At 41.0% G+C, this 144,179-nt stretch overlaps 3 protein-coding genes across 5 annotated transcripts in view; 1 reads left to right on the forward strand and 2 right to left on the reverse strand.

Moving 5' to 3' along the window:
* The first annotated feature begins 967 nt into the window (after positions 1–967).
* On the forward strand, positions 968–34,346 carry SLC6A4 (solute carrier family 6 member 4). Its single transcript, XM_082707095.1, has 14 exons — positions 968–1,255; positions 12,972–13,425; positions 15,606–15,740; positions 16,870–17,089; positions 17,950–18,088; positions 18,624–18,758; positions 19,085–19,188; positions 20,683–20,810; positions 21,809–21,921; positions 22,564–22,695; positions 23,722–23,821; positions 25,667–25,767; positions 29,638–29,805; positions 32,044–34,346. Exons 2-14 carry the CDS (start codon positions 13,083–13,085, stop codon positions 32,116–32,118), a joined length of 1,893 nt encoding a protein of 630 aa, XP_082563221.1. The 5' UTR covers positions 968–1,255; positions 12,972–13,082; the 3' UTR covers positions 32,119–34,346.
* A 13,965-nt stretch (positions 34,347–48,311) lies between these two features.
* Positions 48,312–107,205, reverse strand: NSRP1 (nuclear speckle splicing regulatory protein 1). 3 transcript variants are annotated; one of them, XM_082707130.1, is made up of 7 exons: positions 107,133–107,205; positions 105,879–105,972; positions 59,075–59,131; positions 54,273–54,401; positions 52,656–52,863; positions 51,580–51,688; positions 48,312–49,786 (listed from the first exon to the last, which is right to left on the reverse strand). In XM_082707130.1, exons 1-7 carry the CDS (start codon positions 107,150–107,152, stop codon positions 48,724–48,726), a joined length of 1,680 nt encoding a protein of 559 aa, XP_082563256.1. In that variant the 5' UTR covers positions 107,153–107,205; the 3' UTR covers positions 48,312–48,723. The 3 variants fall into 3 exon arrangements, with proteins under 3 accessions (XP_082563256.1, XP_082563257.1, XP_082563258.1); XM_082707131.1 differs by lacking the exon at positions 107,133–107,205 and adding an exon at positions 106,673–106,838; XM_082707132.1 differs by lacking the exon at positions 105,879–105,972 and having other exon boundaries at positions 107,133–107,186.
* An 8,637-nt stretch (positions 107,206–115,842) lies between these two features.
* The window catches only part of EFCAB5 (EF-hand calcium binding domain 5), a 162,276-nt gene continuing 133,939 nt past the window's right edge, over positions 115,843–144,179 (reverse strand). The window contains exons 21-27 of the mRNA XM_082707006.1: positions 141,755–141,907; positions 133,413–133,516; positions 130,456–130,709; positions 129,000–129,286; positions 128,512–128,608; positions 118,950–119,049; positions 115,843–115,925 (exon numbers count right to left, since the gene is read on the reverse strand). Coding sequence (XP_082563132.1) covers positions 118,997–119,049; positions 128,512–128,608; positions 129,000–129,286; positions 130,456–130,709; positions 133,413–133,516; positions 141,755–141,907 — 948 coding nt within the window. The 3' untranslated portion in view covers positions 115,843–115,925; positions 118,950–118,996. The remainder of the gene's footprint in view (positions 115,926–118,949; positions 119,050–128,511; positions 128,609–128,999; positions 129,287–130,455; positions 130,710–133,412; positions 133,517–141,754; positions 141,908–144,179) is intronic.

Consider the following 144,179-nt stretch of genomic DNA (forward strand, 5'->3'; position numbering starts at 1 on the left):
GACTCGGTTCCTCCAAGGACATAGGGGCTGCAAGCTTGTGATTCTTTTCTTCCTTCTACTTTGCTCGGTCCCTGGCCGCCTTTGGGAGGAGGGAGATGGGCTAGTCTGTGCCCTCTCATCTCTGCCTCAGGGGCATCCCAAAGCAAGGACTCCATCTGTTCTTTTCAAAGGTAAAGATAAATAAATAAATAAATAAATAAATAAATAAAATAAAAAATTCTACTAAAAATCACTTTTAAACTCAGTTTTTTTTTTTTTAAATTATCAAAGCAATGTTTTCACACGGTGCAAAACAATACGCTCCTGTTGAACCTCTTGAGATAATTAAAATACTGTAGAAAGTTCTTTACTGTAGCCACACCAGGGGCAGGCATATCCCCTCCGGCATCACCACCAGGACAATCTGTTCGCTACAGCTTTGAAGTATGGCTAGTTAACCAAAGGAGAAATCATTCATTCATTCATTCTGTCTGTCTGTCTCCAAGTAACTATTGAGTCACTAGGTCAGGGACTGCTAGAGGCCTTGGGGATGGCCAGAAATGAGACGAGGTCTCTTCTGGCCCAGTGCACATCCCACGGTGGGGCCGATGAATCCCAGGAATGCCAGGTGCTAAATCCTAAGAAGAAAACAGCAGAATTCAGGGTGAGGGTGATGGGCAAGTGTCAGTGGTCCAGAAAGATCGCTCTGCAGGAGTGATTTTGAGCAGAACCCTAAACTTGGGGAGCAGCTGGTGGGGGTGGAAATGTACCTGTTGGTTGGGGAGCGGCCCGCCCACCCGCGAGGTGAGAGAGAAAAAGTTGGGATTCTTGGCTCTGTTGGGCCTTCTGCCAGTTCCCCCGCCGCCCGGCTCTCTCGCTTCCTAGAGCACTGTCCCTCCTAGCGAGGGAGCCCCCCTCCTCCCGTTCCTGGGGCCCCGCCCCGCCCCCTACCCGCTCCCTGCAAGGCGCAGCCTCCCCACCCCTCCCCACCCCGCGCGAGCGCCGGGGCGGTCACCCCCACCCCGGGGGGAGAGCAGAGCCGCGGCCACGCGGGAAACGTAAAGTTTCTGCAGCTCAAAGTGACGCAAAAATTCTTAAAGAGCTCTTTGGCGGCGGATATCTAGAGATCAGACCATGTGAGGGAACGAGAGAGTACAAATACGGCCGCGCTGGCGCCCGCTCCCGCACAGGCAGCCGCGCCCCCGGTGCCTCGAGGGCGCGAGGGCCGCCCCGCCTCCGAGGGCCCTGGACCAGCCTCCCCACGGACTCCCGGCAGGTGGGTCGGCTTGCCAGGCTGCGAATCCCCGCTCCTGCCGCACCCCACCCCGCGGGGGCTCCCCCGGGCGCCGGCTGGCGGGTGGGCGTGTGCGCGCGGTGGGCTCCAGGCGCTGCCGCCGCCCTCGAGGGGAGCACGGGTGGGGACAGGGCGCGGTCCAGGGGACTGGGGGGCACTGGAGGGTTCCTTGGTCTGCCGCCCGCGGGGGGCTGTTCCGATGGCCTGGGGACCAGAGCAAGACCCTGTGAAGATGTGCTTTAGGCGAAGCGTTGTCCCACGAGTGGGGAAAAGTTGCTTTAGTTTCAGCTCGCGGCTCGGGTTTGGTCCCTTACCGCCGTGGCGTGCAGGTGGCTGCGTGCAGAGGCGTTTCTGGGGGGAGGCTTCTGGTTGATAGAAATGCCCAAGGATCTAGAGGAATCTCTGAATGGACTCTTAAGTGGGACGAGTCTCCGTGCGCCTGGGTTGTTCCCACTGGCAGAGCCGGTGCACGCTCAGCCACCTCCCGGGCCATTCAGAATTTATGGGGAAAGTCAAACTCCAGCGAGCTGTTCTACACGGTTCAAGCGTGGAACCGTCAGTTGCTGAAGAAAACGTATGCATTTAAATATGTCTTTGAAAACGCTCTCTGGAGCGGAAGGACCCAAGGGAGCACGTCTCCTTTGGCACTGGGTCTTTTGCGTAAAGAATTTCTGGTTCATTTGGGGTTCTGAAGAATCTAAGAGGGGGAGACTTTCTAAGAGTCAGACATTACCAGCGCTTGTGTGTGTGTGTGTGTGTGTGTGTGTGTGTGTGTGTGTGTGTGTGTACTTTTATGCTCAATTTTGTCCAGAAAAATGAACCAGGTCAGTGGATTATTTATGAGTCCGCTAGCTCTCATCATACTAAGACTGGATCAAATATTTAATGTGTTTTGCCTTCAGTTACATAGGAAAAATGTCAAAGGAAGCAACATTGGGATTTAGGTTTAACGACATGGAGGGGCATTAGCATTTGGGTTTTGAGCAGTGGAGGGAAACACACAACTTTGACTCTGTCCTAGTCCTTGCTTTTGTGTGGAGCCGCTGGTGCCCAAAGGGGGTTTTCCTACCACGGACTGGGGTGGGGTCGGCTGCTCCCAGTACCTTGTGGAGAGTCCGGTTCCGATAGGGCTAACTAAGCAAGCCATTTTGTATATGGGCTTTTTCTTTCTTTCTTTCTTTCTTTCTTTCTTTCTTTCTTTCTTTCTTCACTGAACTCAAGCAAGAGCAGATTGAGACTGCTTCACAGTTCATCAGAAGGCCCCTCAGCGCTCTGGTGATGCCCGTGGGACATTTCAGGAATCTAAGAGCAGCACAGTTCCTCAAACCCATTTCTCTCCGTCTCTTGCTTAAAAAACATATACTAAGGGTGGGCAGAGGGGTGAGGGTGGGGACAGAGTGTTGCTGAAGCTTCAGTGGAATCAGGAAAACCTCAAATTCCTCTGTGGGGGATATTTAGAGTTGGGAGAGTATTTTGATGAAACTCGGAGAAGCATGGCCAAGAGCTTCACAAATGGGCCATGTGCCATGGTGTGGGGGTGCTTGCCTGAAGGGGGTCGTCTCTGAGGGCAGGCTTGCAGAAACATCCCTGATGTCCCCTTCTGAAGAGAAACATGATTCCACAAATGAAGGCAGTGAGGGGCAGTCCCTTCTCCTTCCTATCACCAAATGGTTTAATTTGAGAGAACAAAGGCAGGGCTGCCTGAGAAGTTTAATTTCAATTTGGCTTAATGAACCAACAGGATATGGTCATGATTTGACTTTTTTTTTTTTTTTTTTGAAGAAAGATGCCTGTGTGTCCAAAGGGAGTAATTTTTCTGTCAGAAGCTACCTCACACCTTAGTTCTTCCCATCGCAGCTCAGCTCCTCAGCAGCAAGTGAGCAGCAGAAGGGGCCCCGCATAACCAGATGTCCGAGTCCCCTCCACTCCTGTGACCGTGACCCTAATCTCTCTGCTTTAAGCAAACACGACTGGAAATGATGCTGCCAAATGTCCGAGCCCCAGGACTCTGCCCAGATGTTGCCGTCCAGTCAGGGTCCCCTGGGGACCCCCAGGGGTCACCAGAATGCAGAGGTTTGCACAAGTCAAATCCTGCACCTCAACCACCCACAGGAAACAGGAGCCTGGATTTCCCCACCCCCCACATCCCCTTTACAGGACGCTCAGGGTGCGGAGCGGTAGCAACGGCCTCCAGGCCATAAGATCTGGGCTCTGCCCATTTTCCTTCCAGTCACGCATCTGTTGCCGGTCAGCCCCCGGGTCCTCTGAGGACTGTGGTGTTTCCACATAACAGTCACAGGCTTGGGTGTGGAGTCAAAGATCTGATAAATTGCCCTACTTCTCCATTCCTGGGGCAATTAGTCTGGGCTGAACCTTCTAGCACCCTAAGGAAAGAAAAGTGGGCATCTTGCTGGAAGGGACCTGGGTGGAAAATAGATGAAAGTGGCCTGGGGGAGACACCTGGCAGAAGGGATTTTCCCGGAGCAGAGGGTGAACTGCTTTTCTCGGGTGTGCTAGACCCACCAGAGGCTGAACACAGCCCCCCTCTTTCTAGGCACAGCTTATCGTACTGACTTGGGTCTGTTTTCTGAAATGATCTCTGAGTACAGACTCTGTGCAGGGGCACTCCCTCAGCCTGACCGGGACTGGCTGCTGGTGACTGGGGAGATGACTGCTCATTTACTGGGGGTCAAGAACACGTTTTCAAGCAAGGGAATGGGGGCACCTGGGTGGCTCAGTGGGTTAAAGCCTCTGCCTTCGGCTCAGGTCATGATCCCAGGGTGCTGGGGTCGAGCCCCACATCGGGCTCTCTGCTCAGCAGGGAGCCTGCTTCCTCCTCTCTCTGCCTGCCTCTCTGCCTACTTGTGATCTCTCTGTCAAATAAAAGACAACAACAACAACAAAACTTTAAAGCAAGGGAATGTGCTCCCAGCCTTGTGTGGGGTGACAAAATGCGTAGAGATGAGGTCAGTGTGAGGCCGTTGGCCTTCTCTCTTCCCTGGTTACCACCCCAACCTCAGCCAACGTTATTCATTAGTGGGTATTTAAGACATAGGCTTTTTTTACTTTTTTTTTTTTTTTAAAGATTTTCTTTATTTATTTGAGAGAGAAATCATGAGCAGGGGAAGGGCAGAGGGAGAAGCAGACTCCCCGCTAAGCAGGGAGCCAGAAGCAGGACTTGATCCCAGGACCCCAGGATCATGACCTGAGCTGAGGGCAGACGTTTACCTGACTGAGCCACCCAGGCACCCCTAGACTTTTTACTTTTAATTCATTTATTTTATTTTGTTTTTAAGTTATCCCTACACGCAACATGGGGCTCAGACTCCCAGCCCTGAAATCAAGAGTTGCAGGCTCCACCGACTGAGCCAGCCAGGGGTCCCCAAGTGATAGGCTTTCTAAAAGCCAGGGCTGGATATCCTGTCAGTAATCCCCGGACCCCCTGGACTGCAGAGCGAGAGATGAATCCCAGCAGTGTGGTGACGTGGGGGTCATGTCTCCTGGGGCCGGCCTGGTGACCAGGGTCTCCAGACACTGACAAGTGGGAAATGGCATGGGGAAGGACTCCTGGGATCCTGAGGTCCAGATCTTTATGCCATTATTTGAGGTAAGGAGGGAAGAAATGGGGTGGGGCTGCGGGGACGTGGCGACAAGGCCAAGGCAGATCTAGGAGAGCCAGCTGTGCGCTCTGGGGGAATCCGGAGCTGGAGGCTGGGAGGTTGCCTTCTTATGTTTTTGTATTATTTTTTTCTTGGCACATTCAAAGAAAAAGAACATTTTATTTCCATTACTACTGAGCTGCTGAATGAAGATAAACGGAATTTTTTCCCTCTCACTAAGGGACTCCCTCAATTTTAGGGAGGGGCCGAGCTGGCAGGGCTCCGGGTCCCTTGTGGTTTACTCCAGCTCACCCGTGGCTCTGAGGGCTCAGCCCGGCCTAGGACTTGTGTCTGCTACACCTCTGTTCTTGCCTCTCCCCTGGGTGTGTTGTTTTTGAACACGAATCCAGCTAGCTGCCTCTTTTTCTTGTTTCAGAGGAAAGGAGCAGGGGCCGGAGGAAAGGGGAGGGAGGCCCTGCCCAGAGAGAGAGAGGAGAGAGGAGATATGCTATTCTGGGCGCACCCTGGGCCCACAGGGAGATCTGACTGACTGGAGGTTTCCCAGCGCTCTGAAGACTAGAATGATTTTCCTCCCCCCAGTTTTTTCTTTTAAAACATTTCAACTGAGGGGCGCCTGGGTGGCTCAGTGGGTTAAGCCTCTGCCTTCAGCTCAGGTCATGATCTCAGGGTCCTGGGATCGAGTCCCACATCGGGCTCTCTGCTCAGCAGGGAGCCTGCTTCCCCCTCTCTCTCTGCCTGCCTCTCTGCCTACTTGTGATCCCTGTCTGTCAAATAAATAAATAAAATCTTTAAAACATTTCAACTGAAAACTCAGAGAAATGGCCTGGCGAAACTTCTTCCCTCAGAGCTGCCAGTCATTAACACTTTGTCATGTTTGTGTGTCCACTTGCTCTAATTTTTGTACCTGTAGTATATGTAGTTTGATTCATTCTGTATAATATGTATGACATAATTTGTGTAACAGTGAGACAATCTATATAGCACATAATTTTTTGTTGTTGTTGAAACTCAGAGTTTGCAGACATCTAAATACTTGACATTTTGTCTCCTAAGAATGAGGACATTGACCCTACATAAGCATGGCCCCGTTATTCTCACATTTGGGACACAACTGGATCAACTTTTATGAAATACACAAATATCACAGCCCTTATTTAAATTTCCCACACTCTCTCAAGGGTGTCTTCTGTAGGATAGAGGATTACTTCTTGAGACCACAGACTCACAGGGGTCAGAATCCACTTCTTGCTCCCACCTCTGTGCATCCGAGGCCTAGGTCAGTACTATGTAACGATGAACTGATTTTCATGACTGTCCCCAATCGTGCACGACACACTGTAAAGCACATTTCAGAACTTCTTGACCTAAGAGTGTAGGTCCCTACAGGCAACATTTCCTAAAGCAGAAGCATTTTGTGGCCTCTGTGGGCCCCTCCTCTCTGCTGCTTGACCTCAGCCCTGGGCTGCTGTGTCCTCCCTGCCCCGTCTGGAAAAACGGGTGGGCTCCCTCTTTCCTCTTGCCTGCACCACTCCCACTGTACTTAAATCGACTTCAAATCCCTTTCTCCCTGCCCCCTCTCTCTCTGCTTGGCTCAGCTGCCACAGGTAAATCTACCCTCACTTCCAAACACCACCCCCCCTCCACCACCCCTGGGGTAAGGTGGGGGCTGGTGTTCGCCACCCTCCCCCCCACCGGCTCTGTTTGTGGGTCTAATCATGTCTGTTTTACGCAAAAGTAGTTGTAGTGATCTATTTTGAATTAAGGACGAGAAAATCTGTGTTTGGAATCTGCCCCATTTTTTTATCTTGATTTCTATTTATGGCGTAGATTGCATTACAACCATACGGGAGGGTTTTGAAGGTATAAGGGGCACTCCTCAGCCTGCTCGAGCTAACACATCGGCTGTTTGAGTTGCCCAAGTCTTCTGGCCTGTCCATGCTGAGACACAGTGGCAGAGGTTTCGTTTTCAGCAAAAAGTTGTGAGTTGTGGGGTTCAATGTGATAAAAACGGAGTGTCCTCACCTTCTACAGCTCTTAGAAGGCTGCCCAAAGACCCCCTCCATAGAATCCGCCAAGAGTCTCCCCACTTCCTGTCCTCTCCTGAAGTTTAGTTCTGCTCAAGACCCAGAAAGAGCGTGAGGCCAGAGAGATGATGGGTGACAGATACCTCCCGATCAGCTTCATTGTCCCCACATTCCCTTTTGTCGTCCTTCACAGAGCTGCGTCCCACAGCTTACATTTTAGATGTTTCTGGATTTTCCGGGCAAACCAGGATTCTGTAAGCGAGTTTGGGAGACTACCCGCCCTTCACAAGGTGGATTTCTGTAGGGAGAAAACACATCCTACGTTCCAAACAAGCAGCTCACACATGAACGTTTGGAACACAGACCGTTGATGGGTGTGCCTGCTGGTACTTGTTTCAGAGTCTAAAAGCACAAACCGGACTCTTCTTTAATCCTAGTCATGTCCGTCTTTCTAGTCCAGAGTCCATGGAAATGACTGTTGTGACCGTCCTCCCCACCCCTCCCCACCCCCTGCCAAGATGCACAGCTCATCTTGCCAAAGGGTGAGGAGTGGGGCAGGGCCCCTGAGAATGGGACCCTGGGGACCAAAGGGTTGTGCCTCACTTGAGGCTCAAAACCACCAGCATTGTGGCTGGGGCTCCCCAGGCCCTGCACCCAAGGAACCCAAAATACAACCTCCATTCTGGCGGCCGTGCCCCTATTTGAGCCCAGAGATGTGTGGGTCATGGCCCCTGCTACCAAAGGCATCCAAAGCGAACAGACGTAAAAGGATGACTAATGACACCTATTAATCAGTGACGAGTGACATTCTGGGGATTATACAGAGTAGAGAGAAATCCTTTGGGCTGGGGTGGTGAGTGAAGCTTCGTGGATAGAAACTGAACTCAGGCCTCCAAGGATGCGGGATAATTCGGGCAGCAACGGCCTGAGCTGGGGATACACTTGGGGGCGTTCAATGGGCCCACCTGCCCCTGATGAAACCGGGGCACCCGTTAAGCATGCAGCACCCACATGGATCTCTTGAATTATAATCTCTGGGACAGCAGCCCAGGACTCTGCTGTTTACAGCTTTCCCAGTGACCCCGTGGAGAGGAGCTGATTGGGAGGAACGATCACAGGGAGGGCTCGTGGGATGGGGTGCAGTCACTTTGCCTCTGGACCCCGGTCTGCCTGACCAGGGCAGGAAGGATGGCATACGTGTGGTGGCCCAGTGGCTGTCAACACCCTGTCATTTATTGACGTTGTCCCCATGCTAGATACTGACAAGGTAAACAACCCCCAGCATGTTCGTGCGGCCTCTGGAGCGACGTCGACCACACCACTGAGGGCTCATCCTCTCTACTGCGCACTCTGTGTGCAGAGACGGTCGAAGCCCCCCCTCCCCCAGGCAGGGCAAGTTCTGGACAGGAGACCCTTGTCCTTTCTCGTGGTGATTGGCCCAGACGGCCCTCAGGATTAGAGACTATTTAATCCCACTCCAAAAAATTGAACTGTTGGTCTCACACAAAGAATTCTTTGGTTGGGAAAGCAGTGTTCATTTCTAGCCCTTTCGGTCCAAAACCAGGCGGGATTTCCCTGCACTCCCTGTTCACATGGTGAAGTCTGTTTTGTTTGAAAGGTGAGCCAGGAGTCCCTTTGGGCGACTGTGAGTCAGAACCCACTCACATCCGGGCCTCCTGTGACAGAAACTGCATAATAGGGTAAAAGGGATGACTCGTAGACTCTGAAGGCATCTTGGGGCTCGAAATGTGAGCTACCTCAACGCGCTGCCTCCGTCCGCAGGAAGCTCCATTTCCAATGGGAGGCACGACAGGCATTTCGAGCACCCCTGCCTCTCCCTTCTTCAGCACAAGTACTGTTTTCCCACAGTCAGAGCTTGGCCTTGTTCCATGAACTCCATGCAGGCAGGACTGCACTTGCCTTGCCTCCAAGAGCCTGCCTGGCATCTAGTAGGCATACAGTGTACCTTTGCAGAATTAGTGTTGCCAAGCCCAGGGGCTCCCCGGCAATGGGCACCAGAGCTTTGTCATCGCTCCGGTCCTCAGGGAGGTGTGTTGGGAACATCCGACGCCCTCTCTGAAGAGAGAAGGCAAATTTCCACTTGGCTGTCTGAGCTATAATTACTCTGTTCTTGTGGTACGCCCATCATCCGTGCCGGGTCTGGTTTGGTTTTTGAAAATGGAAACCGAGTGTCCCGAGACAGGAACTCACTTTGATCTCAACAAGTGAAGTCAAAGTACAAACTTTCTCCAGTGTTTCTGCTTAGAATGTGCTGACGGACGTCCAACGGCCAAGTCAGGTCATGGCCATTTCCAAAGGTCTGGGTGGTTTCATGACTAATTGCTGTAATTACATGCTTGTTCTGATCCTGGTTCCCCTGGCTACAAAAGCAGGGTTTGTGGGAAGGGGAATGGAGATTTGACCAGAAGTTGAAATAGAAACAATCCTTTCTCCTGAGGGGTATATGTGTGTGGGGGTGGGGTGAGGGCGGGGGAAGTGGGGTGTCTTAGGCCACCCCCTGGGCTGAGAGGAAGCAGGAGTGTGGACAGAAAGCAGACTGTCAGCCTGACAGAGGCATCACCGTGCCGCATTCGGGGATGAGGGTCCCACGTGTCAGGCGGTCATCCCACCCAGGACCAGCATGACGTCATGCCACCCCCGCCTGTCACCTGGTCTGCCTGGTGCAAGGGCCCACACTCAAGGTGCAAAGGAAGGCTTCTGGGGCTTTCTCTGGCCACGGAGAAACTCAAAGGCCGCCTGGAGGAGGTCACAGCTGTTAACAGTGACCTCGTTCGCAACCTCTACCCAGCAGGAGAAAAATATCTTTTAAAAAAGGAAGCTTTGAAGAGAACATTCTTAGAAGCCAATTTTCTTAACTCTTACTTCTATATTCCCAGGGCAGCCTGCTCTCAACTGTGATCTGCTGGACTCAGTAGGAAAAGGTGGCCAGTGCTCTACAGAATCAGAAAAGTAGGAAAGGAGCCCGAGAGCCTCGGGCAGAAGGGGGTCCGGGCCAGGCCGTGGTCTCCTGGCTGTCTGGTTGAGTCTCTGGGAGGAGCTTTTTTCCAGTTGGGAGAAGCAGAGAAAAAAAAGGAGATGCATATCTCCTGCCCGTTTGGTGGCTTTGGGTGGCTGTAACTTATGTTTGTACCCCAGGGTCTGTGATCAGGAGTGCCAGAGAGCGGAGCTGTCTGGAGTGTGACCGGCTTAAAGTCATGAGTCAGCCCAGGATCCCTCTTAACCCGCTTTCTTAGGACTTGGGCCATTTCAGCCTGTTGATGTAATTAAAGAAAAAGTGCTGGGGAATATATCAGGAAACAAGGTCTTTGTAATGCTCACAACAAAAATAGAGAAGCACATACTATTCTTCTAGTAGCTGGTCTAGGAGCTGGTTCTTCTAGCTGCTTCTAGGAGCAGGTGCCAAGAAATCGAGATCAGTTGCTTTAGGGAACGGACCCCTGAAGATACTGAAGAACATACATTGTCCGGAAAAGTTCAGCAACACATACATTTTCCAGCCTCCCTGCAAGCTTCCCCAGGAGAGAGTATATAGGAAACCTAGAACAAATCCCTTGACTCAGGTCTGAGGAGGTTCACAGAGTCTCTAGTATGGCTAAGGGTTTGCTCCCCCGACCACGATATTCTTCAGAGATGGGTGACGTGTCTCTCCCATAGATGATGGGGGATGTGCCAGAGAATGACTGGATGGTATAGCTGCTCCTTGAGCTGCAGTTTTTTGTTTTGTTTTTTTAAGTCATCTCTACACCCAACCTGAGACCTGAACTCACGACCCTGAGATCAAGAGTCACGCGCTCCAGGCACTGAGCCAGCTGTGGGGGAGGCTTCCAGAGCGGCAGGTTCAATGCAAGCAGCAATGCGGTATCCCAGATAGGGAGAAGTTCCTGCAAAATTTTGCTCGGGGTAAAAATTCGAAGGTGGAGAAAGAAAGGTGGGGGAGGGGGAGCCTTGGTCAAGTCTGGCTCTGCCCACTGGGTGCCATGGGGTTGCACATGGTAAAGCCCTTTAGCTCTGTCATCTGACCTTCAACTTCTTCAGTGTTCAATGCAGACAACAGGCCGATGATTGAGGCCGAAGGGAAGTGTGAAGGCCTGCTTCAGACAACACAACCAGAGACCACAAAGGGCAGGTATAATTTAGCTCTGAGTTTAAATACTCTGACACCTCATCATCTCTCGAAAAAATAATGAACTTTAAAAAAATCCCTCAGCTTGGTACGTGGTTGCTTATGGTGGAGGAGAGAGAATGGGTGGTTAACCTGAGGGCTTCCACGGAGAGGGACAGGGAGAGGCTGAGAGCGGCATAAAGATGGGCACAATGGGGTTTTATCTAGAGCACTCCTTATCAAAATTCATGTTCATTTGTGAGCAACCTTGAGCCCAGGGTGGGGTCAGGGGGTGGGGGCCAAGCAGGTAGAAAGGGTAGAACACGGGACACCCACCCAGTCCCCTAGAGCCATGGAGCTGGCTGGTCTCTCTCTTGTTGCTGTAATCTTTCTGGCAACAATCAAGCCCTTTTAAATTTTTATTTTCTGCTTTGCAGAGAAAGGAACCCAGTGAACACAGAGCTCTAAGTCATTTCTCGGTCATTTCTCGCCCTTGCCAATATTTATGTACGCAGTCATCGGTGTGAATCCATTCCTCTGCTCTCATTCTTCGCTACATTTTTATCTTCATGGTTCCACGTGTGGACAGTTCAGTTCTGGTCCCTGAAAGCCCCAGAGAGGTAGGAGACAGACACGGCCATTTTTTCTTAGCCGTCCATTTCTAGCCATCCTCCAGCTGTCGGATTTGAAGGGGTAATAGCAGATTTTTGCAGCTGTGAACAGCGATAGCTCATCCCTGGACATCTCCAAAGGCAGAATGTGACCTGAGCTAAACAGAAACCTGTTTCAACTCCCAGATTATTTCAAGAGCTTGAAGAGTACAGGCCCAGATGAAATGAAGTGAGCTGGCAGGTCTTGGCTCCTGATGACTTTACAACAGGCCATAGGTTTAAAGTCCAAAAGGGCTTGAATTTCTGCCCCACATTTGACTTACGAGGCCTGGGTCCCAACTGCTGCTCTGACTTCCCCACACCAAGGCCCCGGCAGCGCTGTGGAGGTGCCGAGGTCCCGGCCAGCCCTTGCCACCAGGCTGTGTGGGCTCAGAGACACCGGCCATGCTGGCATCTGTAACCCTCACGCTCCGCTCGCTGGCTCTTCCGGCTCTCCCCGCCTGCCCACTGTTGCCGAATAACAGGTGCATCTGGCTCAGGACAGCTGGGAGAGGCTGGCAGAACCCACGGTGAGCAGCAGGGCCCTTCAAAGCCTGGGTGGACCCGCAGAGGCACGAGGCGAAGACAGCTCTGCAGAGCACAGAAGGACTGGACACACCCAGAAGCAGCTAGAATCTCTACGGGCTGGACCCTGGGAAGAGGGGAAAAGTCCACAGCTGAGAAGCTAGGGGTGCCTTTACTCTCGTCCTTTTAAAGCCATACCTATAATTTATGTAAAATACATGGCATGCTTGGTGTAAAGGGCTTAGGACCATCCTAATTTATTGGCAGGCAGCAACAGCTCCTTTCTTTGGTTTCTTCCCCCCCCCCCCCCCCCCCCCCCCCCCCCCGCCGCACAGCATCCAGGACAAGGTAAGTGCTCTGCAAAGCATTGGTGAAGCAAGCTCTTTTCCTACCTTCTTCTGGGTGACTGGTGAGCTCCAGGATGCGGTGCTGGTCCCTCAAACTGAAGTCGGTCCCTTGTTCTTAAACAAAGCTGATGCGAGACCTGGGTGCTTTGCTGTCCATTCCTGTTTGTTTTATTGTTTCAGGGTTTTTTTTTTTCCTTTTCAGATGACTTGACTGTGATTTGATACCTCATCTAGGTTGAAAACTGGGTTGATTTTATTGACTGCCCTATAGCAAACAGGATGTTTCACGCTTGACAGATGCTTTTGTAATCCCATTAATTAATGGAGTTTACCGTGTTTGTTGAGTTAATACCAAAGACAAGGAGAATGCGTAATTCTGCTCTCCCTTCACTGTGTGCCTTTCCGACAGAGCTCTCAATCCCGCTGATAACAAAGCTCGGAGGAGATCCCAGGATCTAAGCCCTGAATTCAGCTGGGGACTTCCGCAGATGGGTGTCGTCATCGTCCCCTAGCCAGCAGGATGGAGACCACGCCCTTAAATTCCCAGAAGGAGCTGCCCGCGTGTAAGGATAAAGACGATTGTCAGGAAAATGGGGTTCTACAGAAGGGGGTCCCCGTTCCTGAGGACAAGGTGGAGTCTGGCCACATCTCCAATGGGTACTCGGCGGTGCCGAGCCCTGGTGCCGCAGACGACACTCAGCACGCCCTTCCAGCTGCCACCACTGCCCTAGTCGCCGAGCCTCACCAAGGGGAGCGGGAGACCTGGGGCAAGAAGATGGATTTCCTCCTGTCGGTTATTGGCTATGCGGTGGACCTGGGCAACGTCTGGCGCTTTCCCTACATCTGCTACCAGAATGGAGGGGGTCAGTATCTTGGGCCACAAACAGAGGCTCGGAGCCGGTGATGGTCTTTAAGGTCCTCTCAGGAGGCCACAGCGGAGATCATGTCTTTTCTGTCTTGTCTAAACTGATGAGTCTCAGAACATGATTGCTTGGACTTTCAAGCTGGTCCGAAAGATGGGTTCCCAGTAAGCCCAATGTTCAGTCAGCATGTCTGCGGCTCCCTGGGTTAGGAAGTCAGATGAAAGCTCTCCCAAACCTGACTTTGCCAGATTCTCTGGGTGCTTGTGCTTCATGTGTGGAAGGGCCCCCTTCCCTTCCCATCCCATCCCCGTAGGTCCCAACTGCACGCTCACAGCGGGATGTGAGAATGGCCATCAGCCCTGTGCGGGCTCTGCTCGGCCGAGGCCAGAGAGGCTAGATCTGTCTGAGGGGAAACTGGGAAGTGGCTCCAGGGTCCCAGGCCCTCTTGGACCTTTGGACCTGTGTGTGGTCAGAGAAGGGCTTCTGCTCAGATCCGGAGTCTTGAGTTGGAATCTAAGCATGACCCAGAGTTGAACCCAGCCACAGCATGGCCTTAATAATAACCCCAAACCAGACATTGGATCTGCCTTCTGTCTCCTCCAAGAGTGTTAGATTTTTGAGGCTAGAGATTCTCTCCTTTTCCTCCTTCCACCCCCAAGACTTCAGAGCAGTTAACTGGTAAATTATCAAAAAGAGTAGCGGACTGTAGGCAGGGCTGTGGGAGCTGCAGAGAGTAGAGTGGAGAGGAGTGAGTAACATACGGTGCCTCTGTGTTGACGCTGGACTGGCTATCAAAAATGGGACAAGGACGAGAAATGGAAGTCAAATCAGTCATTATTTGACAGAAGCTCTGGTAGCTGATTTGGGAGGGCGGCTGAAACGAAGTTTGGGGAGAATTCCTTAGTGTCCTCATGTCCTCCATGGCCTGACGTGGAGTTGCCTGGGTTTGCTGCACTTTTAAAGGAACTAGATCCACGTGGCCGCAAAGGCAGCTGGGGGTTGGGGGGGGGTGGGGACGCAGGAAGCCCAGCCCTCCCTGCCCAGGAGGAGGGAAGTTATCTCCAGTTGGAGAGGGCTCACCTTCTATAAGGTGCTGGGGACGTTTGTCCCACACTCATTCCCCACCATTAAGCCAGTCAAGCAAACCCATTGGACAAATGCCACCATGAGAACACAATGTGGTTCTTATTCCCAAGCCAGATGTACCCAGAGCAGTTGTAAGTGAGATGGGACCTTTCCGAGTTGCCCCAACTTCCGGTTCCTAGGTTCAAAGCAATTTCTGGGAGGGAGAGTCAGCGGGGAAAAATCACAGCTGACCCACCCTTTGGGCTGAGACTCAGGCGACAGGTGAGCAATCCCCACCGCGATGTTCCCAAATTCTGTGTCACTACAAGAGCCGGGGGCGCCAGCATCCCTGGTGACACAGCAGCTCCAGGTGTCCTCCTTTTGTGACAAACTACCCTTCTCAGCCACACCTGCCAAGGCTGCTCCGAAGGGAGCGTTCTGACTTAGTGGAGTTACGGGAATAGAGCCACCTATCCGTAACAAGGGTCTGGAGCCAGGAACGATAGGGACAGCCACAGATAGGAATTCAGGGACTTGCCAATTATTGGAGCCCAGGCGCAGGTTGTCACAGGTGATCTGTCTCAAGGGTCCTGAGCTCTGGTTGCATCAGAATCACCTGGGCAGGTCGCACATTTTTGTCGTGACACCCACACCTGAAACTTCCGCGTCGGGGGTGTGGGTGGATCTGTGTCCTTAAGCTCACCAGTGATTCCTCGTGTGGCTGGCCTCAGGAAGCTGGGGAGCTCAGCCCTCCGCCACTGTCATTTTATAGGGGAGGAAACATGTTCCGGGAGGGGCAGTGACCCCCATCTTCAGGGTGGGTTGATGTGCAACCCATTCTAGGGCCCGGTCTGTTGATCCTGAACCCAGCTTTCTTTCCATGTACTCTCGGCTGCCTTCGTTAACTCTCTGAAAGCCCCATTTGACCGTGGAGCTCTGGGAAGGCGCTAAGGCCAGGGGACCACAGTGTGAGGTCACGCAGCACAGAGTGGCTTCATGAGACTCGAGCATCATAGTTCCCCGTGAATCTCAGCGCGACCCTGGGTGTCCCGATCAGCTGGGCTGTCCTGGCACAGATGTGGGCAGGGGGTGAAATTGTCTTTTATCTGCCTCAGGGGCTTTCCTCCTGCCTTACACGATTATGGCCATTTTCGGGGGGATCCCACTGTTCTACATGGAGCTTGCACTGGGCCAGTACCACCGAAACGGATGCATTTCCATATGGAGGAAAATCTGCCCGATTTTCAAAGGTAACCAAAAGGCTTGAGTGGGTGGGTGGGTAGGTGGGTCCTGCAGGGGAAAGTATGGGAGTTGGGGACCTTCTTCCGGAATCAGTTGGGCCTGAAGGTATCTCTGGGCGATGACTTGAGTAGTAAGTTTTTGACTGCTCGAGTGGTATGCGGCTGTTAAAGAGAAACAGAATAAATGGCAATCAAAAGCAAACCTGAGGCATCTGGCTATTAGAGCATGTGACTCAATCTCAGAATCATGAGTTTGAGCCCCACATTGGGTGTAGTGATTACTAAAAAATAAACTTAAAAATGGTAATGATAAAAATAAAATAAGCATTTTAGAAAATAAATAAAAGTAGATCTAATAGAGTCCTATAACTATAGTGGATAAACTAATGGTTGCCAGAAGGCAAGAGGTGGGGAGTGGGCAAAATGGGTGAAGGGGACTGCGAGGTACAGGCTTCCCGTTATGGTATGAATCCGTCCTGGGGATGAAAGGCACCACATCAGGACTCTAGTGCTGTCACAGCGTCGTGTGGTGACAGATGGTAGCCACACTTGTGGTGAGTAGAGCGTTACATATATATCGTCAAATCACCTGTTGTCCACCTGAAACTAATATAACATTGTGTGTCAGCTGTATTCAAATAAAAGTATTTTTTAAAGCAGCCAAAATAGGGATGCCTGGATGGTTCAGTCAGTTTAGCGACTGCCTTCTGCTCAGGTCATGATTCTGGGGTCCCGCATGGGGCTCCCCCATCCGGGCAGAGTCTGTTTCTCCCTCTGACCCTTCCCCTCTTGTGCTCTCTCTCACTCTCTCTCAAACTAATAATAATAATAATAATAATAATGATAATAACTTTAAAAAAAATCTAAAGCAACCAAAATAGAGTTTAAAGCAGTAACAGCACACACGTGTGTGTGTTTCTCAAACGTGTGATCCTGCAAATACATCTAAGGAATTTACCACATTGCCACCTGTCCAGCACCTCCCAGAGCCTTGGGGAATGAGGGGGATGGCAGCCCCCAGCAAGCCCCACTCCGCTCCCTTGAGCTGCAAGGGCCCTACAAGGCCCCCGGGGTCTGTCAGTCTGTCGCTGTCAGGCCGCCCTGTAAACGTACCCCCCACCCCCAACTCCCCTCCCAGGGATCGGCTACGCCATCTGCATCATCGCCTTCTACATCGCCTCCTACTACAACACCATCATGGCCTGGGCGCTCTACTACCTCATCTCCTCCTTCACCGACCAGCTGCCCTGGACCAGCTGCACCAACTCCTGGAACACCGGCAACTGCACCAACTATTTCTCGGGGAACAACGTCACCTGGACGCTGCACTCGACGTCCCCCGCTGAAGAATTTTACACGTAAGTGCATGTAAGTGAGGGGTGGTCTGGTAGAGGCAGGCCACACCCCCGGGGGTGGGGCTTCCGCGGAGGAAGGGAGGGGCTCTTCTCTTTCCTGGTGTGTGTGTGTGGGGGGGTGGATGAAGCCCTTAGGGCAAGAGCAGTACGTGTAAGTGAGCGAGAGGCAGGGCCGCCACCACACTGTTGTGGAGCTGGGAGACTCGACCTTGAGTGCTCCCTAATCTGGCCTTCTGCACTGTTCCTCCCCTCCCCCCTTTGTAATGTGCCAGGCCAGGCTGCCCCCACGTGCCCAGGCCGATCCCTTCCTTGGTTCGCATTCCAAAATGACTCCTCCGCGTCAGAACCAGCCTTCTTCCTGGGCCCCCGCTCTGGCCCTGGCACCTTGTCAGGGAATCAAAGCCTCCCCCTGCTGCAGTAGTCCGCAGCTATTCAAAGAGTTTCTGGTTTCCTGTGTTCACTTCACAAGCGAGACCTACCCTTTGGAGGAAGATGCCTGGAGTACGTCGTACTCTTCAATGCGGGCCTTTCTGGCGGCTGCCAACCACGAGAGCGGGATTTTGGGGTGGGAAGGGGTGCACTACCCAGACACCCAAAAGCTGCCCCATCCAGAAAAGGGGGGCCTGAGAGTCTTCCCCCCGGGTCGGAGGAGGGTGGGTGGTGCTGAGGACTCTTCCCAGGGCCTGTGGGCTGGATGTGCTGTTCTGCTGCTCTGTCCCTCAGGATGGGCAGGGCCACCACTCTCTGAGGCTCAGGGACTGCTGGGTCCTCGCGACGAGATGTCTGTCCCTTCCCTTGGCATGCTGCCTGGTCCGCTCACTGCACAGGCCATCTCACGTGCCTTTCTTTCTCACTGGCTCCAGGCGCCATGTCCTGCAGATCCATCGGTCTAAGGGACTTCAGGACCTGGGGGGCATTAGCTGGCAGCTCACCCTCTGCATCATGGGCATCTTTGCTGTTATCTACTTCAGCATCTGGAAAGGTGTCAAAATGTCTGGCAAGGTGAGGAGGACTCTGACTGCCAAGGGGCCCTCGGGAGCCTTGACAGCCCTAGACAGAGAGGGGCACTGTTGGCCTTCAACACCAAACAGGATCCACGATGCTCAATTTCTCTTCACCAAATCTGTTCAGGAATTCTAGAAATGGACCAATCCCAGGAACCATTGTTTGATTTTTAAAAAAAGATTCCTTTAACCCTCCTATGGTGTCACAATGAATAATCGTGGCAGAAAGTTGTTGAAAGCCCATGATGGGCTGTGATCCATGCTTTATATCCACTGGCTACCGTCTTGTCTTGTCCTTTGCTGGGTGTTTTCCCATATTGTAGGTGGGAAGTGGGTCTGGAGGTGGGAGTATTGGCAAGCTGGGAATCAGAGCCCCGTCGGATTCTAAAGGCTCTGATATTTCTGCCGCATCACCCTGCCTCCTATAGTTACAGAAAAGAAGAGGTCCATCTCCTTTCCTAGAGGTTTTCAAGCATAAAAGCCACCAAGACCCACAAGCTGACAATCTGTGTTTCTGCCCCCTTCCCTCACAGGTGGTATGGGTGACAGCCACCTTCCCTTATATCATCCTTTCTGTCCTGCTGGTAAGGGGGGCCACCCTCCCCGGAGCCTGGAGGGGTGTTCTCTTCTACTTGAAACCCAACTGGCAGAAACTGCTGGAGACGGGGGTAAGATAGCAGGGAAAACGAGGGGCACCTGCCTGTCATTTTACTAAGGGAAGCTAGTCCCCCCAGCAGGGACAACAGAAATGTAGGCTCAGTGGCACATCCGCAATAATGTTTTAAATCAGAAGAACAAGCATGAAAAGTACAGACAAGGGCAGTGGATTGGCTTATGCTAAAATGTGAGGAAGAGAATTCACATTGGTTTCCACATGGTATGTGGTCGCCCCGGGGAGGATCTCTGAGAGCTGGTCTTTCCGCTTTGTGTGGAGCCAGGGGTGGAGGCCAGAGTGTGGCCCAGGCTTGGCCCTCACCCTCACCTCTGCTGCCAGGTGTGGGTCGATGCTGCCGCTCAGATCTTCTTCTCTCTTGGTCCTGGCTTTGGGGTCCTGTTGGCTTTCGCTAGCTACAACAAGTTCAACAACAACTGTTACCAGTGAGTATCTGGGGCTCCCCGGGCAAAGCTTGAAAGTGGGGTGAGCATTGTCAGCTGGCCCAGAAGAAGGTGCTCAAAACAATGGCCTCAGGCTTGGCTGGGCCCAGGCACCCCACAGGGCCCTGACCAGTTCCCCCATGGCCAGAGAACCCACCAGGTCCTTAGCCTTCCCCAGGCCAGTCAGGGTTTGAGAGGGGCCCCAGGCCACTTGCGTTTTGCGAGAGCTTCTCACACACACACAATATTTTTTTAATTAAGAAATTCCACATCAGATTTTTAAAAATTGCAACATATAGTAAATATTTCGATTTTACTTATTAATGTGTTTAACAAGAATTTTAATGTGATTATTTATTTATGTACATATTCACAAAAGTATAACAATTGAGCTATTTTGAACAAGGCAGAATGCCACCATGATTTTTGTGGCAAAGTCTCATTTCAGAAATTTAGATGAAACAGAGAGTGTTTTACCAATTATGATTTCACTATCGCTCGTCATCTTTAGAGTTAACTTTGAGTGCCCTCTCACAGAGGGCAGTGACCAGCAATCTAATTGTGCTGTTCATAAGATGATTACAGAGTTCACCTTCTCTTCCAAAGGAATCCACAACTGCCCTAAGCAATGTGGTGTTGCACTGGGACACCAGCCTGAAGTTGGATGACAAGGTCTTCTTTTAAAAAAGTGTCAGGATATCCCTGGGACAGGATCATAACTTCATTTGCACATAGTGTCAAAAGTCTAAATCCGGGGACTTTATGAATGTGAGGCCAAGGCTCCCTCATGGCCCTGCCTCCAATCCAGACCCTGCTTCCAAGCAATTTTTTCTTTTCTTTTCTTCTTTTTTTTTTTTAAGATTTTATTTGTTTATTTGACAGACAGAGATCACACAAGTAGGCAGAGAGGCAGGCAGAGAGAGAGAGGAGAGCAGAGAGCTGAGCAGAGAGCCCGATGAGGGGCTCGATCCCAGGACCCTGGGATCATGACCTGAGCCGAAGGCAGAGGGTTTAACCCACTGAGCCACCCAGGCGCCCCCCAAGCAATTTTTTCTTAAGATTTTATTTATTTATTTGAGAGAGAGAGGACGCATGAGGAGGGGAGGGGCAGAGGAAACGCAGGCTCCCCTGCTCAGCGGGGAGCCTGACCAGGCGGGACTCGATCCTGGGACTCCAGGATCACGACCTGAGCCGAAGGCGGTCACTTAACCAATGAGCCACCCAGGCACCCCCAGAGCAATTCTTGTTTGAAGTCAGGAGGTCTGGGTGGTTCCAGTTCACCACAGGACGTCACTAAAACCAGCCCCGGGCTCACCCCCTGCCATGCATGGTGCAAATGGCAGCCCGTGCTTCGAGCTACCAACCAGTGTGAGAGGCCAGGCTGGGGCAGACAAGAGGGGACACCAGGACAGGTCCCTGAGGGCCTCGGGTGGAGACTGGTGCTCTTGAGACTCTGTCCTCGGAACTGTCTCAGTCCCGCTGGGTTCTCTGCTCCAGAGACGCCCTGGTGACCAGCGTGGTGAACTGCATGACGAGCTTTGTTTCCGGATTTGTCATCTTCACGGTGCTCGGGTATATGGCCGAGATGCGGAACGAGGATGTGTCCGAGGTGGCCAAAGATGCAGGTGGGAACCTGTGTTCTCTTTATGTCCCTTGCTCTCACTGAATGGCTTGGCTGCTCTTTGGGTCCTTACAGATATCTAAGTTTTGAGCTATTTCTAAATGTTCCTTTAAACATTGTCCAAGGTTTTAGAGAAACTTACCGCCTTCTGCGTGCTCAGCCATGGTGGGGAGGGGATGCAGCAGCTGGATGACTGGATGAGCGCTTTTAAAGGCATTGTGTTTGGTCTGGCGATGAGTCCAAGTCTAATAAGCAAATGATTATTAATCCTTTGAATTTCCCCTTGGAGAAAAATAAAATATAGATGACGTAGTCACGCTACTGTATTGTGAGGTTTTCGTGGAAAAGGAGTGACAGATATTGAAGAAGTGGCCATGGAAGTTTGTGGATGGAATCCCAGGGCTTTCTTGCCAACACACTTCCGTCTTTGACCTGATGCACAGCTGTGCTCGTCCTGGTACCCCAAGCTCAGGCACTTCCATCCAGCCCGTGAGAAGTGGAGGACATGTCCCTCACACTATCAAAAGGGACTTTAAAAATAGCGGGAGGTCTTTATTCCGAGGCCTCTAGGACTCTTCTGGAATGTTTCACCGTTCCTACTGTTTTTTAGCTAATACCATCAGAGAGAGCTAAATGCTCTGGATATCAGTCCTGGCCCAAAAAAAAAAGCTCTGAGTTGTGATGTGGTGGAAACTCTTATTCCCATGTGTAGTTTTGCTAGTGTTAGGGTCTTGGGTTTCTTTCCATCCATACCCCTCCCCCGCCAACTGACTGAGGGTTTGTACCTTTTAAGATGGCTGCGGTTCCTTCCCTCTCTTGATGTCAGGATAGGCAAGGGGGATGGCGTGGAGTGTGAGCAAGTGTTCGGGGTGTGTTAAAGCCTATTTCACATGTAAGTTCCCGTGACAGAAGTGTAATTGTTGGTGTGGCTGCATTTCCCCGAGACGTCTTTGCAGGGCAGGTGTCGGTGACCACCTCCTCCTCTCTCCCACTCTGTCTCAGGCCCCAGCCTCCTCTTCATCACGTATGCAGAAGCCATAGCCAACATGCCAGCATCCACTTTCTTTGCCATCATCTTCTTCCTGATGTTAATCACGCTGGGCCTGGACAGCACCGTGAGTGAATGGGGAGGGAAGCCTGGCTTTCTGGAGGAGACGAGGGGGTTGGGGAGGAAGGTGCGCGTATCCTTCCCATCCTGGCCACCCCAGCAGGTGTTGGCTGCTCCCTCCCGGTGCTCCCTCAGCCCCTGGTTCAGGCCTCCCTGCAGCTGCTCATGGCCCTCTAGGACCTGCGAGAGTCATTAAGGGGTTAATGAGGGTAAGAGGTCTGCACAGAACAGGGCTCAGGTATGTGAACTGCTATTATTGGGTGCTGTCCCTGCACCAGAGGGACCCTAAAGGTCCCTCTTGGGTCTCGGTGCCCTGCTGCCCCACATTTGACTCAGCACCTGGCACTTAGTAGTGTGGGAAGACTCTCAGCTTTGAGTTGGTCTTTCTGGTGAAGCCGGAGTCTCCCCAGGAGGCCTCACATAAAGCAGTCTTGTCCGGGCGCTCTGTTTCTTTCTTTGATGTGCTTGGGGGGGGGGGCTTCTTTACCTTCTTTATGAAAACCGTGAAAATGGGGTGATACATTGCCAGCGAGGGCTGGGGTCTGTGGGGAGCCCATCATGACCAGCCACCTACCTTCCCGTTCGCTGTCCTCGAAGGGAACACACTGGCCTTGAGCCTCCCCTGTGACAGCTGGCATGTCCCTCTCAGTTTGCAGGCTTGGAGGGGGTGATCACAGCTGTGCTCGACGAGTTTCCGCACATCTGGGCCAAGCGCCGGGAGTGGTTTGTGCTTGGTGTCGTCATTACGTGCTTCTTTGGCTCCCTGGCCACCCTGACTTTCGTGAGTACTGCAACCCCCAGCTTTGAGTAGCCTCTGCGGAGGCAGCAGAGCCCCACAAGAACCTGTCCCTTTGCTTCCATCTTCCGTGGCACCCTGGCTTTGGCACCAAGTAAGAGGGTTGATGCTGCTCTGCAAATGTCACCAGGGATCAGGAGGAAAGTTGTTTCCGGCAGTGTTTGTGTGTAGAATCTGTTCTGTGCTTGGTAGTTGGAGGGCTTTCCATCTTGCAATCGACCCAGCTGGATTTCAGGCTTTGCAGTGTGTCTGGAGAAGAACTGAGATTTGCTTTTCCAGTCTTTAGGGCTGCTTTTGTGGGATTACTGCCCTGATGTCCCGATATCCAGAATATCTGGAGGCTGGCATCTCCTGTTTGTAATCTCACTTTGTCTCCCCCAGAGAATATGCAATGGTGAAGAAGTCAGACCCTCTCCCATGATTTTTTTTTTTTTTAAGCGGAGGCAAATACAGTTAAAATGAAATAAGATCACACCCACAGCCATCCCTGGCTTATGTCCTCCTGATTCAAGGCAGATTTTGAAGACCTGCATCTTCAAGCTATGGTCAACAGGGTTGGGTGGGGTGCGGGGGGCACCCTGAGGAGGACCCAAGGGATTGGCAAGTTAAGACAGAAGGAGAAACCAGAACCAACGTGCTCAGCATGTCTGGTATTGCGAACTGGCCCAGGTCCTGTCTTTAGGGACTGGGATTCTTTAGGACAGAGTATACAGTAGGTGCTGCATAAGTGGAAGGAAGTTGAAAACAGATCCAGGGACTCTTCTGAGTCTATCTCTTAAAGCTCAGTGGGAGAAGAAGCAAGGAGACAGTGCTCTGTAGCACAGGAAGGGACGTGTGGTGCCGAGCTGTCTGGCCCACGCTGCGAGGGCTGATCTCAGAGGCAGGCTCTGGGAAATTTATCTTAGGTCCCAGGTGGGACTGGTCAAAGTTAAGAAGCAGCTATCGGCCTTCCCCATGAAGAGGAGGCAGTGCGTCGGAGGGCCCTTAACTCGTTTGCCGTCTCCTTTCCAGGGAGGGGCCTACGTGGTGAAGCTGCTAGAGGAGTATGCCACGGGCCCGGCGGTGCTCACCGTTGTCCTCATAGAGGCTGTGGCTGTGTACTGGTTCTATGGTAAGATGCTTCCCTCCACCAGCCTGGAGCCCCCAGAATAGAGAAGGGCTGATTTCATCCAAGAAAGCCGGGGCAGGGTACCAGACGTCACCTCCCTGGGGGCCTGGAAAACCACGCCTGCAGAGTGGCTTCTTCCGATGCAGGTCACCATGTCCTCCACACTCCATGCCACAGATTCCCCTTGGCTCGTGGGAGGACGCTGTCTCCTTCTGAGTTTAAATGTTCACCCAGAGGGCGTGGGCTGACCAGTTCCATAGAGCTCACCCGTGGAGGAGGCTGGAGATGCTGCGGGGTCTGAGAGCGGCACAGACAACGAAGAACCAGTGCACGGGGAATGCATTTGGGGAGGGTATAATATACCCGTATTTTACAGAGCTCCCCATAAAGCCCCGGGATAGAGTCTGGGAGACCTTCTCCCAGGGAAGAGGCAAGAATGTTCCCGTGTGGATTATCTGCTTTGGCAAAATCCCCAGTTCAGCCCCTGGGATGCCGGGGTGCAATCTGATAGGGGTGAAACTCGCAGCAGCAGAGAGAGGAAGCTGACATGGGTCCATCGGCAGGGCTCCCAAGAATCCGTGGGTGGGGATGGGCTGACCTGGGCAATTGACATGAAGAGAACCAGGTTCAGGGGCTCCTGGCTGGCTCATTCATAGGGCATGGGACTGGTTTTTTTGTTTTGTTTTTTTAAGAGTTTATTTATTATTTAACAGAGAGAAAGAGAGCACAAGCAGGGGGAGCTGCAGGCAGAGGGAGAGGGAGAAGCAGACTCCCTGATAAGCAAAGGAGTCCCATGTAGGACTGGATCCCAGGACCAGACCTGAGCCGAAGTCAGATGCTTAACTGGCTGAGCCACCCAGGTGCTCTGAACGTGTGGCTCTTGATCTCAGGGTTTGAGTCCCACATTGAATGTAGAAATTACTCAAAATAAATAAATAAAATCTTTGAAGAAAAAAAGAGAGAGAAATCGAAATCGGGATTTGATCTAAGATCGACTCCCACATTGAATGTACAGATTACTCAAACATATCTTTGAAGAAAGAGAGAGAGAGAGAGAGAGAGAGAGAAACCAGGTTCAGAGATACCTCTCTTCATCTTTAAAATCAAGAAGTGATTATTTCATTCTGAAAATGTATTGATTTCCCTGGTTTCTATGGTAATAGAACAGCCTTAGCCTGTTTGTCATTACACGTAACATGAAGAAGGGGAGGCCCCATATTCTGAGTTGCACATGAGCCCAGTGTTTTAAAAAGAATCCCTCCCTGTCTCCTCAGTGATTCCAAGGACGGAGTTCAGGGTACGGGACCTGGCTGTTGCTGAGGCTCTCGGGGAATGGACTGCAGGGCGCCCCGCCTTCCCGTTTCCAGCTTCTCACCAGGAGGAGTTCTCAGTTCTCCCATGCACATATTTTTTATAGAAGAACCTTGATCTTGATCTGGCATGTGAGCAGGCAATCTGCTGTTAAAATTTCCTCTTGAATGTTTCCAATGTATGGTCCAAGTCCGTCTCTGTCAAGTGGGGTCCCGATTCCTAGATAAAATGTAACTTTCTTTTCTACAGTAATAGTAAAATCAGATGAGTGCTGAGATCTCAGAAGTCAAGCGCAGTGTGGGCACCAAGAGGGGGCTTTGGGTCCCTCCCCAAATGTCCACCTGCCTCGCCCACTCCATGTAGAAAGAACGTTGCTGGCTATCAAATGCAGTTTTGTGACAAGTCCCCTGTCCCACTTTCAGACCAGATTGGTGCCCCTGAGTCCCCGCCGCGACAAACTCCAGAGCTGCTCACTGTCTCTGAGGGAGTCCATGTCGTCCCTCAGCCGATCTCTCTTTCTCTTGCGGGTGACTTTAGGCATCACTCAGTTCTGCAGTGACGTGAAGGAAATGCTCGGCTTCAGCCCTGGGTGGTTTTGGAGGATCTGCTGGGTCGCCATCAGCCCTCTCTTTCTCCTGGTGAGTGGCCATTTCCCTCTCCCTGGCCCGGAAGAAAGGTTCACCCCAACTGTTATGTAGAGTAAATTGTGCTGAAGTGTAACATAGTTGCAGAAGAGTGTGTAAATCTGAAGTGTACCTCTCATTGCAACTTTATAAATCAAGCATGCTTTCGCAGCAGGAACCATGCTAAGAAATAAAAACATGACCAGCCCTTGAGAAGCCCCTCCGGTGTCCCTCCCAGTCAGTGTGTCCCCCGGGCTTCCCCACTTTCTGGCTTCCAGCACCATGGAAGGGTAGTCGGGGCTTGGATCCCTGTGGCATGTGTCCATCACAACCCTGCTCCGTGAGAATGATAAATAACATTTATTGAACATGACGTGCCAGACCAGACTTCGTGCTAAACTTAGATCCATTGCTCTGTGAATCCTTACAACCGTTCCATGAAGGAGCGTAGTCCTCATATGCCATTTTACAGTTAAGGAAATTGAAGCCTGAAGGGTCCCAGGTTACATGTGACGTGTAAGAACTCTTCAAGACCTGGGAAGGATTTCCTTAGCTGCTCTTGAAGGCCCTGGGAGGAGGGGTCCTTGTAATTTCGTATTCATTGTCTTCAAGATGCCCCACACGAGAGTCCTCAAGCGTGGACCTGAGTCAAAAGTAGAATCCATCTAATGCCCAAGGACCTGGGTGAGAACATTCAGTTCCAAGCATTGCCTCTTTGCATTCAGTGCTCACCCCCCGTGTCCCTCCGAAGGAGACACTTGCCCCAAGACGCCGAAGCTCCCTGCTCACATCCCAGCTGTGCTCCAAGGCAGCCCTGCGTAAAGTGGCTCTGTGCCCGTCAGCAGGGATCACTCTCCAATTCTTTCATTTTAACTGTAATTTTATCTTGGAGGGAATTTTTTTAATCTCATAGAGCCAGAAAGCTTGTTGGACTGGTCCTTCCATCAGGCTCTAGCTTGTTAGGAATGTCTGGGCCAAACATTTTGTCTTAGGGACATCTCTGGCTTTGACATAGAGGTCATTGTTCCTTCCCCGTCTTGTTTAAAACAACAAGGGAGAATCCCTTCGTGTGTTCTGTTCTGACTTTCTCTGGGCGGCCCTTTGTTTGGTACTTTTTGTGCCCGTACATCTGGACATGAACGTATAAGGTGAGCCGTAAGTTCCCTCTTGCCTCTGTGATGCTGTGTGAGTCTGTCTGTACCCCAGAAGCTTTGCTTGACTTCCATTCCCCTGACCCCCGCAGGTTTCCAAAACCAAAGCCAACCACTGCCCTGGGCAGCAGATAGTTCTCAGTGCCCAGCGGCTCTGGGGAGTGCTCTGGTGGCTCTAGTTGTTCCCCCAGACTTGGCCTGGTAGTTCTTATTACCTGGTCAGCTCACTGGTAAACTAAAAATACGTGTATATTTTTCTTTAAAACTTTAAAATTTGAGTTAGGGAACCGTGTAATGTTTAGTAAAGGGAGTGAGTCATCACTTGCCTGTAACACCGGGTGCTCCTCCCCACAAGCTCCCTCCGTAATCCCGTCACCCAGCCAGCCCACCTCCACCCCTTCCCTCCATCCACCCTCTTGGTTCTCTATCCTTAGGAATCTTTTATGGTTTGCTTTCCTTGCTCTCTTTTTCCCCTTCCCCTATGTTCATCTGTTTTTAAAAAAACAAAAACAAAAACAAAAACATGTCTTTTTTAAAATCCAGGACATTTCGTTGTTTTCCGTGAGAGGGCTGGCACGAACTGCCTAGCTGGCGATCACTAGACGCAGTTCTCACATAGATGGATCAGTAATTTCTGTGATTACCTGTGCTTCTTGATAATCTACTTAAATCCTTTCATTTGGTTTTCAAAGAAAAGAGGAGAGTTCCTTTGAGTTCCTTGAGGGAAGAAGCTCTGTCTCTCTGCTTCAGTATCCCCTACCAGGAAGGAAAGGATGTCCAGGGCTGAGATTTGGGAGAGGCAAGTAAGGCCACAGGTGTCAAATGGAAGGGGGGAGGGGTTGGGCCCAAACTACTCAAAACTACTACCTTTTACCACAACACTTTTTAAAAACCAAAATTAATGCAGGAAAGTCCCCAGTCAGCAGATTTCAACATTTTAAATAAACACAAGGCCTGACCTGGACTTGCGTGTCTCACCTCGCTCACCTTACCCTAATCTGGCCCTGTCAGATCTTGTCTTTTTAAAAATATTGCACTAAAGTATTCCCCCTTGATGACTAAAATCGACTTAACTGTTGTGCCCAAGGCGAGTGCCTCGCAGGCTCCCTCCCCTCGTCCTGGCCCCAGGCTTTATAGTATTTCATCTTTGTGAGCCTCTGGCTATCTAGCAGCCTGGGCAAACATGCGTGGTGTGCAATCATGCCCCGTGAGCTCCCATGCCCAGCAGAACTCATGCACAGACTTGGCTGAGGCCCGTCACCCCTGACCCCTGCCGTGTTTGCTTTTACTCACTTCCTCTAAAGGCAAGTGCTCTAGGGCCCAGCGAATGGGAGGCAAATTCGTCTTCCACTTTTGGGTCTCTGTACCAGATCCCTGGCTCTGCGCTTTTTAAGGCTGCCTTCAGTGAACAAGCAGTCGCTTACTAAAACTATTCTTTTTCACTGAAGCCAAGTTTCAGAAAAAAGAAAATATATATGAGCAGGGAGAGGCAGAGCTGTCCCTGCATGGGGTGTGTCCAGAGTTGCACACACACTGGCTACCACAGGAGCCTGAGGCCTCTCTGAACTGGGCTGGGTTTCCCATACCTGACGTGAAGATGAGAAGGAGTTATAGAAGGCTCCTCACGGTGCAGCCTTGCCATGTTCCAGAACTAGCTCCCCGAGTAGCTGGGCCCAGGGGTGAGGACAGCGAGTCCCGGGAAGGGTCTGCGCTGGGAAAGCTTTCTCCCAGACTTAGGATAACACTGTTGGGAAGATGGATGTGTGTTTAACAACTTCCCATTTTATTACCTGCAGACAAAGAAGGAAAGATATAAATAGTTGTCGAACCACACAAATAGTTTACATCACTGCTTTCTTTATGACTACGGAGTAATAAAATTAAATCAAGAGCAGTGACGATTTCGGCCCTGTGGTTACTAGGCAGAAACTGGTGTTTACGCTCTCCCTCTGGAAACCAAACTGAAGTAGGAAAACCTATAAACTGAGTGTTGGGAACACACCGTGGTGTTTTTTGCGGGGGGAGATATTTTCATTTGAATTTTCTTTCTCCTTCCACACTTCCAGTCATGATGAGGGCCAGGGCGGGTGGTCACTCATGGCTGAGACACGTCGTGGCAGGGCCATGCCTATAGGAACCCCAGGCTAAGGCTCTCAATGCAGAAAGCAGAGACCTCAAGAAAAGAGGGGACACATATACCCAAGAGCCCAAGGCTTCTCCAGGTCTTGAGAACCTTAGTATCTCTCCCGGACACAGGTAACTTCCATCTGACAGCTGGGAAAGGCAGGAGGAAGTGAAAACAGAACCTAGAGAACTGTGGGGCCCTAGGACGGGCAGATGCTGTGGAGAGGCCACCCAGATCATTCTTCCACTGTCTGGCAAGACCGGGCCCAAATCACTTTTCATAGTTGCCGGTGTTTTCCCCTTTGCCCCAAAGGGATTGCTTTAACTCCTCAGAAAAAAACGTTCTGAGGCCTTGGCATCCTTGCTCGAAGGGTCGAGATGGGGGGGTGGAGAGGAGAATCAGTACAAGCACCTGGCTGTTTCCTGGTTGCAGCTCGGGCTCAGCAATGAGTGGATTCTATGCGTCAGAGTTCAATCAAGGATCTCTCACATTTGAGGGATTTCCTGAAAGGATCCCAGCTTTAGCATCTGGGGTCTGGGGTATCAGAACCGCCCCTATCTGCAAGGATGTCGTTACGATTTGTAATGTTTCTTGGCATTCTGGTTCCAGTTCATCATCTGCAGTTTTTTGATGAGCCCGCCCCAGCTCCGACTTTTCCAGTATAACTACCCTCAGTGGAGTATCATCCTGGGTTACTGCATAGGGACCTCGTCTTTCATCTGCATCCCCACATACATAGCGTACCGGCTGATCGTCACTCCAGGGACATTTAAAGAGGTAGGTGCTCGTGCGTGTGTTCTGACTAATAATTGTTTTGGGAGAAAAGGATACTCTGGTTGTGCTCGGTTCAGAGGAGATGAGTCCCCCATGTGAAACTCCACCGTTGGCTCTCGATCTTCTATATTTATATGTCTACACCAGTGAGCGACCTGTATTGGCTGCCACTCCCAGGAGCCTTCGATGCGGTGATGAGAGAGAGAGCTGGTATTTGCATGCACCACAGCCCACAGCTTGAGCTGTGTATAGCATTCTAAACGTCTCAGATGACCACTTTGCCTTCTGCTTGCCATCGGGCATGGACATCAGATCTGTCATGTCTGAAGCAATACATACTTTTTATGTTTTCTGTTTGATCACAACCTCATTCCTCCCCAAGGGCCTTGGACCCTGGTGTGGCTTGAAATACACACTCGGGCCCAGAACTGTTGAGTTTATTCCTTTAAATCATCCTTTATTGCAGTCCTTTGGTTCCATTGATTACAATCTGGAGGTCATAGTCCGGGGTGATCTGTTTCTTAGATTGTCACCTTGCAAATGGCCATGGCCTGGCAAATTTTGAGAGCCATGGTAGTCTAGCAACTAGAATGTTACCAAAACAGGGAAAACAAAAGTGGGCCTGGCATTTTGGGAGATCAGCAGCCAGAAGGGCAGCAGCATGGGTGGCTGGGGACTAGGACACAAAAGCCAAAAGTTCTACTTGTGTTGTTCAGGATACCGTTCCACTATACATCTTCGTGCTCTCTGCTCTTTCTGCACAACATAGCCCCCCTCAAGACTAGTTAGAATGATCTGTGTCCAGTTCCCAATTAGCAAGACTTAATTCTGCTTAATCAGTCACAGCTTACATACTCCTCTATAGGGGGGGGATGGTTTGTGAAATTATGTTTTCAATGAACTGACATGTCCAGGTAGCTGATGAGGGCTGCAGCCACTTCTTTTTAAGGGGATTTCTGGCATGAGACTACAGTTCTTGAATGTGAACTTGATTAGGAACACAAAATAGACAGTTTTGTTAATGTCATTAACTATGCAGATGGAACTATTTGAGTTCCATAGACCCTCCTCTGTAAGGAAGAACAAACTCCCAGAATCAGGGAACAAAAGATTGAAGGACTGAAACTAATGTAATATTGTGTAGGAACTATACTCAAAAAAAAAAGAAAGAAAGAAAGAGACTTTCATTTTCAATGCAAAATATAAAGGATGAGTAGCACAGCTTCACCTACAATCCATAAATCAAAAATGCTTTCAGATCCAATTTTGCCCACTTCCTGTACATACTCTCAGCCATCAAAAATTTTACTAAGCAGCTTCCTAAAGATTTTTCTAAGCCTCTGAGTTGCTGCTGTTTTCCCTTCTTCATGTCACCCTGATGCTAAGTTTTACATGGTGGGCTGTATATTTCATACCCAAGCCCAAGTGTATTTCAGATCGTCTTAAAGCTGCTGTGTATCTCAGCTGTTTCCAAACTAAAAATTCCTAAAGTCTTCCCTGTAATGAGTCCTATGTCAACATGAGTTTGCTTTAGGAGTGATGATTTAAATCATCACGTCTTTTTAAAGTTTTGTGATAATTTGTACCTTGGTATGCTAACCAGTACTTCTTCACAGGCAGATTGATGAGATCAGGGACATCCTAGCCATTGCAGTGGCTGCATCCACATCATGCGTCTGGTGTGTGTGCAGGGCGGAAGGAGCCTGGCTGGGGCAGGGGTGCAGGGGGCAGGGGGTGGACAGAGTCCAGCATTCTCTCTGCTCCCTGAGCAGTATGTGGTCAAGGAGGCTTCCTTGGTCCAGAGAAAAAGATTTGCTTTCCCAGGTCCTTGAAAGCATGTTATACCCCAGTGGAGGTTCTACTGAAAGTTCATCATTTTCTCCCATTAATATTACAATGATTTTTGTAATTAGTTGACAGATGCTTATAGTTCCTGAATATGTCATTTTCAAAGTTGTATTTAAGTGATCTCTACACCCAACATGGGGCTCAAACTCCTGACCCTGAGATCAAGAGTCACAGCTTCCAACTGAGCCTGCCAAGGGCTCCCTGAATGTATCATTTTTATCTATAGTTGGGAACAAATAAATCGGGAATGCCTTTCTTAAGGAAAGTCAGTGAGACTATTCCCACTTACTAGTAAATGCCATTAAAATGCTATTTAAATGTTTTCATATTAATGTTGAAATATTTAACTAAGTGTTAATGAATGTTTTCAACATTGTATTTTCTTCCCAACAGCGTATTATTAAAGGTATCACTCCAGAAACAGCGACAGAAATTCCCTATGGGGACATCCACTTGAATGCCATATAACATGCTTCAGTGAGAGGAAAATGGCTTCCCAACAACCTCTTCCTCTGGTTCTGACAAGTCATGCCTTGCCTTCTCCCCTCTCAGTGAACGAGTTTCCAGCTACACCTGACAATGGAAGGAAGGGCCTTCTTCATGGAGAGACTGTCCCAAAAGACTATGGTGCCCAGACTCTTATGGCCTCCAAATACTTGTTTCTGGGAAATCTCCTGGACATATCACCGTGTTAGCTCTATGACCAGCTAAACTGGACTATTTTGGATGTGTGAGGGTGTGTATGGAGGTGATGAGAGCCACCATCTCATCAGTTAGGATTAGGTTTAGAATCAAGTTTGTACAAGTCTCCTGCATCGTTTCTTGTTATGATCATTGGTATCTGACATCCACTTGCTTCTAAAGATTTCACTGTTGATGAGTGCATAAACCACGTAGGAGAAAACAGGGATACTGTTTTGTTAGCCATATATTTTCCGAGTAGCATAGAATTCTATAGCTGGAATCTTCTAGAACCCTGTAACCCGTGTGCCTTTGTGGAGTCAGGAGAGGAAGATGTAGAAACTAAATGGAAAAATAATGTATTCATGTGAGCATGTGTGTCTGTGTATACTGTTGTCTCGGTGTATCCTTCTCTCTATTCCAATACTTTGGGCCCATTACAAACTATATGAATTTCCTCTAATTTTTCTTACATTAACAATTCCACCTACTCAAATGTGTGTGTATGTTATTATAAGGGTATCATTGCCACCTCTGCCTTTTCCAGTGACACACTTCAGCGCGCACCTTCCTTTCTGGGCCCGTGTTCAGCGTTTGCTGCACTTCATTGTCATCTTCCTGTCCCTGCCAGCGAAACATGCAGGATAATGTTCCACAGGCAAATCCGGCCCATTTCATTAGTGACTGTGGCTTGGCCATAAACCGCTTTGAAGGTGATACTGACAAATGCTTCTTCGGTGTTCAGGTGACCATCTCGTTTAAGCTGTTTCAGATGACCTGGTTTGACTGCTCGGGTTACTTTGATTTGTGAAGAGAGGATTAAATCCAATTCTTGCTTACAGGGTATAAAGGTCTGGTACCCTGACCTTAACCGAGGTTGCCCTCAATCCAGAAGTAATTGGAGACTCTGGATTAGCCTTAAATGGAATTCCCCCAACCCTTCCTGGTTGACTACCAGGATTGTGAGCTCTCCAGATAATACTCAAGATTGAGGCTAAAATAAGCAAGGCTAATTGGAAAAGGGTCAGTTAAATGAATAACCTTGCATTTCACATAAAACATTGAATACGGATCAAGTAAATTTGACCCCGGGTGGATTTTGGCTTTCAGATGCGTAAGTAAAGAAGTAAATTTACCTTTTAATGTAAGATTTCCTCACCAAAATCTTAAAGGGAATAAACCTAGTCAATGATAAAAGGACTCAATCATCTCGCTGCACATCATTTCAGTCCTCTATATATATAGCATTGAATTCTAACAGCCTTATAGAAAGAAGACCCATCTAGCAGAGACTTGGTTTTATCCAATTATAGATCTTCCTCTCTTGGCTCCTTTCCGCCCCCCAGTCTCTGCCCCAGCCGTCTTCTTGTATTCTCCCTACATCCTTCTATTTCTGATTCTTTGCTTCTCCCAGCAGGATATTTTCCTTATAGAAGTGAGCTGCTGAGAAGTTTCCCAAAATATTAGAGGAAAAGAGTAGAGGGATTAAAAAGTCCCTCACTGACCTACCTTCATTATCTTTCCTCTTTCATTCCTTCATGCTCCTTATTTCCATTCTCTTCGCTTTCTAGCACGCTGAGGGGAGAGGGGTTGTTTAAGGGGCAGCGTAAGTCAGTGGTAACTAGCTTTGCAAATTTAAAGAACTACTTTATGAAGATATTCAGATACGAATTCTTTCTGTCCCACACACACTTATGCATGTTCCAAAGACATCATTTTTTAAAAAAAGCACTTTTTCAAACAGAATTAGAGTTCTGCCACGCCAGGTGTCGAAGGGATTATATAGGTGTTTTGAAAAGTTTTCAGACTTCACTGGACTTAAATAATGAAATCTCTGTTCTGCACAGTTTTCATTTACTTGATCCCTATTTATCAGTACTACTACGGATTTTTTTTTTAAAGGAAAACTTAGAAGTAGGTAGATGGACTTTAAAACAATCTTTTAAAGACCTTTTACATCTAATGTAGTATTTACATAAAAGTAAAAAATAAAATGGAATTGAATTGTAAAGTTATTTCACTACTGCAGTTAATTTTTTTTTTCTGTGATTTTATTAGTAAGCAACACACAGGAAAGAGGCAATACAGAAGATAAAGGCATAGAAGGAAGCCAAGGGAATTCAGCTGATTAAGGTTGTTTCCTATATTGATAAGCAATGAAGCCAAAGAATTCCTCTCCCTTCCAGAAAACTTACAATCTATTTAAAATTTATTCCATTTGTTGTTTAGAATGCATATGATTGGTAGCCTAAATTCATTGCCCTGGCTGCCCCATCTGACAAGCACAAAGTCAACACAATAGCTCCAAAACCAACTAGTGAAAATCATATCAAATAATAAAATCTAACAATAAGGCAAAAAAAAAAAAAGTTTTTTTGGTGAGATGTCACCCCCTCACCATCCTCTTTTTACTAAACTTGTTAATTTCATTAATCTCAAAATTTAAGCTTAAATATACATTTCCATTTAACCTATCCATGCCATTCCCAAGCCTGAAAAGGGAGATTACTCTTCTAGAAGTAAGGATACGTCTCTCTGACAAGTTGAAGGAGTGACCTGATATGTTACACCTGTTGTATAATTGATTTGGGTTTCACCATCAAAGCGAGGCTTGAAACTATGGAATGCAATGGCTTAACTATGGTGTTCTTACTCCATATCTTAGTGCTTAGCCACAGAATCGGACAATCCAAGGCTGGTTCCCTTCTTAGCATATGTCTACTCATAAATCAACAACTGGTGCATGAAATACCAGAATTGTTCAGAATGACGGTGATCATTCTTACGACAGCAATCAGAGGACATTTTTCACCATCCTTTTCTCCATTCCTTCTTTTCTTGGCTCGGGGGCTAGTGGGGAAAAGCAGTAGGTTCCCCAGAGAGACTATGTTACAACCTGTCATCCCATAAGTAAGTAATGTAATAAAAGCAAAATAGTCCTATGCTCAGTGGGAAGAGTTATATACTTTAAAGTCAACATGGAAGGGGTTGGAGCAAGTTGGTGGAGGACTATGAGACATAAATATCATTGGGTCCCAGGAGTTCGGCTAGTTACCAAACCATTCTGAATACCTACAAACTCAACAGGAGATTGAAGAGAAGAGCAGAAATTCTAGGAACAGAAAAGCGACCACTTTTTGGAAAGTAGGACATGCAGACAAGTGAGTCAGAGGTGATCTATGGGATGATAGACTGCGGAGGGGAGGGGCCAGCTGCCAGCAACCATAGAGCAGCAGAACACAAAATTGGAACTTTTAAAAGTCTGCTATACTGAGGGACGTCACTCCAGAGGCTAAGGAGGGATGGAGCCTTCATGGGGACAGTGTGTTCTCAGTCCCTCAGGGTCTCAGAAGGACCGAGGGTGTCTGAGTGCAGCGGAGCTCTCAGGTATTGGAGGGGGGAAACCGGATGCAGAGATGGACCTGAATAGTGGGCTTTCAGCTCAGGGTTACCTTAAACTGTGATCTGGGAGACATTTGGGCCACTACTTTCTGAGCAGGGACTCCACAAATGGCAGACCCAGGGAGACTCACCTTCCTCCTCCGGGAGCGGTAGAGGGCAGCAGGAATTTGCTGGGTTTGAAGACTCCAAACGGGGCCATGCACCAGAGTTAGAAATGCTCGGTCACAAGCTGGGTGAGAATGGTGTGTGGCCGGAGACCAGAGATTGACTGCTTTTCTCTGAGGGTACACTGAGGAGTGGGGCCCTGAGCTCTCAGCTCCTCCAGGCTGGAGATTGGGAGGCCGCCATTTTCATTCCCATCCTCCAAAGTGGTATGGAAAGTGTTCAGGGAACAAAAGCTCCAGAGAGCGAACCCTAGCAGATTACTTAGCTTGGCCTCTGGCAAGGGAGGTGCAATTCTGCCTTGGGCCAAGACATTTGAGAATCTCTGCAACAGGCCTCTCTGTCAGAAGATCAGCAAGAAAACCCAGCCAAGACCAAGTTCACCGATCAATAAGAACTGCAGAACTCCAGAGCTAGGAGAAAGCAACACAGAATTCATGGCTCTTTTCCCATCCCTTAGTCTTTCAAAGTTAAATTTTTTTAATTTTATTTTTTTCTTATTCTATTTAAAAATTTTTTCCTCTTTCCTATTTTAATTTTTTAAACTATTTTATCTTATCAATACCTTTCTAAAAATCTTTTTCAATTTTCATTGTTATAGTCCTATTCTAACCCTTCATTGTATTTAACCTCATTTTTTGTATACATATAGGTTTTTCTTTCTTTAGAATTTTGGGATACAGTTTCTTCTAACAGATCAAAATATACCCTATCTAGTGCATGGCTTTGTGCTAGTCTCCTGCCTGATTACATTCTCTTTTTTACCCCCCTTTTCTCAACCAAATTCTTTTTTTTTTTAATATTTTATTTATTTGACAGAGAGAGATCAGAAGTAGGCAGAGAGACAGGCAGAGAGCAAGGAGGGAAGCAGGCTCCCTCCTGAGCAGAGAGCCCAATGTGGGACTCAATCCCAGGACCCTGAGACCATGACCTGAGCCAAAGGCAAGGGCTCAACCCACTGAGCCACGCAGGCGCCCTCAACCAACTTATCAATTTCTTTTTTAGAATCCTTTTAAATTGTCATCATTACAGTCATATTCCATCCTTTCATTGTGTTTCATTGTGTTTACCCTTATTTGTGTGTGTGTTTGTGTGTGTGTGTATATATATTATATATATTTATATTCATTTACATATTATATATATATAAAGTTTTTCTTTCTTCATAATTTTGGGAGGCAAGTTTCTTCTAACAGCCCCAAATGCACCCCAAATTAAGTGTGTGGCCCTGTTCTATTCACCAGTCTTATAGATACAGATATATATATATATATATATATATATATATATATATATATATATTAGATATGTATTAGACTAGTGAATAAATACATATAGATATATATCTAGATATATCTAGATATAGTTATATATAGATATATAGCTATAGATATAGATAAGTGATACCATAGATATGAGATAAGTGATACCATAGATACCATATATATAGATATATATCTATATATAACTATATCTTTATCTATATATATACTTTTTTTCCTTCTCCTTTCTCCCTGCTGGTTTTGGTTAGTGTATATTTTTCTGGGGTTGTTGATATCCTCTTAGTATTTTGTTCTCTCATTTATCTATTCTTATTTGGATAAAATGACAAGGCAGAAAAACTTACCTCAAAAAAATGAACAAGAGGCAGTACTGATGGCTAGAGACTTAATCAATACAGACATTAGCAGCATGTCAGAACTAGAGTTCAGAATGACAATTATCAAGGTGTTAGCTGGGATCAAAAAAATCATGGAAAATACTAGAGAATCATTTTCTGGAGAAACAAAAGCACTTTCTGGAGAAATAAAATTACTTTCTGGAGAAATAAAAGAACTAAAATCTAATCAAGTTGAAATTTAAAAAGCTATTAATGAGGTATAATAAAAAAAATGGAGGCACTTACTGCTAGGATAAATGAGGGAGACGAGAGAATTAGTGATATAAAAGACTAAGTGATGGAAAATAAAGAAGCTGAGAAAAGTGAAATAAACAACTACTGGACCACAAGGGGAGAATTTGAGAGGTAAGTGATACCATAGATGAAACAATGTTAGAATAATTGGGATCCCAGAAGAAGAAGAAAGAGGGAGGGGCAGAAGGCATATTGGAGCAAATTATAGCAGAGAATTTCCCTAATTTGGCAAAGGGAACAAGCATCAAAATCCAGGAGGCACAGAGAATCCCCCCCAAAATCCATAAAAAATAGGTCAACACCCCATCATCTAATGGTAAAACTTACAAGTGACAAAGTGAAAATCTTGAAAGCAGCTCGGGAGAAGAGGTCTGTAACATACAACAATTAGATTGGCAGCAGATCTATCTACAGAAACCTGGCAGGTCATAAAGGATTGTCATGATATATTCAGAGCACTAAATGAGAAAAATATACAGGTAGGCTGTCACTGAAAATAGAAGGAGAGATTAAAAAAGCTTCCAGGAAAACAAAACTAAAAGAACTTGCAAACACCAAACCAGGCCTACAGGAAATATTGAAAGGGGTCCTCTAAGCAAAGAGAGAGCCTAAAAGTAACAGACCAGAAAGTAACAGAGACAATATACAGTAACAGTCATCTTCCAGGCAATGCAATGGCACTAAATTAATATTTTTCAATAGTTACCCTGAATGTAAATGGGCTAAATGCCCCAATCAAAAGACACAGGGTATCAGAATGGATAAAATAATAAGACCCATCAATATGCTGTCTGCAAGAAACTAATAGACCCAAAGACACTGCCAGATTTAAACTGAGGGGGTAGAAAACAATTTACCATCAAAAGAAATCTTTATATCATGGAAATGATATCCTTATAATACTTATATCAAGAGTGGCAATCCTTATATCAGATAAAGTAGATTTTAAGACAAAGACTATAATAAGAGATGAGGAGGGACATTATATCATACTAAAAGGTCTATTCAATAAGAAGATCTAACAATTTTGAATATCTATGCCCCTAACATGGGAGCAGACAATTATATAAACCAATTAATAACAAAATCAAAGAAACACATCAACAATAATATAATAATAGTAGGAGACTTTAACATCCCCCTTCACTGAAATGAACAGATCATCTAAGCAAAAGATCAACAAGGAAATAAAAGACTTTTTAAATGACACTGGACCAGATGGACATCACAAATATATTCAGAACATTCCATCCCAAAGCAACAGAATACACACTCTTCTCTAGTGCACATGGAACATTCTCCAGAATAGATCACAACCTAGGTCACAATCAGGTGGGTACCAAAAGACTGGGATCATTCCCTGCATATTTTCAGGCCACAATGCTTTGAAACTAGAACTCAAACACAAGAGGAAAGTTGGAAAGAAATCATATACATGGAGCCTAAGAATGAATGGGTCACCCAGGAAATTAAAGAAGAACAAAAAAATTAATTCATGGAAACAAATGAAAATTAAAACACAACGGTTCAAAATCTTTGGGACACAGCAAAGGTGGTCCTGAGAGTAAAGTATATAGCAATACAAACCTTTCTCAAGAAATAAGAAAGGCCTCAAGTACATAACCCACCCCTACACTGAAAGGAGCTGGAGAAAGAACAGTAAAGAAAGCCTAAATCTAGCAGGAGAAGAGAAATAATAAAGAACAGAGCAGAAATCAATGAAATAGAAATCAAAAGAACAAATCATGAATGAAAGAGGAGAGATCACAACCAACACCAAAGAAATACAATTATAAGAATATATTATGAGCAGCTATATACCAGCAAATTTGGCAATCTGGAAGAAATGGATGCATTCCTAGAGACATATAAACTACCAAAACTGAACCAGGAATAGAAAACCTGAACAGACCCTTAACCAGTAAGGAGATTGAAGCAGTCATAAAAAAATCTCCCAACAAACAAGAGCCCAGGGCCAGACTACTTCCCAGGGGAATTCTACCAAACATTTGAAAGAAGAATGAACATCTGTTCTCCTGAAACTGTTCCAAAAAATAGAAATGGAAGAAAAACTTACAAATTCATTTTATGAGGCCAGCATTACCTTGATCCCCAAACCAGACAAAGACGCCATCAAAAAGGAGAATTCCAGGGGCACCTGGGTGGCTCAGTGGGTTAAGCCTCTGCCTTCGGCTCAGGTCATGATCCCAGTGTCCTGGGATCAAGCCCCGCATCAGGCTCTCTGCTCAGCAGGGAGCCTGCTTCCCCCTCTCTTTCTGCCTTCCTCTCTGCCTACTTGTGATCCCTGACAAATAAATAAATAAAATCTTAAAAAAAAAAAAGGAGAATTACAGACCAATATCCTTGATGAACATGGATGCAAAAATTCTCACGAAAATACTAGCCAATAGGATCCAACAGTACATTAAAAGGACTATTCACCACGACCAAGTGGGATTTATTCCAGGGCTGCAAGGTTGGTTCAACATCCACAAATCAATCAATGTGATACAATACATTAATAAAAGCAAGAACAAGAACCATATGATACTCTCAATAGATGCTGAAAAAGCATTTGATAAAGTACAGCATCCTTTCTTGATAAAGTCAACATGGAGCTCACACATCATTAAAACACAAGGTGAGTTACACAAAAGGCTTTTCACTAGGAAGTTGGGCTTATAAAGTGCTTATCTGAGAGGAATGTTAGAGAATTTATAAATCCAAATATGGGGAAAAATGCTACAGAAGAGATTATCCCTAAACTGTAGAAAACTGTTCTGGTCCACTTGAAATGTTCTGGGTTTTGACATTTTTTTTTCAATATCAGAGATAAATATACTATCTTATTAAAATTCAGTGTGATTAGCTCCATGGATGGAATATTTCAAATCTCTAAATTTTTTTCTTTTCTTACTTTCCCTTCATTGCTTAACACTCTCTAAATTTTGACACTAGAACAATATTTTAAAATTTAGATAACTACATTACAGGCAGAGCAAACCTGGTGATCTAACTAATTGCTCTTCCTGGGATCTGGAAATTTCTAAATGAAGGTGAAGTTATTTCCTCTGCTAGAATGAAATAAAACTTCTATCAATTGGTTTAGTGGGCATTTACCTCCATGAAAAAGATAAACATTTTAGGATGGAATCTTAAATATGTCTGTCCTTCTGTTTCATATAATTGGGATCTATTTAATATTGTTTCTAAACTGGTTGTTTCAAAACAACTCACCTTTTTAAGGGAAGTCTTTTTTTTTTTTTTTTAAACAATTCACAATATATTTCAGTTGGAATTTCAGATGGTATTTCTCTTACCAACACATCACAATATCCATGCCAAATTGATCAATGAAATTATAGTAGATAATTATTTCTAGCAATCTGTAAACACTGACAGCCCAAACAACAAATATTTGTGGAGGAGGAGTTATTCCAAATTTATGCTAAAATACCTAAAATATTATATTCAAATAAGAACATTTTTCTGGGTTTTTTTAAGCTATTTTGGGGGTGTCTGTCTGGCTCAGTTGATAGAGCATGTGATTCTTGATCTCAGAGTTTTGAGTTCAAGCCACATGTTGGGTGTAGACATTACTATAGAATAAAATCTTAAAAAGAATAAAAAAGCTATTTTGAAAGATGCATCGTATTAAAACTCAAACAGTAGAAGTGCATGTTAAGAAAACTTGATATATGAAAAAATTTTAAGATAAAATTAGGGACTTTAAGAGTTTGCAGTTATTTCTCCAATGGAATTTAAATTAGGATTTGAGGGGTGCCTGGGTGGCTCAGTGGATTAAGCCTCTCTCTGCCTTCGGCTTGCGTCTCAGGGTCCTGGGATGGAGCCCTGCTTCGGGCTCTCTGCTCAGTGGGGAGATTGCTTCCTCCTGTCTCTCTGCCTGCCATCCTACTTGTGATCTCTATCTGTGTCAAATAAATAAATACAATCTCTAAAAATAAAATAGGATTTGATTGGGGCACTTGAGTGGCTCAGTTGGTTGCGTGTCCGACTCTTGATTTCAACTCAGGTCATGATCTCAGGGTCATGAGATTGAGCCCCCCACTGAGCCCTGCACACAGTGGGGAGTCTGCTTGGGATTCTCTTCTCTCTCTCTTTCTCCCTGACTCAGACATTCTCTCTCAAATAAGTAAATCTTTAAAATAAATAAGATTTTGGGGCGCCTGGGTGGCTCAGTGGGTTAAGCCTCTGCCTTAGGCTCGGGTCATGATCTCGGGGTCCTGGGATGGAGTCCCACATCGGGTTCTCTGCTCAGCAGGGAGCCTGCTTCCCCCTCTCTCTCTGCCTGCCTCACTGCCTACTTGTGATCTCTGTCTGTCAAATAAATAAATTTAAAAAAAATCTAAAAATCGGGGCATCTAGGTGCCTCGGTTGGGCGACTGCCTTCGGCTCAGGTCATGATCCTGGAGTCTCCGGATCAAGTTCCGCATCAGGCTCCCTGCTCGGTGGGGAGTCTGCTTCTCCCACTGACCTTTCTCCACTCATTCTCATTCTCTGTCTCTCTCTCAAATAAAAAAATAAATAAAGATCTTAAAAAAAATAAAATTAAATTTAAAAAATCAAAAATAAATAAATAGGATTTTACTTACAAACAATTTTTCAGCATACTTTGTATGTTGGACATATCAGTGAGGTACTTCAAATCCTGGATTATGGTTAATTGAATTATATAAATGGTATTTATTTCCCCTTACATTCTTCTTCCATACTACCCACAGTTAACATGATGTAAATTCTTTCTTCTATTCACTTCTGTTAACAGTGGTAAAATAAAATTTCTCACTGTTATTTTTTACATAAACATTTTTAAACTTCAGTGGCAGAACTAAGTTTTATTTGTATAAAAGTAGAATCCCCTCTTTAAGACACATAGCATGCCTCTGTATTCATTTATGCAGTTTAGTCATAAATGGTCCAGATTAGATGAGTGATCTCAGCAAATGCCTTATGTTGTGAACTGTCAACTGTAATAACTCTTAACATCATGATACATAGATTTGTTCTGTCTCACAACAAAAACAAAACTTCCAAACTCTTAAGGTTAAGATAAAAAATCTCAATCTTAACTGTATATTATCAAAACATTTACACCATTCCCCAACACTGCATGTCATTTGCAAATACTTTGTATCAAAACTACCTAGAGGGGTGCCTGGGTGGCTCAGTGGGTTAAAGCCTCTGCCTTCGGCTCAGGTCATGATCCCAGAGTCCTGGGATCGAGACCCACATCGGGCTCTCTTCTCAGTGGGTAGCCTGCTTCCTCTCCTCTCTCTCTGCCTGCCTCTCTGCCTACTTGTGGTCTCTGTCTGTCAAATAAATGGGTGAAATCTTAAAAAAAAAAAAAACCTACTTAGAATTAGAAATATTAAATTTCAGTAAAGCTAGATTACTACAATTCTTCGCAATTTGAGCAGAACTTTAGTTTATAATGTGTTTTCACATGTATCATCATACATGATCATCAGAGCACTGGGTGGTGTTGCCAATGAGGAGCCTGAGTCTCAAAGAAGTCAATTAATCTGCCCAAGTTCAAACCTGAAAAGTTCCAGGACACGACTTATGTATGCCTTGGTTTTCCGATTCACGGCAAAGGTTATTTACTTGCATGCTGTCTTTAAAATCATTACCCATTAAAGCCTAAATACACAGATCCTAAATTTGAAAATGAAAATCATGATGGAAATATTTTCTCCTTCATAATCGTAGTACAACCATCAAAATCAGGAAAGTGACATTGATACCTCACTGCCATTAATCTCAGACCCCAATGACGTCCTTTCAGCAAAAGGATCCAGTCCAGAATCACACGTTTCATTTAGTTTCATGTCTCTTTTGTCTCCCTCAGGCCAGAACAGGTTCCCAGTCTTCCTTTGACTTTCACGACCTTGATACTTTTGAAGATTACAAGTCAGATATTTGGCAGAATGTCCCTCAGTTTGATTTGTTTGATGATGAATTCCCCATGATTAGATTCAGGCTACATATTTTTGGCGATTATTGTGGGAATATTGCTGTGTTCCTCTATCTGGTAGAGCACAATCTGATTTTGTCCCATATCGATGTTAACTTCAATCACCCAAATAAGGTGGTGTCTGCCAGGCTTTCCGCTGTCAAGTTTCTTTTCTATTAGTGTTTTGTAGGGAATGTTTCTCTGAGATTGTGCAAATATCCCCTTCCTCCTCTTTTATTCATTTATTTTTTATGGATTCCTATTTTGTTCAGTGGACTATAATCTTTAATTTTGGTGCTCAAATCATCCCATATTTAGTCAGTGAGAGTCTTGGCAAGCTCTCCCTTTGACATGCCCCCATCAGTTAGAACACGTCCTTACTTTCTGAAGTAAAACATTCCAGGATCATTTTGTACTTTTCCTGACACAGCCTTCCCTCCAGGAAGCCCTGGTTCCTTTTAGTGAATAATGTATTTAGAAACCAAAATTTAAGGGGTAGGTATGATCGTTGCTATTGGGCTGTCACTGATCCCAAGTCCTCTCATTTGGACAGAACAAAAGTATGTGTGTGTGTGCATGTCCGTACGCGCATGTGCACACACGCACGCACACACACACGCATCCATAATTATTTCTCCATCTCTACTGTGAAAACTGAGTTCATACCAGTATCTTCAATTCTAACCCAACACTGCAAAGTTCTCTCTAGTTTTCTGCCTTTATACATATAACCCCTCCTAGGGCAATGAGAATCTTGACTTCCATTATCCTGAATATATTTACCTATTTGATCAGTGTCTCTGAAATGTGAGCAATGTTTTACAGCTGCCGGTTTCCTTATCCCACTTGGGTCTGACACCTCATGCTGGGATTGTTTCCTGAACGAATGCCCTTCTCACCTTGCTCAGGCTGACCACCTGTGTTGCGCAGTCACACCACCACTCTATGGAGGCCTTCTCGACCACACCACGCTCAACGTCTTGCATAGGCCTCCTCTTTGCATGATTACCCTCCCTCCCGCCCTCATTTGGGCTGATAGTGTGTAGGCTGCTCCTACATAATTTTTTCTTCACTAAAAATTAGGTGTTTTTAAATACTCAGTTAAAACACTGGGTGTTTTTAGTGACACCCAGCTCTGGGCCATGACAGCTTTTACCCTGCAAAGCACCACTTAATGGACTGAATTGCTAAGGAAGGGATGATCAGAAGGGGAGAGGATCAGGTTACATTCATAGTTATAATTATAGCCTTAAAAACCATCATATTTTCTTAAGGGGCAAAGTGAGGAAGGGGATTAGTAGTATAATGGGGTGGGCAGAGCTTGGACAAAGAAAACATCTTTCAGGGGAGAAACTTAAGTGTATTTCTAAACTCTTTTTCCCAACCCACCATCTTTCCTGATAACTATTCCTTATTTCTTCTTTTAGGCTTTGTCTTCTTAACACAATGAACAAGAATCTGACACATCTGGCACATACCCCTCAATTGGCTAAATGCATGAAAATATATCGTATTTCATGTCATTCATCTGGCCTAGTTTCCCTCTATCAGAAGTATGAGTGATGCCATATATTTTTCCAAAAGCAAAAAAGTTCCCTGCACCAATGCAAAGAACAACCAGACAGGATTGAGAAGACAAGGGCTCAAGTCCTTTCTCAGCAACTACCAAACTAAGTAACCTTACATAAGTCACTCAGCTTCACTGGTCCCATCTCCTCACGGTAGTAGTAATATAACTGATGACAAATACTGGTATTTAATGGGTGCTTACTAACGTTAGGCACAACATCACATGCATTGTTTTAAGCAATTCTCACACCAATCTTATGAAGGACACACTTCTATTTTTTATTTTCTAAGATTGAATTTTAAGTAATCTCCAGACCCCACGTGGGGCTCAAATTTACCACCGAGATTAAGAGCTGCATGCTCCACTGAGCCAGCCAGGTGTCCCCAAAGACACCTTTATTAGCCCCATTTTACAAATGAAACTGAAGCTTAGAGAACTTAATTTGTCTAAGGTTATGCAGCTAGTCTAGTAGACCCTAGAGCTCTAAGTCTCAGCTCTTAAACATGATGTCACAGTGCATTAAAAACATTTTAAATTGGAGGGGTTACGTTAGATGATCTCTAAGGTCATTCCAGTCTAAAATTCTGATTTTAAGAAACGCTTAAGGGATATTAAGATAGAAGAAACAAACTTTGCATTATAGTAGACAGTAGGCATATAAAGTTGAGATTGGATCTTCGCCCTCCAACAACTAACATACCGTCATATTATAACACACAGAATCCAAAAGAAACGGGTGCTACTAAAACGGTTATTAAGAGAGGCTTTATGGAGGCAATATCACTTTAGCTCAGTTTTAAAAATAAGAAGTTAGGTTGAAACATAGGTGGCATTCTAGGCAAAGTAAAGTATATAGAAGTCATGGTTATCATGAAACAGCACTATGTATTTGATATGATTGCAGTGAGAATCAAGGCGAGAGAGTGCTGCTCAGTGGGGTCTTTTTCTCCCTCCAAGTAAATAAATAAAAATCCCCGCCCCCCTTTTTTTAGGATTTTATTTGTCTGAGAGAGAGGGCAAAAGAAGGGGGAGGGGCAGAAGGGAGAGGGAGAAGCAGACTACCTACTGAGGGGAGCCTGATGCAGGATTCGATCCCAGGACCCTGAGATCATGATCTGAGCTAAAGGCAGATGCTTAGGTGCTCAAATAAATGAAATCTAACCCCCCCCCCAAAAAAACCACACATCACCAACAAATCTAATGAATTTCTTACTCATACTAGCCCAAATCATACTTCTCAAATGACTGCTGCCCTATGTGTAAGCCATTCTATTAATCAACATCTCTGTAGATTCTTCCTGTAGAAATGACTAAGATTAACCAGGATGGCCAATGTTGTTCCTCTGACACATGTATTAGAAATTTTAAGATTATAAAAATGTTGTGGGATATATTACAAATAGAGAATCTATAAAATATATTTACAATGAAAAGAACAGCCAAGTAATTACCACCCAAGTCAAGAAAAGGGTAACATGAATGCCAGAGGCAAAAACACCCATGTATCTGGAGATCAAAACAACATTTGTATTTAATTTGTAGTTTGTCCCTGAATTATGTCAAATTTTGTTAATAAAAGTAATATATAGCTTTTCCTATCCAAAGCATCCAAGCTGCTTTGTGAAAAGTCTCTAAACTACTGCGGGAAAGAAATCAAGTTTATCAGAGCTGACTCGTCTCTCCCTCCTTGACTGTATCTTACATACTATGGTTAAACTAATCTAATCTATGGCTCCTTATAGTAACTACAACAAAGGAACCATATTCCCTACAGAGGTGGAAGATTTTTAGCCGGTCACTCATGGTCTTCCATCATTTCACCTTAACTTTTTCATAGTTACGATATGACTCTCCTTGTGTACACGTAGGGGAGTGCTTTTTAACTGTTTGTTACTGATCTTTTATTTTTATTTAAATATTTTATTTATCTAAGAGAGAGAGTGAGTGAGCACACACACACAGGCAGAGAAAGCAACAGATTCCCGGCTGAGCACAGAGCCTGACTTGGAGCTCAATCCCAGGACCCTAAGCTGAAGGCACACAGTTAACTGAAAACCACCCAGGTGCCCCATCACTGGTCTTTTTAAATTATTAGGATGCAACTGATGTTTAATGTGTCAGTCAAGAGATATGGGCATTTGATTTCTTGTTAGTTTCCCTTCTTGGATTTAAAGGTATAATAAAATGATTTATGAATGCTGAATTTGATCCTTAATATCATGTCTTTTCTAAAAGTCCTTTTTTTTAAAAAAAAAAAAAAAAGAGAAAGAGCAGGGGGAGGGGCAGAGAAGGCGAATCTTAAGCAGGCTCCACATCCAGCACAGGAGCCTGACATGGGGCTTGATCTTACAACCCTGAGATCATAACCTGAGCTGACATCAAGTCAGGCACTTAACCCACTGACTCATGCAGATGCCCCCAAATGTTAAGTTTATTAATATATAAAATAAGACAGGCTCTTAAATCGGGTACCTGAATCTCCTCCATCTTTTCACCTTTACCTAAAACTGAAACAACATAACCAATTAACTTGACAGGGTTTCGGAATTAAAGTGATTTTTTTTTTAAAGATTTATTTACTTGACAGAGAGACAGCGAGAGAGGGATCACAAACAGGGAGAGTAGAAGAGGGAGAAGCAGGCTTCCCGCTGAGCAGACAGCCGGATGCAGGGCTCAATGCCAGGATCCTGGGACGATGACCTGAGCCGAACGCAGACAGACGCTTAACAACTGAGCCACCCAGGCGCCCCAATTAAAGTGATTTTTTTTTAAATTGAAAAAAAAGAGGAATTGCAGCATAAATGGGTGACATACTTTTAAAATAAACTATGTGCATGAATTAAATGTACAAACACTTCACTATTTTTATTTGCATTTAAGCCAAATGCGCTGTGAGATAGTTACTTAGGATATCTGATCCATATTTTATCCATTAACACAAATTTCAGAACGTAAAGTATAACAATAGTTTCTACTTTATTGTTCAAATCCACATATTTTTATCCAGAATACAGTATTTATAAAATAGCTCCTGCAACAAAACCAACATTATTAGGGGGTTGTTTGAATTATTTTTTAATGGCTATAGTAGAGCCCACTGTCCTCATTAAGTAAATATAGGGATTTAACATTCTTTAAGTTGCTTGAATACAAACAAGAATGTGGTACTGATAATTAAATATGTATCAATTCATTCAAACATTCAAGATAAAAGGACTTATTTTTTTACTTAAACCAAAAATGAATTTTGAAAATATATTTAAAAATGCCATCCCAACCACTGTTAACACACTCCTTTATGCCTTCACAAAGTATGGTCCAGGAGTTACAATTTTTGTGCTTCCACAGTTCTTTCTATTTGGGCAGTTATCAGTCATCTTCTTTCTCAATATATGTCTTTGCATTAACCCGTGCCATTTGCCTGGCCAGGTACCTGTCTCTAGCCGACATTACAGTTTCTGCATTGCTTCGCTTTGCAAACTTGTTCCCCACCTCAGGTGGTTTCTCTTGTTCTTTGCCCATCTCTTGGCTTCCCTCTGTGAGTCTGTGTTTTGCTCCTAGGGATGTTTCAGAACTGGAGAGTTTCTCTGGGTTTCTTTCTTTGCCCTTTTCCATATTTCTCATTTTACTGGATCCTTCCCGGTCAAGAAACCTATCCTTTGCCCTAGAATTTGGGCTGCTTTCTTTTTTGTCTCGGCTTCTTTCAGAAGGTTGAACACTCACTTCCCGCTGTTCTCTATCTCTGTACCTATCGCTGCTTTCGTATCTTTCTTTCCTAGGTTTCATATGCTCTTCCTTTTCTTTGCTTTTCTCCTCCTTCTCTCCTCCTCTCTCACTGTGTCGGTTGTGATCATTTCGTTGTCTATCTCGGTCTTGTTCTCTTGGGGAGTATTTCTCCCTGTCTTTCTCCCTTTTCCAATCTCTGTCATTTCTTTCTCTTTGGTCTCTTCCCCTCAGTTTCTCTTCATATTCATGCCTCTTCCAGTGAGAATCTCTATGACTGGCCTCTCTGTGCCTGTGAGAATCCTTCTTTTCTTTTCGGTAATCATGGTCAATGTAATAGTTTTCATGATCCCTGGACTGTCTCTCTTGGTGCTGATCTTCCCTTTTCTCATGAACTCTTGACTTGGACCTTTTTGTGTGGCATTTGGTACCATGCTCTCTTTCTTCACTAGAAGACCGTGAGTGTGCTTGATTTCTCTGATGCTTGGAGTCACCCTCAGAGGTCTCTGTGACCTTTTTCCTCCTGCAGTTCACTTTATTATTTTCTTCCATTTCATCATTCTCCCTATTAGCATCAAAGTCACTGTCTGCATCTGGGTTTTCCTCTGCTTGCCCAACAGTTTGGACATTGCTTTTCTCAGGTGGTATTCTGTGGTCTGAACTTACTTCATCCGAATAACCTCTTGATTTCTCTTCCTTTATCCCAGATCTTAAAACAGATAATATAACACAAAATGCCACATTATCACTAGAGTAAGCACATGAAGTGGTCACGTAATTTTTCTCAATACTTAAACCAATGTAACGACTAAATGCAAAAAGGTGCTATTTACCCTTTAAACATCTACGAACTATTATTTTCCAACCATTCAGAGTATTTTCAGAAAAAGTTAGAAGTAAAATAGAGCAAATTAGCCTTTCTATATTGGACCACTAGAACCTTCAAGCATAAGTCTGTTTAAGGCCTTCATTTTTATTCAGCATGATAAAGAATAATTGGGAATAGTAAGATACATTCTGGATCTAAGTGCTATTTTCACAACATGAAGTTCAAGTTGCAGCTTTGACAGATTCTTATTCCTCTCTTTTCAAAAAATTCAAGAATAGTCTTGGAAATAGCTGAAGATATTTTCACAGCAAAATCTAATTCTAAATATCACTACATAATTTCTTATGATTAAAAAGGCATGAGGGGTCCCTGGGTGGCTCAGTGGGTTAAGCCTCTGCCTTCACTCAGGTCATGATCTCAGGGTCCTGGGATCAAGCCCCATGTTGGGCTCTCTGCTCAGCAGGGAGCCTGCTTCCCCCTTCTCTCTATGCCTCTCTGCCTATCTATGATCTCTGTCTGTCAAATAAATAAATAAAATATTAAAAAAAAAAAAAAAAGGCATGAGCATCCTAATATAACCCCTGGCACCTATCACAACAAAATAGGAATATGTGAATTCATCTGATTACAATAAAAACCACCAAAAATTATTTACATCACCTACATTTTCCCAACTGGTAAGTGTGGCTAATTTATTTACATTAGCCACACATTTATTCTTACTGATTACATAGTGATCGTACTAACAGAACTGTGGTTCTCTGGGAATTGCTGGCAGAACTGTCTTGGCTAAAGGATCATTTAATAGCTAGAAATTCCATTATTAGACTCTGAAAAAAGTACAACTAAAAAATGACATTATGGAATTTCATGGCTGGCCTCACAACTATTCCAGACTCTAATAGAAATTCTAATTTTCTACTCAAAAATCTCTCTTCAAATACACTTCCTTAGACTCCTAATTTTCATCAGTTTTGTAATCAAATCCAGAATTTGGCAGGGGAAGGGAAGGTGGAGTATAAATCTAATTCTGGCTCTTCAGCCCTAATTCTACTCTTTCCTTTTCCTAGCAACACAGACTTAGATCCTCTAATCTCAATGTTTTTCTTCCAAAAAACCATTTACTCAGGTACAAGCTTAGGACAAATTCTCCTTTTTAACTTCAGCTTTATATGTATGATAGTCATTTCACCATTCCTACGATACCTTATGATTTTATCAAAAAACCCCTCCAATCCTTATTTTCTATGCCAGTGCTAATGGATGTATCTACAGAATAGTAATGTTCATATTTATGCCCTCTAATATGGTTGCCATTACCCAATTGTGACAATTGAGTATTTGTAATGTAGCTACATATTAGGTAGTACGTTTCTAGCCCTTGATATGTCAATCTTCTGTTTTATAGAGGCCAAGTTCTATTTACAAAAATAAACCACTTCCCTTATATACTATTTGAATATACATGTAGGATTACTGCAGAACAGAAATAAGTAATCTGTGGGTTTTTAATTAAGAAAGTGTAAATCCCTAACAATTTCATTAGGTCAGGTTTGGCTGACAACACAATATGCAATACTGCATTCCTTTATCTTTCAGAGGGTTAAAGTGATCCCATAATCACAGATCATGAATGGAATCTTTCTTCTACTATTCCATATGCCACGTCTTACCTGGCTTCACGAAAGCTGCATGTAGGTACTTCCTCTTCACCAACTGCTTGATTTAACAAGTGCCTATAAAATCCACTGAGATCTTTCTGCTTGGTTACATCCAAACGTGCTAAGAGGAGGCAAGCAAAGTGAGAGAAATATATTCAACAAGGCATAACACAGTTTAGTTTTTCATACAGACAATGTAACATACATAGTGTATAAACTACTCTCTAGAGCTAGTTAGCAAACTATAGCCTGCAGACCAAATGTGGCTTACTGTTTTTGTAAATAAATTTTTATTGGAATGTAGACTTGTTCACTTATTGTTCAAGGCTGCTTTTGCATTAAAAAGGCAGAACTGAGTAGCTTCAGCAGAGATCATATGGTACACAAAGCCTAAAATATTTACTTATCTAGTCCTTCACAGAAAATCTGCCAACTGATATTCTATATAAACACATAATACATGCTTAGAATATTATAGATTTGATTTTCTTCTATTTAAAATTGATGAGCATCTGCTAATTAAGCTATTTATAAATATACAATGCACTTAGGTCTTGGGAAATGACCATGTGTACGAAATACTGAAGTAAAGCATTAAGACATTCTCTGGCTCCTGCACATCTTTTCTCTTTCTTGAATTAACGTTACTATTTTTCTAAATGCCTACCCAGTTCCCTGAGTGATGTTACTTTAGTTTCTTAAACCCAGAAAACATAACTAGGATTTAAATCTTGATTTATAGTCCTTCTGACAAATATTGTGGTGTTACGACTTGTAATAAAGGTTTTTACATTTGGAATTATTTTCTAAGGCAATGACTTGTAATGGCTATAGTTTTAAGCAACAAAACGAGAGATGTGAATTCCAGTAGAAATAACAGTTACTAAAAGTACAGCTAAGGTTTTAGTCACCATCTTTTCTCCGTTTATTATAAAGTCACAGACTATCGTATCTACACCTTGAATTCATATAAATGAGGACCACAACATCTAGAATCTAGAAGTTCAGGGACAGAGCAAATGGTGAAACCACAGGGCAGAATTTTGCTGCTTCTGCTTCCTCCTCCCCTCTTCCCTCTTCCAGTTCACCTTCAAGTGCAGCAGCCCTTTTTTCTCTTTCTTCCTCTTCAGCTCTCTCTTGAAGTTTTTTCTTATAGGCAGATGTCACAAATGCCTCCTTATCATCAAACTCTCCCTTCTCCATTTCTCGTTCTCTCTGTATTTTCTTTTCCATTCTCTTTTCCTGTTCCTTTTTTCTGATCTCAACTGCTTTTAGTAAGTTGTGAATATATTTGGGCTAGAGAAAAAAATAAGATAATTCAGAGAAGAATCAAAGATAAAAATTAAGAATATTCTGTTTTTATCATGAATTTATTAAGATAACAATGGCTAGTCCAAATAAGTGGGACTGTCATCCTCTCAAAAAATATAAATTTATTAGCAAGACTGAAACTAAAATTCTTTTCAATAAAAATTTAAGTGTAAAGACAAATTATTCAAAATGCTATTTTACTTTTTTAAAAATCTCAAACTAATTTTTCCACTATGTTTTCACCCTTTTTACAGGTATTGTCTCAATACTTCAACAGAAAGTAAATCAGAAAGGTTCTTATTAGTTTTTCACATTAGTTGAAATACGGTTTTTTAAAAGAATAGATGGGGGTGCCTGAGTGGCTCAGTCAGCTCAGGTCTTGATCTCGTGATTGTGAGTTCAAGCCCACCAATGGGCTCTACATGGAGCCTATTTTTAAAAAAAGCTGCAATTTTACACCACCACCCTACTCGTACTACTATAAAATGTAAAGATCTTTAACAATCAGTCTGTGCTTGTGAAAGAAATAGAATGTTAGACAATTTGGACTTATATTAAGACCCCACTCTCAATCATTTTTTTGAAACTAAAAATATGCTATGTGCAGATGATTTAGCTGTCAGCCTGAAAGCAATAAAGAAATGAGATGATAAAACACAAAATATGAACAGGAAGAGGAGTTAGTAAACAAAGACTTTCTAAGAAAAAATTTCAAAAATTTATTTGTGGGGCGCCTGCATGGCTCAGGCATTAAGTGTCTGCCTTCAGCTCAGATCACGATCCCAGGGTCCTGGGATGGAGCCCCGCCATCACGCTGCCTGCTCAAAGGGAAGCCTGCTTCTCCCTTTCCCACTCACCCTGCTTGTGTTCCCTCTCTCACTGTCAAATAAATAAATAAAATATTTAAAAACAAGACAAAACATAAAACTCTGTTTAAAAAAAAATTTATTTGTGGTGATAAAATAAAAAATCAAAACTTAACTGTTTGTATTGTTAGATAATTTACTCATTCTTATTAGGATACCAAATGTAGGGCTTCGGGAGTTCTAAATCAAATCTATGTTATCAGGAACTAGGATCTCTTCACACTTCAAATACCCTTATAAAAGGTTTTCCTTAGATCATTCCTCATGCTAAGATTAGATATAAAATATAGGTCAAGGGATACCTGGGTGGCTCAGTCAGTTAAGTGTCCAACTCTTAATTTTGGCTTGGGTCATGATCTCAGGGTTTAGTGAGATCAAGCCCCATGTCAGGCTCTACAGTCAGTGGGGAGTCTGCTTGAGATTCTGTCCCTCTACCCTCCCCCCACTTGCACATTCACGCTCTTACTGTCTCTAAAACAATTAAATAAATCTTTGAGGTCAAAGAAATTTGTATTTTCAGCTACAAACCTTCCGGTCTTTTCCCAAAAGCAATTTGGGATTATTTTCTTCCTTTTTCTTCTGCATTTCATCATAAATACTGTCATATTCATATACAGTAGAATCTTCTGCAAGGGCCTTCTGGATTTCTAGTTTGGTCTAAAACAAACAAGCAAACAAACAAACATGTCTAAAAAAATATAAGCTGGCTGAAACATACCATAAAAATTCTTGGTTAACTTTTCTGAGAGAGGATCATGAATCAGATATATATTACAAAATTCAATTACATTTTAGACTAAAAATATAAACATCAGTCTGGAGCCAGACTGCCTGGGTTTGAATCCTGGCTCTATAACTTATAGGCTATTCTAAGTAAGTTTGTGAAACATCTTTTCTTGCCTCAGTTTTCATCTAAAAAAATTAGGAAAATAATTGTATCCACCTTCTAAGTTGTTGTATTATCTGCTTTATACAGTTCATTCATATATGATTTTTAAAAACAAGCAACAAACACCTCAAACCAAGAGCAGAGAACTTCTGAACTTGGCTTCACAATATTTATTTACCAATGACCTAATGCAAATATTACAGCTAAGGAAGACATTTAATAGGTTTTCCAGTGAAACAGGGAGTCGGATAATGTTGCCATCATCGGTTCTGTGCACTTGAAGACCAGATAAAAGAACAGAAGGAAAAAAAATGTTGTCTGGCTATTAAAATAACCCATTCCTTAAAAGGAATCTGAATCAGCAAAGAAGTTACACTCTCACTCTTCGCAGATGATGTGATATGCTCTGTGGAAAACCCGAAAGACTCCACACCAAAATTGTTAGAACTCATATAGGAATTTGGCAAAGTGGCAGGGTATAAAATGAATGCAAAGAAATAGCTGCATTTGTATACACTAAAAGTAAGAGAAAAAGAGAAAAGGAATCTACTCCATTTACAACTGCACCAAAAACTGTAAGGTACCTAGGAATAAACCTAGCCAAAGAGGCAAAGGATCTGAAAACTACAGAGCCCTCATGAAAGCTCCTGAGGAAAACATAAAGAAATGGAAAAACATTCCATGCTGATGGACTGGAAGAACAAATATCATTTAAAAGTCAATGCTACCTAGAGCAATTATACATTCAATGCAATCTCTATCAAAATAACAACCAGCATTTTTCACAGAGTTGGAACACATAATGCTAAAATTATGCAGCCAGAAAAGAGTATAATAGTCAAAGGAATGAAGAAAAAGAAAACCAAAGCTGGTGGCATCACAACTCTGGACTTCAGGCTATTACAAGGCTGTAATCATCAAGACAGTATGGTACTGGCACAAAAACAGACACACAGATCTACGGAACACAATAGAGAACCCAGAAATAGATCCTCAACTCTATGGCCAACTAATCTTCGACAAAGCAGGAAAGAATGTCCAATGGAAAACAGTCTCTTCAAAAAATGGTGCTGGGAAAACTGGACAGCCACATGCAAAAGAATGAAACTGGACCATTTTCTTACACCACACACAAAAACAGACTCAAAATGAATGAAAGACCTCAACGTGAGACAGGAATCCATCAAAATCCTTGAGGAGAACACAGGCAGCAACCTCTCTGACTTCAGCTACAGCATCTTCTTGCTAGACATGCTGCCAAAGGCAAGGGAAACAAAGGCAAAAATGAACTACTGGGACTCCAGCAAGATAAAAAGCTTCTGCACAGCAAAGGAAACAGTCAACAAAACCAAAAGGCAACCTACAAATGGGAGAAGGTATTTGCAAATGACATGTGAGATAAAGGGCTAGTATCCAAAATCTATAAAGAACTTACCAAACTCAACACCCTAAGAATAAATAATCCAGTCAAGAAATGGGCAGAAGACATGAAGACATTTTCTCCAAAAAAGACATACAAGTGGCCAACACATTAAAAAAATGCTCAACATCACTCAGCATCAGGGAAATACAAATCAAGACCACAATGAGATACCACCTCACACTAGTCAGAATGGCTAAAATTAAGAAGTCAGAAAACAACAGATGTTGGCGAGGATGCGGAGAAAGGGGAACCCTCCCACACTGCTGGTGGGAATGCAAGCTATTGCAGCCACTCTGGAAAACAGCATGGAGGTTCCTCAAAAAGTTGAAAATAGAGCTACCCTACGAACCAGCAATTGCACTACTGGGTATTTACCCCAAAGATACAAATGTAATGATCTGAAGGGGCACATGCACCCCAAAGATTATAGCAGCAATGTCCACAATAGCCAAACTATGGAAAGAGTCCAAATAGCCACTGAAATCTTGCCATTTACAACAACATGGATAGAATTAGAGGGAATTAGGTTAAGTGAAATAAGTCAGAGAAAGAATTATATGACTTCACTCATATGTGGAATTGAAGGGACACCTGGGTGGTTCAGTCAGTTCAGCACCTGCCTTCAGCTCAGGTACTGGAATGGAGTCCTGAGTTGGGATCTCTGCTCAACTGGGAGTCATCTTCTTCCTCTCCTTCTGCCCCTCCTGCTACATGTGCTCTTTCTCTCTCACTCTGGTCTCTCTCAACTGATAAAATCTTTAAAAAAGAATATGTGGAGGCCTGGGTTGAGCCTCTGCCTTCGGCTTGGGTCATGATCTGGGGGTCCTGGGATCGAGCCCCACTTCGGGCTCCCTGCTTGGCAGGGAGCCTGCTTCCCTCTCTCTCTCTGCCTGACTCTCTGCCTATTTGTGATCTCTGTCAAATAAATGGATAAAATATTAAAAAAAAAAAGTGAAATTTAAGAAACTAACCAGAGAAACATGGGGGAAGGGAGGGAAAAATAACACAAGACAAAATCACGGAGGAAGACAAACCATAAGACTCTTAGTCCAAACTATGGAAAGAACCTAGATGTCCATCAACAGATGAATGGATAAAGAGATTTGGTATATATATACAATGGAATACTATGCAGCCATCAAAAGAAATGAAATCTTGCCATTTGCGATGATGTGGATGGAACTAGAGGATATTATGCTTAGTGAAATAAGTTAATCAGAGAAAGACAATTATATGATCTCCCTGATATGAGGAAGTTGAGAGGCAACGTGGGGAGCCTGGGGGTAGGAAAAGAATAAATAAAACAAGATGGGATCTGGAGGGAGATAAACCATAAGAGACTCTTAATGTCACAAAACAAACTGAGGGTGGCCGGGGGAGGGGGTAGAGGGTGGGTGGTGGGGTTATGAACACTGGGGAGGTTATGTGTTATGGTGAGTGCTGTGAAGTATGTAAACCTGGTGATTCACAGAGCTGTACCCCTGAGGCTAATAATACAGTATATGTTTATAAAAAAATTATAAAAAATAAAAAAATAAATCAATTTTAGAAATGTGTGCATTAAATCATATGAGACTGTTGAGTTACACGTTATATTCCAGTATGAAACAAAGATATTATCTTAACATTACTAAACTACGTAATTCTGTGCCCGTTCTCCAGGGTGGCAGTAAACATAATGGCTAAAAGCGTGCACTTTGCAACTGAACTGCTTGGGTTGAACTACAAGACCTCATAAAAGTCACATAAATCCTTTGCCTTCATGTCCTCAACTACAAAATGAAGACTGTAAGAGTATTAAAAAGTAGTTGCCATCTAGGTATTCTATAAGATTAAGGAATCACTGGCCTCCACCTCAGAAACCAATAATACATTATATGTTAATTAAATGAAATTAAATTTTAAAAATTTAAATAAAAATTATTTTTGTTATATAGCATTTCAAATAGAAAATATAGCATATACACACACCCACGCAATAAAATGCACACTCATGAATGTGTCACCCAGCTTAAGAACTAGAATATTACAACTATCTTCAAAGTTATCTATGTGTTCCTCCATGATTCCTTGTGCCTACTACAGAATTAAATAACATTCAAAACTGAATGCTTATTTTCTCTCCCCTTTTCCCCCATATATGTATATGGCTCTATATAATGTACTCTATGATGTGCTATTGTTATCAGCTTTATATAAATTGTATCAGCTTCATTAAAAAAAAGTAGTTGCTATAAAATCTGGCACATTAGAAAGCATTTAACAAATTTATCCTTATGCAGGATTCAAGGTAGAGAAGGGAGAAACAGATGTCAAAAGTTAAAGAAAGTGGAGGGGGGAAAATTAAAATTAAAAAGAAAGGTACCATGACATTGTAGCAGCTAAATCTAAGATACAATGGCATAGTAGAAAAATCAGTAGACGTTCAGGCCTAGTTCTGTAATTAGTTGTGTGATCATGAGGGGTAATGTATCCTTTTGAAGTTTCAGATTTCTTAATCAGGACCATGGGCAGGTTTGTGAGAATTTTAAAAATGTAATGTGTGTACAAAAAAGTGCTTGCAAATATGACCAGAGCACTATACAAATATAAAGTATAAGGCAAATCTATTGAAAATTATCAGATATTCCCCATTCTTAGTAGATGAATTTCAAATATAAAATTATGAAACCACTTTGGTGTGAAGAGACTTTTTTTAAGCAAGTAGGCTCTCTAGTAAGAATTATTAAACCATATAATCCACTGTTAAGACTCCTGAGTCATCTGAAAAGAGAAATGTGTTTACAACACAGCAGTGAAGAGTTAATTCTTCATTGTGCTTTTTCCTTGAAAATTTATCACAAAAAATTGAAATATATGTAAATCAAGAAACATCTTAAACATTTTCAAAAAAGAAGGGTCAAGATAAAATTATTTCTTTATACACAACTACTCTGCTCAGTCTTAGGACATAGATGCCAAAACTCATACTGAAATAATTATCTCACCAAATACATTTAATTCATTCAGCCACCTTACCTGTTTCATTGCTTGTTTCTTAGCAGCTTCCCTCTGAAGGCTTTCACTCACGGAGGTCTATAAAACATAAAAATGTTGTTACTGTTTAAGACAATTTAAAACTTCTTTTCCAGTTTTCTGTTGGCAACTAGTTTCTTACTTATACGAAAAAAACAGAAAAGTATTAGGAAAAAAATATTATAATTAAATTAACATTTTCAAGGTCTTTTACCGAAACCCAAGGAAACAAATGAATTTTTTGGTAAATCAAGAGCATAGTCTGTAAGGTGTCAGAGAAAATAGAATGGTATAGGAAACAATAAGGTAACATGGCTTTTTATTCCCAACTTTACCACTAAAGCACTCAGTCTCTATGGATTTCAATTATTTTGTATGCACATGTGAATGTGAGTGTGTATGTACCGACTGGATGGGAAAGCACTGGTTCCTTCCACCATATTTAACGGTATGATTCCCAGCAACAAAAAGCACGTTTTTTTAATTAAAAAAAAAAAAAAAGCACGTTTTTAAAAAAACATTCACCATTAAATATAGTATATCAAATTCTTAGTATATGCTTAAGGCTTAGGGGCAGCCAGAACTATCTGGGGTTATAATCATTCAATAAATATGTACTAAGGCATTGTTCTAGTTCCTCTAGGCAGTAGGGAAAATAAGAACACTCTCTATCCCTGAGAGATAAATGGCCTGAGAGGGAAGACAAGTAACTAAACAGATAATTATAATATAGATGTGATAAGCTATATAATAAAGGAATTAAAAAAAAAAGGGCTGTGGGAGCAAAGAATCAAGATGGCCTTCCTAAAAGAGATATATTAGACTTTAATCAAAAAAATTTAAGACAAGGCAAGAGGTGTTTAGGAAGTGGTAACCACAAGGCCAAAAGTAAATTCACAGCTAAGAAAAAAATATAGAATTAAGCTACTTAAAAAATGCTTTCTCTTAGAAGTATAGGGTTTTGTAAATATACTAACACTGAACAGTATACTTTAAAAGGGTGAATTTTATCTTAAATTAAGTCTACTGATGAATTTCTCTTTTATTGAAAAATATAATCCTCAGTCGTTAAGACTATAGTTCTCTAGCCTATTGATATTTGCTGCTTTCAGCTGTACAGTATGAACTGGTGCTTCCTTTATTTTCCATGGCAACAAACAGAACAAAATAAATAAACCCAATTCTAGTTCCCTATGACCATGGAGATAAAGTTAATTTACAAAGGGCATACAAGTAATAGAACACATACTTAATAAATTAAAGGAAGTCGATAGGCAAAGAACTAAGGACATTTTAGGTGACAGTAAATGGACTACAACTAGACAAAAAGCTACTGATTAAAAAAACAACAAGAGCTAACATTTATTGAGCCAGGTGGTATGCTAAGTGTATTACTTGTATATTATATTTATTACTCATTTAATACAAATTCCTGTCATGTGATAAATTTCCCATTAGAATATCAATTTTAAACATTAAAATGTTATTATATTAAACATTAAAATAATATTAAAATATTAAATATTCTAATAAGCATATCTCATGAATTCTTTCCAATCTATTTTTAATGTCTCGGTCTTTCTAATCAGCATAAATTAAGTATTTTTTGATCACTGACTTAGTTATGTTTTAAGGACTGACTAGAAGAGTAAGTCCCCAAACATTAGACTTCTACTTGCTTTTATTATTTTTTCCTATCTCTCCTCTAGTCAGTCATAGTTTACCTGCTGTCACTTTCAAATTGGTTGCTTCAACCTAAACTACTGAACTTAGAAAAATAAAATACAACTAGTACTTTTTAGACTCATATAATACAGAATAAACAAGATTGGGAAGGGCCTTTCCAATGTAAAGTATATATACTTTGAGACATAAGAGGTTTTGTCTCCTTGTTTATAAATGTTTAAGGATGTTGTCTGTTTGTGTGACCTTTGAAAAAATCAGTTATTACTTACAGGGTGATAACATAATGGAGGGAGTAATTTTACAAATTCTATTCAAGGACTTGTATTCCCGGAATTCTAACAGCATCATCAGTGGATAAAGAGGTAGTGTATAAAAAGGCGAACCTAAGCTGAAAAAGGAAGATTACCTCCTTTTGAAGCTCATTTGATTCTCAGTTTTCTAACTAAAGGAACTCTGACAATGACTATTAAAGTTTTCAGGGCGCCTGGGTGGTTCAGTGTGTTGGGCCTCTGCCTTTGGCTTGGGTCATGGTCTAGGGGTCCTGGGATCGAGCCCCGTGTCGGACTATCTGCTTGGTGGGGAGCCTGCTCCCAACCCCCCTGCCCCCGCCTGCTTCTCTGCCTTACTTGTGATCTTTCTGTCAAATAAATAAAAAATATCTTAAAAAAAAAGTTTAAAGTTTTCACTAAAATCCCAACAAATTGAAAATATTTGGGCACCTGGGTGGCTTAGTGGGTTAAGTGTCTGCCTTCAGCTCAGGTCATGATCCCAGGGTCAATGGGGAATCTGCTTCTCACTCTCCCTCTGTCCCCCTCCCCTCTTGTGCTTGCTGTGTCTCTTGCATATACTCACTCTCAAATAAATACATAAAATCTTTTAAAAAATTGAAAATATTTTAAGTTGAAATGCATTTAATACACCTGACCTACCCAACATCATATCTTAGCCCAACCTACCTTAAACATGTTCAGATCACTCACATTAGCTACAGTGGAGCAAAATTATCTAACACAAAGCCTACTTTGTAATATAGGGCTGAATATCTAATGTAATTTAATGAATACTGTATTGAAAGTTAGTAACAGAATGGTTAAATGGCCACAGAATAGTAGTAAGTGAATGGAGTGTTCACCCTCATGAACACATGGCTGACTGAGATGTGGTTCACCACCAATGCCCTGCATCATGACAAAAAGAGTACTGCACATCACTAACCCAGGGAAAGATCGGAATTCAAAATTTGAAGTACAATTTCTACTGAATGCATATCACTTCTGCACTACTGTAAAGCTGAAAAATCCTAGGTCAAAGTATTCTAGGTCGAGGACCATCTATGGTTTCTATAAAAAGGAAGGAGGAACCCCTGACTGGCTCAGTTGGTACTGCATGCAGCCTGTGACCTTAGAATCACGAGTTCAAGCCCCAGGTATCACAAAACACTTTAGTTCTCGCCACAAAATATTCTAGCCTAAAAATGGCCTAAGGAAAAGTAGCTGTAACATATTATGATTAAGGATGAATGTGAGTGACCTAACCATAAAATATGTCATTACTTGATTACTTTCAAAATTAGCAGGCCTGCAGACTTATCAAAAAGAAAAGAGAAAGGACCCAGATACACAAAATCATGAATGAAAGAGAAGAAATCACAACCAACACCCAAGAAATACAATTATAAGAACATATTATAAGCAACTATATGCCAGCAAATTTGGTAATCTGGAAGAAATGGAGGCATTCCTAAAGACATATAAACTACCAAAACTGAACGAGGATGAAACAGACAACCTTAACAAACCCATAACCAGTAAGGAGATTGAAGCAGTCATCAAAAATCTCCCAACCAACAAGAGCCCAGAGCCAGATGGCTTCCCAGGGGAATTCTACCAAGCATTTAAAGAAAAAATATTTATTTATTTGATAGAGATCATAAGTAGGTAGAGAGGCAGGCAGAGAGAGAGAGGGGCGGGGGAAGCAGGCTCCCTGGTGAACAGAAAGCCCGATGTGGGTCTTGATCCCAGGACCCTGGGATCATTACCTGAGCCAAAGGCAGAGGCTTTAATCCACTGAGCCACCCAGGCACCCCATCTACCAAGCATTTAAAGAAGAATTAATTCCTATTCTCCCGAAACTGTTCCAAAAAACAGAAATGAAAACTTCCAAAATAATTTTATGAGGCCAGCATTACCTTGATCCCAAAACCAGAAAAAGATCCCATCAAAAAAGAGAATTACAGACCAATATCCTTAATAAACACTGATACAAAAATTCTCACAAAAATACTAGCCAATAGGATCCAACTGTACATTAAAAGGATTATTCACCATGACCAAGTGGGATTTATTCCAGGGCTGCAAAGTTGGTTTAACATCTGCAAATCAATAAATGTGATACAAGGGGCGCCTGGGTGGCTCAGTGGATTAAGCCGCTGCCTTCGGCTCAGGTCATGATCTCAAGGTCCTGGGATCGAGTCCCGCATCGGGCTCTCTGCTCAGCGGGGAGCCTGCTTCCTCCTTTCTCTCTCTGCCTGCCTCTCTGCCTACTTGTGATCTCTCTCTGTCAAATAAATAAATAAAATCTTAAAAAAAAAAATGTGATACAATACATTAATAAAAGAAAGAACAAGATCCGGAGGATACTCAATAGATGCTGAAAAAGCATCTGACAAAGGACAACATCCTTTCTTGATCAAAACTATTCAAAGTGTAGGGATAGAGGGTACATATCTCAATATCATCAAAGCCATCTATTAAAAAACCCACTGCGAGGGGCGCCTGGATGGCTCAGTGGGTTAAGCCGCTGCCTTCGACTCGGGTCATGATCTCAGGGTCCTGGGATCGAGTCCCACATCGGGCTCTCTGCTCAGCAGGGAGCCTGCTTCCTTCTCTCTCTCTCTGCCTGCCTCTCAGTGTACTTGTGGTTTCTCTCTGTCAGATAAATAAATAAAATCTTAAAAAAAAAAAAAAAAAGCCCACTGCGAATATCATTCTTAATGGAGAAAAACTGAGAGCTTTTCTGCCTAAGGTCAGAAACACGGCAGGGATGTCCATTATCCACCACTGCTACTCAACATAGTACTAGAATTCCAAGCCTCAGAAATCAGACAACAAAAAGAAATTTAAAGGCATTCAAATCGGCAAAGAAGTCAAACTCTCACTCTTTGCAGATGATATGATACTTCATGTGGAAAACCCAAAAGACTCCACTCCAAATCTGCTAGAACTTGTACAGGAATTCAGTAAAGTGTCAGGATACAAAATCAATGCATAACAATCAGTTGCATTTCTTTACACCAACAACAAGACAGATAAAAGGGAAATTAAGGAGTCAATCCCATTTACAACTGTACCCCAAACCATAAGATACCTAGGAATAAACCTAACCAAAGAGGCAAAGAACCAGTACTCAGAAAACTATAAAGTACTCATAAAAGAAACTGAGGAAACACAAAGAAATGGAAAAATATTCCATGCTTATGGATTGGAAGAACAAACATTGTGAAAATGTCTACGCCACCTAAAGCAATCTACATATTTAATGCAATCCCTATCAAAATACCATCCAGTTTTTTCAAAGAAATGGAAAAAATAATCCTAAAATTTATACTGAACCAGAAAAGACCTCAAATAGCCAGAGGAATGTTAAAAAAGAAAGCCAAACTTGGCGGCATCACCATTCCAGACTTCAAGCTCTAGTACAAAGCTGTCATCATCAAAACAGCATGGTACTGGCTCAAAAACAGACACATAGATCAGTGGAACAGAATAGAGAGCCCAGAAATAGACCCTCAACTCTATGGTCAACTAATCTTCCACAAAGCAGGAAAGAATGTCCAAGGGAAAAGAGAGTCTCTTCAACAAATGGTGTTGGGAAAATTGTGGACAGCCACATGCAGAAAAATGAAACTGGACCATTTCCTTACACCACACACAAAAATAGACTCCAAATGGATGAAAGACTTTAATGTGAGACAGGAATCCACCAAAATCCTTGAGGAGAACACAGGCAGCAACCTCTTTGACCTCAGATGCAGCAAATTCTTCCTAGAAACACCGCGAAAGGCAAGAGAAGAATGGGCAAAAGTGAACTGTTAGGACTTCATCAACATCAAAAGCTTTTGCACAGCAAAGGAAACAGTCAACAAAAGCAAGACAACCTACAGAATGGGAGAAGATATTTGCAAACAACATATCAGATAAAGGGCTAGTATCCAAAATCTTTAAAGAACTTATCAAACTCAACACCCAAAGAACAAATAATCCAATCAAGAAACGGGCAGAGGACATGAACAGACATTTCTGCAAAGAAGACATCCAGATGGCCAACAGACACATGAAAAAGTACTCCACCTCACTCAGCATCAGGGAAATACAAATCAAAACCACAATGAGATACCACCTCATGCCAGTCAGAATGGTTACAATTAACAAGTCAGGAAATGACGGATGCTGGCAAGGATGAGGAGAAAGGGGAGCCCTCCTACACTGTTGGTGGGAATGCAAACTGGTGCAGCCACTCTGGAAAACAGCATGGAGTTTCCTCAAAAAGTTGAAAACAGAGCTACCCTACGACCCAGCAATCGCACTACTGGGTATTTACCCTAAAGATAAGAATGTAGTGATCTGAAGAGGCATGTGCATCCGAATGTTTATAGCAGCAATGTCTACAAGAGCCAAACTATGGAAAGAACCTATATGTCCACCAACAAAAGAATGGATAAAGATGATGTGGTATATACAATGGAATACTATGCAGTCATCAAAAGAAATGAAATCTTGCCATTTGCGATTATGTGGATGGAACTAGAGTATTATGCTGAACAAAATAAGTCAATCAGAGAAAGACAATTATCATATGATCTCCCTGATATGAGGAAGTTGAGAGACAAAGTGGGGGGTTTGGAGGGTAGGGAAGGAAAAAATGAAACAAGATGGGATTGGGAGGAAGATGAACCGTAAGAGATTCTTAATCTCACAAAACAAACTGAGGGTTGCTGGATGGAGGCGGGTAGGGAGGGGGTGGTTGGGTTATGCACACTGGGGAAGGTATGTGCTATGGTGAGTGCTGTGAAGTGTGTAAACCTGGCGATTCACAGACCTGTACCCCTACGGCTAATAATACATTTTATGTTGATAAAAAATAAAAAATTTAATTAAAAAATGGTTAAAAAAATTAGCAAACCTGCAATTATTCTAATTTTATGTTTGAAGACCAGTTGTTCACAAAATAATAGAAGGAAGTATTTATTAATAGTGCCTTCTAATAAAACTACAAAATTATCATTAGTTTCAAATGTAGGAAGATAAAAATTACTCCCTGTAAGGGCCTTTACCCTTTTTTTTTTTAAAAAAAAAAAAAAAGAGAGCATGCGAGAGAGCAAGCTCAAGTGTAGCAGGAAAGGGCAGAGGGAGGAGAGGAAGAGAAAGACTCTTAAGACCTCAAGTAGTCTCCACACCCAGCGCAAAGCCCTACCAGGAACTTGATCTCACCACCCTGAGATCATGACCTGAGCCAAAACCAAGAGTCAGCCGCTTAAGTGACTGAGCCACCCAGGTGACCCAGGCATATATCTTAAAAAAAAAAAACACAATTCAAGTTATAAATTGGCTCTTATGTAAACATTCCAACTGTCCTAAGAGTGCAAGAACTGCTATTGTACCACACGAATCTTTCAAAATAGGTTTTATACCAAAACCTCAGGGAAATAACCTTTTATAAAACCTGAAGTAGTAGTTCCTTGCAAATATTTCAACTTGATTCAACAAACATGTTTTGAGAGTCTACTATGTGTATAGCACTGAAAGTGGGAAAAGAGCCATATCTGATCAACATCTTAATTTTTTATGTCTAAGAGTTGGTAGGTTTCTTTTAGCTTAATTTCCAAATAAGAAATCAACATGAAGAGATAAAATGCTAGGTCCATTTTACAGATACTAATTATAACAATACCCTCTCTCCACACACACACACGGTTATCAAGTATATAAACTGCAGAAGTAGGAAAAACACCGTAACTGGCGGTTCTTAGTCTTTACTACCTCCCCTGGTAGTTTGTTTTGTGTAGAGAATAAGAATTATTTAACTGGGTACCTGGGTGGCTCAGTCGGATTAAATGGCTGCTTTTGGCTCAGGTCATGATCCCAGGGCCCTGGGATGGAGCCCTGCATCAGTGGGGGGTCTGCTTCTCCCTCTCCCTCTACCCCAACCACCAATCTGTGCTCTCTCTCACCCTACACTCTCTCACAAATAAATAAAATCTAAAAATAAAAAAATTATTTAATCAATCTCATGTTTTATTGGAATACAGTTGGACAAACATGATCTAATTAAAAGGGAAATGGTTTTTAAAACCTTCACAATTAGTTCAGATAAATGCAAGAGAAACCACATGATTTTGCATTGTTTTAAAAATTTTATTTATTTGACAGACAGAGATTACAAGTAGGCAGAGGCAGTCAGAGAGAGGAGGAAGCAGGCTCCCTGCTGAGCAGAGAGCCCGATGCGGGGCTCAATCCCAGGACCCTAGGATCCAGCCCAATGCGGGGCTCGATCCCAAGACCCTGGGATCATGACCTGAGCCGAAGGCAGAGGCTTTAATCCACTAAGCCACCCAGGCGCCCCTGATTTTGCATTTCTTACATCACTACACATGTTTAGATGGGTTGACTCCTGGGCTTTTGATAACTGCTAGAAGAGAAATAGCTTTATATGTATTACTAGAGCTCCTTTACTAATACATGGAATATAGTTTAATGACACCAGGAAAGAAAAAAGATACTGGACCATTAATTTATATATTACCTTTCTTTAGTCACAAAATTTTTTTTTACAAAATGAAACAAAATTTTTTTAAAAAATAAAAATTCAGAAAAGGGTTCTGAATATTCTTTTTTTTTTCAGAAATAAATCTTTTCCCATAACTAATAAGTCACAAATTTTTAAAAAATCATATATAGCCTTCTTTATTAAATAAGACATTTACCTATCCACTTATCTAAAACAGTTCTCAACTAAAGAAAAAACAGTTAAAGAATCAGTCCTTCCTCAAATGGCTTATGGCTATAATTTTTGGTTGTGCTCTGAGAACTCAGAAATGAAAACTTCCTGTTCTTTATTATTTTTCTTAACTTAGCAACAGATCATTTACTAAAGGTCCTACAACTCAGCAGTCTCTATTATGAGCTTTGTTTGTCCACATTCACATGATTCTCATTTAAGTACAAAGCTTGTTTAAGAGCTGCCAAAAATACACAAAATTTTTATTATATAAGCTCAGAATGAAAAAATGGACATGGCTATAAACAGAAAAATTTAGAAAATATAAATGACCATTAACTAAATGAAAAAATATTCAATCTTACCAATAACTAAGGAGTGAAAATGAAAATATTAACTTTTATCATCAATCAAATTGGTACAGATTTTTAAAGTTATATCATCCAATACTGGCAAGGTGATGAGTACACACTCCTATATTCTGAAAGTTTGAAATGGTTCCAATTTGGCAAAGTGTATTAAAAGCCTGAAAAAATGTTTCTTTTGAACCAGTAATTATTCCACTTTCAGGAGTTTGTTGTATAGATTTTTTTTTAAAAAAAGATATACAAAAACATTTAGGAGCTATTATAGTTACTGTATTATATAATGGGATATTCATTCACATTAGTGAAAAACTTGAAGCAACGTTTCAACATCAGAAGATCAGTTAAGTGAGCTGTATACCCTTCAACACAAAGTTCTGCAGCCATTTAAAACCCTGTTTTCAACAACATTTAATGGTATGGGCAAATTTTAATGCTATATCCATGTTAGTCCATGTTCACTACTAATCAAGCCCTCTCATACTATGGCCACACTGCTTCTTGTGTCTTTGACCTTGATTAAAACCTTCCCATGATGTCCTCTATAATCCCTGGATTCTCATCCTCTTTGATGAACCTTTATTTCCTTGACTGAAACTGTCTCTTCACCAAAGATACCCTTTCTTCTGAGGCTGCTCATGGCTTACATACTTCACATTAGGAGGACACTGTGTCTCCTCCTGATTCTAGTGTCATACACTGTAGGTAAAAGTAAAACCTCTACTCCTTTGAAGTTCTTGCTTTATATGTAACTGTTACCTTTATCCCTTTTTACTCTCATTTTATGAATCCTTTACTACTATCTCTGACACCTTGATCTCAGTTTTCCTCTCTGCTTTATATTATGCCATCATCATCACAGATAATCCGTACAACACAATGACCTGACATTGTTTTCCTCAGGTCCAGTTATGATGGTTTCCTCTCCAAGTAGCTACCCTATCACTGTCACCCTTGTCATTATCTGTGACTGCTCCAGCTCTGAAACTATAAATCTGGACAACCAAACCAACAACAACCACTACTTTCCCACCAAATTTCACTGTATAGAAGATGTACATTATCTCATATACTTGTATTGATGAAATCAGGATACACTTTATAATCAGCAGGCATCGGGACGCCTGGGTGGCTCAGTTGGTTAAGCAGCTGCCTTCGGCTCAGGTCATGATCCCAGCGTCCTGGGATCGAGTCCCACATCGGGCTCCTTGCTCAGCGGGGAGCCTGCTCCTCCCTCTGCCTCTGCCTGCCATTCTATCTGCCTGTGCTCACTCTCTCCCCTTCTCTCTCTCTGATAAATAAATAAAATCTTAAAAAAAAAAAAAATCAGCAGGCATCATCTAACCGCTATTGAGCAAGAGGTATTCTTAGTAGTTGGTTCTACCTGCGTGTGTGTAAATACTAAAACAGCATCAGCACCAAAAACCTGCAGAATGAGTATCATCAAGTGTTGGTAACATAATATTTCTCAAATTATGCAATTACATAGAGATAATTTACTCTGGAGTCCTACTTGGGCTTACTACTTAACATGCCTAGTTCATTACCTACAAATACCCTCCTTATGACCATACTTAAGCTTGATGTCAGAAAGAATGATAAATTTAGAAAAATGCAGTCATCAATGAATCTGAGTGAAGAAATAAGTTCAAAAAAGACTGATTGATCATGACTCCCTCATATGCATTCCTTGGAAAATCTGAACAAAATGAGTGAGAATTCACTACAATCAAGAAAACAAACAAACAACAAAAAACCGCCAGATTTGAAAGTTTTAGGAACCCTTAACTAAATGTTTTTATTCACATTTTGCTTTTTAATATATATGTAAGAGTAACCAAAGGTAAAAATTTACATACTATTAAGTCTAAAAGAACTTTCAATATTGTATAGTAAATATATAATTAGAATTCTAACTTGTAAGAATATTATAGTTCAATTGGTGTTTTGTTAATGATGCATAAAGTAACAGTGCAACTTACAATGCTTCTGACTTCAACAGAATATATAGTTCTCCTGCTCATTTATTTCCATTATCTTTTCTTTGCTCTTACAGATGCCAGTAATTCCTTGATTTTTCTATTTTTAACTAATCTTTTTTTTTTTTTAAGATTTTATTTATTTATCAGAGGGGGGGCAGAGAGCAAGCACAGGCAGACAGAATGGCAGGCAGAGGCAGAGGGAGAAGCAGACTCCCTGCTGAGCAAGGAGCCCGATGTGGGACTCGATCCCAGGACGCTGGGATCATGACCTGAGCTGAAGGCAGCTGCTTAACCAACTGAGCCACCCAGGCGTCCCGCTATTTTTAACTAATCTTTTAAAAAAAATTTATTTGACACAGAGAGATCACAAGTACGCAGAGAGGCAGGCAGAGAGAGAGGGGGAAGCAGGCTCCCTGCCCAGCAGAGAGCCCAATGTGGGGCTCGATCCCAGGACCCTGGGATCATGACCCGAGCCAAAGGCAGAGGCTTTACCCCACTAAGCCACCCAGGCGCCCCTATTTTTTAATCTTTAAAGTAGTGAATCTTCAACTACTCTTGCCAATAATCTAAACCCCCATTGCCCATCTTTTATACCTATTTGATAAACATGAGTCCTGAATCCATGCAACCACCTGCTGTTTATAGTAGGCAGCTAAACACTCCTAGAAAATATTATTTCTTAGCTTCCAACTGTAACTGGGTCCTAATGGTATTTATCAAATCTCCTCTTATACTAATCAAGTCTCTCTTTTTTTCTCTACCAACTATATTCAGGTCTCCTCTCTTTGTAAACCTCCTACACCCTGTCAACTTTCCCTACACATGACATTACCACTACCTTTAAAAATTATTATGAAAAATTATCTACAAAAAAGGTAAAAAAAAATAACATAGTACCTGTGAATTCATTACTCAGACTAAGAAATTGAACATTATCAATAGAGATGAAGTCAATATATATCCGTCCCTAAGTCTCATCTTCCACCCTTTCCACCCTAAATTTTGTTTATATAATCTCCTTGTTTTTGGTTAGTTTTGCTACATATGTATTAAAGGACTTCCGGACATGGCCACCCCAAAATATGCTCCATGGGCATACTGATTATTTTGAACTGAAGACACGAAAATTCCCATGTGAAAGGTGCCTTCCTGATACCAGAAGGAAGAAACAAACTTATCACTGAACATAGGGAGTCACAGCCAAGAGAAATCGAAACACCTTGTTAAAATAACTATCTTCCTTAGTCTACACATGTATTTCACTTTCCCACAATTTCTGCTGTTCAACCTAGTATATAAGCACTTAGGTCTAGTCACTTCTTTGGGTCTTCATTATTCTAGTAAGGACTCCCATGTAAATATAAAATGAGCTTTGCTTTTCTCCTGTTATTTTGTCTTATGTCACTCCCAGTCAGAGACTCTGTGATGATGGAGGAACAGTTTACCTCCCTTATTTTAGGTCTCTAAATGATGTTAATTTTGCATGATCTGAACTTTTATACATACTTCCGCTAATGAATATTTATTTGGGTTATTTCCTTTTCTTTTTCCCCCAAAGAAAGCAGCTATAAACATTGTCCCTATGTCCTGATACACATGTGTAACCATTTAGGAGAACTGCTATGTTGTAGAACATCGATCTTTAACTTCACTAAATACTGACCAACTGTTCTCCAAAGTGGTCTAATTTCTACTCCCAACTACAGTGTATAAATTTCCATTACTTAATTCTTGTGGCCATTTTATACAGTCCATACTTTTCTGTATTTTTTTCTAAGGTTTTATTTATTTAACAGAGAGAGCAAAAGAGCATAAGCAGGAGCAGCAACTGCAGGAGAGGAAGAAGCAAGCAGGCTCCCCACCAAGCAGGGAGCCCAATGCAGGGCTCAGTCAGCACCCTGGGATCACCACCTGAGCTGAAGGCAGACACTCCACCATGTGAGCCACCCAGGTGCTCCTTTTTTATATTTTCTAAATGGCCTAAAGAAATATGTATTTTTTATATACCCAGGAGGTTACTATAATTAAGTAACCAGAAATTATTCTAATTTACTAAGTAACAAATTTATTAAGTAACTTTAAGATCCTACTCAGAACTGAAAGTTAATTATGCTTAGTATCTTGACTGGCTGTGGAATATAAAGTGCCACCTGCCTTCGTGTGGTCAAAGTTTCTAATTCTACACCTTCCGTCAATTAGTACTTAATGTTGCCAAGTCACTCCATGCCAACCTTCAAAGAACTAAACAAATTAAACTAATGCCCTATTTATTTATTTTTAAAGATTTTATTTATTTATTTGATAGAGAGAGAGATCGCAAGTAGGCAGAGAGGCAGGCAGAGAGAGAGGGGAGGAAGCAGGCTCCCTGCGGAGCAGAGAGCCCGATGCAGAGCTCGATCCCAGGACCCTGGGACCATGACCTGAGCCAAAGGCAGAGGCTTTAACCCACTGAGCCACCCAGGCACCCAAAATAATGCCTTTATTTAACTAAAGAACAATTAACACCAACTTAAAGCATTTATTCATTCACTTATGTACTTACTGGGCATATGCCATGTGCAATACACTATTCAAGGTACTGGCCAAAAAACAATAAACAAAAACCTTTGCCGTCAATGAACTTATAAGGGCACAAAAACAGACAAGCAAAATATATGTCAGATGTACTGCACTCTATGCAAAAAAAAAAAAAAAAAAAAAACAATCAAGAAAAGGTACAGAGACTAAGGAGCAGACTGAATTTAAAATAAGACATTCAAGGAAGGTCTCAATGAGAAAGTGTCATTTGGACCAAGACCTGCAAACAGTTAAGAAAACAAGTCACAATGAGATATAAAGAACATTTTTTCAGGCACAGAAAATTGACAAGGGCATGGCTAACATGTCCAAGGAAGTGGACATGGATCAAAGAGAGTGAATGGAGACACTTACTGCAGGTATTCAGAGGGGAAATCAGTCTGAGAGAGTCAAAGAAGTATCTATGGGGGAGGAAGATCTAAGCTAAATTTAGAAAGAAAGGTAACATAGGAAAAAAAAGTTGTATTATACAAAGGAAACCCGATAAAGAAATACAATGACAGAGGGGTGCCTAGGTGGCTCAGCATCTGACTCTTGATTTCAGCTGGGTCACCCGAGGTCATGGGATCAAGCCCCACACAGGGTTTGGGCTCGGTGTGTAGTCTGCTTGGGATTGTCTCTCCCTCTTCCCCTTCCCCGACTCATGCACTCTCTCTCAAAATAAATGGAGTCTTTATTTATTTATTTTTTTAAAGATTTTATTTATTTATTTGTCAGGCAGAGATCACAAGTAGTCAGAGAGGCAGGCAGAGAGACAGAGAGGAGGAAGCAGGCTCCCCGCTGAGTAGAGTCCGATGCGGGGCTCGATCCCAGGACCCTGAGATCATAACCCGAGCTGAAAGCAGAGGCTTTAACCCACTGAGCTACCCAGGCACCCCTAAATGGAGTCTTAAAAAAAAAAATACAATGACATAAACATGGCAAGAAGGAAGAGATCAATATGATTAAAAGCAAATGACTTCTGTATGGGTGCTAAGAACTAAAACTGGACTCAGACTACATTATGTAAAATAGAACCCTAAATGTGATGTGAAGACAAAAAAGAATTAACTTTTTAAAACTTAATAAAAAAGTCATTTAGAAAAATGATCTGGAACCAATGTAATATGGATAACAGCGAATTAGACAAAGGGCACTGAGGTTTTAAGACTATGGCACATGGGAATGGATAAATGGGATAAACCAGGTGATGCTCTAAAAGAAACAGAACTTGGAAGCAGATGGACTGAAGGAATGCAGAAAACAGGACCAAACATGGTATTAAAGTTTCTAAGCTTGGAGACTGCAGAAATAGTAATCAGAGGAAGAATCATACATGGCCTGCAGAGATCATTTCATCCAGAGCTGTGTTTTTATTTATTATTATTTTTTAAAGATTTATTTATTTAGATTTTATTTATTTGACAGACAGAGATCACAAGTAGGCAGAGAGGCAGGCAAAGAGAGAGGAGGAAGCAGGCTCCCCGCTGAGCAGAGAGCCTGATGCGGGGTTCGATCCCAGGACCCTGGGACCATGACCCCAGCTGAAGCCAGAGGCTTTAACCCACTGAGGCACCCAGGTGTCCCCAGAGCTGTTTTTAGAATGATTACAGATTGGACAAAAAGTCATACTTATCCAAAAGATATGAATGTACATTTTTGATATCTTATGATAATAATTCTTCATTGAGAACTCAATTCATCTCATATATAGAACATGAGCCTCATAATTTCACTTCCTTAAAGTAAGTGGAGAACTTTCTGATTTATTGTACATTTTTTCCTAATATCTAAACATTTAGGTTTTGAAGAATAGGCAAAGAACCTAAAAATGTATTCACCTGAAACAATTCCTTAGGAAGGCAAGTTTTAAATCCATACAAATATGATAGACTATTTAATAAAACGATGCAGAAACAACTGTCTTTTGAACGAAATATTAAAACTGATTTCTTACCATACCTCATTCCTTTTAGCAAACACCAAAACACATTCTAGGCATTATTAAACATTTAAATGTAAACACAAGTTGCAGAAACACAAGTTGCAAAGAATAAAATGTTTTATTAAAAAGTAAAATGACAACATAGCTATACAAAGGACTTAGAGCAACTAGGACTCTCATGTATCAGTAGTGGAAATGTAAAATGATGCACCAACTATGGAAAAGAATTTAGCAGTTTCGTAGAGTTAAATATGCACCTACCATGCAATCCAGCCATTCCATGCCTAAGTATTCATCCAAGAGAAATGAAAGTACAGACTGTATACAAATGTTCACAGCCATTTTCCTTTTAACAGCCAAAAACTGGAAACAATCCAAATAACTAACAACAGGTGAACAGATGAACTGTGGTATACTTATACAACAGAATACTACTCAGCAACTAGAAAGAGTGGACTACTGAAACACACAGTGTGAATTAATCTCAAAGTAATTATACTGAAAGAGGCCACCCACACCCCTCAACCAAAGTATATACTGCATGGTTCCATTTATATAAATTCCTCAAATGAAAACTATACTTGTAGAATTTAGATCAGTAGTTGCCTAGGGGTTGTAGAGGGGACCGGAAGGGGCAAGAGGGAGGAACTACAAAGGGACATAAAGAAATTTTGCAGTGTGATGGATATGTTATCTTTATTGCAGTGATAGTTCATGGTATATACTTATGTCAAAATTTAACAAACTGTATATTGTAAATAGGTGCATGTATACATCAATTATACCTTAATAAAGGTGTTTTTAAAAAGTAAAATAGCATCAGGCCATACACAAAAAACTGTAGACTTTTTATCTATAGTGGGTAATTTTAAATAAAAAACTATGTAATAATAACAATTTAAAAATAAAATGAGCTGTGGCTATTACAACACAGAAATTTGGAAGAGGAAGAAGAGAGGATTTGAACCAGTGACAGGGCTGACCATTATTTTAGAAAATCAGTTGCAACACAGCCTCAATGAATTACCTCAGGAAGCACAAAAGGGCATATTTAGAAATAAAAGCCAAGAGCCAAAATATGTCAAACCAACTACATATAAGGACAGGTACAGAGCAAATTCAGAGACAGGAATCTAGTAGCAGAGGCAAATTATTATGCAACAGATGAACAGACTGACAAGAGACAAGCTAAAGAGCATGGTCCAAGTATACAAAGCAAATCATTCCTGGAATGCACGAAAACACTAAGATACGAGGCTGATTTTAAGAACAGAAAGCAGGGTAGCCCACATCATATGAAGCTGTGAAAATGTGTAGCCAAAACCAGGCCATAGTCAAACAGACTGCAGAACGAACAAAAGCTGTGCAAAGGAAAAGGAGCCCACAAAAAAATTCTTCTCAAAGTAAGGCGGGCTAGTCCATCTGGCTTTTATCCCTGGTTGCTCAAAGAGAAATGTCCTTAATTCCAACAAAACACCCTTAGTAGCTTCTGAAATTTTAACTTCTCTCAGAAGTGAAGATATTTTAGTTTTAACCTGAATTATATATAAATTCACTTTCATAAAGTATTGAAAAGAGTTCCTTGAAAGCAGAGATCTTATCTTATTCAAACTTCTATCAGTAGTGCCCAGTACAATGTCTTCTACATATCAGATTCTTAAATAATGATACTTAAAAGTTCTGAACAAGAACCATCAAAAAAAAAAAATGTGCACTGAAATCTATATTATTCTTTTTCTGAATTAATATTCCTAGACCGGGGCGCCTGGGTCGAGGCTCAGTTGGTTAAGCTTCGATCTTTGGCTCAAGTTGTGATCTCAGGGTCCTGGGATGGAGCCCTACATCAGGCTCCCCGCTCAGGTCCCTCTTCTGGCTGCTGGTCCCCCTGCTTGTACTGTCTCTCTCTCTCTCTAATAAATAAACAAATGAAAACAAATTATTTCTAGACCAGTTTCCTTCCATTGCCCAGGACCTCCCTTTGTTCCTTTCCTACTGTCAAGAGCATATGTGGGGGCGCCTGGGTGGCTCAGTGGGTTAAGCCACTGCCTTCAGCTCAGGTCATGATCTCAGGGTCCTGGGATCGAGTCCTGCATAGGGCTCTCTGCTCGGCAGGGAGCCTTCTTCCACTCCCCTCTGCCTGTCTTTCTGACTACTTGTGGTCTCTCTCTCTCTGTTAAAAAAATAAAATATTAAAAAAAAAAAAAAAAGCATATGTGATCCTTAAATGGAAAACAGCTAGTAAAAACTTAAATTAGTAATTAGAGATAGTTAGAAAAATTAATTTGAGGCCAAAAAAAAAAATCTCATCCAATCAAAAGCCAAATATGTATAATTTTTTAAATTAGTCGTACTTCGGGTTACATTCTTGATAAGATATTAAGACAAGCTCCCCTTGAAATTGTTCTACAAGTGAGAGGTTGGATATAAGAAACAAACAAAAAAGCGGTGAAAAATCTCTCGGAAAACAAATGCTGGCTTGACTGGACAGAGGGAGGGAAGAGTAGCAACCCAGAGCTGAAGAGAATATGGCACACAACTGGGGGGCTGGATGATGGCGAGCTTTTCCAAAATCTCTCTCTCCAATCACCTTGGGCAGAAAAGCACAATTGCTCTGAGGTAATCTCAGAACAGCACTCCAGTTTAGGTGGGGTGGCAACCCCAATGTTCTCTCTGTTCGCTGAACAAAATTCCACGGAACCTTAATCTCAATAAAGAGCAAATCTCTGATGGAGTTAAAAGGAAGGGTTTCTTGATGGAAGATGCAACTGGGAAGTCCAGATATCCTATGATCCAAAATACCGTAGGCTCTCTGCTCTGGGGTTCTTCTTCCTTTCTCCAGACAACCTGAACACTCCTTTCAAACACAGTACCAGCTAACTTAATGTGGCTGAAAATCTCAATGGAAAATGTGTTCATGGAAAAAAATCAATCCATTGATCAAGCAAGAAAGCACTGAAGTATAAGAACTATCAAAATCTTTTTAAAGATTAAAAATACATTATATGTTAATTGAATTTAAATAATAAAATTTTAAAAAAATATTAAAACAATTTAAAAAACTGTGTATACATTTTAAAAAATTAATGAGCTAGTCAGACTATAAATTTTATATGACCATAATACACATCCTCAGATATGAGAGGATGTGGGTTAATATGAAGTAGAAATTGTTTTTAAAAAAGAAACCATCTGAGGGGCGCCTGAGTGGCTCAGTCAGTTAAGCATCTGCCTTAGGCTTGGGTCATGATCCCAGCATCCTGGGATCTGGCCCGTGTAGAGGTCTCTGCCCGGTGGGGAGTCTGCTTCTCCCCTTCCCTCTGCCTGCTGCTCCTCCTGCTTATGCTCTCTCATCCTCGGTTGAATAAATGAATAAAATCTTTAAAAAAATAATAAATACATAAATAAATAAAGGTGATTTGAGATTTAATTTAAAAAAGAAACAATTTGAAATAATGTATACAGAAAACAGTTAAAATGAAAATATCAAGAGATGGGTGAATGGATTAACGGGTATAGCTGAAAAATGTTTTAGTGAGTTGGAACTATTACACTAAGAAACACTTCTGAAACATTAAGAGGAAGGGATAAGAAAGATTTTTTAAAGGTACAAAGACATGATAGAGTATTAACTTTGTAAAAACAGAAGATACAGAAGTGTATAAATTAAACTGATTCCCAGAAGTATATGAATGACTGAGAATTTTCCAGAATTAAAAAAATGAATTTTCCAGAATTAAAAAAATTGAACAGCTTATGAGTGCCAGAGGATAAATAAAACATACACATATACATATACATAAACAACACCTTGATACAATAAAATTTAAGAGAATCAAAGACCAAAAAAAAAAAAAAAAAAAAAATCTAAGAGCTTCTAACAAGAGTAGTTTACCTAGAAAGGAATAGGATCAAAATGACATCAGATACCTCATTAGAAACACAAGATTTAAAGTAATTCTTAAAATTACTATGCAGAGTAATTTTAAAATGTTGACAGAATTTTGAACCAAAAAGTTTATGTCCAGATAAACTATCATCAAAAGTAAAGCGATCTTAAGCACACAAAGTCTTAGAATATTTCCTACATTAAAGGCCCTCTTTGAAAATACTCATTAAAGGAACCATTCCCAACAAGAATGATGTTATAAAAGATACATGAAAGTGAATAAATACGGGCACCTAGGTGGCTCACTTGGTTAAGCGTCTGTCCTTGGCTCAGGTCATGATCCCAAAGTCCTAGGACTGAGCTTAGCATTGGGCTCTTTGCTCAGTGGGGAGCCTGCTTCTCCCCAACCCCCTCGCAATGTTTGTGCTCTGTCAAATAAATAAAATCTTAAAAAAAAAAAAAAGTGAACAAATAATTTAGTAAAACTTACTATTACCTTCAAAGAGGAACAAAACATATAACCAAAACATTCTAGAGCCAAAAATCTAGGGAAGCTCTGTATAACAGAACTTTCTGGGATAACTAAAGTGTTCTACCTTTATCTGTGTTGTCCAATATGGTAGCCATTAGTCACACGTGGCTATGGATAACATGAATGTGGCTAGTGTGACTGAGGAACTTTTAAATTTTAAGCTTAAAGTTAAACCCTCTACAACTAGTGGGTGCTATATAGGATAGCACGGATCTTAGTATGTTCCAACAAAACTTTACTTAAAAACAGGTTGCTGGCACATAGGCCATAGTTTGCCAACATCTCACCTACTAGGTGATACAAATATAGTGATGAGAAAAGGAGGCCAAAGTTTGCCACAGTACTTGCTAAAGGGAGGATGGTGATGTAGATAAAAATACTTAAAACAAACAAACAAACAAAAAAACCCATAAATGAAAGTCTGGACTTATCTGGGCAATGACCAAAAATATTTTTCTTTTTTAAAAAATTTTTTATTACTGAAGAACAGTTGACGCAGAACATTGTTTTAGTTTTAGGTGCAGAACAGTGATTCAACAATTCTTTTTTTTTTTTAAAGATTTTATTTATTTATTTGAGAGAGAGAGACAGTGAGAGAGAGCATGAGCGAGGAGAAGGTCAGAGGGAGAAGCAGACTCCCCATGGAGCTGGGAGCCAGATGTGGGATTCGATCCTGGGACTCCGGGATCATGACCTGAGCCGAAGGCAGTCGTCCAACCAACTGAGCCACCCAGGCATCCCTGATTCAACAATTCTTTATGTTACATTACACTCACCCTGGTAAGTGTCGTTACCACCTGTTATCATACAATGACCAAAATTCTAACTAAAACAGAGCAAAATGTGGAGCTTTCAAACTGAAAAAAACCAAAAAACAAAAACAAAAACTAAAATTCAATCTATTAAATGGGAAAAGGAAAAAAGCCAAGAAGTATGGTAAATAAAAAATATAATATAACATGACAGGAAAGTTCTAATACAATGTTCCAATACATACATGTAAATGAGTTAAACTCACTGATCTAAAGGAAGATTCTTAAGATTGGATTTTTAAAAGATGTAGTAATGGGCGCCTGGGTGGCTCAGTGGGTTAAGCCTCTGCCTTCAGCTCAGGTCATGGTCTCAGGGTCCTGGGACAGAGGCCCACAAGGGGCTGTCTGCTCAGCAGGGAGCCTGCTTCCCCGTCTCTGCCTGCCTCTCTGCCTACTTGTGATTTCTGTCAAAAAAAATAACAGAAAAAAAAAAAAAAAAGACGTAGGAATAGGAGATCAATAGGGATAGCCTAAGTCCAAAAAGGTACAGAAATGCTGAAAATAAATGGCTGGGAAATACGAAGGACAACTGTGAACCAAGAGCTTCACAGTAATTAGAAAATTAAAAAAAAAAAAACAAAGCACAAAATAGAAAGCAAAAACAAATATAAAGGGGTGCCTGGGTGGCTCAGTGGGGTTAAGCCTCTGTCTTCGGCTCAGGTCATGATCTTGGGTCCTGGGATCAAGTCCCGCATCAGGCTCCCTGCTCAACAGGGAGCCTGCTTCCTCCTCTCTCTGCCTGCCTCTCTGCCTACTTGTGGTCTCTATCAAATAAATAAATAAAATCTTTAAAAAAATATATAAAGGAAAAGTAGGGTACTGTATTATATATTGAAGGAAAAACAGATTAAGAACTGGCAAACATAAACATTTATGCTTTTACAATGAATAAAACACCAAGACAATTCAACGGGGGAAAGAATAGTCTTCTTAATAAATAGTGCTGAAACAACTAGATACCCACATGCAAAAGAATGAAGTTGGGTACTTACCTCACACCATATAGAAAAAACTCAAATGGATCATAACATAAAAGTAAGCACTAAAACTACAAAACTTAGAAAACACAGGAATAAATCTTTGTGATCACGGCTACATACTACATGACAAAATTTGTAACTTACCAAACCAAGAGTACAAGCAACAATCAAAAAAAAAAGCACAAATTACATTTCAACAAAATTAGAAATAACTATTTCAGAGGACAGCATCAAGAAAGTGAAAGCCCACTGAACAGAAGAAAATATTTGGAAATCATATATATGGTAAGGGATTTGTATCCTGAATAAATAGTTCTTACAATTCAACAATAAAGACCAATTTAAAAATGAACAATGGACTTGCAAACTTGGATAGACAATTCTCCAAAGATATATAAATGGCCAACAAGCACTTGAGAAGATGCTCAGTATCATTAAGTCATTAAAGAAATACAAATCAAAACCATAATGAGATGTCATTTCACACCCAGCAGAATGACTGAAATAAAAAATATTAAGTGTTGATGAGTCATGGAGAAAATGGAATCCTTAAATGTTGCTGGTGGAACTGTAAAATGGTGTAGCAACTTTGGAAAATAGTCTGGTAGTACTTCAAAAGGTAAACACAGAGCCACATAAAACCCAGCAGTTCCATTCCTAGGCATATACTCAAGAAAAATGAAAACATCTCTATAAAAAAGCCTATACATGAATGTTCATAGCAGCATTATTCTTAATAACCAAAAAATGGAAACAACCCAAATGCCCATCAAGATGAATGGGTAAACGAAATATGGTATGTATATCCATACAATAGAGTATCATTTGGCCATAAGAAGGAATGAAGTAGGGCGCCTGGGTGGCTCAGTGGGTTAAGCCGCTGCCTTCGGCTCAGGTCATGATCTCAGGGTCCTGGGATCGAGTCCCGCATCGGGCTCTCTGCTCAGCAGAGAGCCTGCTTCCCTCTCTCTCTCTCTGCCTGCCTCTCCATCTACTTGTGATTTCTCTCTGTCAAATAAATAAATAAAATCTTAAAAAAAAAAAAAAAGAAGAAGAAATGAAGTATTGGGATGCCTGGGTGGCTCAGTGGGTTAAAGCCTTTGCCTTCGGCTCAGGTTATGATCCCAGGGTCCTGGGATCGAGTCCCGTATCGGGCTCCCTGCTCAGCAGGGAGCCTGCCTCTCCGCCCCTCTCTGCCTGCCTCTCCGCCTACTTGTGATCTCTGTCAAATAAGTAAATAAAAATCTTTAAAAAAAAAAAAGAAGAAGAAGGAATGAAGTATTGATAAAGGCTACAACACAGATGAACCTGAAAGCATTATGCTATGTGAAAGAAGCCATGTTTTGTGACTGCAAAGGCCACATATTATATGATGCCACTTACCTGAAACCCACTGAATAAGAGACAGAAAGTCAATAAGTAGTTTCCAGGGTTTGGGGAAAGGGAGAGAGGGGAGTGACTGCTAATGGGCACAAGTGTCTTTTTGGGCTTTTTAAAAAAGACTGTTCTAAAATTAGGTAATAATAATGACTGCACAACTCTGTGGATATATTAAAAACCATTGCATTTTATGGCATGTGAATTTCTTTGCAATAATGTTACAAACACATACACACAAAGCAACAACAATTTTAGAGAGACATCAACAATTTTAGATGGCAATTTTAACTTACTCTTCTCTGAAACTAACAGAACAGGAAAAGATTAATTATAGAAAATACAAGTAAGTTCAAACTAACAAATATATAGACAACTCACATACTATGAAAAATAAGCATGCTTTTCAAAGACATAAGAAGCAAAAACTATGTGCTGGCCACAAAGCAAACACCATATAATGGATGTTCTTTGGTTTTAACAATAAAACTAGAAATCCGTAACAACAAGAGCAACCAAAAACAAACAAAAATCAACCTCCACCCATATGTCTAGAAACTCAAAAACCATAGTTCTAAATCCTCAGGTCAAAGAAGAAATTATAAAGGAAATTACAGGATAATTAGATAAGTACAACAATAAAAATACCATGTAACAAAGTTTGTGAGACAACTAAAACAATATTTTAAAAAACTATAGATTTATGTGCTTATATAAGAAATATCAAAGTCCAACCCAAGTTGAAAAAGTATCTATAGAATAACTCAAAAGAACAAAGGAAACAAAGATATGGGTAGAAATCAGAGAAGAAATAAAATGGAAAGATGAATAAAATCAAATGCTGATTCTTTGAAAAGATTAGTAAGCAGACAAACTTCTGGCAAGACCATCAAGAAAAGTGAAGAGATACAGGTGATGATAGATGAGATTTACAAGTACTATCATAAAACTATAATATTTACGTTTACAATATTACATTACAAAAGGTCATAAAAACTTAAATAAAATCTTTAAAAAAAAAAAAAAAAACCTGTACAGACCAATACCACAAAGACATTGTCTCCCAAACAGCCATAAACCCTGATAGTTATAGAAGCTGAATTCTCCTAAAAATTTCAAGGAGGAAATAATTCATTTTCTACAATTTGTTACAGATAATAGAATACAAAGAGAAATACCTAAAATGCTTTATATGGCTGACATCATTTTGATTTCAAAACCAGATAGTAGTAAGAAAAGAACAGATAGCTGTTTGTGTTTTCTTAGAATTTTTGTCTACTTGGCATCCATCCACCAGAAGGCCAATAACATTAACTGTATGTTCTTATTTCCTGTATTCTTGATGCTCTGGCATTTGTGACCTCGCTGACTAGGGAGAAACTACCTCTCCGAGGGTTGGTCAATTCCTGAGAGATAGCCAAGGTTAGTCCAAGAATGTATTTTTCCTATGTAAACTGAAGAGCCCAAACTTCAAATCATCTCCTTTACCTGTATGTTCTACTTCAGGAGGCATTATTCCTCTGCCCTAAGCACTAAAGGTCAGATATTAGCAATTGGAGAGCACCTCTTTAAGTCCAGAGCCTGCCAACATTATTCAAACTAGCCAATTCTAGTGTTTCCCCCTTCCTTGCCTTACCCCTTGCTCTTGCTTTTGCTTCCTGACTACATCTGGTACTTCCCATGTCCTTGAGTGGAGTAGCATGCTCCCTTCTCTTGTGAACAGTAATAATATTTCAATGCATTCTCTCCATGTCAGTGTCACCCCCATAAATTAAAATCTGCAGGCACATTTTCAGTTAATAACTAAAGCCCATTTCATTTATGAACATTAGATGTCTGAAAATCCTAAATGATGAATTAGTGAATTGAATCTGTTAGTATATTAAAAATAACACTTACTGTTCAAAAACAATTAACACAAAAAATTCAAGAATGGGGGCACCTGGGTGGCGCCTTGGGCTCAGGTCATGATTCCAGGGTCCTGGAATCGAGCCCCGCATCAGGCTCCCCGCTTGGCAGGAAGCCTGCTTCTCCCTCTCCCATTCTCTCTGCTTGTGTTCCCTCTCTCACTGTCTCTCTCCCTCTCTCTCTGTGTCAAATAAATTTAAAAAATCTTTGACAAAAAAAAGAAATTCAAAAATGGTTTAGTATTTGAAAATCTATCAATGTAATCACATTATGGACTACAGGAGAAAATGAGTATTTCAATAGATTCAGGGAAAAGGCATCTGATAGGTTTTTTTTTTTTTAAGATTTTATTTATTTATTTGACAGACAGAGATCACAAGTAGGCAGAGAGGCAGGCAGAGAGAGAGAGAGAGAGAGAGAGAGAGAAGTAGGCTTCCTGCGGAGCAGAGAGCCCGATGCGGGGCTCGATCCCAGGACCCTGAGATCATGACCCGAGCCGAAGGCAGCAGCCCAAACCACTGAGCCACCCAGGCACCCCAGGCATCTGATAGTTTTAACGATTTATTAAAAAATTGCCAGGAAACTATGAACAGAAGGAAAAATTCCTGAACTTGATAAAGTCTACATACTAAAAGCTAATATACATCAAACTTAATGGAAAACTTCAGGATCATTCCATTTAAGATATAGATAAGAAAAGATGCCCATTGAGGCTTTGTTCAACATATTACTGGAGGATATGGCTAATATAATAAAACGGGGGGAAGGGGGAAAAAAACCAAGGAATAAGGATTAGAAGAGATGAAGCAGATGGTGTAGACAAATTATCATCATAAATGAGTTTAGAAAGACTGCCAGATACAAGAAATCAACTTAAAAAAATCAATAGCGTTGCTCTGTACCAGAATAGTCATATGGAAAATAAAGTACCACTCAAAATAGTTATATGGACTATCTAGGAATTAACTTGAAGATAGGGTAGAGGACATTGATGGGTGAAAAATCACCTCACAAAAATGTCTACATGAAGAACTATACCACATTTACCGGTAGTTCCTTAAAGATTAGTCTATAAACCCAAGACAGTTCCAGTATAAATCAGGAAGGTTTTGTTCTAGTTTTCAAGAAATTCCACAAACTTATTCTAAAACGTCTATATAATAAATGTCTAAAAATAATTCAATCAAATTTAAAGAGATGTATAAAGGGACTCACCCTACTAGATAGTATGATTTACTACTAAGACATAATAAAAAACTGTCTAACTGCCATAGCAAAAATAATAAACAAGAGAGCTTAGCAGATTTATGAATATATGGTAACTTGACATGATAAAAATGGCCAATAAATCAGAAGGAAAAGCATGCATTATTTACAGATGGTACTGGCAAACACCTGTGCCAATCTAAAGAAAAATAATGTTGGATCCCTACCTCACAACATGTATAAAGGTGAACTCAACATGACCTATATATAAAAGGTATTACAAAGCCAATAGTAGAGAGGAGAACATCTTGGAGAACAGCTTCAGAGCAGCAAATATCTACTTAGACAAGACCTCTAAAGCACAAACTATATAGGGGGAAATTGATTTGACTATATTTAAGAGTGAATTTATGCTCCATAAAGGACACATTATAGTCAACTCTAAGCTTAATAACAAGTTAGCACTCTAATACTGGACTTGAGTTTATATATCTCTTTAATAACTGTTTTATGAGGCAATTCAGTTTGGCAAGACCACTGTTTAGTACACATGGTCATTCAGAAACCTAAGCTCTTTCTGGCTTGCTGCTCTGCTATTTGCTAGGGTATGGAGAAAGTTAGGTCATGGCCTAAAATAACAAACCTATCCATCTTCCAATCTATAACAAGGAAAAAAAGACCACATAATTTCTTTTGAGCTATTGAAGTAGAAATGCACATAACACTTTTGCCCATATCTGATTGACAAAATTAGTCACATGGCCTCAATTTAGCTAATGATAAAGTTAAAAAATGTAATCCCTAATTGAGCAGCTATGTGTCTAGCTTAAACTGTCTGTAAAGCTAAGAATAGACTTTGGTGAATTATTAGCAGTCTTCACCATAAGGACACAAAAAGTGTAACAGACTTACGTCTAAAACAACAAGGGATTAATATCTAAAATATATAAGGGACTCTTACAAATCATAAAAAATAGAGACAGGAAATACAGAGAACTGGTCAGTGGACATGAATGAGAAACTTGAAGAATAAGGAATGCCTAACAAACACATGAAGAGAAAACTCAGCTTCATAAAAATCAATGAAGTACAAAATAAACAACTAAGAATTGGAAAAACTATAAGGTGTTGATGAGTAAATGGATAAATAGTGACCACCAACAAAATGAAATTGAATGTAAACTGGTATATGTATTCCAGAAACCAATTTGCCATGCTCTCTCTAATCCTAATCTTCTTTCTTAGTGAAAAATTCATTTATATACTCCCCAGTTCAGAAATCTCACTCCTGGATATATTCCCCAAAGAAACTCTTTTGTGGGACAGGTATGAGAATGTCTTTTTCTTTACAGTATTGTTGTGGTAGGAGGAACACAGGGTAATTTAAATGTTTATTTCTTAAGGGAATAGGATCAGATAAAGTTGAGATATATATATATATATATATATATATATATATATATATACATACACACACACACATATATCATATATAAAAGATCTGTAATACAATGGTATTTGCATATATAAAACATACTCAAAACAACACAATATAAAAGGACACATCCTCAAGCATACCTATCAAATCAGGGTATGTTTAAGGGGGAATGGAAGAGGGGATTAGGGATGAAGAGGAAAACTAATCAACAGGAAAAGAGCCTTATCAGGCTGATAATGTAATTGTACCCCAAAATGAGGACTATGACTAAATTCCCTGCATGTTTAAAAAGTTTACTGAGTAAGTAACAGTTCTTTCCATTGCTAAAGAGATGTCTCAGTTCCAGAAAGACAAACACACACAGACATAAAAATATGAAAGATGCAGTTCTGAAATAATCTTGTTTTGTATGACAATTTGTCTATGATGAAAAGACAGCAAGAAGTGGGAGAAGCATAAAAGGAGTGCTTAAAGGAGTGTACTTTTAGACTGCTCATAAAAAAAGGTATAGTTCTTTAACACTGTGCAAGATACAGAGTTAAGGAAAACAAACCCAGAACATGGTTTTTAATATCCTATGCTGCATCAAAGAGTTGAAGAAAACATTTTATAAGATTTAGTGAAAACATATTTACTGTAATTAATGACCTCTTCCTATTATTGCTTGACTCACTAATAAAAGGAAAAACTACAATTTATTCCACTTAGAAACACAAACTTATTTTCCAAAGGGACATCATTAACTATGTTGGTAATAACTAGCACACTTATAATCAAGTCAAGGTTGTGGGGCACCTGGGTGACTCAGTCGTTTAGCATCTGCCTTCAGCCAGGGTCATGATCCCAGGATCCTGGGATACAGCCTGGCATTGGCTCCCTGCTCAGCAGGAAGCCTGCTTCTCCCTCTCCCACTCCCCCAGCTTGTGTTCCCTCCCTCGCTGTGTCTCTGTCAAATAAATAAAGTAAGTCAAGGTCTTGTTGCCCCCACACAGGCCGATTTTAATGAAATACACTTGGCAATTTTTTTTTTAAAGACAAGCAACAGTTTGGCACCTAATATATAATCACAATGACCAAGTCAGGTGTGCAGCATCCCCAGTACAGACTTTATTAGAGTTCAGTTATAAATACACAATCTCTTGACACTGAAGATGTAGTTCTTGCAGATAAAGCCCAAAGGCAGGAAATGAATCTTCTCCCCAAAGCTGCTTCTTATCTTTAAAGTAACCTCAAATTATTACTAAACTAATAAAGTAATTTTGTTCCAGAAAGTGATCTGATCTATTTTATTTTCAGCTTTTGATAAATTCAAGAATGAGATGGAGGATTATTACTTTTTGTCTCACTATACACACTGAAACACAACATGAAAATAAAGGAAAACAAATTTTAAATGATTTTTTTATGGTAAAGTTGGAATAGGCGACAGCAAAGCCTGCCAATAGATGAGGAAGATGGGTATGGTTTTAGAAAAATAAAAAGCTAATTTTGTTATTTAACAGCATATTTGGAAGTAAAGCCTTTATTATCTTCTAATTAGAAACTATTAAAAAATGAGTAAAAAAGGTACAATAAGATTGCAAACAATCAAACATAATTCAAAAATATAACTATGGTTATTACTTCCTTCTTAATGGAATTTTTTTCTAATACGATGGCTCTTCCCTAATGGCCACAACCCAACATGAAGATCAAGATTCTATTAAAAAAGCAGGCTACCAAAATTATGACTGTCAAACACAACCTAACATGGAGATAGCACAAGAAAATTTCAGATGACCAATGATTAATGATGATTTAGTTTTACTGCACACACAGAAGATGCCAGTTTCATTGTAGCAATCTGGGCACCATTCATTACACTTCCATTCTATGCCATGCACTGTAGTAGGCATTTAATATCATAGCAATACAGGTGCTATTTATTACACAGCTACTCTATGCCCCACACTGTACTAGGTATTTGAGGTATGCTCTCTCTAATCCTTAAAATAAACTTTTGGATCATATTATAAAATAGAAAGTTTGTTGTTGTTGTTGTTTTTAATGTGGAACTGAAACTGAGAGATTAAACAATCTGCCCAAGATCTTAAGCTAGGAAAACAATGCAAGCTTCTGTTTAAGGTGGCAAATTAATACATGCTGCAGCCTCCTTCTCCTGCTTCTTCTCCTGCTAATCCAAACCCTCAAAATGACAGGAAATCCACAATTATGCCAGAAAACAAGAAGGTGTACTTTTAATGTACTGGAAACCTGAGGAAGATATAAGGCAAGAAACCAAACTGCCCACAGAGACTGAATGCTAGAAAAGGTGGGAACAGTTCCCAGGGTGCTACAAATTCTGAGGTAAGGGAGAGAAAATAGGAAAAGACAGAAGACAGATTAACTGCAGTTTCTGCATTAAAAGCACCAATACGGGTAGATCTCTATATACTGCCTTTTTTGGAAAAGGCAAATAACAGAGATTTCATTTCTGCCCTTAGTTGGAAAGGGTGAACACAGAAACTTGAGTAAGCCTGGTAAAATTTTAGAATACCAACGATAAATAAAGAGAAAAATCCTAAAACATATGAGAAAGGAAGTTGAGAAAGTGGATTACTCACAAAGAATTAGACAGATACCACACACTACTATTTGCAAAGAGTGGATATAAAAATAAAACAAAGTATGATACTTTAAAGTTTCTATATGTAACCAAACTATCTTAAAAAAAAAAAAAGATTTTATTTATTTATTTATTTATCAGAGGAAAAATAGAGAGCGCGCACAAGCAGGCAGAGCGGCAGACAGAGGCAGAGAGAGAAGCGGGACTTGATCTCAGGACCCTGGTATTATGACCTGAGTCAGAGGCAGTGGCTTAACCGACTGAGCCACCTAGGCATCCCCCAAACTATCTTTCAAGTGTGAAGGCAAAATAAAGGCATATGCAGGTCTGCAAAGATTCAATTATTACCCAGAAATATACTCCAAAAGAATTACTTGAGAATATACTTACGCAAGTACAAGTAGCATGAAGTAAACAACATCAAAGAAACCATTAAATTTTAAATGATTCTTGCATTAAAAAAAGAGATTCAAAACAAAAGTTATGAACTACTTTTTTAGAAAAAGTGAGGTCAGGGCGCCTGGGTGGCTCAGCAGGTTAAAGCCACTGCCTTCGGCTCAGGTCATGATCCCACGGTGCTGGGATCGAGCCCCACATCCCGCTCTCTGCTGAGAGGGGAGCCTGCTTCCCTTCCTTTCTCTCTGCCTGCACCTCTGCCTAATTGTGACCTCTGTCTGTCAAATTAAATAAATAAAATTTAAAAAAGAAAAAAATGAGGTCACTAAAAAAACAAAGCTTGTGACATGCAACGCAGAACTGTGGAAACATTAACAAGTTTCTTAGGAAAGAAAAAAGACTTCTCAGTCGAAGAATTTAAAAGAAAACAAATTAAGAATAAAGAAAGGTTACATGGGGACCCGTGGCTGGCTCAGTCAGCAGAGAGTGTTAACTCTTGATCTCAGGGTTTTAAGTTCAAGCCCCATGCTGGGTGTAGAGGTCACTCAGAAATAAAATCTTTAAAAAAAAAAAAAAAGATTACAAGGTAATAACAAAGAAAAAAGTAATATAATAGAAAACTAAAAAAGAGTAGATGACCAGTAATCAAAAAGCTGATTCTTCAAAATGTAGTAAGTGATTTAGGCAAACTTTTGTCAGGCCTGACCAAGAAAAAGGAGAGAAAACAAACTCAGGAATAAAAATGAGACAGAATTACAAATTCAGAAGAGATTTTTAGAAAACATTTTAACTAATATTGAAATTCTCTACAAATATGATTTGAATCCTAGGGGAAAAAAACGAGTGATTATTTCAGAAAATATAAATGGCCAACATTAGCTGAAAAGTAGAAATCTGAATAGTTAAGGGCAAAATGCAATATATCACTTTGCAGTTTAAAGGAACATATTTTCTGTTAACTGAGGCAGAGATTCTTAAATAGTTTGGTCTCAGGACCTTTTAAAATACTTTTAAAAATTACTGAGGACCCAGAAGACTTTTGCTTCTATGGGTCATCCTATCAATATTTATCATATTAGATATTAAAACAAAATTTTATTATTTTTTAAAATTGTTTAAGAGATTTTATTTATTTGACAGAGAGAGACCACAAGTAGGCAGAGAGGCAGGCGGGGGGGGGGGGGGGCAGGCTCCCCACTGAGCAGAGAGCCCGATGCGGGGCTTTATCCCAGGACCCTGAGAGATCATGACCCGAGCTGAAGGCAGAGGCTTTAACCCACTGAGCCACCCAGGTGCCCACAAAAATTTTATTATTAAGTCACTGAAAAACAACTATAAATTCATTCATGCTAACAACACTCTTATTAAAATAAATGTACTTTACAAATACATTTAGAGGAGTAGCATGTTTTATATTTTGGTGCATCTCTTTAACAGAAGATTGCTCAAATTTGCTGTGTTCAATTTGTTGCAATTCATCTGTAATGCAGCCTCTGGAAAACCCCACTGTACACTTGTGAGAAAGACAACAGTAAAAACAAATAAAGTCTTGTTATTATGAAAACAGTCTGACTTTGCAGACCTCATGAAAGGATCGTGGGGATCCCTAGGAGACTCAATATTACAACTTAAAAAGTGCTGGAGAGTGGTGATGATTGCACAATGTGAATGTACCTAATGCCACACCTATAAAAGGTTAAATGAGAAATTTTATGTTATGTATATTTTGCCACAACAAAAAAATAGCAAACAAAACCCAGCTGCACATATAAAAGAATAAATACATCAAGACCAAGACGTTTATTCTAGTAAAGCATGTTTTCACTTTAGAAAAATCTATCAATGTAATTCACCATAGTAATAGATGTTGAGAAAATGTGGTAAAATTCAATCCAAATGCCTAATAAAAATTTTTAGCATTCTAGATTGGTCAACTTCTACTAATTTATCCTGTGTTAACAAACAACATCAAAATCTCATGGTTTATAGCATAAAGATTTATTTCTTGCTCATGCTATGTGTCCATTACAGATGGCTTGTAGGCCCATACTGTCTTCATTCCAGGTTGAAGGTAGTCTCTATCTGCAACAAGCTGTTCATATAGCAGAGCGGAAAAGCAACAGCTAAATCACGAGATGGCTCTGAAAGCTTCTGCTCTAATATAGCTTATCAGTTTCACTCACATTCCACTGGTTATACAAGTCTCATGGATAAGCATAGTATCAAGGGCAAAGTGTATTCTCTCACACAGAGGATTATCTGTTAGGAGAACTCCGTAGAGATGGACCCAGTAGGCAGGCAAGAATATTTAGAAATTATACACCTACAATAGAGGGCAACTTCTCCTATTTGAAAAAGGGTATTTACCATGAACCTAGAGCACACATAACTTTTGCAATATATCAGAAATAAACACTGAGAAAAATACAACAATAAATTTAAAAGATCCCAACCAAGCATATGAGCTATGAAGTCAATTAACTATGTGATCTTAGGCAGGTTAAACTCTCTACCCATTTACTTCCTCAACTGTAAAACGAAGATGACAACATCCTACTTCAATGATTCTACAACATATTTTTTTCATATTTTAATGTCTCAGAGATTGGTGACGTCTTAAAAATAACAATTATCACCCAGGAGTCAATAATGATGTGCCAAATGAAAACCTTTCACTGACACTTTCTGATACCATCAAGAAAGCATCAATAACAAAGCATCTTAGGTTTAACAAAACATGGTAATATTTAGTGTTACTGTGATGATTACATGAACTAATTAATATACAACACTTAGGGCAATGGCTAACAGCAAGTACTCAATAAATACTATTTTTTCTCATTCTTTGTTCTACTTTATATCAAACCCCATTATAATGCTAAAGTAACTGAAATAAAACTGCACTGGAACAGGATTAGAGAAAGGAATCAATGGAATAGAACAGTCTAGAGAAACAGACCCACATATTTACGGGAATTTAAAATACAATAAATGAGCCATTTTACATCACTGGGAAAGGCACAGAGCGGCAGTTCTCAGTTCTATTACACTCAATACCCTTCTTTTATAGGGCCCTTTTATCTATATTGAATGAAATACACAGAAAATAAACTTTCTACACACAATTTTTAAAAATTATATACACATTCATTCTTTTTCATGAAATTTTGGATACACACATATATACACCCATAAAGAGCTATAAAGAATAAAGGAAAGTAACTTATAATGAAATATAAATTTTTTATATATGTAAATGCATAAGCACATCAGAAGACAGGATCAAAGTATCATTCTACCATGCAGACTCACTGTAATCACCATTAATGTTACAGATACAAATGCTGACTACAGAACTAATGGCACAAATACCGCCAAGTGACACTGGTGACAGTGACTGGATTTTCTTAAACGGTTAACCCTTTGTAAAAGTTCTCCCCACCCTCCATCCCCAGTAAAATTCTAAACAAAATAAGATACAATCTTCCCTCCATCTACAAGGCTGTCAAATTAGAGGAAATTTTAGCATACATTTTGCCATGCAAAAATAATACTTTCTAAAAGTATTTAAATTTTTATTTTATTAAAATCTATTTAATAAAAATAAAATGTACAAAACATATTTTGTGTTTATGTGCAAAAAGAACTTCAGTCTAGCCTAATAAAATTTTAGTTTTTCATCTATATAAAGGTTCAGAGGGATCTTACCTATATGGATGGGGTCATGAGATACAGAGTATCTACATTCTCTGGCCCAAAAACTGGTGTCAGTAATACTCTCAAAAACTTCAATGAGCAAAAGTCACTCCAAAAACTTCCCAATGCCCCTCTGCAAGTAGTGACTCCTCCACTGAAAACCCTTGGAATAGAATCTTCAAAAAAAAATATTCTAGGGGTGCCTGGGTGGCTCAGTGGGTTAAAGCCTCTGCCTTTGGCTCTGGTCATGATCCCAGGGTCCTAGGATCCAGCCCTGCATGGGGTGGGGGTAGTGTCTCTGCTCAGCAGGGAGCCTGCTTCCTCCTCTCTCTCTGCCTGCCTCTCTGCATACTTGTGATCTCTGTCAAATAAATAAATAAAAACTCTAAAAAAAAAATTCTCGACAACTGGATACCAACTTTGTTGACAATTAATAGCCCCATCTACTCAATATATTCCTAAGTCACCGCAAGACAGAGCTGTGTAATTTCATATGGTAAAAACCATGTCTCAACATAACTTCTATTTGTGTTCCTTTCCAACTAGTAAACAGGATGGAGTCTTTGAAGTCTGTCTTATCTCTGGCCAGTCTCCCAACTGACCCTTTTTCTGTTGCTTCTGAAATCCATTCTCTCTTCCTTTGAAAATCCCATTATAAACAATCTACCTCTCAGAGGGAGTACATTATAATGTTTAGAAGCATAGACTCTGGAATCAGACAGCTCTTCTAATTTCAAAATTCTTATTATTATCTAGGTACTCTGTGTGATACAGACCAATTTACCCTTTGACATCTTAGCTATATAAACTCTTCTTTTCCTTTAGCTTCTTCCCTTCCAGCTTAAACATGCATAAATCATCACTACCCTAAGAAAACAACAAAAAAGAAGATTCCACCAACTCCACTATTATTCCTTAAAGTTATCATCTCTATCTCTTCTCTCTCTTTCCTGTCAAATTTCTTCAAAATAAGACCATCAAATTAAATTGAATGAGTTACTGGGCCTGGTGCATAAACAATGAATCTTGGAACACTGAAAAAAATAAAATAAAATAAAAAATCAATTGATCAATCAAATGAGTTAACAGTCAGATAATAAAACAATAAAAGGGATGGAAAGGGAGACTGCAGAGCTAAAAAAAAGTTATTGAGAACTGAAACAATTATTAGAGATAATAAATAAACTAGAAACAGCAAAAACCAGGAAAGACATAACTCAACAAAGGTTTAAGATAATAACGGTTAATTCAGAGAAAAAAGACAAAAATTGAGTTTTCCCCAAATATCTGTTTAACTCTCTTATCCTACCTGGCTTTACTTTTTCTTGGTTCTTGTCACCTTATAAATTAACATGTAATTTACTTATCTGTTAGATTAACTATTACCTCTCTTCCTCCCACAAGAATTTAAGCTCCATGCGGGCCATGGATGTGTTTTGTTCACTGGCACAGAACAGGAATCACTAAGTATTTGTTGAGTGAAATAAAGAATAAATGCACAACGATATGAAAGATGATCCTCCAAAAGAGTCTACTAAATGGATCAGAAGAAGTATAGATATGGTGACAGCAAATTTCTGTGCAATGAAGAAAAAAATTAGATATTTAGATAAAAAGCAACAATTCATTCCAAGAAAAAATTATTCAAAATAATTTGCACCAAAACACACTAAACTTAAAAGAATAAAAAGAAAATATCCACTAGTTGTCCAAGCCAATAAAAAAGTAAGTCTTAAAATACAGTATTGTACTTCTCCTCTCAATGACTAATATCTATAAGGTTTTGAAATAAATTGTTATTCTAGAAGTAGTACACCTACTCAAATAGATATTTAGGTAATAAAAGCAATAAGCAATTATTCCTTAAAATTAAGAACTTAAGAAACAATGTCCTTATGAGCACTTGCTAAAAAACTACTCGACAACAACAGTGGAAAGCACTGGTAAAGAGACTACTGAGTGCACCAAATCAGATTTAAAAACAAATCAAATATTCTAGGAATAAAGGGATGGCAATGGCTTACCTTCAAAAAACTAAACAAAAAATAAATTTATGCTGATGGATGTTAAAAAGATTAAAATTTAATACTTATTTATAATAATTCTTAGTACCAAAACCTTACAGCTCAAACACACATTTAATTATAAAACTTTATAAGCAACTCCCATTAAAGTCAGATGTATAACAAGAATGTTTCTATCATTGTTTTCTATTTAGCACTATACTGTAGTTTTCATAGAATGCAGTAACAGGGACACACATAATCTCAGAAGAGTAAGACATATCAATGAAAAGAACTAAAAAGAGACAAACTCAAAAGAAATCATCAAGCTATGAGATCTATAAAGGAACTAGAATTAAATCAACCAAAAAAACCAGAAGCTGTCACAGGTACTAGTAATCATAACTCACAAAATTCCCTTACACAACAGCAACAAGGGCTATAAAAGTACCTAGATAAATCAAAGATGTGTGTGACCTCAACTAAGAAATTTTCAGACTGTACTCAAGGACATATAAAATACCTGAACAAATAAAGACATATGCCATCTTCATAAATGAAGACTAAAATACCAGACTATCAATTCTCTTCTAAGCTGACCTATAAAACCAATGCAAGTCCAATCAAAATTCCTCATTTTTTCAATATGTACCTGAAAGTGATACTAAAATTCACTTGCACGACCTAAGGCATTTATTTATTTATTTATTTATTTATTTATTTGAGAGAGAGAAAGAGAGAGAGCATGAGCTGGGGGAAGGGGTAAAGGCAGGTCGATCCCAAGACTCTGAGATCATGACCCGAGCTGAAAATGTTATATTGGCTGAGCAACCCAGGCGCCCCAACCTAACGCAATTTTAAAGAACCAAAAAGGACAGGGTAGTGGAAAAGAGGATGAAAAGAATAGTAAGACAATGGATGACTTTGTAGGTCAAAAATAAGAATTCTAGTCTCCATCCTAAGAGCAATGGGAAGTCAATAGTGTTTATAAAACCAGTAAGATGACTCTATCTGGAGTGTGCAAAAATGCACTGGAGACACTTAAAAGATAACCTGGGAAGTCACTCAAAATGGCAAAGCATGGACCAATAAAACTTCTTTTTCATACTGGCAAAAAATTGTCAGAATCAGTTTTTTTTTAGAACTCTGGAAATTAACTAATGGCTTAAAGCTTTAAGTCTAGGGAGCATTTATTCAAGAACAGCTGAATCTCAGTAAGAACTCTGTGACATTTTTAACTTTCCAGATTTCCATCATCCCCTCCCTAGTGCCATGATAGCCTAAAAACAACAACCCACAATCATGGCAGAATCCAGCAATCTAGCAGCCACTAGAGAAGGCAGAATGGGGTTAGAGATCCTTCAAAACCCCTATCCCAGAGAATTACTGGATGTGTCTGGTGGTTCCCTTAAGACACACCACTCACAGGGCTGCCTTTATTTGACTTGACAGAGTGCCAAAGTAAAACAGACTTTTCCCTGGGGGTGTCTGTCAAAAACAATCATAGACAACTGCTGCACATCAGGGCTGCCTGCGGCAGTGCATAACAGTTTTAAAGGGGAAAACAACAGGCTAATCAAAAAGCTTAAAAAGAAAAGTTGAGAAATAAGATATTCAAGAAGCTTTGAAAGCTTCCCATATCCATGGGATCATGAAGTCCACATGCATACAAGACATCTGTACCAGATCACGAAAGACCTGAAACAGTCCTAAGCTCTCACAACTGACCCTAAGGCTCTGCAGAAGCAAAAAGTAAAGGCTAAGGCAAAGTTGTAAAATGCCTAGTGGTGTACTGTAGATATACCCCATATGCATACAGAGCCCCCTTGGCAGACTGGAGACTTATTAGTTACAAGTATTTAAAGAAATCTCTTTCAAATCATTAGCTAACCACTAAGCTAACCAAGCAACAACTCTAGTGGCCATACATAACAAAAAAATACATAGACTTCAAGAATTACTTCAGAAAAATCACTACATAAAAAACAAAAACAGCAAAAAAAAACCCTGGAAAGATGAAAGACTCTGGTTTCCAGAGATGCCACATTACAGTATTTTAAACTTCAGTTCCCAACCAAAAATTAAGAGCCATGCAAAGAAACAAGTATGACCTACACACAGAATGTGTTCAAAGAATTAAAGGAAACTACATCTAAAGAACTAAAATCTGAGAACAATGTCTCACCAAAGAGAGAATACCAATAAAGAGACAGAAATTATAAAACAAAAAACTCTGAAGTTGGAAAATAAAATAATGCTTATGAATTATATTTCAGATCAAAGACTTTTTAAAAATCACCCATGTGCCAACGTAAGTAAATTTGGCTAAAAATGCATAGATTTAAACATAGAATTCATAAATTAATTTTACCCAACTACAAGGACTCATGATTAACACCATCATTTCCTTCCTAAAAAACATAAAAAATTCCTACTTCATCTCATCTATTATCTGGGTTCTCTCAACTACTTCTTTAATGTTCTCATTCTATTGGAAGATGAAATAAGAATAGAAAATTCTCAGGGCACCTGGCTGGCTCAGTCAGTAGAGCATGTGACTCTTGATCTAAGCCCATACTGGGGGTAGAGCTTACTTAAAAACTAAGTATGTACAGAATTTTCTTGTCATCTCCCCACTGCTAGCAGAATTCTATTATTTAGTACTGTCTTCTCTCCTCTTGCATTTTTTTTTACAAGATCCTATTTATTTATTTGAGAGAGAGACAGAGATAGCTATAGAGAAGCAAGAGAGAGCACAAGTGGGAAGGAGAGGGAGAAGTAGGCTCCCTGCTCTGCAGGGAAGAGGGGGCTTGATCACAGGACCCTGGGATCATGACTTAAGCCAAAGGCAGATGCTTAACCAAATGAGCCACCCAGGTACTCCGTCTTCTTCCATTTTCTTATGCTTCTGTTTCACTCGTGTATAGCAAGTCTAGGGATGCATTTTTAGCAAAACTGTACAACTACTTTAAATCCCTCATTGCCTATACTGCTGCTAAATATATTCACTATCATGAATTTATCAGGAATTCATCTTAATAGTATGAGAAAAGTGTAAAAAAAATTCTTAGTGATCATTAAAATAATATAAATTTTCTGCCAATTCTATACATAATATATGCTGTTATATTTATATGAAACTGTCCTTTTAGCTGTATCAGACTATATCCAGAAAAACAGAAAATTGTATGATTATAACTGATGAAAAACCACAACTGAAACTTTATTGGTTCAGATGTACTACTATGTTGAGATGGATTAATATTTTAACTTTTCCTTACCATTAGCAAACCAAACCGGCTTTCAACTAAAATAGGATTAGTTTCTTCATTAGGAAAAACAGACCTATAAAGACTACTTCACTAGAAAATGCTTTTAAAAGACTGGAATTAAAGTGGAGAAAGATTAAAAAACAGTGAAAACACTGAAAGTATATCATGTAACCCAGTTACTAATGTTTCTAACTTCAAGAATATACAATTATGGTTACCCTTTTTTTAAAGCACTCATTTCCTTCTATTCTTCAAAATTACAATAATATATATAATTAAAAAAAAAAACCACATGGGGTGCCTAGGTGGTTCAGTCGTTGGGCGTCTGCCTTTGGCTCACTCAGGTCATGATCCTGGGGTCCCAGGATCAAGCCCCACATTGTGCTTCCTGCTCTGCGGGAAACCTGCTCCTCCCTCTCCCATTCCCCCTGCTTGTGTTCCCTGATCTTCCTCTGTCAAATAAATTTAAAAATCCTTTAAAAATAAGTAAGTAAATAAATAAACAAATACCACACACTATCATCCAAAAAAATAACGGGTTTCATTTTTTTTCTTTTTAAAAAAAATTTTATTATTTATTTGAGAGAGAGACAGAGCATGAGCAGGGGGGAAGAGAGAGAAGAGGGTGAAGCAGACTCCCTGCTGTGCAGGGAGCCCAATGATGCGCGGCTTGATCCCAAGCACCAACTGAGCCACCCAGGTGCCCCTCATTTATTTTTCTGTTTATACATACACATATAGCTTTCTACGACCCTACATGTTCAGTTTTGTATTCTGCTTATTTCACCTTACTTCATGCTTTTAAGTAGTTCCAGTACTGTCATTATGTCTTCTATCGGATAAAATGCGTTATTTCCTTTTATATTTTACCATGATTTAAAATCTAAGTATCTTAAGGAAAATGCTTATCAAATTCACCATTAATTTTTCTTAAAAAATATTTTTTCAATTATAAAACTACTGTGGAAAATTTGGAAATTACATAAAAATATAAAAAATCACCACTCATCAGTACACTACACAAAGACAACTAACATTAATATCCTGAAATGCTTACAAAACCAAAAGGCAACTAACAGAATGGGAGAAGATATTTGCAAATAACATATCAGATAAAGGGCTAGTATCCAAAATCTATAAAGAACTTGTCACACTCAACACCCAAAGAACAAATAATCCAATCAAGAAATGGGCAGAAGACATGAACAGACATTTTCTCCCAAGAAGACAAACAAATGGCCAACAGACACATGGAAAAGTGCTCAACATCACTCGGCATCAAGGGAAATATAAATCAAAACACAGTGAGATACCACCTCAAACCAGTCAGAATGGCTAAAATTAACAAGTCAGGAAACAAAAGATGTTGGTGAGGATGTGGAGAAAGGGGAACCCTCCTACCCTTTTGGTGGGAATGCAAGCTGCTGCAGTCACTCTGGAAAACAGTATGGAGGTTCCTCAAGAAGTTGAAAATAGAGCTACCCTATGACCCAGCAATTGCACTACTGGGTCTTTACCCTAAAGATACAAATGTAGTGATACAAAGGGGTACACGCACCCCAATGTTTATAACAGTAATGTCCACATTACTTTGAATTGTGTAAGATTGCTGAATCATAGACCTGTACGCCTGAAACAAATAATACATTATATGTTAATAAAAAATTTAATAAAATTTAAGAAAAAATTCTGAAATGCTTTACTTTCTTTTTTCCTTTGATTTTATCTATATATATAGCACCAAACTTAATCATACTTTTCCTATGGAAGGGTAGACCAGTTCTAAGTTTTTGCTATCATAAACAAAGATTTTTGAATACCCATAAATCATAACACAAATTTCTGATAATTTCTTCAAGAGGGAATTTTAGAAGGGAAAATACAGGCAGTTTGTCTTTGATACAAAATGCAAGCTTTTAAATGTTTCTAACTTCAAGAATATACAATTATGGATATCTTTTTTAAACATTCACTTCCTTCTATTCTTCAAAATTACAATAATAATATGTATAATTTTTTTCAAAAGTAAAATGACCACATGCTGTCATCCAAAAAATAACAGGTTTCATTTATTCTTTTTTTTTTTTTTAGGGTTAACTTGACTTTTAAAGTTGACACTAATTTGCAAAACTGCTTTCCAAAAAGGGGCATCAATTTATACTAACACAAGTGTGAGCACCCACTTCACCAAAACCTTGCCATTACCATTTTTTAATAGATTTTTATTTATTTAACAGAGAGATACAGAGAGAGCACAAGTAGAGCAGCAGGCAGAAGGAGAGGGAGAAGCAGGCTTTCCTGCTTATTGGCAGGATATATGCTCCCTGCATACTGGTCAGGGAGCCCAATACGCGGCTCGATCCCAGGACCCTGGGATCATGACCTGAGCCAAAGGCAGACGCTTAACGGACTGAGCCACCCAGGCACCCCACCCATTACAGTTTTCTTTCTTTCTTTCTTTTTTTAAGGTTCTACTTATTTATTTGACAGAGAGAGAGAGAGAGAGAGAGAACAAGTAGGCGGGGGGGGGGGGGGGAGCAGGCTCCCCACGGAGCAGACAGCCCGATGCGGAATGGATCCCTGGACCCTGAGATCATGACCTGAGCCAAAGGGATGACTGAGCCACCAGGCACCCCATTACATTTTCTAAAAGTATTTGCTAATACAGAAAAAAACAGCTTACTGTTGTTCCAATTTACATTTCTTACTTATACTATGATGAAATATCTTTAGTGTATATCAGATATTTCTCTTTCTTCTGTATATGTCTATAAATGTGTTTTCCTCATTTTTCTGAAGTATTAGTGTTTTTTTATAAATGCTTTACATCTTATGAAAATGAATGCTTAACCTATGAAAGGACTATACCATGGCTTCTGAGAGACTCAAAGTACAAGTTATTGTTATCATTCACTACTTTTTGACATTTTTGATACATTTATGAAAAACTAAGTTAATAAACATTTGCTATCTAGCTTAACTTAATACCTCTTTTAACTTAATACTTCTGTGAAGAGATCAAAGAGTTCTGTATCTTCATCCAACCTGAAAATTGTTGCTTTTGGATAAAGACACAAACTGCAACAACTTTCAGGTTGTACTGATCATACTTCTTCATGGCATTATGAATTACTGTGCAAAACAGGATCCTACAAGAACACTGTCTAGAAATAATTATTTCAATTGCCAAGATTAAAAGGAAAAGTCACTGTGCTCTGCAAAATGAGCAAGTATTTAGTAGTAAGAAAAAACTAAAAGGAAGTTTCTCGTTTAACCTGTCAGGCAACACCTATTTTAGTCACTGACCATCCTGTAACATTTGCGAAATACTACTGGTTATCACAAGTGCTTCTGAGAACTGTGTAGACCAAGGGTCAGCAAGTTATAGCCAAATCCAGCCACCTCTCCTTTTGTAAATGAAGTTTTATTAGAATATGTTAATTAGTCATGATCATTCATTTACATATTGTCTAATGGCTGCTTTCACACAAGAGCAAAGTTCAATTGTTGGCCTGGCAAAGCCCAAACACCTACTGCCTGGCTCTTTACAATACAGACAACTAAAATATCCAAGTAAATAATTTTACTTGTAGTACTTGTATCAGCCTAGATATCCAGATCCTAACTTATGGAGCTCATACGCTAGTAGAGTGACAAGACTTGTATGCAAAGAACTTACATCACAAGGTATAAAAAGCTAAATGCTAAGAAAAGGAGAGTAAGAGAAAATGGGTAAGATTGCTTCCACTGGTGGGGCACCTGGGTGGCTCAAGTCATTAAGCGTCTGCCTTCAGCTAAGGTCATGATCCCAGGGTTCTGGGATCGAGCCCCGCATTGGGGCGCCTGCTTCTCCCTCTCTCACTCCCCCTGCTTGTGTTCCCTCTCTCTCTCTGTCAAATAAGTAAATAAAATCATTAAAAAAAAAAAAAAAAAGATTGCTTCCACTGGGGAAAATGAAGGAAGCACTTTTGCAATGGGTTTTGAAGGACAGAAAGACTTCTAGTGTGATGAAAAGCAGAGTTGCAAAAAAACTACACTCTGCAGAGAGAAGCACAGTTAGGGAACAAATGCTAATAAGCATTTTGAAGCCAAAGCTAGTGAAGGATTTCAATGTCAGGACTAGCAGTTTAGATTTTAAATATAATTAGGCTCAAAAGCAAGATAGTTACAAGTGAATAGAACTGTGCTTTAAAAGGATCAATCTGTCCATACTATTTCAAATTAATTTAAGGAGACAGGTGATAAGGAAACTAGTTACAAAGCTATTAAAATAATCTAAGTGAGGAAGATGGTGGCCATGACACTGGAAGAGGATACACTTGAAAAAAATGGAATAAACACATTACTATCACAGCAGAACCACTCAAACACTTATGATCAGACAATACCATCTGGAAACAATATTAATCTCTTACTCATACACAGTAAAAACTCCCATCTCCTCTGCCTCTGAACAAACTAATTATTCCTAATTAGTTCTGATAATTTTCAAAAGAGGAACCACTTAAATACCACTTTCCCACGTTTAAACTAACTCTGAATATAAGCACATATTAAAATTGAAGTCATTTGCTAGGGCCCCGTCTGCTGGACCTCTGGAAGGAAAGTCTGATCTTAAATTTGGATTCTTAAATGCTTCTGAATTGCTGTAAATAACAAGGGATTTGCTTTGCAGCAGCTCTTCTCCAGGTATATAATGCCCTCTTTTGGAAGAAAACCATAAAATATCTTTCTCTATATTTTCCAAAGCACTTTAACTTTATTGTTGTTTAAATTGTTAAATTTTAGATAAGAATTCTGGTATTCAGATCTCATATATTTAAATATACTTAACTAAGAAATTTACTTCTCAATGCTGGAATTCATCAGACTCATCTGTTTATTGATAAGATGTTATAATGAGGGGGAGCCTGGGTGGCTCAGTGGGTTAAAGCCTCTGCTTTCAGCTCAGGTCATGATTCCAGGGTCCTGGGTTCAAGCACCGTATCGGGCTCTCTGCTCAGCAGAGGGCCTGCTTCCCCTCCTCTCTCTCTGCCTGCTTCTCTGCCTACTTGTGATCTCTGTCTGTCAAATAAATATACAAAATCTTAAAAAAAAAAAAAAAGATGTTAAAATGAAAAACTTTTATATTTGTTCACTAAGAACAAAGCTGCAGCTTTCTTGTCAGTTGGCTTCTGGCTGAGCTCTACCAATGGAAAACAAAGATGATATACTGGAAGGTGGGAGAAATGGAAAAAACCAAGTATTCCTCTCTGCCTTTTTCTCTACCTAAGACATTAATCTCCATAGTGGCTTCAGCTCCTTCTGGAAGACTCTAGTTCCCAGGTAACCCTAGCCCTTGGCTTCCAGGACCTATATCCTACCCTTTATCATTACTTGCTCTTACTGCTGCTGATCTCTGGGATGCTTCACCATCCTCTTTTTGGTTTCTTAAGTCTTTTATTACTTATGTACCCAATTATCTGCAAGAAATCCCCCTAGGAAAAAGAAGGGAAGAAGGAAGGGAAGGAGGGATAGACAGAGAAAAGAAGAGCAAACTGGCCTAGCCCTAGCTTTTCTGGTTCTAGTATACCCACTGCCCACCAGCTTCATTTCGCAATGCAAAAGGAAGAGCAACAATGTGCGTAAAAACTTTCTAGACCGCTTGTGTACACCCATCCTTCTCAAATATTTTGCTTTGTATTACATGATATGCCAGGATGTGAAACTACAGAATAGGCATGTCCATGACTGATGACTTAAAAAAACAAAAACAAAACAAAACAAAAAAACATATATATATATATATATATATATATATAATATATATATATATATATATATATATATATATATATATATTTTTTTTTTTTTTTTTTTTTTAAACAATGACAAGGGTGCAGTCAATTCAATGGAGAACAGTCTTCCACAAATGATGCTGGGACAACTGGATACCTTATGCAAATAATAAAGTAGAACCCCTACCTCACACCCTATACAAAAATTAACTCAAAATGGATCACAGACCTAAATTTAAGAAGTAGAACTACAATACAGGCATAAATCTTTGTGACACAGGATTAAAGAGTGATTTCTTAGGTAAGACACCAAAGCGTAGAAACCTATTAAAAAAACTAAATTGGACTTTCTCAAAACTGAACTTTTGTGCTTTAAAGGATACTACCAAGAAAGTGGAAAGACAACCCACAGAACAGGACAAAATATTAATAAACTGTATCTAATAAGGGACTTGTATCTAGAATATATAAAGAAATTTTACAACTCGTAAAAGCATAAATACTCCAATTTTAAAATAGGTAAATGATATGAACAGACATTTCTCCAAACATGATAAATAAATGGCCAGTATCACTGGCCATCGGGGAAATGCAAATCAAAATCATAATGTGATAGTTGTTTGGGGCATAATGTAGGGAAGTAGACTGCATCTGGAGCCAGTTTCTTCAACAGAAGGAAAGCAATAAACAAAGAAGTATCAAATACGTTCAATTACCTACCTATGCCTTATAAAATAATAAAAACTGAAAGAGAAGCTATCTTTCTACCAGAACAAAGGAAGAACAAGATTAACGGACTGAAAAGTCTTTAGAAATACAGAAAATGACTCAAGTATTAGATAAGCATATACATGGGGTTGTTTCTGTATAAGCTGTGGATTTCACAGGAAAACACTGTTCTGGCTGCTACAATAAAAAATACTCAGATATTATTGTGGTACTACCAATGGTACTTTCAAGAACTACCATAATTATACCTGAGCAATTACATTTAGCAGACAATTAATAACCACAAAAGTAGTCTTAGAAGAAACTACTTCGCAAATAAAAATTTCTAGGCAATTGGTGACATCTTAATAGCTCATTTTCAGGGATCTTTACACTAACAATTTGTCACATCAGTAATAGCTGTCTAAAACAACTTTGTATGACTGCTTAGAAATAACTGAAATTCACCACTTTAAAAAAAATCTTAGATTATCCATGTACCACTCATGAAGAAAAAAAAATCAGTGAGAAGTCTTTCTTTAAATATTCCCTTTGAGAATTCTGTAAATTATTTGATTATTCTGTAAATACCTAAGGCAAGAAAAAAGACATCAAATTCACAAGTTCAATTTAAAAAATTATATTTCTAACAATGCAATAGAAAAACATATGTTCCCTTACCTCCTCCTCATCATCAGAATCATTTCCAAACACTGATGGTTTTTGCAAAACAGGGTGCAACTGCTGTGCTTTCTTTGGCAAAATAAGCCCATACCTGCATTTTTTTTTTTGAAATAGAAATTACACCATTATACTTAAATGTTAAAAAATAATACATCCACTACCTCTTCCAGATGAAGCTACCAAATCAAAACATGTCAAATAGCTTATGAACACATAAGATTTTTTCTGCTTTTCTCAAAATTCTAATGTCCATTAAGATTTTCTAAGTATTGCTTTTAAGCAATTATTTGCAGGTAAAGACCAAATTCAAATACCATATTAATCAAAGAGAATTAATTGATGACTTCAGAAATGTTTTAGACGGTGAAGTAACAGTAATGTTTCAGAAAGAACACGTTAGTGGAAAGCTCAGTTTATGCCCACTAAAAATTAGAAAACACTCTAAATTATCCACGTTATTAAACAAAATATCTAGTCTTGTTTTGTTTTTCCCTACTGGATACTTACATAGTTTTAAATAAGTTATTGGATAATGTCACCCACAGAAATTTTTAAAAGATTAACTGAGAAACCCAAGTAGCCATGGACAGATGCCCATTACACTCTATCGAACTCATGAGCATCTCAGAGAACCATGCCATCAGATCCAACTCATTTAGCTTCTCACGTTTTGGCTTTAAAATGCCGAGATCACGGGAAGTAAGGATTATACATCAAAGGTAAAACTTCCAAGAACACACAATATTTGTCTCTCTTGCGGCAATGTATACCCCAATTCCCTATATGCCTACCCTTTTCTGAGGCTTCTCTGCACAACATTCCTAAAACAAGAAGGGAGGGCGGGAATCAGGACTTGAGCAGCCAAGGAGAACAAGGCCCTCTAAGGAAGCCAGGAATGGTCTCTCTTCTCATTGCCCATGAAAGCATCCAACCAGGGAGAAACTCAAGCGCGGGGTAGGAAGCAAGACTGAGGGGCCTCAGACCGAGCTTTTGGAAAATAGAAAAGTCTCGCTCTCTGCCCCTCAGCCTAACTTCCTTTATTTCCTCACAAGTTTCTCCCTCAAACTTCGGGCTTCCATCCTGGAAAATGTGTGGGGGAGGGGAATATGTTCCTCAGGATCTCTCGCTTCTCCCCGTCTCTATCACTGACGGCACAAGCCCCTTCACTTCCAGCGCACTTTTTCTCCTCGGCCAGACAAAATCGCCGTGATTTTCCATTCCCAGCCTGACCCTAACTCCCGGATCACTCACTGCCTGCCCGGAATCGCCATCTTGCTCCCGTCTCCGCTGAACGTGGCCGACGCCGACGTCACGGCGACGCAGACGCCGACGTCGTCACGTAAACTCTCGCGCGGATTTGGGAGGTCTGGACTACTTGGATCCGCTGAAAGTTCGGCTTTCGAGTTGCTTCCGCACCGTAGGGGACCCAGTCCTACGGTCTTCGTCTTTGTTTGGAAACCAACTGGCTGTCTCAAATTAATGCGAGGAAAGGAATGACAATTCTAGACTAGTAGCTCCCGAACTGTGGAGCGTCACCCGGGAATTCGTTAAAAATGTAAATTCTCTGGCCCTTTCCCAGACCTACTGCATCAGATGCATCCCCATCCGGGATGGGGCCCAGCAATCTGAATTTTAACGAACCCACCAGGGAACTGTGATAATCAAGTTTGAAAAAAACACTGCCCTAAGGCTATCGATTCCCCCCCCCCCGCCCCCCCCGCCGAGGTATTTAGTGTGAGTATACCTGGCTCAGGGTAACTTGGCAGAAGATAAAAACCTATACGTGAATACTGGGCATATGCTCATTGGACGAAATGATTTATAACATGGTGGTAATGCTGGGTATAGAAATCAAAATCATATAGGATCTATGTACATTTTTAAATCCAGTCACACTCCGTCTGTTCATTCACTAGCACTTGGCCCATTCCAAACTAGTCTTACAGCAGCCAAAGGTATCTTTTCAATTACTGACAGAAGGATGTTAAAATCTCCAACTATAATTGTGGATCTATTTCTCCTTTTAATTCTCTTGTGTTTTGAAGTTCTGTTATTAGGTATATAAACATTTAGGATTGTTAGGTCTTCTTGCATTGATCTCTATATCGTTAAGAAATGACTCTCTTATTTCTCTCAACATACTTTATCTGATATTTATACAGTCAGCTTTGGTAGCATAGTACATCTTTTTCCATTCTTTTACTTTTAACTTATTTTAATCAATTTGTGTCTTTATATTCAAAGTGGATCTCATGTTGATAGTATATATTTGGGTCTTGCTTTTTTTGTCTAATAGGATGATTTCTTTTATTAGGGTGTTTAGAACATTTTCCTTAAAGCGATAGGAGTATGGTTGCAGTTTTTCTATTTCCCCATCTGTTCTTTGTTCTCTAACCCTCCCTGCTTTTTTTTTTTTTTTTTTGCCATCTTTTGGATTAATCAAGGAATTTTTATGATTTAGCTTAAGATTTTTATGATGCAACCTCTTTGTTGGCTTATTGGCCATACTTATTTTTTTAGGTGTTGCTTTGGAGTTTCTCATATACATCTTTAATTTATCTCAGTCTGTCTTCAATGATGACTATACTTCTCTATGTATAATTTAAAAAACCTTACAAAAGTATTTTCCTCTTATACTTTGTGTTACTGTTTTCACACATTTTATTGCTACCTGTGTTATAAACATATAAATTATTTTTGCTTTAAGCAATTATCTTTCAAAAACATTTTTAAAATAAAAAAATATTATGTTTAGCCACATATTTACCATTTATGTGTAGGTAGGATTTCTTCATAATATAGCCATTCTTTTTTTCTTTTTTTTTTTAATTGGGTAGAGTCTGGTGGAGGGAAAGCGAGAGACTCTTAAGTAGGCTACCCAACCCAGTGAAGTGAAGCCCATTATGGTTTCAGTTACAGTCTGAGATCATGACCTGAGCCAATATCAAGAGTCAGATGCTTAACTGACTTGGCCCCCCACGTACCCCCCCCCCCCAGGCATTCTTTTTCAAACAGCTTTGTTGGGATATGGTTTGTAATACATTCAGGGAGTTGTGCTACCATCACCACAATCAATTTTAGAATACTTTTAATGCCCAAGAAAGAAAGCATATATCTATCAGTCAGTCATTTTACCCTATACCCTTTGACCCTAGGTAACCAGTAATCTATTTTTGTCTCTTTGGAATTGTAGTCCTAATCCGTTTTTGCTCCATGTACCTTGAAACTCTGTTATTAGATGTATAAATACTTAAGATTGTTATGACTTCTTAATTAATGGAGACCTATATTTCATTATGAAATGACCTTCTTTATCATGGTAATATTCTTTGCTCTGAAATCTACTTTGGTTGCTATTATTCTGGTCACTTTGCCACTCTTTTGACATTAACTACTGGGAAAATCAAAAGATGTTCAGAAAAGGAAAATAGTTGTAATTTACTACATGGCTAAGCCCTAAATAGCATACATAATCACAATAGCAAACGCTGAAGATCAACATATTCTAATTTAAATTACAATGTAATATATTGGAAAGAATGGAGGAATGGGAAATGTTTATGTGTTTGTGTGTGTGTGGACACACATACTGGGGAAGAAGCTAAATCTTTGTAATGCAAACTGGGAGGCTAATAAATATTACTTAAGTCAGGAAAAAAAAAAAGTGTAGCCACACCGTATGTTATTTCACACTGTGGAGGTACATGTCAAAACAAAAGCCAAAATAGAGGTTGGGAAACATTTTTATAATTTTATTTATTTATTTTTATTTTTTTATTTTTTTTAGGTTTTATTTATTTATTTAACAGACAGAGATCACTAGTAGGCAGAGAGGCAGGTAGAGAGAGAGGAGGAAGCAGGCTCCCTACTGAGCAGAGAGTCCGATGAGGGTCTCCATCCCAGGACCCTGGGATCATGACCTGAGCCAAAGGCAGAGGCTTAACTCACTGAGCCACCCAGGCACCCCAGAGGTTGGGAAACTTTTTATGCCAAGGGTCAGATAGTAAATATTTTGGTTTTGTGGGTCTTAGGGTCTTAGTACCTGTGTATTCAGTTATGCCCTTGTAGTGCGAAGGCAGTCATAAACAATTGGGCATGGCCTTTCCTTCCCTCCACCATAACTTTCCCTTTCCCTTTCCCTTCCCTTTCCTTCCTTCCTTCCTTCCTTCCTTCCTTCCTTCCTTCCTTCCTTCCTTCCTTCTTATCTAGCTATCTATTAAATAAACTCTACACTACATGTGGGGCTTGAACTCAGGACTCTTGTTCTCAGGGTCCACTGACTGAGCTAGCCAGGCACCTCTGGGCATGGCTTTTCTAATAAAACTTTATTGTAATAGGCAACTGGCCGGATTTAGCCTGTGGGCTGTGTATTAATTCCTGAGCTAAAGGAATTGAAAATAGTCGACTCAGAAATAAGAAAAATAGGGGTGAAGAGGGATTGAGAAATGCTCTGGTCTTAAAAGGTATAATAGGATGACTCTTCAAACTATAAGTATATGTTATTTTGCTTAAAATAAAAAAGAATCAATAAAGGGTAAAAATAAAGCCCCCCTGCCAAGACTGTCTGCCTCTTGCTTAAAGAGACTGAATGCAGAATTAGTTACACAAAATTACCCAGCTCAATATGCTATATATAATGTGAGCTTTTGAATTGCTGTATTGAATCCTGTACTCTCCCCTGGCCTTTGGGATGTTGCAGTGAAGCAATTGTGAGATTTTTCCCAAAGGTAGAACACTGATTTCTCAGATGCAGTGTTTCAGAGAGTTCAAGTTCTTCAAACACTTGGCAGAGTTTGCAGCAATGGTGGTACCTGCAGCAGTGAATCAGAGACACAGAGAAGCCTCCTAACGTTTTGAACCCAAGTTTGGGAACTTTAATTGAAGGTGCTGAAAGGACAGAAGCAGGGTAAAGCCAATAAGAGATGGTATCATCACTACCATACTCCTGACTGTTACACAACAGAGAATTCTGACTATCTTAGACTTTCAGAAATAAGACCTCAAGAATAAAGCAGTTGACTAGAATTGGATCCAGGGTAACTGCAGGGTCCTTAGCATCCATTATGGATGTTCCATTTAGTCTTTTGACATTAATGTTACTTATGTTACTTCCTTACTCTTTCAGTCTCTGCTTTTTGTGCCCTCTCCGCCTTTTTGTGCATTCTTGTCCCAAACCAAACTACCCATTCTCTAAACTTGTTCTCTACCAGCAATTTCTGCTAATTTTTACTGTCTGGAAGGCAGTTTGCTTTAATTGTTTAGGGCCTGGTGTGACACTTTTTGGCCTCTCTAAATACTTACCCCCTTCTAACCACTGCTCCTATTACTATCAAGGGTTTAATTACTTTCAATATTAGACCATTTCACAAATTGGTTTCCCTTTGACCAGGGGTCAACCCTAATTCAAAAAGCTGTGGCTGGAGAGTCAGGGCCACAGAGAACAACATATGGCCACCAAGAGGTGCCTTACTAGTTGTGGTCTATGGGCAAGACAGTCTAAGCCCAGGCAGTAAACTGAGGGATGGTAAGATAGAGTTATTGAGTTAATGACTAGGAGACAGAACACCCTCTGAGGATAATTATCATGTCTATGGACAAAGAAATAGGCAATATTTAATTTATTGATATTATCTATTAAGGGAAGTCTTTATAATAAAATCATATAGGGGAGAGTAAGAACACAGAGTTAATGATGTAGAGTGGGGTTAGGTGGGAATAGCATTACCTAAACCTCACACGAAAAGAATGAAAATTCCCTAAATTACCTGCAAAGATCTTCGGAGTCAGTGGATTGGAGATGTCTATGGAAGTTAAGGGTAGCCGGTAGCTTAATCATACTTAGATTAATGGGGAATGGGAAGTCAATCACAAGAAACCACATACTGTATGATTCCATTTATATAAAATGTCGGGAATAAGCACACCCACAGAGAAAGGAAGATGAATAGTTGCCTAGGGCTTGAGTGGAGGAAAATGGAGAGTGACTACTAATGAGTATAGGGTTTCTTAAGGGGGTGATGAAAATGCTCTTAAATTGATTTTGTAATGGTTGCAAGTTCTGTGAATACACTAAAAACCATTGCACTGAACATGTTAAGTGGGGGCATTATATTTTATGTTAAGTTGTATTTCAATAAAGCTGTTAAAAGAGGCAACAGGAACTTTTCTAAGATTCCTGAAAGAATTTCTAAGATTCTAAGAATCTTAGAATTTCTAAGATTTCTAAGATTCCCAAGATTTCATTGTCCTGAAAGCTGATTGTTTTTCCTAGACCATAATTAAAAAGGAAAGCTATAATTTAAAAGGAAAATGGTCCAGACAGACAGTCTCTCCTTTGCTGTCCTGGCTGCTCCTCCCTTGCAGTCTATTTAATAAAGCTCTAGCTCCTTTGTTTTGCCTTGGGGGAATTCTTTCATTGCCTGCACCACGAGCCTCCACCCAATCTGGAAGCCCCGCATTTTGTGGCCCAAAATGGAGAACCTCTGCCGGGTTGAGAGTCTTTCCAGATTGTTTTGGAATTTCTTGGGACTTTCCCTCAGTGGACCAACTCTAGTGCTCCTTGGGGGAACTGACAGCCTTGGCGAAGTTTATTCCTTAGTGAGGCTCTGAAGCCCCCGGGGGAACTCACCAGCCTGTCCTTGCTGAAAGGGTGAGGGATTTCCCCTTTTGTCCTTGGGAAGGATCCTTCTCTCCCTCTCCTTTCTCTTTTTGGCTCTTCTGCAGTCAAACCCTAGTACTTCTCAGACAACTGAAGATCTCTGGCCAGGATGGCTCCCCAGTTTGGTCTAAAGGTCTGAGGGCAGAGAGGTCAAACTGCCTGTGCCTGTGAGGGTGAAGGACCCCTTTCCTCTCCCCTCCCACAGCATCCCCCTGAGGTCTCTGTTCCTAATATGCGTGCAGTAAAAACTTGTCTAGGGGAAATCTCTACACGTTACGGACTGGGCTGGAACCCTTTCCTGATACTGGCTGACTCAGCTGCCTTGCTTCTTTTGCCCTCCACCCCCTTTTTCCTTTGTTCTCTTGGATCCAGCTGCCATCCTGATCTATAGGCAAAATACGTTCCTATGCGCCTGAGTAAATCCAACAATTATATATACAAATGATGATTCCAGCCCATGCTGTCGGAGGGTCCCCTCCCTCTAAATCCCATGGACCTAGCCACCAGGGAATTTCACTCAAATCTCGTATCAGCACAGTATAATACCATGCTCTGGTCTATAACTGCATAGAAACCCTGATAGCCCCACAAGCTTAGGTAGGGACAGCTTGTCTCTCCCCGTCAAACGTGAAGCTGCTACTGAAGATGAGTCTTCTGCTCAAATGCCAAAGACTTGTCATCATTGGTCTGTCGAGGGGGAATGTCGATGCTGCTTGTAGGCAACAGGCTTGAGCAATGGAAACCCAAGAAAGCCCAAAGGGCCCACAGTGACCACTGGGCTGAATGCAAACAGGCTCATTAAGCCACTCACCTCAAGACAGCCATAAGCCCTAGCTGCCCAATGGGCTACTTAAACTGGACACAGTTACCAAAAAGGAAGACTCCATATATTCTCATTCTCATGCCCCCCACCAGTTTAGCCCCCGCTACTATGTCCTGGTAGACAGTCTCTCCTTGCTTACTGCTCCATTATAGTGTATTCAATAAACTTCCATCCCCTTTAAATTAAAAAAAAGAAGAAGAAAAAAGAAGAAAATGGTCTGCATGTTTGACACCATACAGGGTCCTCGTTACTTATAAGCTATAGGAAAGAGCGCCAACAAAAAATCTAATCAAGTCTAACCTTCTGAAGTGTATATCACCAACAAAAAATCTAATCAAGTCTAACCTTCTGAAGTGTATATCACTATTTGTAATTCAATCTATTCAAATTATTCAAATCAGCCTATCCAATAAATATATTTAAATATAAATCTATATCTAAATTTTGTCAAGTATAAGTAACATCCTCTTCGCTAAAAAAGTAAGCTTCTGGGGACACCTGGGTGGCTCAGTTGGTTAAGCAGCTGCCTTCGGCTCAGGTTATGATCCCAAGGTCCTGGGATCAAGTCCCACATCGGGCTCCTTGCTCGGCAGGGAGCCTGCTTCTCCCTCTGCCTCTGCCTGCCTCTCTGTCTGCCTATGCTCGCTCGCTCTCTCTCCCTCTGTCTCTGACAAATAAATAAATAAAATGTTTAAAAAAAAAAAAGTAAGCTTCTGGTGTTATGGGATAGTATGTTACTTGAAAGATTATTAAATAAATCGATAGTCTTTCTTGTTGGTTGCTTAATTTTATTTTTTTTTCAAAGATTTTATTTATTTATTTGACAGAGACACAGGGAGAGAGGGAACACAGCAGGGGGAGCAGGAGAGGGAGAAGCAGGCTTCCCGCAGAGCAGGGAGCCCAATGTGGGACTCAATCCCAGGACCTTGAGCTGAAGGTAGACGCTTAACAACTGAGCCAGCCAGGCACCACAGTTGCTTAATTTTAAAGTATTTTCCAAAAGACTGATAACATGGTCATTAGCCTGGCAAAGGTTGTCAGGTGTTAGTGACATATCTGAGGTGCTGGCAAAAATTAGGAATGCTAGGTCCCCCTGCTTCTTACTAGCTGTTTTGACTTAAGCAACTCACTCTTTGAGCCTATGTCCTAACTTATAGAGATAATGATATTAAACTGATATTAGACTGACTACCTTATAGGATCAAATGAACTGTGTGTGAAAACACTTCAAACAAGTTAAAATCCAGGCAAATGTATATCTGTTCTCAGTTAAGCTAGATGCCATTTAGTTTGCTTAATTCCCACGACAATGGTTAAAAAGGTAGCCTTCTGCAAAAATGTTCTCTCCTCACAGCCTAAAATGCCATTTGTATGCACAGTGGACTTGCCAAGCTTGTTCTGAAGCCATCAGGATATGTGGCTATCAGTTTAATATCTTTAAGAACATTGTTCCTAGAAATGTCGTTGCAAATGCCCTGAAAAGCCCTCTTCCAAATATGAAATAGGCTTACAGGTTAAAACTGGGCATCCAGGAGATGAGGACTGGTAATAACACTGCCATCTTATCAGAAAAGGTTAAGAAGGGACCTCCAATCTCAAATTATAAGATGTTTGGAACACATCACATTTTGTCAACCAAATAAAGAAAATGAAGTTTAATTTCCCAAATTTTTATTAAAAAGAGACTCTCATCAGATATCTTATTGCAAAGATGAAATCTCACAAAAGAGCAGCAAAGTTTGCTGTAATAATAAGTTTTAAATAAGTATAAATTCTTTTTGCAGTTCTTGAACTTGAGAGGTTTTTGTTATTAAAAAATAAAAAGAAAGGTGTTTTCTTTTTTCCATGAGTCATGGACATCTTCCTACAAGAATTTCTATTCATTGGAATAACTTGTCAAAATGAGTGGGGAGGAAGAGTGGGAGGTGGAGAGGGAAAAGTGGGGGCGCTCACTTAAGTCTCTGAAAAAATTAGAAAAACAATTCTCAGTTAATTTCTTAAAATCTTTATTATCTGGTAATAAATGTAAAAACTGCCATTTCCCCCTTAAATCCTCAGTCTTTACTTTGTACCTTAAAAGAATGAAAATAACTCTACCCAATTAGCCACAATAGTGCCATGGCAGATGCAAAGTTAAAACTGAAAGGAAACTTTTAAGTATATTCTATAACATACATTTGGTTACGGCTACCTTGACTGGATATTTTTTAGATCAAATTTCTCCTTAGGTAGTATTTTCGTTTTAGAAAGTGCTGAGGTAACTGTCTAGGAGCAGAATATGTCTATGTGGCACTCCTTTCCTGTTGAAAATATTTTAGAGTTAACAAAACTGAACATGACAAAAATAGCCCAAGTACAGTACTAATTCACTAGCATTTCCCTGGCACGTTTCCCTTCGGCATCTTCGCATACACACAGGAGTCAGTCTTGGAGGGCAAGGGGGGAACAAGGGTACTACTTGGTTTTTTGTTTAGCTCCATGAGAGCTAAACAGATGTGTGTCCAGTGGTAGAAGTATTCGATGACAGTATTACCAAATTCCCATACTTCAATTCGAGAATGATCTGTACCAAGGAAAAAAAAAAGTTAGTGTGGATAGTTTTGCACTTTTGTTATTAAAATATAAGTTTCAGTATAATGAGGAAAGTTTGTCAGATATGCTTTGAGTCAAAACCATAGCGGAATTTTGTTTATGCAATTATCAGAAAACAGATAAATGAATCTTGGTATATAGACCGTTGTGGATAAACCTCAAAAACATATTATCACAAAAATTAAGTTGTAAAATAATGTGTTCTTGGGGGCACCTGGGTGGCTCAGTCAGTTAAGCGTCTGCCTCCGGCTTCGTTCCTGATCCTGGGGTCCTGGGATCCAGCCCCACATGAGCTCCCTGCTCAGTGGGAAGTCTGCTTCTCCCTCTCCCTCTGCCCCTCTTTCCTGTACAATCTCTCTCTCTCAAATAAATAAACAAAATATTTTTTTAAATGTTCTTTTGGATACAATTAAAACACAATTTATTTATTTTTTTTAATATTTTTTATTTATTTGACAGGCAGAGATCACAAGGTGGCAGAGAGGCAGGCAGAGAGAGAGAGAGAGGGAAGCAGGCTCCCTGCTGAGCAGAGAACCCGATGTGGGACTCCATTCCAGGACCCCGAGATCATGACCTGAGCCGAAGGCAGTGGCTTAACCCACTGAGCCACCCAGGCGCCCACACAATTTAAAACCCTGTAAAATTATATTGTTTATGGATTCATAAACACGTAGTCAAAGCAAGAAATCATGCATAAAACTGATAAACATTAAATTCGTAATAGTGTTATCTCTAGAGAGGAAGAAAGGAGAATAAGATCAAGGAGAGGTAGAAAGTCTCAACGGTGTCTGTAATGTTTTATTTCTTTAAAAGTGTCTGACTCATACATAATATTAAGATTAAATATAGCATATGGTTCTGTAACCTCTACAAGTTTCTAACTTTTTACTTCTTCTTTAAGTAAACTTTAAACCCAACACAGGGCTCAGACTCACAACTCTGAGGTCAAGAGTTGTGTGGTCTTTGGGCTGAGCCAGCCAGTGCCCCTCTAACTTCTATGTTTAAAATATTTCCTAATCAAAATATATTTTAGGATATGTAGTGACTGCACAACATGATGCTTCATTTGTTAAACTGTAAACTATTAAACTACCAGATATAAAAGTTACTTTTCTCCAGGAGTCAATCACTAATATTCAGACAGAATGACTCAAATAAAAAGAGACTATGCTTTAAAAGTTGAACAGATCTGGGTTCCAGTCGTGGCTCTATACCAACTAGTTCTGTGACTTTGAGCCGTCCACTTAATTGCTGGTCATCTTCCATAAAACAGGGATGATACCTCAGAACTGTTACAAGTATTAATGAGAAAACATGTACAACAATCTGTTACAGAGTAGTTGCTAAAAAATATTAATTACCTTCCTTCTTTCCAGTGACTCTCATCCTCAGCTCGACGTTTTATTCATTTTTGTTACTCCTATTGTCTGCCACAGTGCCTAACTCAATAATGTTTGCTAATTTGAGTTGCATAAGCCATTAAATGATACTTATATTTGAATAAGAGTTTTTAAATATCATCTTCTATCCAATGGCTCATTAACAACAATGACAATTGTGTCCCTCCTGGGTATCTGTTAGGATGACAGAACATGTTTTATTTCCCTGTATTCTATCCTTTCTTTCTACGAAGGAACAAGATTCCCTGAATTAGATGTACCCTTTCTAGAGGCGCCTGGGTGGCGTAGTGGGTTAAAGCCTCTGCCTTTGGCTCAGGTCATGATCTCAGGGTCCTGGAATCGAGCCCCGCATCGAGCCCCGCATCGGGCTCTCTGCTCAGCAGGGAGCCTGCTTCCCTCCTCTCTCTCTGCCTACTTGTGATCTCTGTCTGTCAAATAATAAATAAAATCTTTAAAAAAAAAATAGGGGTCCAATTTTCAAAAATTCTTTTAACACTCACAGAAACACCATCTTTCCTCTAAATTGTAATTGTTCAAAAAATGCTGAGACAAGAAATTACAGAAAAATTAAGTTAGGTTTTTCAAATGTTAAAAGTCTTTCCAGATAATAGCTCAGTATCATAAATGACAATTATGAATAAAAACAAAAACAGTTGCTGGTCATGAAAGCACATTAAAAATACCTGATCCATCTCCAGGTATGGGCAATACTAGACCAATGAACACAAATACTTAAAATACTGAGGTGCATTTGTTATAACTGATCCCTTTTTGTACTAATTAACTTCCTAGAACCTTTACAAGGTAATGCTATGTGCTGCAAAAATTACTTTGATGATCTTAATGTTCCAATGTAATGAATCTAAAGTTTATCCCAGGTTTCATTCCTAAAATCAATCTTAACTCATTTTCTGAGCTATCAGCTCTGCTGCACCCATCAGTTTTTATTCTGCCCTTCCCAAATCCCCATTAAGAGCCGTGTTCCACAGATGCCTGTCACAGCGTTCTTATCTGAACATCCAAATGAAACAGACCCCTATCTGCAGCCATTATTAAGCTAGTCAGCCATCTCCACGGTGATACCAGGACATGAGGATGGGGAGGGAGGCCTCTCCCTTTCACAAGCCCCTTTTGCTTATTTCCTGTCTTTTTGTTACCGGGGACAGAAGCTCTGGACCTCTCTGGGCTGTGGTTCCTGTTTGCCCGCGTTTTCCAATGAGAGATTGATGTGTTAACAACTGGCTGTAACGTTTTCTCTAATGAAGCCTCCTTGGCTCTGGAGGGGGTTTCCATTGACAACGGTTGAGCGCTACTGCCCTCTTGTGGTGGAGAGACGCCAGCTTGTGCAGCTTGGCCGGCGACAGAATGCACGGACGTGATAACTCCTTCAAGAAGATACACTACTTTTGTTTCTTTCCTAACCATAAGAAACTCTACATATATTTTTTGCGTTGCCTTGGTGAAGGTTGTAGTAGATTACTTGAAGACATCTCAGCTAAAAGAATAGCTGGATCAACCTTTGAATCTGTTCATGAACCTATCAACTCAGAAACATTTGATGGTATTTTTGTAGGTTTTAGTTTAATCAAACTTACACAAGGAATTGATTTTGCTGAAGACATCGGGATGTTCTAGGGTAGTTCTAATTCAAACTCCCTGTATGGATCACTGCTTTCACACTAGATGAGTTAAATCCTTTGGGGGCATTACAATTAGAAAAATGGGTGAAGCAAAAATAATGATGTATTTAAGCACCGAGTTCCAAAGTTAAAGTGTAACTGCTCCTTGCAACTAGTAACCCAAGAACAGCAGTATTTCTTGAATGTTCCTCTCCTTATCATCACTTCTTAGTTTTCGTTCCTTTCTTTCTATTGTTTTATATACCCTATGCCACCTCTTAACATTACTGCCATGTGCAATGAGCTAAATGTCCAGGCCACATTGTCTACTTAAAAGGGCATGTGTGTGCATATTTCAGTTTTTATGTGGGTCAGAAAACTCATATTTGACATGGTAGTCGGGCACTTAATATGTCATTGTTCATTTAACATGGTCTGATATGCTGCTTCCAGCTTATCAGGAAGGACTCACCGGTAAGAGGGGAGGTAAAAATACACGTTTTCTTGAATTATCTGAAGTTGGGTAGAATTTTGTTCTATGCGGAACACTGAGTTCTTACGGGTGTATTAGTTTAAAAATTTCTGTATGGTACATCATATTGTATTGGCTTGTTTTCATGATACAGCTATAAATCGAATGTGGGGAATTGAAATCAATGCAATTTACAAACATTCATAGTTTAATGCAGTGGCCTCTGAACTCTTTGGACTATGTGCCTCCATCAGTAACAAAGTTTGAGCATGAGCCCCGATATATGTTTGTTTATGTTATTTATTTTAAAATATTTAAAAACAAAACATAGAAGTTAGGCAATGGTGGGATAAAATAATACAAATAAAAGTTCCATGATATTTTTCTTACACCCAAAGGTACAGGTATCAGTTATTTGCTCCTTCTGTTTTCTCCTTTTTGTCTGGAGCTTTGTGGAGAAAGCTTACAGAGTTCTCTGTATTCAGTAAACATTCTCATGCTTTCCCCGTTTTCACTCTGGTACTCTCCATCTCGACCATGTCTAATGTCCCCCAGCCCAGAGACCTACTGTGTTACCCTCCCTGAGAAACAAATTTTTAGTGTTGGAGAGAGGAAGTTGTCCAGTGGTGTGTTGTAGAGATGAGATGCAGAGACCAAAACACTAAAACAGAAAGAAAGGACAAATGACAGGGAAAAGAAAACTTCCAGAAAGAATTATCATTAATGCCCTCAGAGGGAGAAGATGTTGCATTTATGAAACATGAACAAAATGTTGTGAGGAGGAAATATTTAGAGAACCAAGGCTCTTAGACCTTAAAACATGCAGAAACAAGAATTCAATAAGACTAGAAGATCAGCTTGACAGAATGTCTTGGCAAGTGAAACAAAGGGACAAAAAGATGGAAAATAGGAGAGAAAATATAGGGAGTTGAGAGACTTCATCTAGGAGAGCCAATGTCTGAATAATAGGAGTTCCAAAGAAGGAACACAGAAAAGGGAGGGCAGGGTCACCACCAACTTCTGGGTCACCTTTATGTAAATGAGAAAAAGACACCTAGCATGGATGAATGCACTCTGTGAGCCCGGCTTGGTAAACAGAAAAAGGTGTGGAAAGAAAAGGATGCCCCTCCTCTAAGCAGACATAGTCTTTTTTTTTTTTTTTTTTTTTTTTTCTTTAAGCAGACATAGTCTTTTTTTTTTTTTAAGCAGACATAGTCTTAAGCTAAGGCACACATTTGAGGAAATGGAATCCTGGTTAGATTTCAGCCCCCAGCCACCTCCTCAGCAGGGCACCTTTGTGCAGTGCAAAGAGGGCACAGCCTTTGGTTGCAACAGGGATGCCATGGGAGAAATCACACAGAACTTAAGGACCTGAGTGTCAAAAGAGAAAAGGCCCAGTGAATGCTCAGAACAGTGGATGCAAACAGCCGCATATCAAAGCATAGCCTTATGAAATTTCAGTCTTGTGGGGGAAGGGGAGTGATTCTCCAGCTTCTAGAAAGAAACAAAACAAAACAAAAACAAAGAGGTCACATGCACAGTGTCAGGTTTCAGAAAGGCTTTAGACATCTCAAAGACAATCTTGGATGTTTCCAAGTTTCTTCAGACAATGTAGCTACTTCCTCCATAGGTTAAACAGAGAGTTTTCATATGACTCAGCAATTCCACTCCTCCTCATACACCCAAGAGAACTAAAAGCACACACTCCCACAAAACAAATGCTTACAGCAGCATTTTATACACAATAGCTAGAAAGTAGGAACCACCCATATGTCCAACAACTGATAAGTGGATGAATAAAATTTGGTATAACCATATAATGGGATATTACTCAGCCATAGAAAAGGAATAAAGTACTGATACATAGACCAAAGATGAACCCTGAAACATAATGCTAAGCAAAAGAATCCAGATATAAAAGACAACCTATTGTATGACTCCATTTATATGCAATTTCTAGGGGCTGTGATAGAGAGGGGCCAGGGACAGTAACTGCTAATGGGTGCTGGGTTTCTTTTTTTGGAGTAGTGAAAATATTCTAAAATTAGGTAGTGGTGATAGTTGCAAAGCCTTGTGAATATACTAATAATTACTGAGTGGTACACTATATATTGGTGAATTTTGTGCTCTGTGAATTATAATCTCCATTTCTCAAGAAAGAAAAGGAGGCACTGTCTTTAAGATTATGTTCCCTGGCAAACTACAAATAAAATATGAGGGCTGAATAAAAACATTTTCAGACATGAAAGGGCTTAAAAAATTTACCATTCACCCACGCTTTCTCAGAAAACTACTGGGGATCTGCTGCCTCTGAACAAGACAAAGTAAACTCCTATGATAGCAACAGAATGAATTTCAGGAAGGCAGCCAAGTAGCAGATTTGGGGTGGAGGAAGATCCTAGATAGAAAGAGAATTATGATCTCTAGAATGGATGTCTTGAAGAAAGAAAGAAAAAAAAAAAAAAAGGAACTAAAAAAGTTATCTGATAAAACGTTTCCCCAAACTTCCCTTTTGGGAAGTTAGATGGAAAGACAAGTGGATGGGGTAGGAATTATCAAGAAACACCAAGACAATTCAGCAATTATATATATGTACATATATATATATATATATATACACACACACACACACACATATATATGCTAATTATTTAATTCAGGAAAAACAAAAAGTGAAAAAGGAGCATCCAAATAGGTTATGGTGTTTAGCTATAGATATTATTTGCATAGGCAAAAATCATGTTAACACTGCATTTCGATTTAACCTCAAATGGTAATATAATTACTTGGGAAGACAGGATAAGAGAATGGTAGTACAACAGAACTAAATTTTCATCTGTAATAAGAGGAAGTCAATTGACAAGGTTGAAACTGATGAATGAAAAGATAGCAATATTGTATAATATTAGAAATAAAGAAATGTGCCAGTGTCCGAAGAAACAGTCAAAAGTAGGCTGGCGGGGCGGGCACCTGGGTGGCTCAGCCGTTAAGCGTCTGCCTTCAGCTCAGGTCATGATCCTAGGGCCCTGGGATTGAGCCCCACATTGGGCTCCCAGCACGGGAAGCCTGCTTCTCCCTCTCCCACTCCCTGTGCTTGTCAAATAAATAAATAAATAAAATCTTAAAAAAGTGCACCTGGGTGGTTCAGTGGGTTAAGCCTCTGCCTTTGGCTCAGGTCATGATCTTAGGGTCCTGGGATGGAGCCCCACATTGGGCTCTCTGCTCGGCAGGGAGCCTGCTTCCTCCTCTCTCTGCCTGCCTCTCTGTCTATTTGTGATCTCTGTCTCTGTTAAATACATAAATAAAATCTTAAAAAAAAAAAAAAGAAACAAAAGGGTCAGAAAGAATTGTCTCTGGTGAGGGGAATTGGGGACAGTGAGAAAAGAGAAGAGGGATGAGCTAGTTGTTGGAAGGCTTTTAGTTCTTTTTGACTTTTTAAAAATACCTTAATAAAAATATAATTTTTCTAATCCTTCATGATAAAAGATCATTTAATATTCACTAAAATGAAAAAATGTGTCAAGGAAATCTTGCAAATTATATCTGCCTTAAATAGAAAAGTGTTCTCGTTAAACTGATTTTTAGCAGGATTTATCAGATATTAAAGCATTAGTGATGGTAGCTAGACAAATAAAACCAGGTTGTTTCTCTAAATTCGATGACTATTGTTGGAAAACTTTAAAATTTAAAATCAAAAGGAATGGTAAGGAGCAGAAAGATAATTCATTATTTGATTTTTTTTCTCCTTTCTTCTTTCCCCCTCGAGGACTTGGACTGGAGATGGAAGGGGTCTGCATGCATAGGAAATGGTCAAGCATCAAGGCTCCAAGTCTTTACTGAACCGCAAGATAGTTTCCCACACAGTGTGTGAATGAATACTTGTCCAATATCTTCACTAATAGGACCCTTTAAGAGCCCCCCCCCCAAAGGAATCTATTCTGAAACTGAATGAGATGTTTCCTCCTCTAGAGCCTGACATCTGGGAGCATTTTATAAAAGGCACACTCCAGGCTCTCTGTTAAACTCAGGTCTACTGTGATTGCAGCTTTCTTCCTACAGGTAGGAAAACAACAAAGCCCAGCAGGAATCACCATCCAAGAAACTAGGTCTAAGAAGGTAGTAGAGAACTGCAAATCCAAACCAGTGATAAGTCTTCAGAGGATCCAAATTAATAGGACAAAACAATGTTCTTGGTATCTTTTTATCCAGTTCACTTTGACTCATTTCAAAGAACCAGGCACGGGGTGCCTGGGTGGCTCAGTCAGTTAAGCATCTGCCTTTGGTTCAGGTCATGATCCTGGGGTCCTGGGATTGAGCCCCGCATCAGGCTTCCTGCTCAGTGGGGAGCCTGCTTTTCCCTCTCCCTGCAGTTACCCCTGTTTGTGCTCTCTGTCTCTCTAACAAATAAATAAAATCTTTAAAAAAATGAAAAGAACACGGCACAGCCTCACAGTTGGGATTCAGTTCAGTGCTGTATTCATACTGATTATTTCTGGAAAGTGGGAGAATCTTGTGGAACACTCCTGTCTCATCCTCAGCCGGGGGAATGGAGTCGTGTTCCACTCTTGTCATGGAGGGAGCTAGAGAGTAGCACTTATGGAAAGATCACACGGGGAAGGTGAATCTTGAAGACAGAGTTAATTAGGGCTGCGAGTCCGGCAGCCCTTTCTTCTGATGGTGGGGTATCTCCCTCCATTGCTGTCTTTGGAGGATCATTGTGGTGAGTTTCTTTATAGATGGTAAAGACACTGAGGCTCTGGCTGCTTTAACATAGGAGGAACTCTAGGGCTCTTGTAGGGTAAGTGAAGGATTGGGGAATTCCTGTAGAGACCAGTGCCTGTGGCCTTAAAGACCCTTGGATTTAGACATGGGGGAGAAGTATGGCCAGAAATACAGGCTCTAGAGACCAAAGTGATTCCGGTCACACTTGAAATGAGAGACAGTGTTTTTGCTTCTAGATCTGAGAACATTTCCTGGTAGATAATGTCTGTCCAAACCCCAGGGAGGGGAACATAGGAAAGGTATGGGACACCCTACAGAAAGAGCTGGCAAGGTTGGCAGCAGAGGTTCAAAGTAGAGTGGGGAGAATAGATCCTTGAGATGGTGGTCAGGTCATGGGTCTTCAGGTAGAAGAGGCCAACTTCTGGAAGTGCTTTTGATGCATTATTGCATGCACAGCTGTCTGGGTCCTGGTCCATTGGTCACCTGAGTCACCAGGATCTCTAAAGGCAAGTATGTCAGCAACATTCATGTGCAATGGCACAGCCTTGGGAAGCCAAGCCTGCTGGACGAAATTGCCCAATGCTCCTCCATAGATGATTGCCTCAGTCTAAAGGTGGGATTCTGCTGCCTGGAACTCCACCAGAATATAAAACACCCCTTTCTAGAAACGCAAATCAAAATCACAATGAGATATCATATCACCCCTGTTAGAATGGCTATGATCTGAAAGACAAGAAATAACAAATATTGATGATAATGTGGGGAAAATAGAACCCTTCTACACAGTTGGTGGGAATGTAAATTGGTAGAGCCACTATAAAAAACAGTTTATGTTCCTCAAAATATTAAAAATATAATCACCATGGGATCCAGCAATTTTGCTTTTGGGTATGAAATCACTACCTCAAAGGGAATCTGCGCCTCCATTTTGTTTTTTGCAGCATTACTCACAAAAGCCAAGACATGTAAACACAACCAAAGTGTCCATCGATGGATGGATGAAGAAAATATGGTGTCCATATATGCCGTGGAATATTATTCAGTCAAAAAAAGGAGGAAGTCCTTTGCAACATTTGTCATTTGCAACAACATGGATGGACCTGGAAGTCATTATGCTAAGCGAAATAAGCCAGACAGAGAAAGGCAAGTGCTGTATGATCTTATTCCTATGCGGAATCTGAAAGAACTGAACTCATAGAAACAGAGAGTGGATTGGTTACCAGAAACGGGGGTTAGGCGTTGGGGGAAATGTGTGAAGATGGTCAAAAGGCACAGACTTCTGGTTATAAGATAAATAAATTCTGGGAATGTAACATAGAGCCTTGTGATTATAGTTAACAATATTATACTGTATATTTGAAAGTTGCTAAGAGAGTAGCTCTTGAAAGTTCTCCTCACAAGAAACAAATCTCATAGCTATGTGAGGGGATGGTTGTTAATTAAATCTATTGTGGTGACCATTTCAAATCATTATGTTGTACACCTTAAACTAATATCATGTATATGTCGTTGTATCTCAATACAACGGGAAGAGGAGAGAATAAAAAATAATAAGTAAAATAATAAGTAAAGGTGAATGTTTTCTAAACATTAAAAAATATATATTCCTTTCTAGAACTAGGATGTAGTAGGGTGAAAGTTGGCAGCAGAAGTCCTAAGAAAGTGTGGGCATATCACCAGCCCCGATTTTACCTTCTTGGCAAAAATCCTTAGTTTGAAAGGTGTGGGACTATGTTAATAGTCCCTCTGCAAGATGGGCCAAAGGGACAGATACTGTTGGTATTTCATGCTGGGTAGGGCTCTTGAATGGGGCCTGAGTTAACACTGCTAGAAGGCTCAGATACATTTTGAGCAACAAATTGCCCTTCCAGAAGGTTCCTGTTTTTCCCGTACAAACAGAAAGTTACCCCAATACGTTCTCCTTCCCTTCCTCAAATGGTGAGCTTAGAATTTCTTGATACAATTGCATCTGAAGGAGAGGGGGTTGGTAACTGGGTGGCCTGTGAACTTTCTTGATTGCTGCAGAGATCATGACAACGCTCAAGCTTTGGCCCAGGAGGTAGGGGAACCTCGAGGGGGCTATTGAGTTGTGACTGAATTCACTTCTGTCAACTGCAGTTGGAGTTCCTGCCACCTGAGGACACTGTTGGAAAAGAGAAAGTGGTGGGAGCCTTACCGATCCAGGCTGCTCAGGAATTGGCCAGCACAATTTAAAAGTGGGATCAGGCAAAGGAGGCAGAAATTTGCATGTTTTCTTGAACAAAGGAGCAAAAATGAGTAATGGGAGGTGGTTCTGATAGGTAAGTCGGAGGTAGAACCTGCCTTGGGATGACGTCACAGAATATGTTTCTGGGGATAAGGTGATTAAGGGCAGGACACAAATCCTGAACATACTTGCAAAATGGAGGCTGGAAGGGCTTGCTCCATACCCCCAGCCCCGATTCAACAGAAGGACTAGATTGTTCACTTGTGAGTGCCCGCGGTCTTGCCCAAGAAGAGGAAACATCAGTCGGAGAGGACACAAGTGAGCCCGGCGGCAGGGTGTGGCTCTCAGCTGAGGGGCGGGTGGGTTTGGGGCGACCAAAGTGCAGCAGGGGGCTCAGGGAGAATGTCAGTTGGACCAACGGGTCTCACGTGGAGGGAGAGGGTGTGCTGGGGCTCATGGTGGGGACTGTATCTACTTTAAAGGCACTGACGTAGAGAATATTTCTTCTGGATTTTAAGTCTTTAGTGAACTGTGAGCGAACAAAGATGGAACGAGTAGAGACACAGATCCAGTAAACAAGTATTAATTTTTGTTGTGGCTGATATTACTGTTTCCCTTGAATAGCACCTTAAAAGGAGCGATCCGTGTGACATCTGTGAATTAATTCAGAGGTTCCCGAGAATCAGCCTAGAGGCCTGAGGGTACAGTAGAAATCACTCCAGATAGAAATTCTAATCTTTATTCATTTCACTCATGGTCCCCAAGAGCTCATCTTAACTTTTCTCTGGACGTGATCTTCTCTCCTCTTCCCAGCACTCCCAAACTTCAGACAGTACCTTGCCTTCCTAGACCAGATCTCTCTCCCTTCTCCGTCTGCCCCGGCTCACTGCTATTCCTTCCCCTGCCACAGCCACCCCGAGGACTGTGGTGTCTTCCTCTGGGTTGCTTTTCCTGACCTCCTCTCCTCAGAGTCTCTCTGGTTCCGAGCCTCTTGACCTCGTATACATATCCCAGAAGTCTAGAAACCCTTCTGACTTAGTCCAGAGTCTCCATAGACAGTAGGAAAGGGGGAAGGGAAGGAAAGGGACAGGTTTAGCAATCAATTTCTACAGAGCCATGTTCCCAACTGATGATTAGTTTTTGCTAAGAAACAAACAAACAAAAAGAAACAGATTTTAAATTTATTCCTTATTGGTCCATTCACATAAACGGCCTGAGGTCTTTGGGGAGATGACATACACCCGTGGAAGAATGTATGTTTGTATAGGTATATTTACTCTTTAAATTTTTTTTTTTTAAATTCTGGTATGGTTAATATACAGTATGACTTTAGTTTCAGGTATATAGTATAATGAGTCCACAATTCTATATATTACTCAGTGCTCATCATAAGGGTTCTCTTAATCCGTTCACTTATTTCACTCTGGGTATTTACTCTTTTAAAAAAGATTTATTTATTTACTTGAGAGAGAGCAAGAGAGAGAGAAAGAGCACTGAGGAAGAGGAAGTAGCAAGTTCTCCACTCAGCAGGGAGCCCAATGCAGGGCTTGATCCCAGGACCCTGAGATCATGACCTGGGCTGAAGGCAGAGGCTTAACCATCTGAGCCACCCAGGCGCCCCTGGATTTTACTCTTATATGTGACCTGTTCTCTCTGGCCAAAGAGCTCATCATGTTCTCCAGCTTGGGAGTCTCCCTACTCTTGATTCCTGCTGATTCTCCTTCTCTAAAAAGTCTGTGAGTAGTCTACAAAGAGTCAAGATCTGTTCTTTTCTTTGGTTCTTCAATGAAACCCAAAGATAGTAATAGCTTTTCTTAATGTGCTTGTTTCCCATCCTCACTGAAAGCCCCTATTCACTTCTGTTTGGTTGTTTTTTTAATAAATAATGCACATGCTTTCAATAAGTGGGAGATGGATGTGATTCAGAATTCTCAATGTGTGGCATGAACAGTCACTTGGGAATGTGGTCAATTATAGACAAGTGTCCCTCCCTTTAAGAGGACTACAATCAGAACTGTTTTTCCTAAAAATTGTATTTATAAGCCACTTACTTAATTGTAATAAAGATATCTGAATATCCAAATTGCAACTATGTTTTATTGCTGTTAAATTTGGACCGCAATTAAGTGTAAATTTACCTCTGATATGTTCACTGATGAGTTGTAAATTCACTTTCACATTTTTAGCAGTCGGGTCAAAGTCACAGATATTCACGACTAGGTAACTCTTAACATACTGTGAATAAAAGAACAAAAGTTATGGGAGCACCAGCAAGTAAAAGGAGGGCACCTAATTCACCAGCTTACAGAATTCCATGTATCTAAATTTTAAAACAGGCAAAACCAATCTATGGTGCTGGAAGTCGGGAATCTGGTCTGGTCACTCTGGAGTGTGTATGTGTGTGTGTGTGTGTGTGTGGCCGGTAAGGGAGGGAAGAGGGTACAAAGGAAGGCTTCTGGGATGCTGCTGATGTTATTTCTTGATCTAGATGCTGGTTACAAATGTTCCCATTATACAAATTCTTGCATTTGTACATTTAGAATTTATGCGATCTTGATCGGTAGACCTAAGCTTGCGTGGGTTCTTCTTCAATAAAAAAGAGTAAAGACAGAAGAAAACAGCTTACCCGTTTACACTTTTCCCAATCTCTGAAGTCACCTGATGATTCCAACTCTGGATGAATGAACAAGATCACGGCTGTCAGGAGGTCATGCACCAGCTTCACGCCGGCTCCCACCTCCTGGGCCTTGCTCTCTGACAGAGATGAGGACTCTGGTAGGAGATTATAATCATAGAGCAGCAGTGACACAAAGTCGAGGGAGGTGAGCAGGCGGAGGCTTTCCTGCAGCTCTTGCAGCATGATCCGGAAGAAGAGAACCCCTGCCCGCGGGACTTCTCCTACATTTTCAATCTCTGAAACAACATCCCACACGGTTGGTTAGCCCGTAGAGCAGTTTTTCACAGCATTCTGAGCACAATACAGTAAACTTCTTTTTTTCCCCCCCCAGGAAAAAGAAAACCATATTCTATGGTTCTAAACAATCTTAGTTTCTCTAGTGATGAAATCAAAACGTGGAAAGGGAATGACACCTGGTGAAGCTCACAGGAAGGGGCTTTGAGTAAAGGTAAATACTCAGGTGTGAGGGTTGGACCTTAGTTTGAATGCCTACTCTCCCTCTTATTAGTTCTGTCTCTCTGAAACCCCTCTTCCTCGCTGTGAGCATGGGGCTGATCCCTATTTCCCTGGTGACCTGTGGGAATTAAATGAGATGATGTATGTAGTAAAGGCACTTAGTAGATAAGTACAGAGTGGATGCTCGAAAGACATGAATTTTATTCTTTTTTTCTACTTAACCTACCCTGTCTAATGGCAAGAAACCTCTCAGATTAATCCCACATAACATTACTCTGTTTATTCTAGGTAGCCAAAGGTTTCCATGCTTCCTTCTTCCCTCCATGATGCCCAAACTGCTTTTGTGTTGAGTAGCCTAGAGGGTGTGGGATCACAAGCAGTAGGGTCTAGTTTTAGTTCTGCCATTAGCTTGCGATTGGGCCATGACTTTGATGGATGTTAGCTTCTTTATGTGTAAAACAAAATGCTTCATCTAACTAATACTGTGCAAGATATGGACAGAGCCCCCAAAGTGGGTTTCAAATCCAGGCTTCTCCACTTATTAACTGTATGATTTGGTGCAAGTTGTTTTGTTTCTCTGAATTTTACTTTCCTTACTGGTAAAATGAGTTATTACCATTCACCGGAGAGTTATGGCAAGGACTGATGGAAATTACATACGCAAAGTGCTTGTTCCATAATGGGGCATTTAATAAATGCTAGTTCTACTTTGCCTTTATGAGTCCTCCCAGTTCGAAACCATATGATTCCAGCCAAGAAAATGAGATTTCTTACCGTTTGCTCTAATTTATAGACCAACTCATTAGCCCAAGACTGCATGAGGGAATTCCTTTCATGTAGAAAGGGCCGTGTACTGTAACAATTCCTTTTAGGAAATGTACTGCAATCTGTGATTTCCCAACGCATTTATTAAACCCAGGAATTCAGATTGTTGCCCCATTCACAATACCTAGGACATAGTTTTTCTTTGCTTCTCCAGATAATTCACCCAGTATTTCGTAACAGGCAGCTTGGACCACCTTCATCATTTTCTGTAGATCTTTAAATTCCCGATACAACAACATTTTACTCCTGCCAATGTTAAAATCAAGAACTCCCAGAGCTTTTCCTGTTCTCTCACGGAGTGGAATTATGATGTGGTTTTCTCCACAGACAGAGGCCAAAACAACTTCGGAACTGTCTGTACACTTGAAGAGGAAGTCTCTGAAACCCAAACCAAACAAGCCTGAGATCATAAAGCATCAGCCTGCTCACAACATTCCACCAAAACACACGGAGTCGCCCTCTTTCCTGCCAACCGTGCTCCCGCCACACCAGGCTTTGTCTGACCTGCCTGCACGGCTCCACCCCGAGACTGCACACAGCTCTCTCCCCCAGCTTGCGCATCGGACACACACGCCTCCTGGACCGAGCAGTGTCAAGTCACTCTCCATCACGCGGCTCTGCTCTGTTGTCTGCTACACGTATACTTACCTGAAGGTATTTGGTTTTTGTTTACATACTGTCCCATACGTGTCGGTTGGATGGCGGACGGCACGAGGGCTGTGTTAGGTCAGGTTCCCTAGAAGCTGAGTCTGAGACAGGAATGCTTATGCAAAGGATGGACTGAGGGAATGCTTTCTGGAGAAAGCTGTCAAGGTCTGAGGAAAGGAAAATGTGGAAGGAGGAGAGGCTGATTAAGAACGTGAAGGCTAATTTGCAAGGGCGTGAATGGAACTGGAGGGTATGATGCTGAGTGAAAGAAGTTGGTCAGAGAAAGATGATCATCGTAGGATTTCACTCCTATGTGGACTTTAAGAAACCAAACAGAGGAGCATAGAGGAGGGGAGGGAAAAATAAAAGGAGATGACATCAGAGAGGGAGACAAACCGTAAGAGACTCTTAACCATGGGGAACAAACTTAGGGTTGCTGGAGGGGAGGGGGGTGTGGGACGCGGTGACTGGGTGATGGGCATTAAGGAGGGCACGTGATGTAATGAGCACTGGGTGTCATATCAACTGATGAATCAGTGAATTCTACCTCTGAAACTAATAATACACTGTGTGTTAATTAAATTAAATTAATTTAAATTAAAAAAAAAAAAAGAATGTGAAGGCTAGTCTCAGTCTCATCTCAAGAGGAGCTCTGGAAGGCAAATTGTGCCAAAGAATTTGCCCCATCTTGAGGCAAGGGAGAGGTCTTTTACCAGTCATCGGCTCTAAGATGCTTTGGGTGTGTATTTACATAACTCTGAGGTGCACCTAGTGAGGCTCCCATCACTCAAGGGCTCTCCTCCAGAGAAGGTTCCAGTGTGAGTCACTAGCAGCTGTACCTGTAGCAGCTGGCAAGAGGTTCATTAGGGCTCTGGATAGGGCATCAATGGAACTGCTCCCTCCAGAGGCCTGAGATGCTCATTGAAACATAGTAGCTGCTTCCCTCTGTAGTGAGGTATAGACACATCTCTTCTCTCACCTTCCCAATCTTTTTTTAAAAAATTTAATTAATTTATTTATTTGAGAGAGAGGTAAGGCACCGAGGGAAAGGGAGAAGCCGACTCCCCGCTGAGCAGAGAGCACCATGTGGGACTTGATCCCAGGACCCCTAGATCATGACCTGAGCCGGAGGCAGACACTTAACTGACTGAGCCACCCGGGTGCCCTCCCCCTTCCCAATCTACATTGATATTAAGATGTCATTCTTCTGAGATATCTGAAAAATGTTGGTGCTTTGCATAGCCTCATAAGGCACATTTATGGTTCATAATAGTAATCCCATAATGCCAGGTAAGATTATGTCCTTTTTTTTTTTTTTTTTTTTGCTGTTCCCACCCCTTCCTGTTGCTGAGCAACCACTTTGTGTCTTAATGATAACCATAGTAGTGACGCATCACCCTAAACTTTCTAGGCACAACCATAAAGCTGATTGGTCAACAAAGTTCCTCCAAAGACACCTGTTCTAAGTGATGCAGAGGAATCAAAGGTTATGAGTCTGAGGGTTAAAAAGACTCTCCTAGGGACGCCTGGGTGGCTCAGTTGGTTGGACAACTGCCTTCGGCTCAGGTCATGATCCCGGAGTCCTGGGATCGAGTCCCGCATCAGGCTCCCAGCTCCATGGGGAGTCTGCTTCTTCCTCTGACCTTCTCCTCGCTCATGCTCTCTCTCTCAAATGAATAAATAAAATCTTTAAAAAAAAAAAAAAAGACTCTCCTAAAACTTTTGACCACAGCAAGGAATAACTATGTGGGAAAGAGCTTAAACCTGAGTGAACAGTCAGGTATGAGGCCAAATTAAGATTTAATTAAAACTTGTATTTAAATCTTATAATTAAAACGTGTATTTAAGTGTCAAGTCAGCCTCCTGAATGGAGCTAGATTACTTTCCACTCAGCTGCACCGACTTCTAACAAGCAGCTTGTTCTTTTGCAATACATGTGTCCATCATTAAGATCTGTTTTGCCCCTGTCCAGTTTGTGCACCTTGCATCCCCCAGGTGAAAGGCATTCAAAGGAATCTGGACTGGGTACTTATTAAAGACCATATCCTCTTTTTAAAATAAAAAACACACGTTCACAGGCTTGTTAACATTAAGATGATGAGCTTTGATAAGTGAGGTGGGTGTGTTTTTTTTTTCACAATCCTGGGGTTTTTGTTGAATTCCATGTTTATAAGAAAAGCGTAGAAAATAAAACACTATCATGCTTAAAAACAGGCAATATAAAATGCCAGTGAAATCTGTTTTCAAAAGGACTGGAAGGGAAAGGAGTTAACACATCCCACGCAGACAGGAATTTTTCCTTGAAAACCCAATTAGAATAGTATTCAGGTGTATACTAATAATAGCAAATGCTGTGTCTCTCAGAGCTACTAACACGCTACGGGGATGTGTTTTGGCAAACAGATAAAACAGACATGAAGATATCTTTCATACCTGAAGATGCATGTCTTCCTGAATATTGTAGGGGGGTTCCTGTGGATTTCTGTTAGACCCAGATGCCCGGTAACCATCATATTGCGTAAAACATAGTCTGAATCCTTGAAAAGAGGAAGAGATTTCAAACATGGAGAGGAATCATTAGACCTCATTTTCCCATTAAAGGTTTTGGGGACAGAAAAACAGGAAAAAAATTGGGAAACTTTAGGTGATCTCTGGCTTGAAGTAAAGGGACATCTTACTTAGTACCTTTAAGAATGAGGCATTCACGAGAGAAAATTTTCAAATTACAACATTTTTTTAGATGCACAAACTTTTTTTTATAATTGTGATAAAACCATATTTTTAATGTGAAGAGTGCATTATAAAACATTTGGAAAATACAGAAAAGTCCAAGGAAAATAAGAACAGTAAAAAATATTCTCCCCTGAAGTCTTTGTCTTCACCATCTCATCAAAACTACCTTGGTCAAGGTCACTAGTGACTCCCTTATTGTGAAATCCATCAATCAAACCCTAATCATCATCTTCTGCTGTAGCAGCATGTGACTCAGTGAACAATTTCCTTCTTGACATGCTTTATTCACTTGGCCTTTGGGACACCGCTTGTACCAAAGTGGGGACTCCTGGTTCTCCCCCGAATCACTTTTCTATTTCTTGCTACTTCTTTGTCTTCCTCACCTCTAAGGGGTTTTTGAACTATAGATTATAACCTAACTATGGGTTATGAAAATATTTTAATGCCTCCTCCCCTTTTTAAAATTTATTTTCAGCATAACAGTGTTCATTGTTTCAGCACCACACCTAGTGCTCCATGCAATCCGTGCCCTCTCAAATACCCACCACCTGGTTCCCCCAACCTCCCGCCCTCCGCCCCTTCAAAACCCTCAGATTGTTTTTCAGAGTCCATAGTCTCTCATGGTTCACCTCCCCTTCCAATTTCCCTCAACTCCCTTCTCCTCTCCATCTCCCCTTGTCCTCCGTGCTATTTGTTATGCTCCACAAATAAGTGAAACCATAATGATCATTGACTCTCTCTGCTTGACTTATTTCACTCAGCATAATCTCTTCCAGTCCTGTCCATGTTGCTACAAAAGTTGGGTATTCATCCAATGCCTCCCCTTTTTTTAAGAGAGAGAGAAAGTGTGCGTGCAAGTAGGGAGGGCAGAAGGAGAACGAGAGACTCGTAAGCAGCCCCCTCCATCATGGGGGCTCCATCTCACGACCCTGAGATCATGACCTGATTCAAAATCAAGAGTTGGATAGTTAACTGACTGAGTCACCCAGACACTCCATTTTAGTGCCTTTAAAAAACAGCTTTATTGGAGTATCGTGGATATACAAAAAACAGCACATATTTGATGGATACAATTTGATGAGTCTGGAATGAGTCGTGACCAACTTTTTTTGGGTAGAGATTATTTATAAGAAAGTAAGATTAACATATCCTGTAAAATATACTAAACTGTAGAAAAGATGAATTCAACTGGAAGAAATAAAAAGGTGTGTTTTTGTGTTTTTTTGACAGAGAGAGAGCACAAGCAGGGGGAAAAGTAGGCTCCCCGCTGAGCAGGGAGCCCGATGTGGGGCTCCATCCCAGGACCCTGAGATCATGAGCAGATGCTTAACTGACTGGGTCACCCAGGAGCCCCTAAAAAGCGTTTTTTATATCCACCTTTATAAAATCCTTTGATTAAAAGGGAAACTGTGATAATAAGATCCATAGGGCAGCATGATGAATGGTGCTCTGGGGAACAACCGCTTCGTAGTGTGGAGCTTCCTCTTGTCATGACCTCAAGTGTTCACCCAAACTGTTTAGATGAAAAATGTTCTCAACAGAGAATCTGGAAAGGTTCTCTGATGTTGGCAATTCAGCATCTAACTTTTCCTAATTTATTTCTTCTATGACTCGTTATTGGGTGTTATATATACTAGACCAAGAGGATTTTTTAGAATCTCACTGTGACTATGTTCCTAAGTTTAAATCTTTAGTCCAAACTAGACAATTCCTCTCCTGTTTCCACCTCTTCCCCCCAAATTGTGTCAGTTCGGTCACTTCTGTTAAGACTGGGAACATAATACGATAATAAAGGCTTCATAAAGAATATGCCTCATAATAAGCTTTTAATTTACTTTTACTTGGACCCAAAACTAAATTCATCAAGTGCCTCAGTATTCGTGAGATACCCACTCTAGTCAAGGTTTTCTAGGAAACTGTTTAGAGAAAAGGGCTGCGATGGTAGTATCCCCCATTTTCTTTCTTCTGCTACTGCCTTGTTATTTTTTTCCTCCTTACTTTTCCAATACAGGTTTGCCCCACTATCTGAAAGTAGGAAACCTTTCATGAGTTAAAACAGTGTAAGTGAAGAAGCAGTTACTATTAATTCATACAGAAACATTTTTGATCATTCCTGGACTCCCCAAATAACCTCTCTTAGCCCTTTCTGATACCTTACAACGCATCTTGCTAATGGATGCACAGAATAAATTGAGATAAAGCACAGATGCTCACAAACACGGTTCAAAGGTGTGGCGGCTTGATGCTGAGATGCTGAGTGTGGGCGGGGGGTGGGGGTGGGGAGAGGCTAATGGGGCCTCTCTTCTGGCTCTGGGGGCTCACTGCAAAACAAATGCTGGACCCTATTTTCACTTTTTACCTTTTTTCATAAAAGCAGAAATTCTCATTGGATTTCTGTGGGTCAGAAAAAAAGATACTAATGAGGGTCTTTTGTAAAAGAAAAGTGGCCAAACATGAACTTTTGGAAAGTGGGTATCCTACCATCTATTCATTCTTACCTCATGCATTACATATTATTTTGATTTATCCTCTTGTACTTTTTTTCCTCTTTTGACAAACTTTTTTTTTTTTAAGATTTATTTATTTGACAGACAGAGATCACAAGTAGGCAGAGAGAGAGAGAGAGAGAGAGAGAGAGAGAGAGAGAGGAGGAAGCAGCCTCCCTAACCGAGCAGAGAGCCCGATGCAGGACTCGATCCCAGGACCCTGAGATCATGACCTGAGCCAAAGGCAGAGGCTTAACCCACTGAGCCACCCAGGCGCCCGACAAACTTTTTTTTTTTTATTTTTTATTTTTTTTAAAGAATGAGATAAAACCGAAGAGAAAGTATCCGAAAACATCACATAGTTAAGGTAGATATTGATTTGTAAAACTTCTATTTTAGGAGTGTACCTCTGTGTGTGTATGTGTTTGTCAAGGGTCAGGGTACAGAAGGCAAAATATTTTTCATACAGTAGGTCAAAGTCAATTTAATTTTGAGCCACAATGATTCCAAACACTTGACTGTCTCAGGGCTTGGACTTTAGGCTTTTTTTTTCTAGTCTCACTCATCCCCTTGGTTATTCCATCTAGTCTCATGGTTTTGGTTTTTTGTTGTTGTTGTTATGTTAAAAAATACCTGGCATAATATTAGCACTTAAACCATTTAAAAGTGTACAATTTGGTGGCACGAAATCCATTCATGATGTTGTATAACCCAATCCCATGTTTTGTTTTGTTTTTTTTAAGAATGTATTTATTTGTCAAAGTGAGAGAGAGGGAGAGAGAGGTTGAGCACAAGCAGAAGGAACATCAGGCAGAGGGAGAAGCAGGTTCCCTTCTGAGCAGGGGACTCGATCCCTGAACTCTGGGATCATGACCTGAGCCCAAGGCAGATGCTTAACCGGGTGAGCCAACCAGGTATCCCTTGTGGTTTTAAACACTATTTATTTGCTAGGCTGGATTTCTTCCCAAACACTAGTTCATATATTCAACTACCTATTTAATATCTTCACTTAAAGAGTCTGAAAGGCATTTCAAATTATAGTTTTAAAATCTTTTTCAATTTAGTAGGTAAAAACTAACTTCTACTTAACTTTGTATTTATTTTATTATAAGAATAGAACATTTTTTCCTTGTTTATTGAGCAGGCTTTAAAAAAATGTTTTTTTAAAGATTTTATTTATTTGAGAAAGCACAAGCTGGGGGAGCGGGCAGAGAGAGAAGGAGAAGCAGGCTCCCCACTGAGCAGGGAGCCCAGGACTCTATCCCAGGACCCTGAGTCAAAGGCAGACACTCAACCAATGGAACCACCCAAGTGCACCACCCCAGTTTTTTTTTAGTAGACTTGTCTTTTGCTAATTTTTCTTTTGGATTTTTTTTTTTTTTTAATCTTACTGGTTTGTGTACAATACTGTTAACCCTTTGCTAAATATGTGGCAATTTCCCCTCACTTTATTTTAAAAAACTTATTTTGTTTATAATTTTGGTGCAAGAAGTTCTACCTTATTATGTCATCAATGTAGCAGCCTGGATTTAATCATTTCAACCTGTGTGTGGGTTTAGCCATTCTTCCCTGGATCAAGACTGTAAATTCCCTCTCATTCCTCCTTCTCTCAGCTATGCTCAGACACTTATTTATCTCTCCAGATGAAAATTGAAATCATTTGGTCAGTTAAAAAAAATCATTTTGGGATTTTTCTTGGAGTTTTGTTAAATTTATGAATGATTTTTGGAAGACGTTCTATATTTAAAAAGTGGCGTTCTTATTTTTTAAAAATCATATGATTTTCTGTTTTGTTAAAAAATAAACGGGGCGCCTGGGTGGCTCAGTGGGTTAAATCCTCTGCCTTCGGTTCAGGTCATGATCTCAGGATCCTGGGATCGAGCCCCTCGTTGGGCTCTCTGCTCAGTGGGGAGCCTGCTTCCTCCTCTCTCTCTCTCTGCCTGCCTCTCTGCCTACTTGTGATCTGTCTGTCCAATAAATAAATAAAGTCTTTTTTTTTTTTTATAATTAAACTTCCTTTTTTTTTTTTTAAAGATTTTATTTATTTATTTGACAGAGAGAAATCACAAGTAGATGGAGAGGCAGGCAGAGAGAGAGAGGGAAGCAGGCTCTCTGCTGAGGAGAGAGCCCGATGCGGGACTCGATCCCAGGACTCTGAGATCATGACCTGAGCCGAAGGCAGCGGCTTAACCCACTGAGCCACCCAGGCGCCCTAAATAAAGTCTTTAAAACAAAAACAAAAACAAAAAAACTTGGGTTCCTTGGCAATGTTTGTAGCTTGTTTCATGTAGAACCTAAAGGTGACACAGGGTGAAGTGGGGAGCATGTCCCGGGCAGAGTGACAGCATTGTTGAAACTGAGGTAGAAAAAACTTGCTTTCTGTCATGTATGATGCGATGTGAAACATGACTTGTGGTCTTGTGTTTTTCTTCCTCCTGATGGTCTCTTCCTCCTTGCCTCTCATTCAAGCAGAAAGTCTGTACTGCTTTAGAAAAGAAATGTGATGAAGTCGAAAGCAGCAATCCCTGACTAATCTCTGGCATTTGCTTGTTTTCAAAAAGCCTAGTGATAGGACTGCAGATAACAACTGGGGCACACACATTAGCCACTTGTTCCTCTCAAGACCTCAGGGAAATAAGAGACTGAGGTCTTGCTTTCCCTGTGGCTATTAGGTGGGGACTGCCCCTAGCTCCCACAGACCTTTATGCATAGCCCCGCACATCTCAGAACCAGCAACAGGTGTCCCATCCTCCCCCCAATGCCATCTCTCTGGTTCCTTTTCCAAACTTGCATCTCTCAGGGACCACTGCCAGGCAAGGCTCTGTACTTTTAAGGACTTGGGTGATGACACTGGGACCACCTGGGTAACCCAGGATCATTTTTCTATCTCAAGACCTTTCATCTGAGTCCCATCTGCAAAGTCCCTCTTGCACTACAGTAACACATTCCCAGGTTCCAGAAATTGGGAAATGGGTATCTTTGAGGCGTAGCCATTATTCTGTTGATTACAGTTACCTATTTAACAAGTTTGGGACTGCAAAGAAATAGTAAAGCATAGGTGCTTTGGGGTTTATTATTTTTAAAATAATAATCATTATTGATAATAAATAGCACAAGTGTTACACCTAAGATAATTTGAATTTCCCGAGTGGTCCTTTTCTTCCCCACCTTGGGGAGGGTCTTCTTCACCTCTATAACATGAATCAGAAGGATAGTGACTCTGGTGATCTTGTCCACATCATTGTGACCATGGGAACTACATGCCCTGAGAGGCCATGCTTTTTGTTGACTGCTGTGGATGATTTTAACTTTTCTTCATGGTGCCCTAGCTATCATTTCCCTTGAGGCCCTAACAGGGTTCTTCTTAAGTGTGGACACTGGCCAAGTCAAATCCTCCCCAGATCCCACACTATGACTGTGGCCTATCAGACCTGGTGATCTGTCCCAATACTGAATGGTCTTCAACCCTCACCCCCACACACTGGGGCGGGGGAACACTTGGAGCTTCCCTTTCTTACCCCACCCCCGGAAGCAGCACCCATAACTGGGAGTTCTCCACCTCTGCACTCTGGTTTGTTCCACCAGAGAGCTCTGTGATTCTGCTCTTTGGCTGAGGCCTCATCAGCTTGGTCCAGCCACTCAGAGAAGAAAGGAGCCTGGAGAGAAGGGGAGAGGCACATGTGGGGGGCCAGCCAGGTGACTGAGAGACAACCAATCTGCTGCCACCACATGATCAGGCAACATACTGGACTCTTTAGCCTTCTTAAAAGGAAGGTGCCTTTCCATCCATTCTCACCACATGCAAAATCCTAACATTAAGATGAAGTGTAGAGGCGCCTAGGTGGCTTAGTCCATTGAGAGGCGGACTCTTGATTTCAGCTCAGGTCATGATCTCAGGGTCCTGGGATTGAGCCCCACATTGGGCTCCGGGCTCAGCGAGGAGTCGCTTCAGTATGCTCTCTTTCCCTCAGTCCCTCCCCCTGCTCTCTCTCTTAAATAAATAAATCTGAAATAAATTAAATAAATAAGATTAAGTGTGGGGGGAGGCGGGAAGAGGGGCAAACCAAGAAATAGACTATTAACTATACAGAACAAACTACGGTTACTGGAGGGGAGGTGGGCTGTTGGGGGATGGGGGTGATATGCCAAATGGGCTAAACAGGTGATGGGTAGTAAGGAAGGAGCTTGTTGTGATGAGCACTAGGTGTTGTATATATAAGTGAGGAATCACTAAATTCTACACCTGAAACTAATATTGCACTGTATGTTAATGAGCTGAAAGTTAAATAAAACCTTGGGGGAAGAAAGTGTAAAGAAGCAAAATAAACATTTGGTGAAGACTCATTACATTAGAGACAGGCCTTTTTTTAACTGGTGTGATGTAATTATGTCCTTCCAAACTCCAGAGCCTCGTCCCTTCCCACATCACCCATATGATTCTGGTGGGGGCTGCCAGTTACTGTAAACTCCTCCACCCCCCGCCCCTGGCTGGGGAGGCATATCTCAGGATAGACTAAGAAGATCTCTCTTGGGTTTTCCAAATTGAAACAAGAAGGAAAGATTCTTTTTTAGTTACTAAGCATCTGGCTTGCTCTGAGGAGAGAGCCTATCTTAAGCTGGAAGGACCAAGCCGAAGTGTAAAGGGAAGCAGACATGAGGACTGCAGAGAGGGAGAACACGAGAGAGCCCTGATGGTATCGAATTCCTGGTTCTGGCCATCCTGGAAGCCAGCCTGACTCCTGTCCTTCATTTTGGTCATATGAGTCAATCAATTCCCTTTTCTGCCCAAGGAAGTTTGAGATGGACTTTTGCCACTCACAAGCAAGGCTCTTGAGTTGGGATTATGGGAAAATATGTCCCCAGTTGGCTTAATGGCTAACTAAATATGTTTTTTTAAAAGATTTTATTTATTTATTTGACAGAGAAAGACACAGTGAGAGAGGAAACACAAACAGGGGGAGTAGGAGCAGGAGAAGCGGGCTTCCCGCGGAGCAGGGAGCCCGATGTGGGGCCCAATCCCAGGACCCGGGGGTTCATGACCTGAGCCAAAGGCAGATGCCTAACGACTGAGCCACCCAGGTGTCCCTAATTTTATTTTATTTTATTTTTTTTTTTAAGATTTTATTTATTTGTCAGAGAGAGAGAGGGAGAGAGTGAGCACAGGCAGACGGAATGGCAGCAGAGGCAGAGGGAGAAGCAGGCTCCCTGCTGAGCAAGGAGCCCGATGTGGGACTCGATCCCAGGACGCTGGGATCATGACCTGAGCCGAAGGCAGCTGCTTAACCAACTGAGCCACCCAGGCGTCCCCCTAATTTTAAAATATTAGTAAGACGGGGGTGCCTGTGTGGCTCAGTTGATTAAGCATCTGCCTTTGGCTCAGGTCATGATCTCAGGGTCCTGAGATCGAGTACCACTCAGGCTCCCTCCTCAGCAGGGTGTCTGCTTCTCCCTCTCCCTTTCCCTCTTGTTCTCTCTCTCTCTCTCTCCAAAAATATTAGCAAGACAAGAATATCTAGAAACACTGTTAGAGTTCTAACACTGCCCAACCTTGCTTACCTGCGTTGGGCCTGGCTCAATGAAGTATGTCGTGATTGTGGTAATGTCAGATGTGATGTCACAGAGCCAGCCAATGCCTGTGATCACGACATGCAGGATATGCTCCCTGCTGTGCACATAGTGATAAGCAGTGCTGAAGACATTGGCGACACCCTGTAGAGACAGAACATTTTCATCGTCTTTTCTTTTCAAACTAACAAAGTAATTAAGGCATCAACTGGATTATCTTATAAAATTAATGATAATCTATTTCCAAAAAATTATTCATCAGTTCTCAAAAAGCAGTGTTCCAGATTCTACTACACAAAAAAGATCTCAAGAAATCAAAGGTGTAAGCAGAGATCTACTGTAAGACCCACATAATTTATGTTTCCTGATAATCATCCAGTGAAATCTGTGATATGTATCATCAGAGAACAGAGTCAGAAGAACAAGGTAAAGTTTGAAATGAAGAATAATATTTAAAAGCCAGGAATTAATGCCAGCCTTGGACAGATGGGTAGGAGCTCCCTTGATAGGATTTTTATGTGGCTTCTGTCATCAGATCGGTAGTACAGGCTGTGCTCTGTTCCAAGGCCTGCAACATGTCAGATTATACAGTCTTCTCATAGACATAAAGAGCCTGTTCCACAGAGAAGGAATAGGAAGTCCTTAGAACCCATCTGTTGTCTTGTTGTCAAGAGACTCTAGGGTTTCTTTCCATTCAGTTTTCCCTCCCTTCCCCTGTGGTCCTCTGCACAACTCCTTATGTTCCACATGAATGAAAACGTATGGTTGTCTTTCTCTGATTGGCTGCTGCTGCTGCTGCTGCTAATAATAATAATAATAATAATAATAATAATAATAGACTCTAGGAACCACAAATCTTTCACAACTATGTGAATTTTATAATAGGACCCAAGGCATCTCAGGGTAACCCAGGAGACTTTACCTCCAGGGGCTGGAGAGTTTCCCCCCCCACCACATAATACTTTATTTTCACAATGTTACTTCATTCTTGGCATGAAATGAAACAAAGTCCCAAACATAAATGGCCAACTACCTTGACCTAGAGATCAATGTCACACCTGAACATGTCTCGGTATTATATTGAAAGCATAAATGTTAACTCATTACTCTGTATCAGAGGCACTGTGTCAGTTGTTATGGGATACAACATCCCCCCCCCCCCCCTCCACGCTTTGTACTTAGGAGAGCAGCAACAGTGTGTCCCAGGAGCTAAGTAGCACTTAGGCAGTATAAGAGAATCAATTTAAAATTCATTTTGAGGAGTGCCTGGGTGACTCAGTGGGTTAAGCCTCTGCCTTCAGCTCAGGTCATGATCTCCAGGTCCTGGGATGGAGCCCTGCATCAGGCTCTCTGCTCAGCAGGGAGCCTGCTTCCCTACGTGTCTCACCGCCTGCCTTTCTGCCTATTTGTGATCTCTGTCTGTCAAATAAATAAATAAAACCTTAAAAAAATTCATTTTGACATGTTCTCTAACAAGGCTATCTGTAATCCCCCCACTGATAACTCCATTCTCCTTCATCTTCTTTTGAATATCTTCACATCATTCTTAGGTCCAATGAGAGTGAATATTATCAAACAGATGTCCAGAGAAAAAGGTTCTACCACATTCCTCAATTATACATCCAGGAAACAGGAAGAGAAAATTTTATTTATTTATTTTTAAAGATTTTATTATTCATTTGAGAGAAAGTGTAAGCAGGGGGAGGGGCAGAGGGAAAAGGAGAGAATTTCAACCAGACTCCACGCTGAACCTCATATGGGGCTTGATCCCATGACCACAAGATCATGACCTGGACCGAAGCTAAGAGTGAGACGCTCAGTTGACTGGGCCATCGATGTGCCCCAGGAAGAGAAACTTAAATCCTGGTAAATAAACATAAAGAGGTAGGGGCTTAGAGGAGAATGAGTGATAAAAGCCTAGCCTGGTGGTGGGTATTAAGGAGGGCACATATTGCATGGAACACTGGGTGTGATGTATAAACAATGAATCTTGGAACAGTGAAAAAATAAAAGAAAGTTTAAATATCCAAAAAAAAAAAAAAAAAAGCCTAGCAAGTTCCTGATTGCTGCTATATCTCAGGTGATCACCTCTGTAAAGGCTTTCAATCTTCCTTCTTTGCAATTCCTATTCATAAAACCAAATTAAAATGCTTGTAGAAATGGTCCATTTATTGCCTTAAAAGTACCCATCTTTTCTGTGATCTAATTAGAAAACATGCATACTCAAGACACATTTAGCCTTTTTCATTCATTCTTCATTCTCAAAAATCATAATATCACATCAAACCAAGAGCCATGGGAATGCATTTGTGGTAAGTAAAAGATTTCTAGGTTCCCCTATTAATAAAACATAAATGTGTACCTTTTCAAGGCTCATTCCTATTTTGTGGGTCTTAATTAGTAGTCTGATGGTTGG

The sequence above is a fragment of the Mustela nivalis genome (assembly GCF_964662115.1).
Source record: "Mustela nivalis genome assembly, chromosome: 17".
Lineage (NCBI taxonomy): Eukaryota > Metazoa > Chordata > Mammalia > Carnivora > Mustelidae > Mustela > Mustela nivalis.

Excerpts from the sequence above, each read along its gene's own strand:
- SLC6A4 (XM_082707095.1), top strand. The coding sequence starts at position 13,083 with ATGGAGACCACGCCCTTAAATTCCCAGAAGGAGCTGCCCGCGTGTAAG. Across the intron at positions 20,811-21,808 it reads CGAGGTGGCCAAAGATGCAG|GCCCCAGCCTCCTCTTCATC; the intron begins GTGGGAACCTGT and ends ACTCTGTCTCAG. Across the intron at positions 25,768-29,637 it reads TCAGCCCTCTCTTTCTCCTG|TTCATCATCTGCAGTTTTTT; the intron begins GTGAGTGGCCAT and ends TTCTGGTTCCAG.
- NSRP1 (XM_082707130.1), bottom strand. The coding sequence starts at position 107,152 with ATGGCGATTCCGGGCAGGCA. Across the intron at positions 105,973-107,132 it reads ATGGCGATTCCGGGCAGGCA|GTATGGGCTTATTTTGCCAA; the intron begins GTGAGTGATCCG and ends AAAAAAATGCAG. Across the intron at positions 54,402-59,074 it reads AGAAACAAGCAATGAAACAG|ACCAAACTAGAAATCCAGAA; the intron begins GTAAGGTGGCTG and ends TGTTTGTTTTAG.